The sequence below is a fragment of the Oryctolagus cuniculus genome, chromosome 18 (genome assembly GCF_051225735.1).
Source record: "Oryctolagus cuniculus isolate XC-2025 breed Fujian yellow rabbit chromosome 18, ASM5122573v1, whole genome shotgun sequence".
NCBI classification, from domain to species: domain Eukaryota; kingdom Metazoa; phylum Chordata; class Mammalia; order Lagomorpha; family Leporidae; genus Oryctolagus; species Oryctolagus cuniculus.
In genome coordinates this window covers 73,454,278-73,589,584 of record NC_142884.1, presented here as the reverse complement: position 1 = coordinate 73,589,584, position 135,307 = coordinate 73,454,278, and the positions used below count along the sequence as shown (strand labels likewise).

The following is a 135,307-nucleotide window of genomic DNA, read 5'->3' as shown; positions in this document are numbered from 1 at the left end:
ACACAAACCCAGTTTCTAGTGACAAAGGCAAGCAAATCCCAGCGCTTACAAACCCACAGAGGCCCAGGAGGAAATTCAAAGAGTCAACAAATACACGGAAAATGTTCCACCTGAAGACTGGCCGGATTCCCCGCCCCCATCCCACGCACCCCAACACCCACACACTGAGGAGCAGTTGGGCTGGGCTTCTGGGGAGCAGAGGCTGGGCTTGGAGCTCCTCCCAGCACTGGACAACACCGGAGCCAAGACAGAGGGCGGCCGCACCAGCCAGAGGGAGAAGGCACCCACCGTGTGACCGGGGACCCTGGGGTCAGCAGGGCGGCCAGGAATTTCCAGTGACGGTCTGAAAGGCAGCCACTTGGGAGTGCCCCAGCCACTGACGGTCAAAGAAGCAAAGGTGACGGCCCCGTTTTCTTCTCTTTGCAAACTTCTGAATGATCCTACCCAACCCTGGGAAGACACACCGGGGCCAGGGAGCGAGAGTTGAGGGGGAAGAAGGAGCCGCACCATCCACTCATTCACTCCCGTCTGTTCAGTAAGAAGCTGGTGCGTGCCGGGCCCGACGTCAGGCCCGGGTTTGGGTGTGTATGTGTGTGTTGGGGGCTCTGGGGCCCTTGACGTTGGTAATTGCCGGCTTGCCGTGTGCCCTGAGCAGCAGTCCACACACAGCAGGGTACGGGTCACTCCTCCACCTCTTACCAGCTTGTCCTGGTGTCCCTGGGCCTTACCTGGTTCTAGCACTGACGACCTGCATGCCAGGGACCTCTCTGTCTGGAGGAAGTGGGGACAGTTGGCAAGATGAGGGAACAAGGTCTGAGAACACACACAGGCCGGGTTGCCGAGCCAGGGTTCAAAACCAGTCCCGTCAGACTCCGTCACGGCCTTCATGGGGAAAACGGAGAATCAGAGAGAGGGGTCAACGTCGGCCAGGGAGCCCCAGGTGAGCGGCTGACGCTCAGTGCTGGCTCAGGGCTGGGAGACAGACAGGAGCCAGCGGACTCGGGCTGGAAAAGCGATCTGGCGACTCCTAGTTAATTCTGTGAAATTGTCCTAGCCGTGACTGAATGACACCGTGCTTGGAAATCGACTCTAAAGAAATCACCCTCCTCTTTTTTCTCATTAGAAAGCGGTTGGAAAGAAAATGCTCTCTGAGTGTTTTCTGGAAGAGAAAATAAGTCCAGGGGTCTAAGTAAGGGGCTGGCTTAGCTTTGTACGTCATGGCCTGTGCGTGCAGCTGTGAAGACGTGACCTGGATGCCTCCGGAGAAGCATGGACAACTCTTGGGGTTAAAATGGTATCCCGGGGCCGGCATTGTGGTGCAGTGGGTTAAGTGCTGCCTGCGACGCCGGCATCCCACACCAGAGTGCTGGGTTGAGTCCCAGCTGCTCTGCTTCTGATCCAGATTCTTGCTAATGTGCCTGGAGAGGCAACAGATGTCTGGGCTCTAGCTATCCACCTGGGAGACCAGGACACAGCTCCTTGCTCCTGGCTTCAGCCTGACACAAGCCCTGGCCCTGTGGGCATGTAGGGAGCGAACCAGCAAATCCAAGTTTCTCTCTCTCTCTCTCTCTCTCTGCCTTTCAAATTAAAAAGGGGTGTTTTATGGAAAAGAATAAAAATGTGTGCCTTGTGCCTGCAAATGTGCCAGATGCTTCCGTCTGAGGATGAGACTAGGATCATCAAGAGTGGTGGGTGGGGGAGAATAAAGGAAGAATTTCAGAAGTTTTAAATAGGGGGCCAGCACTGTGGCACAGTTAAAGCCCCTGCCTGCAGCACCGGCATTTCATATGGGCCAGTTCACGTCCCGGCTGCTCTGTTTCCAAGTAAGCCCCCTACTTACTCAGCACCTGGAAAAGCAGAAGATGGTCAAGTCCTTGGACCCCTTCACTCACATGGGTGACCTGGAAGAAACTCCTGGCTTTGGATTGGCTTGGCTCTGGCCATTTGGGCAGTGAACCAGAAGACCTCTGTGTGTGTCTCTACCTCTCTCGGTAACTTTTTTTTTATTTGACAGAGAGAAAGGTCTTCCTTCCATTGGTTCACTCCCCAAATGGCCGCTACGGCTGGCGCTGCGCCGATCCGAAGCCAGGAACCAGGTGCTTCTTCCTGGTCTCCCATGCGGGTGCAGGGCCCAAGCACTCGGGCCATCCTCCACTGCCCTCCTGGGCTACAGCAGAGAGCTGGACTGGAAGAAGAGCAACTGGGACTAGAACCGGTGCCCATATGGGATGCCGGCACCGCAGGCAGAGGATTAACCAAGTGAGCCATGGTGCCAGCCCCTGTAAGTCTTTCAAATAAATAAAATCAATCTAAACAACAACGATGAAAAGGCCAAAAATAGTTTTTAATCCCATCATGTTGTCTTTTTAAAATCCGCAAAGAGAAGGTAGGCATTCTAGGTTCCTGCATGCACAGAGACACAGCTCACAAAAACGGGCTTTGTGGCACTGATGGGGACACCTAGTGACTGGAAAGAACGCAAGTGTCACCAGGAGGCGGGCACTGAGGGCGGCGCTTGGCGCAGTGGTTACAGGACCCCGGGGACACCCACCTCCCATGTCTGAGTACCTTCACTGAGTCCCAGCTTTGCGCCTGATTCCACTCTCCTGCAAATGCTCATGTTGGGGGGCTGTGGGGGCGGCTCAAGTGCCACTCACGTGGGAGACCCTGACTGAGTTCCTGCTAGTGTGGGTATGTGAGAAGTGAGCCAGCAAATGGGAGCTCTCCATCTGTTTGTCTGTTTCTCCAGCTCTGTCTCTTTGCTTTCAAAGAAACACAGTTTTTGAAAGTAAATTTAGGGGCCAGCACTGTGGCGTGGAGGGTAAGGCCGCTGCCTTCAGTGCCTGCATCCCATATGGGTGCCAGTTCACACCCTGGCTGCTCCACTTCCTATCCAGCTCTCTGCTATGGCCTGGGAAAGCGGTGGAAGATGGCCCAAGTCCTTGGGCCCCTGCACCCACGTGGGAGACCTGGAGGAAGCTCCTGGCTCCTGACTTATGATAAGTGCAGCTCTGGCCACTGTGGCCATCTGGGGAGTGAGCCAGCAGATGGAAGACCTCTCTCTATCTCTCTGCCTCTCCTTCTCTCTGTGTATAACTCTGACTTTCAAGTAGATAGATAAATCTTAAAAAAAAAAAAAAAGAAAGAAAGAAAGAAAGAGTAAATTTAGGGGCCAGTGCTGTGGCACAGTAGATTAATCCCACCCGCAGTACCAGCATCTCATATGGGCGCTGGTTCGAGTCCCGGCTGCTCCTCTTCTGATCCAGCTCTCTGCCGTGGCCTGGGAAAGCAGTGGAAGATGCCCAAGTGCTTGGATCCCTGTACCCGCTCCAGGCTCCTGGCTCCTGGCTTGGGATCAGCCCAGCTTCAGCCGTTGTGGCCATTTAGGGAAAGAACCAGCGGATGGAAGACCTTTCTGTCTCTCCCTCTGACTGTAACTCTACTTCTCAAATAAACAAATAAATAATCTTTAAAAAAAAAATAAGTAAATTTAAAAGCTGGTTCAGGTTCATGGAGCAGGTGATGTGGAGCAGCAGTGAAGACACTGCCTGGGAGGCCCGCGGCCCCCGCCAGAGAGCCTGGTGTAAGTGTCCACCCGCTTCTCTCCCAGCTTACTGCGGCAGCTGCTGGCCCAGGTACTTGGCCTTCTGCCACCCACGTGGGAGACCTGGATGGAGCTCCTGGCTCCTGGCTTTGGCCTGATCCAGCTTGGACTATTAAAGGCATTTGGGGGACTGAACCAGAGGATGGGAGATCTCCCTCTCTCTCCCTCTCCCTCTCTCTCTCTTTCTCTCTGCCTTTTGATTAAATATAAATATAAATGAATAACCACTGGTTCGTTCGCACAATGAGGTCCAGTGTCACTGTTGAGATGGAGGGGCAGCTGTAGGTGACTGACAACTGATGGTCACGAAGATGTGCTCAGCAAGAAAGACAAATGCAGGGGAGCGAAGAGCAAGCTCCTATTTGCAGGAGACTGAGGCCCGCAGACACCCACCCACGCCTTCCTCTGGATGCAAAGCCCGTTCTGGAAGGAGCCTGCAAGTCAATCGTGAGCAGCGAGTGGCTGGGAGACAAGGGCAGGAGGGCATCTCCTTCCCTGGGCTGCATTTGCTACCCGTGGTGGATGAAGTGCTGTCCCCTGGACCTGTGGGTGTGACTTTGGCAAAAAGAGCCCATGCAGACATGACCGGGTTTAGGGGTGTCCGGTGCCATCGTCCTGAGTCAGGGTGGCCCCTGATTTAGCAACAGGCGTCGTCACCAGGCACCCAGGGAGGAGGAGAAGGCCTTGTAAGTGACACAGCTGGAGCCCAGGGACGCCTGCAGCCACCAGAAGCTGGGGGTAGCGGGGAGTGGAGCCTCTAGAAAGTTCTGTGGGAAGCTCGGCCCCACTCACCCCTAGATTTCAGCTTTCTGGCCGCCGGAGCCACCAGAGAGGGAACTCCTCTTGTTTTAATCCATCATGCTGTGGAAACTTCTTGCAGCAGCCCCAGGAAACCAATGCAGTACCTTTTGGAAAAAAAAATTAATTTCATTTATTTTCATTGTATTTAACAGGCAGAGAGAGAGAGAGAGAGAGAGACCTTCTACCTGCTGGTTCACTTCCTAAATGCCTACAATAGCCAAAGCTGGGCCAGGCTGAAGCCAGAAGCCAAGAACGCAGTCTGGGTCTCCCACAGGGGAGGGCCTTGAGGTGCCACCTGCTGCCTCCCAGGGTGCGCACGAGCGGGAAGCTGGGATCGGAGGCAGAGAAACTGGCCTCAGCTGAGGCACCTGATGTGGGATGCAGGCTTTCCAAGCAGCGTCTTAACCATCCTGCCAAAAGACTGTTCCCCTTTTAATATTTTTTGTAATGTAATAGATTACACTCCCTATTCCATATAAATTTAACACACATGAGTCCCAGCTGTTCCACTTCCGATCCAGCTCCCTGCTACGGCCTGGAAAAGCAGTGGAAGATGGCCTAAGTGCTTGGGCCCCTGCACCCGTGTGAGAGACCCAGAAGCAGCTCCTGGATCCCAGCTTTGGATTGGCCCAGCCCCAGCCCTTGTGGCCATTTGGGGAGTGAACCAGTGGATGGAAGACCTCTCTGTTTCTCTCTCTTTCTGTAACTCTGACTTTCAAATAAATAAATAAATTTGTTAAAAAAGAATATTCACAGAAGTCTTATTCTTAGTTGTCCCAAACAGCAAACAACCCAAGTGCGTGACCTGGGAATACTGGACGGCAGCACGTTAGTGAGAAGAACACACTGCCATAGTAAAAACGAACAAACCACAGCGAGACCAACCTGAGCGCCTCCTGGACAGCATGACTAGGAGGGTGGGGGTCAAGTTCAAGTTCTACAGCTTGACCTCAGTGCTGATTTTGCTGAGTAAGCATGACAAACGCACGGAGCTGTGCACTGCCGACTTGTCCACTTAGGGTAGGTGCGTCAGTTCTCCCTTAACCGTTCTAAACAGAGAAGTAAATATAAAGAGATCATGATGGGGCAGGAAATCCCCTACCAGGAGAGCCAGACACCCATTTTAAACAGCTTTGACGTGGAATGACCGCAAAAAAAAAAAAAAAAAAAAAAAAATCCTGGGCGTTTAGCACTGGAGGAGGAGCAGGGATTCCCGGGTTCCCAGGCACTTTGCAGCTGCTCCAGACATCAGGCACTGGCCCTGAACTTGACGTGCATGCAGCCCCCACGAGACGAGATGGGCGGCAAGCTCAGGGGACTGAAGCAGCCAGGTGCTGGGGCTCAGCACTGCCCCTCGGAGCTCCCAGCCTGGCTGAGCCTAAAGGGGCAGGGGTTCAAGGTTGGGGGGAGGGGCGGTGTGTCAGAGCCAAAGTAGCTCATTCTGCTGGGTTTGGAAAGAACTGGGACGGGCTTGGCACGGGAGGGAGGGCAGGGAAGGCTTCTCTAGGCCAAGGGAACTGCATGTGCAACACACAGGAGCAAGGGAATCAGCAGACCCTCCAGGGAGCAGGAAGCTCCAGGCCAGGGGCAGCAGCCTGGCCACCAGCAGAGCCCTGGGCGGGCCACTCACCATCTGCAAGGTGACACTGCATGATCTGTCTGCGGCGGGTGCTGGGAACCTCAGGAGAGGTGACCGGAATGTCTTGCTCGTTGCAGCCACTCCCGGGAGGCTGTTCTCCCCGGGCCTGTCCTGTGACCCTGGGCGGCTGGTAAGTACGATGGATCCCAAGTGGAAAACAGGCCATTCACTCAGCAACTGCTGAGTGCCTACTGCATGCTCTGGGCATAGCGCTGTGGCAGAGACATGGCAAAGGATGTGGACTCAGGCAGCTGCAGGGGTAGGAGGTGTTTGCTGTTCAATGTAAGGACAGCAACTAGGTGGGGGGCAGAGGCCAGGGAGCGGGGATCTGGATTTTGGATAGGATGTTTTTTTTTTTTTTTAAGATTTATTTTGTATTTATTTGAAAGGTAGAGTTAACAGAAAGAAAGAGAGAGAGAGAGAGAGAGAGAGATCCATTGGCTCACTCCCCAAATGACCGCAATGGTCAGAGCTGAGCCAATCCAAAGCCAGGAGCTTCTTCCAGGCCTGCCATGTGGATGCAGGGACCCAAGCACTTGGTTCATCTTCCGCTGCTTTCGCAGGCCATAGCAGGGAGCTGCAAGTGGAACAGTCGAGTCTCAAACTGGTGCCCTTGTGGGATGCTGGCATCTGAGGTGGCAGCTTAACTGCCATGCCACAGCACGGCCCGATGGGATGCATTTTAATTCTGTTCTGGAATGCAGCTTGCCCTCAGGGCATGTAGGAGGTCCTCAGAAAATATTTTCTGGATGAATCCTAAAATATAAAAAGCACAAGAGGGCTGGATATTTGGTGGAGCAGTTAAGAGTTGCCATCTGGGCCACATGCATCCCATGTCAGAGTGCCAAGGTTTAAGCTCCGGCTCCACCTCCATTTCAGCTTCCCACCGACAGACACCCTGGGGGCAGTGGTCATGGCTAAGTACTTGGGTCTCTGCCAACTAGATTTAGTCCCTGGCCTGACCCAGGCTGGCCTGCTGAGAACATGTGGGCAGTGAACCAGTGGATGGGAGAACTCCGTCTCTTCACCTTACAAAATGAAAATAAGAATTTAAAAATTCATTGAAAAAGAACCCACGAAGACCTTGAAGATAATCAGCTCCCAGATTTTCAGTTTACAAATGGGGAAAACTGAGGCTTGAATGTCACTTGAAGCTCTTGGGTCACCCAACAAGAAGACACTAGCCTTTTGTCTCCTGATGTCGAGGGGCCCACTAAGGCCCCAGCCTGCCCTTCACCCACGAAACCAAAGCAAGCTGACTCCACATCTGCTTCTAGCTGGAAGTGTGTGGAAGCCCACAGAGCTGGACCCTGTCCTGGGCAAGCAGGACCAGGACTGGCTCAGTGCTGGAGACTGGACACTGAGCCTTCTCCCACTTCCAGCCCCACCGATGTCCACAGCCTGTGAAGCGACGTCAGGATGAGGGACAGGAAGGTGTCTAGGCCTGCGCCTCTGCTCCCAGGGCCATCTGCAGGTGCGCTGTACACTCAGAGCGCAACAAGCACATGGGGTGGAGCATGTGGTCACTGAGCAGGGGCCACAGCTGGGGCCCTGGGCTAGAGGCCCACCTGCCAGCTGCTACTGTCCCAGGTGGGTAGGAACACAGGCACAAGGCAGGGACAGGGCCTTGATGTGGGAGTTGGGGGATGGTGGCACGGGGGCTGGGTCCTGAGGACGTGGACACCAGACACAGGGCAAAGAGAGGCAAAGGCAATGAGGTGGGGGTGCTGGCCGTGCTCAGGAAGTGGGGAGCGGGTCTGTGCACGGCTGCACAGAGCAGCCAGGGGTCCGGTGCTGAGACGTTTTGCGGGAGCCCCTGGGGACGGTGCTGAGCCGTGCAGTAACGGAGATGAGAAGGTCACATTTATAAAGAATCTGAAGGCCCAGATGGGTTCTGAGTTCCCTGTGTGACCCTGGGCTGGTTACCTGACCTCTCTGTCAGTTTCTACATCTGAAAAATGGGAATAAGAACAGTGCTCACTTCCCAGGGCAGTGGTGAGCACAGGGTGGGGAGCCACTACCACGAGTCACATCCTTGGAAACCATGTATTGAGTGTCTACTGTATACTAAGGCAGAACTGGGGGTGCTGGGGGAGAACTAGGCTCCTTGCTTCCCACAGGAACAGGCACGTTGGGAGGTGTAGTCCCTAGTTTCTCGGTGGGCGGTGGTGTGGCCACAGGACCAGGTAAGGAAGGGAGACCCCAGGAAGCAGAGGAGAAAACCGCCCCAGGGAGTGCACACCCGGCGGTGGGGGTGGCTGCCCTGCTGGACCAGGGCTGGACATGTGTCCCCACCAGGCAGGCGCGTGGGAGCTGCTGGCACTTGGAGGGCAGTGGGCAGGAAGGCCGGATGTCCTGCAAGGTGCCGGCCAGTCCCTCCGGCTGCCTCTCTGGGCTCCCGCGAGGCGAGAGCCCGGCTGGGAACTACCTGTCTGGGATCTCACTTCATTTTACATACAAATGCATTTTTTTTCCTGCTCAGTTTTAATAGTCACTGGATTTTCCAGGAGTGCAGCCACCATGGAAAGCGAGGGAAGGTTGTTCTTTGTGTCACTTGGACGGGAACCAAGAGTTGGTCACCATTTCGGAAAATCACGTCACCAACGGCCTCCCTGTCTCTGATGCGTGAGTCACCCGCAGGGCACACCTGTGGCGACCTGCACTTGTGGTTGTCGCCTTCCCCGGGGGAGCTTTTGAACAGGCAAGCGTCTGCCTCCTCTTTCATGTCTCTCGGGAGGTCTGGCGCGCCCACAAACGGCTTTATGGCAAATTGCCTCCCCTTTAATCCCCCCTATGTCACAGTCAGGGCGCCCTGTTCGTGCTTCCAGATTCGCCTGCTGAGGTGAGCGAGACAGGGGCGTCACAAAGCAGGGAGCACGGGTCCCCACGCTGCGAGCACCTGCGTGGGGAGGCCAGGAAACAGTCTGGCGGTGGGGGTGTCAGGGCTGAACGAAGGGACGACAGCCGGCAGCCTTCTGGGGGCCTCTGAAGGGGGTCAGCCCTGTGAGGGGCAGAGATGAGGACCCCCCTCCAGGCAGGAGACTTCACTGGCTCCCGTGTCCCAGGCCTGACTCATCTGCGTTCTCACCGCAACGGCTGCGGTCCCCGGAGGCGTGGCCGTCACGCGGCCAGCCCTGGGCTGGGTCAGAAAGGTGGAGGCTCTTTATGGACACTGAGACTTTGATCCCGAACCCGTGGAAGGGACAGTCATCCTTTAAGGAGGGCGCGGGAGTGACGTCAGCCTCTCGCTGAGGGCGACAAAGTGCCCAGGAAAACACACTTTCTGACAAACAGGTCGCTTCCACGCAGACACAGTCCGAGAGAGAGAGAGAGGGCTGTGCCCTTTCCACTCACGGGGAAAAACTCACTTCCCTGGTGGACTGACCTAAAGGCTATCAAGGAGGCGGTCCAGTGTCCTGCCTGGGACCCCGCCTTGGGAAGGGGGCGAGGGGGACAGATCACCAAAGGCCCCAGCTCTCTTGTGCAGGGGCTTGAGCCTAACCCCGGCTTTCCTGGGAAACCACCAGTGAGCGTGAAGCGGGGGCTAAGGTGATCAGACCTGCGGTTAGAAGAATCAGCCTGGCTCCCAGGTGGACCACGGAGCGGAGGGCCAGGCTGGAGCCGGGCCGTGGTTGGGGAGGGGGGGCAGTAGGAGCCTGCGAGGTCGTGGGGTGTTGGGGGGCAGTAGAGGCAGAGCCACCCAGAGGACAACGGTGCTGTGGACTGGGCAGGAGGCGATGGTGGAGGCCAGATTAATCCAGGGTGGGGTCTTGGTCTTCTAGGGGCTGGGGGAGAAGACAGCAGTGACTGTGTCCTTAGTTAGTGGACAAGGCAGGGAAGAAAACCATCCCACACCTGTGCCAGGCACTGCTCTGTGAGCCGCAATGGGTCCCTCTGACCACATCACCACACCCGCAGACCAGGAGACAGACCTCTGCCGAGGTCCCGTCCATGCGTCCCGGCTGCAGTGCAGGACACCAAAGTCCACGCCCTGGCCACCACACCTCCCTCTCCGAGAGGTCCCAGAGGCCCTGTGGACGCAATGCTGAGGATCTCACGACTGGATGTGTGCAGGGAAGAACCTGAGCCTGGATGGACGGCCCAGGCCTCCTCCTGCTCCCTGGAGCCCTGAACTCATACCTGTCCATGCTTCAAGTCAAGGGAAGGTGGACGTGCACTTGGTAGGTGCAGACAAGGGGCAAAGGTGAAACTGACCTCAGACTTGAAGGTCACATGACCCCGAGTGCAGGCCAGGAGGGGTGCACGGCCCTGCCCACTGTGCCTCTCCAGCACCACCGCTCCTCCAGGGCCTGGGTCCTTCTGCTCTGGACCTGGGTGAGAGCGTGGGGACAGATACCTTCCGCCCAGAACCAAGCGGCGGTCAAGATGCAGGACCTCTGCTGCTGTGGGTTTCAGGCGCCCTCTGCTGGACAGTTTCATTGCCTGCTGGTTAAGGCCAGTCTGGCTTCAGGAATGGGTATTTGGGGGATTCTGTGGCCAGGCAAAGGGCAGGATGTGGGGTGGGAGAGGCCATCACTGGAAGAAGAAGGCAGACCCCTCCCCACCCAGGAGCAGGCAGCACAGGGCAGGTGAGCTCTACGTGAGCGGCTGGAGCAGCCTGTCCCTGCCACCACCCCCTTACTGAGAGGCTACGCTGCACCCGCACCCCATTTCCTGGCTTAATCCTCACTTCTGTCCTCAAACCTATCACTCAGATGAGAACACTGGGGCCCCTAAGGATTGCGTCCCAGGGCTACAGCCGCCAGCTCTGCGCGTGCAGAACAGGACACAAAGCTTCGGAGCGGTAAGCTGCGTCCACCCCAGGCTGGACGCTGAGGCCAGAGCGCGTGCTCTCTCTGCCTTGCCAAGCACTCAGCTGAGCTCCGACGCAGGCCCGGCCCTGAGCACCTGCTGAGGGACAGCTCTGTGGGTTCGTGGGTGCCAGCAGAGGGGAGCCTCGCCCCTCCCCAGACCCGGCACCGCGCTGCCACCGGGCCCTGGTTTGAGCAGCTTTTGAGGTGGGCTGCGCCGAAGGCCAGGACCTGACACCCACCAGCCCAGGTTCCTGCATCACAGGACAGAGGGGATTCTCCAGCATCCCCGGGAACCCAGCACCCCCGAAAATGCCACAGGTACATGGTCGGGGACGAAGACCCTGGGAGAAGGGCGCCTGGGACGAGGGATGTTAGAGGAAGCAGCCGCCTCTGGCCTTGGCAAGGGCGTGCTCCGCCAGCCGCAGCCTCAGCTCCCTGGGAGCGAGCCCCGGCTGCAGGTGCTTCAGGAAGATCGATTCTGCCGGGCCGAGGCAGCAGCCACGGGGCCAGAGCCGAGGGCCCAGGAAGCGGCTGGCGGAGGAGGGACAGGGGCAGAAGGGACCTGCACCAGGCAGTGTGCAGGGCGCATGCCGTCCACACCCTCACCGGCACCCTATGGGGTGAGCGCTCACCAGTCACCCACAGGGAGGCGAGGCACGGGGCCACACAGCTGGAAGTGTTGGGGTCAGGATCTGCTCTCGGTCTAACCCCTGCTCTTTCTGTTACAGTCACATCTGTCCGCGGCCTGTGACCTGCTTTGAATTACAGGTGTTTTTCTTCTCCACGTTGGCACAGGGCTGGCCCCGGCCCCTGGGGCGGCAATGTATGGGGTTCAGGTTCAGCGATGGAATCCTGAGCCATCGCTGGGTAGCAGCGAGCAAACGGCTTCGGCGCCCTGTGCCTCGGTTTCTCCTGTGAAATAGACTACGATGGCAGCACTTATGGCAGAGGGGTCCCGCGAAGAGCGGAGAAAGGACCCTTTGCAGGCCTGGCATGAGATACGTGCCCAGCAAACACGGGCTGTTCGTATTCACGCCTGGAGGGCTCTCAGCCACAGTCGCAGACCAGCTGGGAGCTTCAGAAAACGCGCATGTGCTGTGGGTACTGGCCTGGGGTTTGGCTTCATTGGCTGCAGGTGGAGGACAAACGCCAGTGTTGGGTGGAGCTCCCCAGGCAAGGTCAGAGCCTCCGAGGCAGGGCTGGCCTCTTGGGTCCCAGATGGGAGACAGCACCTGGCAGGTGTCAGGAAACACGGGGTGGGGGTGGGAGGCATAGCTGCCCACACATCCTCACTTGACTCAGCACCCAGATCACGGCGACTTTGGGGTTCATCTGCCACCAGCCAGGAGGGAGGAGGTCACCCACTCAGACCGAGGTAATCAGACCTGGGATAAAGACAGGCTTTGTCCCATCCTGAAAGTCCCAGAAGCAAACATGAAGTCATCCCAGTCGGCCTCTGTGCGCTCCAGGCGGTGAAGTTCCCCTGAGGACTGAGCCCAGAAGGGACCTGCCTTTCTTTCCATGTCCTGTGCTCAGCCTGGCCCCTGGCTCCCAGGTTGCCACCAGGAGGAATCATTCAGGCCCAGTGAGGACGAGGGTGTGGGCAGAGGCCACCTGGCTCCTGCCTGTGTCCCAGGTCTGGGCTCACCCCTCCCAAGCCATTCCAATCCCGCTCCCTGAAGGGGTGGATTAATTGCTCACTGCTTATCACCATTTGTTTTAAAATGATTTATTTACTTGAAAGGCAGAGAGAGAGAGAGAGAGAGAGGCATCTTCTGTCCGCTGGTTCATTCCCCACCATTAGCCAGGAGCTTCTTCCGGGTCTCCCACACGGGTGCAGGGGCCCAAGCACGTGGGCCATCTTCTGCTGCTTTCCCAGGCCACAGCAGAGAGCTGGATTGGAAGGGGAGCAGTCGGGCCTGCACACAGCTTGCAGGCTTGGGTGACTCAGCGCGGGTCCTAGGGCAGTGGTGGCTGTGCTGGGGTTGGCCAGGAGATCTCAGCAGTTCTGTTTCAGATGGGGGTTTCGGCCAAGTCACCCAGGGATAGGCAGCTGGCAGGGCCGAGGCTGTGGGAGCTGTTGGGGTTCCAGGGCTGAGTCTGGTTCTGGGGTGGGGGGTTAAGGGGCTGAGCACCGGCAGGAAAGTGGTTTTGCCCCTGCATCGGGCCCAGTTCCTCCTCTCCAACATGATCAACACTTGGGCTTTACCATGGGGAGAGGGGGTGCTGGGCGCTGGCAGGTCCCAGGCCTGGGGGTTCCCTCCCCTCTTCTCCAGGCCCAGGCGTGGGGACCAAGTCAGAGAAGGAGCCCTCCTCCCCACAAGTCCAAACACACCACCCGGCAAGGCCACTGAATGCCAGTAGAGCAAGACACCTGCAGGGGGGAACACACACATCTCCTGGGAGCCTCGTGGCAGCTCTTCAGTGACCGCCAGCCTCTCCCACTCAGAGATGACTGCCCTGCAGGGCTTGTGAGCTCCGCAACCCACATCCGTGCTTGTCTGAGTGGGAAGCCATTTCCTTTCTACCCCATCATCTGCCTCCTACAATGCAGTGCAGCCAGAGACCTCCCTAAATCATCTCTTTTATTTTTATTTTTTAATTTAATTTTATTTTTTGACAGGCAGAGTGGACAGTGAGAGAGAGAGAGAGAGAGAAAGGTCTTCCTTTGCCGTTGGTTCACCCTCCAATGGCCGCCGTGGCCGGCGCACCGTGCTGATCCGATGGCAGGAGCCAGGTGCTTATCCTGGTCTCCCATGCGGGTGTAGGGCCCAAGCACTTGGGCCATCCTCCACTGCACTCCCGGGCCATAGCAGAGAGCTGGCCTGGAAGAGGAGCAACTGGGATAGGATCCAGCGCCCCGACCGGGAGTAGAACCCGGTGTGCTGGTGCCACAAGGTGGAGGATTAGCCTATTGAGCCACGGCACCAGCCAATCATCTCTTTTAAATAACACGGTGGTGGGCAGGCAGGTGTGGTGGGACAGGCTAAGCCACTGCTCGAGAGGCCTGTACCCCACATGGGCATTCCTGGGTTCGAGTCCCACCTGTACTCCCTGTTTGCACACTGGGAGGCAACAGGTCATAGCTCAAGTGCTTGGGCCCCTACCACCCACATGGGGGTCCTGGATGGAGTTCTCGGCTCCTGGCTTCAGCCTGGGCCAGCCTTGGATGCTGCAGGCATTTGGGGAGTATGGGCCAGAAGATGGAAGAGCTCTCTCTCTCTAGTACTCTCCCTTTCAATAAACATCAAGAAAGAAAAAAGGAAATAAGCATTCATAAAAAGATGTGGTGGCAAATGAGGAACTAGTCCAGAAAACTATGTGTTCCCATGCCGAGGTTGGAACCCTCTCATCTCCAGCCTGTCGTCCTGTGACCAGGGGTTGGCTCTGCCAATGTTTGTTGACTTAACCATTCGTTAGTCACTCTTTCAACAAATATTTATTGAGAACCTACTGGGGGTCATGAAAACTGGAAAGTGCTGGATGCTGGGTGAGAACCAGACAGACAAGGTCCACGGGACAATGGGCTGGCTCTCCAGTGAGTGTGTGTGGAGAGAGGAGGGTGAGGGAGGGAGACAAAAATACAAATAAACAGAGAGGATCAAAGATGACGGCCTATTGCTGCATAACCCACAGCCCAGGATGCATGGCTTGAAACAAACACCCTGGCCTCCCCCTTGATTCTGCACTGTGGGTTGGGCTCAGCAGGGCGGTTCTTTGGCTGAGGTCCCTCAGCCTCAGCCATCATCAGGTGGCTGGACTGGGGCCAGAGGGTTCCAGACAGCCTCACCCACACGTCTGGAGTCTTGTGTGGGGGTCAGTGGGGCATCTGACCTCGCACTACGGCCCCACCTGAGGGCTTCCTTACATGGTATCCGAGGGGGTCAGAGGGGGCCTCGGCAAAGCTATGAGGGCGTTCTGGGTCCAGACTCGTTGTGGGGTGCACCGATTGAAACACAGCGAGACTTGGAGATCAAATTGGGCGTCTTTATTTTAGACAGCTGGCGACTGCTTGCTTACAGAGCAAGTCTGGAGAAGACAGCAGTGAGTTGTGGTAGTGGGGTGGGGGTGGGGAGTTTCAAGGCAAAACCACATTGTTATCAGCAGATAATCGCATGGGCATGGAGAGCAAGCGGGAAGCAGTTAGCCGATCAGCAATCAACGCCAGGTGTCCGGCATCTGAAGTCCTCCGGTACCGAATGTTTCCTTAATGTTCGATTGACACAGCCCACACAGCTTTGCTTTACTTTTGCTGGCTTGAAGGTTTCAATGTTTAGAACACCCCCACCTCGTCCCAGGCTCTGAAGCTAACACACAGTCACTTCTGTCTGCTCTCTGCTATTGGCCCAGGTGAGTCACAAGATGAGCCCGGAGTCAGGAAATGGGCAACTTAACTCCCATTTTTGAGTGGAAGCAGCTGCAAAATTAGGTGTTTTTCAGGGCAGCAAATGCAAGGAACCCAGTAAGCCAGGTGACCAGACAGGGCAGAAGTCAGCAATCAGGTTTCATCTGAATAGTGCTGGACTTTTTAAAAATGGGATTTGGGATGGGCACTGTGGCATGACAGGTTATGCCAAGGCCTGGGGCCCGCATATCCTATATCAGAGTGCCTAGGAGAGTCCTGCCTCTGCTTCCTATCCAGCTTCCTGCTAATTCACCTGGGAAGGCCGTGGATGATGGCCCAAGTACATGGGTCCCTGTTACCCATGTGGGAGACCCAGATAGAGTTCCAGGCTCCTGGGTTTGACCTAGCCCAGCCCCAGCTGTTGTGGCTGTTTGGGGAGTGAACCAGTGAAAGATTCTCTCTCTCTGTTGGTTTGATTTTGAAATAAATCAAAATAGGTTAAAAAAATCTGGAATTGACTTTAAATGCAGAGCCCAGAGCATTGTGTGCAAACCTCCTCCTCCTCCTCATCTTCCTCCTTTTCTTACCCTTCTAAGGACATTTGTGATCAAAGCACATCTGCCCCGACAACTGGAGTTAATCTCGCATCTCAAATTCTGACCTATGCCTGCAAAGTCCCTTTGGCTATGGCAGGGACAGACTTGGTACTGAGATAGGACATGGACATATGTAGGGACAGGGGACGTCATCCACCTGCCCCAGGGCTAGGGTAGCACAGGACTTGTGTGTGGAGGCGAGGGCTCTTCTGGTCCTATCTCGGAGGACGAGGGGAAGCTTTGCTAATGCTGGTCCCACTGTGTTGTGCCCAGAGACACAAAGAGATGGCATCAAGGGGAGAGGACAGTGTGGAGAGAACCAGGCCTGGGTGTCCGGCGGAGCCAGGTCCGAATCTCAGCTCTGCCGGAGATGAACCGTGAGACTTGCAGAATGCACTTAATGGCTTGGGGGGCTCGCATCTGTTAGCAAGGGCCGAAAAGACAGCTCAGAAGATAGTGTGAGTAGGTGTGCAGGGCCCCAAATGGCCAGTGTGCAACGGACGCTGGCCCTGGACAGCCCCTGGGAAGCTTAGAGGATGGGAGGGGAAGTGGCCAAGGAGAGCTGATGGCGGCCAAGTGACCCCTGCCTCTTCCTCCACCCGCCTCCGTGCTGCACTGGGCGACGGGCACCATAGTGCGGCTGCCCTCTGGCCGTGCTGGCACGCTGCATTTCCCCTTTCCTGGCCCCTGCTGATAAGTATATCCTGTTGCATAAAAATACATCTACCCTTACGGTAAGACTCCCGGTGGGGAACTCGGAGCAGCCCCTTTCCAGCCCGGGGGGCAAGCATGGCCTTCCCCTGTAAGCCACGTAGGAGTGGCTGCAGTAAGCGGTGAGTCCCAACCCCAGGCTCAGGCTCGGGCAGGGCAGCTGGGGAGAGAGGCGGGGCTGGCCATGGCGACAGGGTGGTTTATAAGCACCATCTCCAGCTGAGACAAGTGCTTACCGGGCAGCGCCAGGTCTGAACACGCACCTGCTATTGCTCTTAACAGCAGCAGACAACCTGGTTAGTTCCCCCCGTGCCCCTGTCCCCAAGGAACCTGAGTCAGAGAGGCCAAGGACCTAGCTGGAGGTACAAGCTGGATTTGAACCCAAGTTTAACTCCAGGAGCCAGGCTTCTAGCTGAAGGCTGCCCACTGTGGAATCTCATTGAGGGAAATCACTCTCGAGGCTGAGTGAGTGGCTTGCCGAGGTTCCTGGCCACTCCTGGATGCTGTGGGAGATGGGTGGATGGCGACCAAGAGCCTTGGCTGCGGTATGCACAGGTGGGCTGGCCCCGAGAGACACCTGCCCACTACGTCCTCCTCCTGCTCCCCTGCGTCCAGGAAACATCACCGTGAGAGAGTGGATTCTCTGCTTCTTCAGTTTACCAGTGGGCACTGCTACAGCAGTGTGCATCTTCCCTGTTATTGGCTGCATTTCTAGTCCTCATTTGTATTTTTTTTAAAAAAGATTTGTTTTGAAAGAGTTACAGAGAGAGAGAGAGAGAGCGCGCGCAAGTGAGCAAGATCTTCCATCCACTGGTTTATTCCCCAAATGGCAGCAATGGCCAGGGATGAGCCAGGACAAAGTCAGGAGCCAGGAGCTTCCTCCTGGTCTCCCACATGGGTGCGGGGGCCCAAGCACTAGAGCCATCCTCTGCTGCTTCTCCAGGCACATTAGCAGGGAGCTGGATCGGAAGTGGAGCAGCCAGGACTCGAACCAGCGCCCATATGGGATGCCAGCGCTACGGGCGGAGGCTTCACCAGATATACCACAATGCCGGGCCCTCCTCATTTGATTTAAGTGAGGTAAAATTCCCTCAGTGTCTCCACTTAACACCTCAGTGGCATTTAGCACTCACAGTGCTGTGCAGCCATCACTCCATGTCCTTCCAGAACCTTCTCATCAGCCCCCAAGGAGACCCTGTACCCATCAACAGTCACTCCCCAGCCCTGGACAACCAGTCATGGGTTCTTCCTCCCCAGAGCCTCTTCTGGGCCTCTGTAGAGATGGATTTACGTAGCAGATAGCCCTGTGTGTCTGGCTGCTGTCACTTAGCGTGGTTTTGAGGTTTCCCATCAGCATCTCATTCCTGATGCGACTGATGTGACCCATGGCAGGGTGGTGGTGGTGGGGGGACAGAGACCACAGTTCATCGACCCACTCATCGCTGGTGAAGGCTGGCACTGGTTCCACCTTTGGCCGTCGTCAGCAGCTGCCGTGCACACTCGTGTGCCTGCCCGGAGAGACTCTCGCCGTTCCCTGCTCTTGGATCTTCACGCCTAGGAGGAGCACTGCTGGGTCATGTGTTAACACTGCTCCTTTCAAATTTTTCATTTGTTTATTTTCACCCATTTGAAAGGCAGGGAGAGAGACAGAGAGAGCGCTTCCATTTGCTGGTTTGCTCCCCAAATGCCTGCAAGAGCAGAGCTGGGCCAGGCTGAAGGCAGCAGCCAGGAGCCAGGAGCTCCATGTGGCTCCTCCACACGGTGACAACAGGGACCCAGGCCCTTGAGCCATCGCCTGCTGCTTCCCGGAGTGTGCATTACAGGAAGTAGAGCCCAGGCACTCAGGTGTGGGTGCAGAAATCCCAAGCTGCATCTTGATCCTTAGGCCGGACGCCCGCCTGCTTGCCCAGGAGCTCGACATCCCCACACTGGCTGCGCCAATTCACATTTCTACAGCAGGGCGTGCGGCTCCAGCCCCTCCATGCCCTCACTAAAAACCTCGCTTTCACCCTTGCCACCCTAGAGAGAGAGCAGCGACAGCTGCGTGGATCCAGCTGGGGAAACAGGTTTTTCAAATGCTGTGCGGAGAAGGATCCTGTGCATAAATGGCCAGGGGGCAGCGGGAGCGGCTGACCCAGCCCTGAGGAGGAATCCAGGCTTGCGCTGGGCCTGTAACAGCAGGGACAACTCCAGAGCGAGCCACGCGGGCGCCCTCGAGTCAGGGCTACGCTGAATCCATCTTGAATGAAGTCCTAATACATTTCTTTAAAATAAAAAATGCAATCGAACTTGATCTGGGCCAAAAACAAGCAGAAAGGATCTTGGCTCTCATCCGTTTCTGTCTCAGGGGGACACAGGTTGTCCTCCGTGGGCTACCGTCGGGAAGTCGCCCTGACTGACCACGGTCCTGTGTCACTTCCCACCGTGGCCGCTGAGTAAACTGAGCAGCTGACCCCTTGCCAGACGGACAGGCCCTGTCCCACGATGTCATCACGCAGGCCCTCACGCAGATTTATGTACCAGTCACTTTAGAAATAAAGGGACTGGAGGTGCGTGTCTGTGTATAGGGTACATTGGGTAAGACGCCGTTTGGGCTGCCCACACCCCGTACTGGGTTTGCTTCTGTTCCAGCTTCTTGCTGGAGCAGACTCTGGGAAGCAGCAGGTGGTGGCTCATGCAGTTGGATCCCTGCCACCGGCCTCAGAGACCCCGAATGAGTATCTTGCTCCTGGCTTGGCCTCACCCAGCCCTGACTGGGGGGTGAACCAGCAGATGGGACATCTCTTTGTCTCTCAGCCCTTCAAATAAAAGGAAAATAAAATCGGAAAGAAACAAAGGAAATTGGGCAACGTAGGGCTTCCCCTCCCAGGCTCTGCCACTGCCACTCTGCATGGAGGAATACTGCCCTCAGCCACAGGACAAGGGCACCTTGTAGTTTTAGTGCAGGTGGCGGCTGTGTGATGGCAGAGGCGAGTGGGATAGCTGGGTGCCACAGGCGGGGGTCCGGGCATCAGAGGGCGAAGCTTCAGACAGTGCCAACCAAGCCACGCCACGTCCACCTCTCGGAAGCACGGGTCGCTGGCTAAGACTCAACATACAAAGAACATGTTCCACAGCACAAGAGACCAGGGACCACTGGACCACGGGACCTTGCAGTGGAAGGTGGCAAACAAGCTACAGCCCCTGTGAGAGCTGCAGCATGCCGGCTGTGGGGTGAAGATGGCGGTTCCGCTTCTCCGCCTTTGCACGCGATTCCAGGAGGGTCTGCCGACAGCACATGGCTGTGCCCACCCTCACCACAGCCCAGTCCCTGGGCGGGGCCCCTCGCCCTCCGTGCACAGCTGCCACAGCAACTCCGAAGTACCACCCAGCCCTGTAGGCTCACTGCCTCTGGACACAGGGGCAAGGGGACACGGAAAACTCAGTCCGCAGGAGGACTCTGTCAGCCCCAGCGCCTCTATCCTCTTAAGCCTGTTTTTCTCTCTTCTGAGGAAGGTGAACTTGAGGCTGTGTTTTGGGGATGATGGCACGGAGAGTTACTCCAACGGTGTTGGGAGAGACGTGGCCTGTGGCCACCAGGGAGCAGCTCACACCAGGAGCCGGGAGCCGGGAGCCGGGAGCCGGGAGCCGCCCAGGCATTCATGACGGAACCGAGCTACACAGAGGGTGCCGGGCGCGCAGGAGACCCTCTAAAAACGAGAAACAACGAGAATGCCTTCCCCATCAAATCATTTTATTGGGTTAATTAAACAGCTTAAAGACGATTCATTTTGTTCGGTACCCTTCTAGAAAATATTTCAAGTTTTAAATGAACTTCCAATACATAAAACAAAATTACTTTACCATACACAAATTGCAGATCAAAATACAACACTCTGTTTCTGTTTTCTGACAGTTATAAAACCCAGTCGATACAAACTACATAAAAAAGATAAAACACTTTCACTGATCCTTGGTACAAGAGAACAGCACAGTGGCACAGGTCCCGGGGCACAGGAGCTGTGCCGGGGGAGGGGGAAGGGAAGGGTTCGACCCGTGGTTACCCACAACCTACTGAAGCATGTAGACAATACGCGTGCTCGGGGTTTAGGAAGGGTGACCGACCCTTTGTGCGGCCGTATACTTGTGAACCGGAGAGCAAGTGTGTGAGGAAGGTTACTCACTAACAGTGGCTTCTGACTGGGCTACATTTCACACCGGCAAAGGAGCAGATTACTCCACAGAACACAGCGCTACATGTGGACCACAGAATGCGAGACACCAGGTCAGTACAATTTCTCTGCTAGCCTACAGCGTCTGGGGAGTACAGTTTCACAAGTTGCATGCTTCCGGGACTTCCAGTATTTTGAGCCTTGCTTAGCTTGTGTGTCTTCCCTGTTTGCTAACAACAGGGCGCTGTGGACAGACAGGATGACTTGACCACACCCAATAAAGCCTCCTGTGCACCCACGTGAGGTTTACTAGGTCATAAAGGCTGCAGGTTTGAGTTCCTGCCACTCTGCGTGGAGCCGCGTCAGAAAGCGCAGGTGTTGAACTACAGAGGTGTGCGTTTACCAGGAGGAAGGCTGGTACGGAATTCTCCTTCTGGTATTCAAAGCATCCAAGTGCCAAATGAAGAGTGTGCTCAAGACTGGTTCCTGGCCAGGGTGACAGTCACCTGTAAGTGCCGTGCGTACCCCACACAGGCACGAGCCAGCGGGAGCAGAGAGCAGCCCTGCTGTGAGAGTCAAATTGCACCCACAACCTTGTTTGCAGTGATTTCCTTGAGGGCCTTCTCTCCTGACAGAGGCCTACACCAGCAGGAGAAAACAAAACTACGGCCCCCACCGCGATGCGCTATGGTCCCCAGGGACCCTGTGTGCCCAAGCCTGCCTGCACAGCTCTGTCCAATCCGCCGCTTCCCCCGCGTGGGTGCCTCACTTAGGCTGCGTCCACTGAAGCCAGCCTCTTTCCCACGTCTGTCACAGGTCACAAGTGGCATGGCTGGCATGGAACAAAACGACTATCACTAGTTCCCAGGTGACTGGAAGGGGTACAGGAGGGAGGAGCCGGTCACAGCGCGTCCACACCAAAGAACCCCAGGAGCGGAAAAGGCCTCGGGTTACCGAGCCAACGGCGAGCTGTGCTCAGGAGCCGGCGTCTTCTCACGGAAGGGCCCCGACTTGCCCCAGGGAGACAGGACGCCCCCTGCGCACTCGGCAGCCGCTGTCTCCAGGTGACTGGAGTTCCGCAGCTGAGCAGAGAACACCCCCGCTGCCCGCGCCAGAGCCCACGTGATTCCTCATGAAGAAGGGTCCGCATCCATTCAAAGAATGGACGCTAGATTGATATGTAATGATACACGCATTTTCTGGGTTTGCCTTCTGACAAACACTCGCACAGGTGGCCTCTCTGTCACTGTCCCTGGGTGACGGCAGCCTGGAGACTGCTCTCGGTAGGAGCTGAGAGAAGCTCGCTCTACCCAGCCCCCCAGGACATGCGGAACACAATCCATGCAGGGCCTGCCCAGGGGCCCCAGGCACGTCCCGCTGGACAGTGGGTCACCCAGTGCTGCCCGAGGCGCTGAGGCAGTGCAGGGGGAGGGGAGGTCCGTTCTAGCTTCAGCTGCTCAGGGAGCTGGGGTGCACTGGCCACCCCTGAGGCCTGCCCCGGGCAGCTCCAAGGGCTGGGTGACAGGCCTGGTAAGACAAAGGCAGTGTGAGAGCGCTGGTCGGGGAACCAGGAGAGCGATCCTGCCCCCTCTGAGTGCTCACTCAAGCTGTCAGAAACCAGGCTGGGCGAGGAGTGGGATGGAGGGGCAGGGGGCAGCGTGCGTGTGATGATGACAGACATCAAGTGCCTCAAAAACCCGCGCAGGGCAGCCTCCTGTGTCACAGCAGGTCCCTCAGCAGCACAGAAGGGACCTGTTCTTGCCCAGGGAGCCACCCAGCCCGTCACTGCGGAGCGGGGCCACAGACAGCAAAACCAACGTGCTTCCAACCCAAGGTCACGAGGAGTGAGGATGACGCAGGCGACGGGCAGCCTGCTCAGATGACCAGGGTGCTGCCCAGGCGACAAACCACTTGGGAAGGGATTTACAACGGAAGGCATGCGAGGCGAGGGTCGCTGCTCCAGTGGACAATACGGTTCGAGGAAAACCTCTGGCAAAGCATTTCTGGAAGTCCCGCTAGAATCAGAATGCCCAGGTGCAGAAGGTGAAGGGGCTGTGGCCAAGAAACTGGGGTGGTGATGGGCAGAGAGGAGGCTGGGTGGGCGGGAGGAACGTGGAGAGAGGGCAGGCATACTGAACAGACTCTTCTCCTCAAAAACCACCGAACAATTCAAGTACCAACCAATTTGTTCCTAAGGAAATGGTTCACAAAATCTCCCATTTGCAAGGAGCTTTGGGGACTCCAACCCATGGGTCCCCTGCCACAGGGCACAGTCCTCTGGCTGCAGCCATGGCCGTGGAGAGCTGGGCACTCAGGACACAGGAGGCATCTGCTGCACCAGTAGGCAGTTAGTTCTGTCTGGATGGAGATCAGATCCTGCCTCCGCAGCTCCGCCCACTGCCCGGGCGAGGCTCTTGGAGCACACGCGTCTGCCGTGCAGCCTCTGGCAGGCCAGATCCTTCAACGGCCCCCTGAGCCTGCAGCTCCCCCCAGCGGTCAGGCAGCATGAGACCTCCTCCCAGACGCCGCCCCCAGACAGCCCCGTGCTGCCACCTAGGACAGCTGGGTCTGCTGGCCCCAGGCATAACCCACGGCCCCTGCCACTTGCTCTTTCAGCAGCCACTGTCGTTTCTGAACGCAGACTGGAGATCCTAACTCCCAACCCAGCACCCCCCCACACGCACCTGCTCTGTGTCTCCACACAGGTCACTGACTTAACTGTTCAAAGGGACACTTGTGGATACCTCACTGTGCTGACGAGGGTCTGTTCTTTCAGCATGGCCTGGGCATGACTACTCAACCTGGCTGTTACGCCCTTTTCCTATTTGTAAAGATACCGACAACGATGCTGCCAAAGGTCTCACTGAGATCAACAGCACAGTCTCAGAGTGCGAGCTGTGCGGCACTAAGTGCTCCTTCTTGCTATCACTTTATCAAACAGCCTCCTTTATTTGAAGGTACAAAAGTTCTCTCACACATACGCACACACGTACTTGCCTGCTTTTTTTTTTTTAAGTTTTATGTAATATATCCACATTAAGAAAACATAGTTTCGGCCTACTGGCCTCAAACAGATCTTAGAAAATACCTAGTTTATTTGAACAATGTAGACTACTCTCTTTGATATTTTAGTAGGAAAAAAAAAAAAAAAAGAAATCCGCATTAGCAGAGAGTTTTGAGTATCCTTGAGGGCTTCATTAGGCAAATTCCCCACAGAGGGCCATTCATCACAAGCTAAATTCTAACAAGCTACACACAGGCGGGATGCTTCTGCTGCCTAGGGTCACCCTGGATAAGGACACAGAGACGCAGGAGGGAGGCGGCACGGGTCCAGGTTCCCTTGCTGTCCCACGGCAGCAGCCATTGGATGAAGAGAGCAGTGAGGCCAGGGATGCTTGGCTCCGGTACCCCCTGTGCTAAGACAGGAGCAGTGACAGTCACTACTGACGAGGGCAAGGCACCAGCCCAAGTCTGAAGGTCACTGCTACAGTCAACCTGCATGACCACCTGCCCAGGTAAATGCCCCACTGCCTTACTCCGGCAGGTACAAGACTGAGTTGAGCTTTGGGGCCAAAGAGCAGAAGTGTCCTCCACCCCAGCGTCACCAGACACCACAGCGTGCACTCAGCACCTGGGTTTGCTGGGCAAAGAATGTTCCAGAACAGTCAACAACGCCTGGGCTGCAGTGAGAGGGACAGGCCCAGGTTCTCTTGGGAACCATGGAGAGGAAGTGTCCAAGTCCTGCAGCCACATCAACAGGGCACTGGCAGACGGTCACCTGTGGAGGGACCTTGTCATTCCACGGAGTCAGGAGCAAGCCCTCCCTAACTCTGAAAAGCATAGGCAGAAAAAGCAAATCTTATGAACGCATGAGGACAGTTCGGTGTTAAATTTTACTGGCGCCTAACTTACTACAAGCACGCGAGGCTTTCAGGAATGGGCACACCTGTTCTGGTCACAGCGACCATCCCAGTACTCTATATTTACTAAGGCCACAGCCTACCTGCCCATTGCCTGAGCTAGATCATTTCTACAAGAGACGACTCCCAGAGGGAGGGTGTGTCCACGGTGATGCACGTGGTGATGGCACCAGGCGAGCTGGCAGACGCTGGGGGCGTGGACAAGGCACCATGTACCAGGAAAGCATGTCAGATTGCTCCTGTGTTGGGAAACACTTTGAGAATTTCACTTAAAACCTTGGGCTATCAGAAAGAAAAGAGGGGAGGGGCTTAGTCACGAGCTGCTATTTCCATCAAAATTAGAGTCGTGGGAAACAACAGCACCTATGGAAACATCTGAGGGTGCCCCACTGGGTCACACACAGGCAGACCCACTTCCCTGCTGGGCCTAGGACAGAAGGAAGCTCCCTGTGTGCACACAGCGGTGGGGGTGAAATACCCCGCATTTCTGCACTAGAAAACAGAGCCTTTCAGAGACTCTTTTTTTTAAAGTTCAAGTAATCACTCGGCAGCAGCTCCAGGAGAATCATTGTTTCTCCTGATGGAAAGTGCCTATTCTAAATGGAGATTGTGCGCCTCAAGGCCCTGACTGCTTGCTTCCAGGCTTTTGTTAAAGGACAGAGTGTGTTGAATTCCTCTAACTTGGCAGGGGGTCAAGCACAACACTACCTAATGAGGTAGCTGAGAACAGAGGTTTTCCTATAAACACAAAGAACCGGGGGAATAAGTGCATGAGGGAATAAGTGCACGCAACTCTCATCCAATTAAACAGGAAACGTGATAAAGCAAGCTATGTATAGTTGTATTTAAAGCAAGGTCATTGGTAGAACTTGAAAGAATGTAACTCCAGGTCCTAAGGTACACCTTACTACACCTGAGTGAAAACAGCAATAAGGTCCCAGGCAGAAGACAGACTGGAGGCAGGCTCCACCTCCCTCCCCCACCCATGCTGCCTCTAATTTCACGGTTATCAAGTTGAACATCAATACCAGAGTTTATAATCAGGTCAAAGTTCAGGTGAGTACCCATTTTAAAAGACTGGTTTTTATCTCTAAATAAAAAAGAAAAGAGAAAGTAACAGATGTTTCTCACTGAATAATTACCAACTTAGTTTTATTTGTTGGTATCAGGAGAAAGGGAAGGAGCTGAAAAATCCAATCACCGGGAGTCCAGTGACAGAACTGAAGAACAAACTTTGCTAAACAACGTGGATTAGGCCAGAGAAAGCAGGCGCATAACTGGATCCTCCTAGGTCACAGAAATGGAACTACTACAAGGACATGGTCTTGAGACAGATTTAAAGTCATAGAGTCACTTCTGAAAAAACACAAAATTTAAAAAAAGTCTTGTTGGTCGACCTGGTAGATGGAGAACTAGACCTGACTGCCCGCGCACGCGTGTGGGAGCCACCTACGGGCAAGTGGGTCTGCGCTCGCCTACGCCAGCTGCGGAGAACACTCAGGGCTCGTGAAAGAGGCGGGAAACACTCTCCTCAGCACTTGAGGACCCAGCTTCCTCCTCCCTGCTGATCACAGGCTAGCGGAGGACAGCCAAGGTCACGCTTCTCATCGCTTCCCTTTACACACAAACACCTACTTCTCTTCTTAGGACCTTCCTAAAATCCCAAATTTCTGGGAGCTAACTGGTGAACAAAGACGTTTCACCTTACATCTGCACAACTTGACTACAACAGGATGACTCTATGATGAAAGATACTCGTATGCCAAGTAAAACCAACTTATAGGCTAAGAGGCTGAAGAACGCATTGGTACCCAAGAGCTTGGAGCTGCACCTGCTTGGGCCTCAGAGACTGCTGCCGGACAGTGCAGAGGGCGTGCCACCCGTTCCAGCTACGTGAGGACCAGAGCAATGCATTATGGAGCCCATGTACAAAGTGTTAAATAAAATCAACATTAAACAGGAGTGCTGGGTCTCAAAAATCCTACAGAACGTATGGAGACCCAGGGTTGTGCGCAGTGGATCAGGCACTTGGCATTGTTTTTTTTTTCTTCTGGCTTTCCACTCCATAACAAGAGGCCAGCCCGTCTGTGTACAAAGCGTCTCGTCAAAAACCCAGCAAAATTAGTCACTCTCAGAGAGCATAACCCAGTGAAAGCCACCCCTCGGACCACAGGAATACCTGGGGATCTCAAAAGGCTCACAGAACATGCGTATTATGAAATAACTAGGTGAGCTGATGACAGGCAGGGTCCCGGTGCATCCCTGCATCCCGCAGCAGGCTACAAGCCAGAGGGGGAGGGCAGTCTGACATCCGCCTCCTTGTTAAGCTCCCAGAGACACAGGCCCAGTTCCCAGTGGGTGCTCAGTGGACACCTGCTGACAGCCCCAGGGCAGCTTTGCTCTGCTGGGCCAGGTTCAGGGGCAGCCCCCACAAAAGCCGCCTCTCCCTTCCTTCCGCAGGGTGTCGGAGGGTTGCAGCACCTTTGAATGGGTACAAAGAAAGTGCCACCTCTTTCTCTCCCCAGCGAATCAAATGTCTCCATCTGTCCACAGGAGGCCTTTTGAATCAACAAAGCCAACATGCTGAAGGTCATAGTGCAGGGTTTTCAGCACTCCTGGGAAAACTTGTGGGGGTCCCCGGCTTGGCACCTGCAGTAGGAATGTACCAAGGGAACCCCAAGGGCCCAAGGCGACTAAGCTCTTCCTCCAGGAACCTAACTTTGTACCCACACGTCGCAGCAGACAGTCCTCCCTTCACCTAATCGACACAAAGAATGTATTTCCTCTACCTTGCCTGGCGAAACTCTCCACTTGTGAATAGAAAAATGACACTTTCAAGCCATCAGTGAAGAAAGTTCCACCTCTGAGGTGGCCTGCAGCGTAAGAGAACACCCCACCACCAGCGCCAGAACAGCCGGCACGCTCTGGTCGTTGCTGCACAGTGTGAGAAGGTGTGCTATCAGTCACCAGCTCCTCACGGCAGTCACATACAAAGCCAGACAACAAACATACCGGCTACTCAGGCCAAGTATCCGCTGCACACCCTGCTAGCTGGGGACCACTGTTTTACATCCAGCTGAAGAGGAGAAAAGCAAACATCAAGCAAAAGTACAAACTGCAACTATGTGACTACTTGAGTTTAACACGCAGAATAAACTGAAAGCGGGACACCCAGGCTCAAGAACTGATGTGAAGCACCAGGACACCGGACACGTGTAGTTTGGAACTACAACTAAAAAGTAAACATGTACAAATGGATTTCTGAAGTCATGCGGCACAACACACGCACGCACACACACACGCTCACTCACGCATCTCACCCTTTCTCTTCTCCCAGGGTGTAAGCACTACCAAACACACACCAAAAAACTTCATTTTAAGTTAAACACTTATAATTTGGATGTGTTAAAGAAAGAAACAAACAAACCTATTGAAGACAGTAGGCTGGGAGAGACGCTTTAAATATCCACTCACTCTAACCTAAGACAACTCTCCTTCTAGTGGTGGGACAAGGAAAATAAATTGCACTTCCCCATAGATACTTGTATGTAACATTTGAGGACCTACCCTCAGCTGCCAATTCCCACACATCTGGTCAAAGTGCTTAACTGAGAAAGAAGTATCAGGAACAACAGGTGTTTCAAGGCATAAGTGGAATGTTAAAACACAAACCTGCATGAAATGAATTACAATTTATTTCACAATACTGAAATAAATGTAATATACAAAGAAGGTCATGATTAATTTCGCAACATAAGAAAATTAAATACAACGCTATGCTTCAACACAGCATTTTTATATTTATATTTAGTAAAACAACAGTTTGGCACTTAGTAGCTTTTGTTGGTTATTGCATCCCATATTATGTGGCAAATTTATTTTATAAAATATTATCTAATTTCTGCAGCTACAGTGTCACTGAACTGAATTAAAAAAAAAACAACCTATGTTTTATAAAATGGGTTTACCAAGTCAAGCAGGCACTGATAACATTGCAGTAGGAACCCACTCACTCCTCAATAATCATTTATCTCCGTGGAGAGGCCTGGCATGGATGGAAGAATTTTAAATTTCAGTGCTGACAGACGTCCACGTTCCCCAGCTGCAGCTCTGACGCCCAGGGACTACACTGTCCAGGGTACATCTCACCAGGCAAGTCCACCTCTGCTGCAATTGGTTCCCTCTTGAACTAAGACCTAACTATAAAAACAAAGACGTCTTTGAAGTAGCCACAGAGCTTGTTCTAATTAAAACACATCCAAAGGTCACCGGGAAAACATGGAGACAACAGCCGACCGGCACACAGTAAAACTCTATGCCCGGCTCTGATTCAAATATCAAATTTGGATGCTGAATGTGTGGCCCATTGGGCCACTCTGGTATATAAGATACAAACTTCGGATCTTCTTTCACTAAGTAGCTGCTGGACAGATGGAGAGCTAAGGTGGCACACGTGATGTGCTCTGGAACCGCCCTGCACAGGGCCTCTGTCAGCAGCTTTCGTAGCTGTGGACTGACTTCCGGCAGTCAGTCGCAGACGGGCCACCCTTCTAGGCTCAAGGCTGGGAAACCAGAAGCAACACTCCGTGTGCATGTTAACAGCACACAAACATTCCACACAGGACGTCTCCAGGAGAAATGCCTGTTCTCAAATTTACAACCAAAGAATACATTTATACACTTATTAGTCGTTAAGACAAAATGTTGCTCCTTTAGCCACATTCTCCACGAAAAACAAAGCCGTAGAAAACAATTAAAAATGAAGTACTCGATAGTAAATTGATTAGAAATTCGATATTGCATAAAATTCAAATTATGAAGTAATCAAACACTTTGAGGTCCCTGGTTTGACACTCAGGTGGTGGAATTTGAATGGAAAACAAACTCTCTCGCAAGACAACTTCCGCTACTGGGGACTTCTCCCCCTCTGGTGGGAGGTGGGCTGGGAGAGAGGCAGAGACAGGGAAGAGGAAAAGAGGAGCAGATCGACTCGTTCTACATGAACAGAATGAAATTAAGTTGAGGTAGTTTATTCTACCAGCCAAACTTTACTCATAATGTAATTTGTCTGTAACTCTCACCAGCAAACAGCACTGGGAAAATTCTACTCCAAAGACTGAACTATGAACACAGAATTGCATCCTAAGACAAGTTTTCAAATTCCAAACAGTAGTAAACAAGACTTGTGTGCTTTCAGACACATTATATTAGAAAGTTTTTGATCCCTATATATTTTGTCTAGACAGCTTTTTTTTTTTAACAGTCACAGAAGACCTTTCCTATTTGTCCAACTCAAGCCTTTCTCTCTCCCATTCACCAATATCCTACTTTAGAAATGGTTCTGATCAAATGGAAAGGAAGAGTGGTGCTGCGTGAGATCCTTCACGATTCCGACAGCACTACCCCAGAAACAACGGCATGACACATCTCAATCAAGCTAACGCACCGGCTAGCAACCTCCTGCAGGTTCACGCGAGGGCTGCGACCTGACTCATCGATTACCACACCTTTACATTACTAAGATAGAAGGTTAGTCTCATCATAATACAGCTTTTAACAGATTCTTAGGATGTAATACTAGTAATAAATGGAGACTACCTGACTTATTGTCCAATCTAACATTTGAGGCACAAGTCTTAACTCGTTGGGCAGGGTTAGGCATAATAGATCCTTCCCAGTGCGATAGAAAAGCGATCTGGGTATGTCTGGATATGTTGATTTGCATATATGGATTTGTTGTTTGTTCACCAAAGCCACACACTTGAACCCAGCAGTCAGGCAGCTGTGGTTCCCTTCAGGGAAATGCACCTCAGTATCTGAACTTGGACATTTTACAGCACACAGCTCCCGCTCGCTTCTCCTCTGCACGTCTGCTAGCCTCCACTGCCTACGGCCCACCTAACTGAGGAGCAGATCCCTCCCAGGCAGTTTCTCCACACTTCCCTGTTCTCTCAAACGGGAGCTGAGGCTCAAGCTTGGGAAGCATTACGAAACCACCAAAAAGGTACCACAGCAACACCCAGCACGCACAGCGAGTTTCAGCTGCCATCTCTTGTCCTCCCTTACGTAAAGCTATGTCATGGTGCTCTCGGGCAGGCTCTCGCGTTCTGCTCCGCTTCTTCCTCATGGCGAATGGACACGGATACGGAATAAGCCTTGCTGAAGCTGCAGGCGGAAGAGCTTGCAATTTGCAATACGTAAGGCTGCACACCCGGTGCGGCGAAGGTCGGATGGAAGAAGTGGTTTCGTGTGGTGCCAGGTTCCTGTGCTGCGTTTAAACTCACGCACATAGTCGTAATTGGTACCTAATCCACAAAAACACACACAGCCGTGATGAGGTGCCTCAGAATCACCAGCAACAGTTCTGACAAAGTCACCAGTACTCTTACCTGTATCCAGATCTCCGATAACATAAATACTAGCTCCTATAGGCACAGCTCCATAGACGAAAGAGGAACTGGCAGGGATGCACAGGTTCTGGTCGTTAAGGTAGATCCACCTGAAAGCAAAGTGGCAGACAAAACTAAGGAAATCGAAGCGGTGACCACGACATTTAGGAAGACTGCCTGACCGAGCCACACCAGCTGCTCCACGCTGACTCCCACTCTAGCTCCAGGTAACCCCGGACGGGCTTCCTGACATGCAGAGGTTAATTCTGCCAGGGCTGGAAGGTCACGCACAGCGCATCACAGAGTGTGTGCTCTCCAGTCTGCTGCTTAGAGTGAGCACAGAGCTTCGGAGAGTCAGCCGTGTTGTCTGCAGCAGGAATTCGCTCATTTCTAGAAAGCATCCCATTACACGGACGGGCCAGAATTTACATTCACCTGCTGATGAGCGCACTTGGCAGTGTTTCACATTGTGAACAAGGCTGCAGTGAACTTGAGGGTGCAAGGTTTTCTGTGGACCCAAGCTACGGAATCGCAGGGTTTACGGTAAGGGTTATTCCATGTGATGGGAAAATGCCTCACTGCTTTCCAAAGGGTGGTGCGTTCTGCTTTCCCAGGAGCAGTTTACGAAAATCCCAATGCTTGGTATTTCTGTCAGCTCTTGGTACTGCCAGTCTTTTTGATTTCAGCCACTTTCCTGGTGTGTGTTTCCAAAGAACAATGATGGAGAGCAGCTCTGCATGTGCTGACTGGCATTTCACGGGTCTCGTGCCAATGTCTGCTCAGAGTTTTGCTGCTTTCAAAAATTCGTTTACTGTCTTCCTATTGAATCGCAAGGTTCTTTATTATTTTGTAGACACAGGCCTTTATGAGATTATGAGTATGAGTATTATGAATATGCTTCCCAGCATGCAGGCTGTTCATCTCAGTTAGAGAGATTGTCCTCCTAAACCATCTTCTGGAAATTCTATGGCTTTAGCTCTTACATTTTAGATTACTTGTGTGTAAGGCAGGAGTCAAAGATCACTTTTCTCCACACAGATAGCCAGTTTCCCCAGGACCATTTGCTGCAGGCCTTTCTTTCCCCACTAACTGCCTTAGCACCTCTGTTGAAAATCAGTTTAGTAACCACTAATAGGATCCTGAGCTCCATGAAGAAGTGTCTGATGCAGAGTGAGGCAGAGAAAAGAAGACATGAGCCTGGAGCACCTCGTGGGGCCAGAACGGAGGTGACTGGACAAGGACAGGGGCTGCAGGAGCCGATGGGGGTGGGGCCAGAACAGAGGTGCCTGGACAAGGATGGGGGCCACAGGAGCCGACAGGGGTGGGGCCAGAACGGAGGTGACTGGACAAGGACAGCGGCCACAGGAGCCGACGGGGGTGGGGCTAGAATGGAGGTGCCCGGACAAGGACAGCGGCCACAGGAGCCGATGGGGGTGGGGCTAGAATGGAGGTGCCCGGACAAGGATGGGGGCCACAGGAGCCGATGGGGGTGGGGCCAGAACGGAGGTGCCTGGACAAGGATGGGGGCCGCAGGAGCCGACAGGGGTGGGGCCAGAACGGAGGTGCCTGGACAAGGATGGGGGCCGCAGGAGCCGACAGGGGTGGGGCCAGAACGGAGGTGCCTGGACAAGGATGGGGGCCACAGGAGCCGACAGGGGTGGGGCTAGAATGGAGGTGCCTGGACAAGGATGGGGGCCGCAGGAGCCGACAGGGGTGGGGCTAGAATGGAGGTGCCTAGACAAGGATGGGGGCCACAGGAGCCGACAGGGGTGGGGCCAGAACGGAGGTGACTGGACAAGGACAGCGGCCACAGGAGCCGACGGGGGTGGGGCTAGAATGGAGGTGCCTAGACAAGGATGGGGGCCGCAGGAGCCGACAGGGGTGGGGCCAGAACGGAGGTGCCTGGACAAGGATGGGGGCTTCAGGAGCCGACGGGGGTGGGGCCAGAACGGAGGTGCCTGGACAAGGATGAGGGCCACAGGAGCCGACGGGGGTGGGGCCAGAACGGAGATGCCTGGACAAGGACAGGGGACACAGGAGCTGCTGAAGCTGGGACAATCTGGGCAATCTCAACGCCGCAGCACTGGACTTACAGGGTAAAACATCCATGAATCCATACTTACAAGTAATAGAAAAAAACCTAAAAAGAAGGGAGACGGGAGGGATTTTTTACAGAAGAATTCCAAGTAACACACACAGAAGGAATGTGGGACACAATCACCTCTAGGCAAACGGCACAGTCATAAGCACCACAGGCTAGGTCCACTGTGTGCGAGAGGTAGAATTAGTGGGTGGTCAGCGGTGCCAAACCCCTGCATGCTCCTCTCCCGAGTACCCACTACGATGTCTCTCTTCTGTCCTGGACCTAACGGATGCTTTCTTCACAATTCCTCTTGACACCTCCTCCCACTCTTTGCCTTTACCTGGTCTGACCCCGACACTCACCTGGAGCGAGCGTATTATCCCAAGATTTCTGGAACAGTGGGCAGCTCTGGGCTGGCCCTCCAGGCGATCTCGCCTCTATTGACCTGCCACCCCACACCCTATTTCAATATGTTGATGATCTCTGTAGCCCTCCCGAGACACCTGTCCCCAACAAACCACGAGTCTCTTGAACTTTCTAGCTGAGAAAGGTTATTGGGCGTCTCCAAAGAAGGCTTCCACTGCTGTCACCTTCTTGGGACTCCTGGTGATGCTAGACACTCCGTTCCTTTCCCATGTACTAAGTGAGACCTCCTCTTTCTTGGGACTTGTGGGATATTTTCACATCTGGATTTCAAACTTTTCTCTTATATGCTAAACCTATGAAGCCACGAGAGGCAATCTAGATGGCCCTTGCAAGAGACTTCCTCCCTAGAGACCCCATTCCAAACCCTAAAGAAGGCTCTTCTACAAGCCCGCCTTGAGTCTTCCCAGCCGACTTAAACCGTTCCTCCTCTCTATTCATAGCTCTAAGGGGCAGGCACTCAGTCTCCTGGCCCAAAAGGCCAGAGATATTACACCTGTGACCTCTTTCTCCAGTTAGATGGGGTTTATCAAGGACGGTCCCAAGGCCGAGGGGTCATGGCAGCCCTTCTCATATCCGAGGCCCAAAAGCTAACCTTTCATCACCCTTACAAATCTGGTCCTCTCATGGGTTGCAAGACCTCCTCAGCCACCGGGCTTTTCAATCTGTATCGCCATCTCGCGTCCCAGTTCTTCGCTCCACCCTTCTCCAGCCCACCGTTACCTGTCATCGCTGCTCTTCTCTCAGCCCAGCTACTCCCCTCCCCTCGAACCCCACTCCTGTCCTGACTTCCTGGACTTTTCCCTGACTACATTTCACCACCTCACAGACACTCCGATTCCCAAAGCCCCGGATTGGCTCACTGATGGTAGTGCTCCTACAACTCCCCCTTTTCTCACTGGATACGCCATGATTGAGGGACACTGTGATGACACCTCCCCCTCTTCCCCACTTAGGGTCACAGAGGCTGGGCCCCTACCTCAAGGCACTACCTCCCAACAGGCCGAACTGTTAGCCTTGATTCAGGCTTCACCTTAGCCAAAGGAAAGACAGCCAATATGTACACAGATTCCTGATATGCCTATAATATCACCCATTCCAGTGCCCAGATATGGCGAGAAAGGGGCTTTCTGACAGCCCGAGGGACCCCTATAATAAACGGCAAGCCGACTAAAGCTCTTCTCGATGCCGCCCAGCTGCCAGCAAAGCCCCTATTACTCACTGAAGAGGACACCCGAAAGGTAAACAATCCCTATCCGAAGCTCACAGCCAGGCTGATGACAGCTACGCAGCGGCTCCTGGGGAGACAATCCCATCTCTTCTCTGCAGCTCAGCCCCGTCTAGTCAGACCTAGAAACCTCTCCGTTCCAACAACAAAGGGCATCTAGAAAGGATTCATGGTGGCTTCCAGATGAGAAACTAATACTCCCTTCTTCTCTCCAAGTTACTTTCTAAAGAACCTCCATTCTTTCTATCACTCCAACTCTCTTCTTCACTTCTGAGGTCACACATTCTCTAACTCCTGCTATGGAGAAGCTGCGTAACATACCTCAGACATGTAGCATGTGCCAAACTGCTAACCTCAACTCAGGCCCCCCACTCCCCACTCACCAGGCTGGTGGGTCACTCCCAGGAGAGGACTGGCAGATTCACTCACATGCTACCAGTTAGGCGAACACCTTACCTTCTGGTGATGGTGGACAACTTCTTGGGGTGGGTGGAAGCTTTTCCCATGACTAACAAAAGAGCTTCTACTGTTTCCACTATACATTTAAATGATATCACCCCAAGATTTGGATTACCTGATTCCATTCAGCCAGACAATGGACGGGAGTTTACCTCTCATATTACTCAAATAGTATTTGCCTCTCTTCATATCTCATGGCATTTTTTTTTTTTTTTTTGACAGGCAGAGTGGACAGTGAGAGAGAGAGAGAGAAGGAGAGAAAGGTCTTCCTTTACCGTTGGTTCACCCTCCAATGGCTGCTGCGGCTGGTGCGCTGTGGCACACCGCACTGATCCAAAGCCAGGAGCCAGGTGCTTCTCCTGGTCTCCCATGCGGGTGCAGGGCCCAAGCACTTGGGCCATCCTCCACTGCACTCCCGGGCCACAGCAGAGAGCTGGACTGGAAGAGGAGCAACCGGGACAGAATCCAGCGTCCCGACTGGGACTAGAACCTGGTGTGCCGGCGCCGCAAGGCGGAGGATTAGCCTAGTGAGCCGTGGCACCGGTCATCTCATGGCTTTTTCATACCCCCCACCCCCCCACCCCCTTTCAGGAAAGTAGAACGAATGAATGGAATTTTAAAACAGGACCCAACTAAACTCTCCGTCCAGGTCACTTAGACTGGGTGAAACTCCTCCCTCTAGCTCTGTTACGAATCTGATCTCTTCCCCAGAAGGCCCTAATGCTTAGCCCGTCTGAAATTCTCTATGGAGGGCCTCTCCTCTCACCTAACTTCCCTCCCCTACAAAACCTTGCAGCTGTTCCTCCTGCTCTCAGTTTCCCTCTTCTCACTGCAATGCACTCTCACTTACGGACCTTTGCAGACATGCACCTGCCCAAACCACACTCTGCCTCCCTACTCTGTTCCTACTTCTTAACCTGGTGACTGGGTTTGTCTAAAACAAAATGAGGCTGCTCTAAAGCCAAAGTGGAGTAGGCTCTGTGAGGTGATACTGACTAATCCCACCATGGCCAAACTCAAAGGGCACCCCCTTGGGTATGTTTTACTTCATTACAACAAGTAACATCTCCCTAAGTCTACCCCACAGGACCCACCTCTCAGGTTGACACACTAATGAGAGGTATTCACAAGGTCATCGTCTCCGCTGTGGGCGATGTCTCTAGTACCTCTTTTTGCCCTCATAATCTTAGTGCTCCTATTTCTGCCACGCATAATTAGCTTGCTCCAAAGGTTCCTTCAGGAACGAATAACTGCTGTATCTCAAGCCATCTCGCAGGTGCAACATGAGACTGCTCATCTTCTTCAATCAATCCAATCTGGAGTGTAGACCCCACTCAAGTCCTGGCTCCATGTCTACACCCCATATCAGCAGGAAGTAGCCAGAGGAATCAGTGCCCCTTTTGGTTATATAGACTCAGAGTCAGAACTGATGGAACAAGGACATAAGCCTCAGCCACATAAACACTGGAATTTATTCCTTACCCTCGAATCTCAAGTGGGGTGCACATCCTATTGCCTTCATACCCCACCCACCATGGCCACCTGAAAGACCAGTTCCCGGAATCACCCCCACACCACTCCCATTCCTAGCCCTCCTAAAATATAAAACGGCCCAGCCCCTGGGGGTCAGGGCCTCTGCCGTGGGTTCCATCATGTGCAGCTGGCAGTTGGTCACCCACCTCTATGAATTTATTTTCTCTGAATAAATTTGGTCTGGCTGTAAAAACAACACCACCAAAAACTCAGTGGGTCAGAGCCAGTACTGTGGTGTAGCAGGTAAGGTAGCTGCCTGCAGTGCTGGTACCCCATGTGGGAGCCCGTTTGAATCCTGGATGCTCCACTTCTGATCCAGCTCTCTGCTATGGCCATGGGCACCTGCACCCACGTGGAAGACCCAGAAGAAGCTCCTGGCTCCTGGCTTTGGATCGGCCCAGTTCTGGCTGTTGCAGCCATCTGGAAAGTGATCCAGTAGACAGAAGACCTCTCTTTCTCTCTACTGCCTCTGCCTCTCTGTAACTCTACCTTTCAAATAAATAAATAAATCTTTTAAAAAAAATCAGTGGGTCAAGTTTAAGGATAAATAGCAGTTTTGCATATTCCCAAGTTGGCTCCTCTAAGATGTTAATTACCAAGGGAAAAATCTTAACTTGCTAATGGAGAAACCAATGGACACCACCTTAACCAAGAAGTAATCAGGACTAACCCCAGCAGCAAGAAAGCACAGGGACACAGGGCGTGACGTCACTGCTGTGCTGTGGCCAGAATGCATAACCTCAGCTAATCACGTGAAGTCCTGAGATAAACCCAGCTCAGGAGACACTCTACAAAAGAGCCGACTCATAATCTTCAAGAGCATCAAGGTCATGAAGACAAGGAAAGACTGAGGGACCCATCAGAGATTCCCGGAGCCAAGGAAACACAGCTGCCGAACGCACTGGAGAACCCGGATCAGATCCCAGGACAGAGGGAAGAGACGTCAGTGGGAAAGCTGGTGGCACCCCAGTGAGTCTGTGCAGCACAGTCCTGACAAGACTGCACTACACGACTGTCCCGCTTTTGATGCTTGTACTCTGGTCATGTACGATGGTAACGTTAGGAGAAGTTGAGTAACTTACGCGAACTCTATTTTTGCCACTTTTCTACAAGTCTAAAACCGTGCCAAAATAAAAGGGTTTCTGCCTCTTTGCTGCAAGTACATCTGAGGCCTGCTATGTAGTAACATCCATGAGAGTGAAGTGACCTAGAATTTCCTGTTCCTAGCTCACAGCCTGCCAGGACACAGCAGATGTCAGGAGGACCTGGGACTACGTCTACACAGCCTCACGAGCCACCAACATCTACTCACACTGAACACTGGAACACGTGGGTGTGCACGGACATGGGGCCTGCTCAGACTCTGTGCTGCGAGGCAGGCAGACAGCCAGCAGCTTCGGTCTGCAGCACCTCAGGGTTGACGGCAAATGTAAAACGCTGTCGTGAGGAACACGGCTTTCATGTCCGTGAACACCCCTGCCAGGCGACTATAAAGTAGCCTCCATACTCTGAACTCCAAGAAACGCAGAAGCACAGGGGTTTGCCCAAGATCATGTAACAGCCCACAAGCAAGCTCAACTACCACACTTCGCAATCCATTCCCTCCAACCGCTGATTCATTCAACTGTTGAATTGTGGATGGCGTACAGATTTTAGCCCCTGTCTCCAAAATGCCTTCAACAAAAAAGGAAAAATCTAAGAGCCCTCACTGACCATTGAAGATGGAGAGTATGAACAGACCTTGGCGAGAAACAGCTTGAAAACATCAAACTTCAACACTGGCTTACGCACACTTCACGTCTTCAGAGCTAAACATAAATAAGGTGACCTCAGCATCTGAGTTCCTCCCAGATTTTGAATCAAACAAAGCTGATGAGCAACACTGTGCCTTGTCCACAGCTGAACTGGACACCACGGTCACCCTCCCTGCAAGGCACACAGCCCTGCGGAGCGACTCCACTGGGAGGGCCCTGTGGACACTCACGGGTACCGGCACTTCTCAGTGAAGACGTGCAAGACCATATCACTACACACACAGGCATCACATCATGAGGTCTGGAAATAATTCTGCAGAGCGGAGATTTTTTTTAAAGATTTATTTATTTACTTGAAAGTCAGACTTACAGAGAGAGAGAAGGAGAGGCAGAGAGAGACAGACTACAGGTAATCTAGTCTATGAAATGCCAAGACCAAGCTCAACATTTAATTGAATCACATATTTAGCACTGCTACTTCTCAAACAGGCATAAAAGGCACATGGATGTGGACTTGACGGTCATGTATCCCTGTGCCGACTCTGGACAATGAAGCTAATACAATGTCTATTTCCTCATCTGTAAAGTCAGGAGACTAGATCCCTTCACCAACCTAAGTGACTCATGAGGATGAAATAACCAATATAAAGTATTTTCATTGTGTCCAGTACACAACAGACACCACTAAGGGACAGTGATTTTTATAATGAATAAGGCAATGCCAGTATTGTGATTTTAGACCAATGTTTTCCAAAACATGCGCTTATCAGGACGTGGTAGCTACAAAGAGGCATCTTCTGGTAATTCTGAATTAAAACTGCCCAAGAATGAAGTTTTAAAATACAGAGTAGGGGGCATGGCGCACTTGGTTAATCCTCCACCTGCAGCGCCGGCATCCCATATGGGCGCCGGGTTCTAGTCCCGGTTGCTCCTCTTCCAGTCCAGCTCTCTGCTGTGGCCTGGGAAGGCAGTGGAGGATGGCCCAAGTACTTGGGCCCCTGTACCCGTGTGGGAGACCAAAAAGAAGCACGTGGCTCCTGGCTTCGCATCAGTGTAGTTCTGGCCATTGCAGCCATTTGGGGAGTGAACCAACGGAGGGAAGACCTTTCTGTTTCTCTCTCTCACACTCTGTAACTCTACCTGTCAAATAAATAAATAAAAATCTTTAAAAAATAAAATAAAATAGAGTGGATCCACAGTGGTGAGCCAGAGAGAAAGGAAGGAGGCTGAGGAGAGACAGGAAAGACAGGAGAGAGAGGGAGAGAGCTCCGAGGGAAGGAGGGCCGTCGTTAGCGAGGAGAGGAAAGAAGAGTTTTCTAGTGAGAGGCCTGTTCCAGGATGCTAGAAGGTGCTCTTAGCCAAGTCACGCTGCAGGTATCAGCTGTAACGTCTGCACAGATACAAGGCAGCTACTGAGGGATCAGCACATGGAACAGAAGCAGGCAGATCCGGGAAAGAAACTGAGAGTGGAGCAAGCAAGCTTCATGGGGGAGTTTCTATTTGCTTGCAGTTTTCTTTGCAGGCAGCTAAACTGCAGTCGGAAACCCGGCTATCTTACCAGGTGTGCAAAATCAGGAAGCAGGTGAGGAGTCTGTGGGCAACCAGGGTTGCCAGTGAGTGAGCAGGTACCCATGAGAAAAGAGTGGTAGAGAAGAAACCCGAATGTAAGTTCATCCACTCATCTCAAGATTTTTACCCTGGGACCAGGTGCCCTCATAATGAGGCTTAAAGAACGGAGCCGGCATTGGAGATCCGATGATCTGCACAATTGTCTGACCAAGTTCACGGCTCCAACAACATGTAGAGCAGTGCTCTAAAGCACTGTCAGGAAATCCAAGGCCTCGACACAGACTATTAACAGCGACCAGGATGCTCTCCAGAATTACCCAACAAAAGAAGAGCCAGAAGAACGAAAGCCTTCTCCAGGGAATAAACAACCAACAGACGCCAGCGCTGGGATGACTCAGATGCTGGTATCATCAGGCAGGCAATGCACCTCCCATAGCTACACTCGGGAAGGGAGAGGCAAATATGCTTAGGTCGAAAGGAGAGGCAATTTCAGCAAACAAATTAAAAAAAAAATAGCAAAATTAACTACCCAGAAATTTTAGAATTGAAAAAAACCGGGATTTGAAATAAGAATTCAGTGGGTGGTTGTACCAGCAGAGTTGAGATGAGGAGGGAAGGAAGCAGCGACCCTGAATGTGGATTAACAGAAATCACCCAACCTGAAGAAGGAAGGAAAGAGGATATTTCAAAGTGAATGAAAAAGAAACCAAACCATATCAACACATCCTGGGCACAGCTCAAAATAAACCCAAGGTAGGAGGATGGCAGTAACAGCCAAGCACACGCAGCAGTGAAACTGAAACACAGCGGAGTCAGGAACCACAGCAACAGCTGGTTCTCACCACAGAGAGGACCCGGGCCTGCAAGAGGGAAGGGTCTCCCTCCTCTTCCTCCTCCCCCGCCCCGTCAGACGCTGCCCAGGCAACGCGTCTCAGCCCTGAGGGCAGGGAGAACTCTTCCCTGTCTGTCCCTCCTTTGGCTGTTGTCCCTAACAGCTGGGCTTCCAAGGCCTCCTTCACCCTCTGAGCAGCGGTCACACACATCCCAGTTGGCCACGACAGCTGTGGCCTGGAGGTGGGTGGTCAGCAGCTGGCTCGCCTCCTGCCCTCTAGTCTGCAGGTCTTACTAAGGCACGGAGGCCCTGCCCCTCTTACTCAGCGACACGTGATCAATGGGGTAGACCAATCAAGATGATCTATCGGGCCAGCGCTGCGGCGCAGCAGGCTAAGCCGCCGCCCACAACACTGCCATCCCATGTGGGCACCAGCTCATGCCCTGGATGCTCCACTTGGGATCTAGATTCCTGCTCACAGCCTGGGGATGGCAGTGGACAACTGTCCAAGAGCTTGGGCCCCAGCCACCCACGTGGAAGACCCGGAAGAAACTCCTGGTTCCTGGCTTCAGCCTGGCCCAGTTCCAGCTGTTTCAGCCACTTGGGGAGTGAATCAGCAGAAGGAAGATTTCTGTCTCTCCCCCTCACTATAATTCTCTGTCTTTCAAATAAGTAAGTAAATCTTCAAGAAATAAAATGATACGATCTGCCAGCCAGTCTAGGGCAGACACCAGGAGGATACAGCCCTGAGGCGAGTGTACCATTGGTCCTGCCAGGTAAAAGCAAACTGCTTCTTGTGATCCTGGCAAATCGCTATAAAGGAAAACACGACAGCTAGCTCAATGGCCGCACAAAGGCTCTACTGGGGACACAGCCTGTTCAAGTTTATGAAAGGACACAGTCGTTTCCCAAGGGCCTTCTGTCATTCCTGCTGCGTCTAAGTGATTACATGGAGGTGTGACAGGGAGACCTACACCTGCACTTTCTTTTTTTCTTTTTTTAATTTATTTTATTTGAAAGAGAGAAGGAGAGGCAGAGAGAGAGAGAGAGAGAGAGAGAGAGAGAGAGAGAGGTCTTCTATCTGCTGGTTCACTCCCCACATGGCCATAATGGCCAGAGCTGCACTGATCTGAAGCCAGGAGCCAGGAGCTTCTTCTGGATCTCCCACGTGGGTTCAGGGGCCCAAGCACTTGGGCCATCTTTTACTGCTTTCCCAGGCCACAGCAGAGAGCTGGACCGGAAGTGGAGCAGCCAGAACTCGAACTGGCACTTATATGGGATGCTGGCACCACAGGTAGAGGCTTTACCCGCTACGCCACAGTGCCAGCCCCACGTACACTCTCAAGCCTTGATGACAGCAGAATTTATGACAGCTCCTCCAGGGTGCGGTGCTGCTCCTGGTTCTCTCCTGGGGGAAAGGAACATCCCAGGGATTTCCTGAGCCCTTCTTGCCACAATGGCCCCAATGCATGGGTCAGAGAACCAGTGCGGGGGTTCTGCCAGTTGTCACAAGTATCTAGCCCCACAATACATTCAAGGGTCAACAGATGAACTTGACAGATCTCGACTTCAAAGAATGGTTAACATGATAACACATGGAAAATGAAAGTGAGGTCGCCTAGGCTGAGCAGGTACACAGAGCAGCAAAGCAGAGGAAGGTGCCAAGAAGTAAGGTGGAGGGGCTGGCGCTGTGGCGTAGCGGGTAAAGCCAGTTTCCCACACCGGCATCCCACATGGGCGCCAGTTTGTGACCTGCCTGCTTCACTGCCAATCCAGCTCCCTGCTAATGGCCTGTGAAAAGCAGCGCTTGGGCCCTGCCACCCATGTGGGAGGCCTGGAGGAGGCTCCTGGCTTGGATCTGGCCCAGCCCTGGCCATTGCTGCCATTGGTGAGTGAACCAGCAGAGAGCAGATCTCTCACTGTCTCTCCCTCTCTGTTACTCTTTCAAAATAAGTTTTTTTTTTTTTTTTTTTTTTTTTAAAAGAAGTGAGGTGGAAAATAGGACCTGTGGAAGGAAGAAACTGAAAAATGCTGACAGCTTTTCTTTACCTCAGCCCCGGAGGTAAAGGAGGGCCCTAAGCAAGAGGCTAAGTCCTGCTGTGTGTGCGTGGTGGGTGATGGAATCAGGAATGAGTTCTGAGTAGTGGAGTGAAACGGCCAACGGGGCTGGCACTGTTAAGCTTCTGCCTGCGGTGCCAACATCCCATACTGGCACCAGTTCAAGTCCCGGCTGCTCCACCTCCAATCCAGCTCCCCGCTAATGGCCCGGGAGAAGAGCAGAAGATGGCCCAAGTGCTTGTGCCCCTGCAGCCACATGGGAGACCTGGAAGAGGCTGTGGGCTCCTGGCTTTGGCCTGGCCCAGCCTGGTTATTGAGGCCCTGTGGTGAGTGAACCAGGAACTGTAAGATTTCTCTCTCTTCCTCTTGCCTCTGCCTCTCCCTCTTTGTAACTCTGCTTTTCAAATAAATAGGTCTTTAAAAAAAAAAAAGGATTTTGTCTGATTCATCTCTCAAAAGTGCAAGTCAGAGAAGGCACGTGTGCAGACCAGTCACAGGGCTGTGGGTGAGGGGCATCCGTGTCGGGCCGCGCGGTGAGTGTGGACCACAGGCGAGTTTAAATGCAGGGCAAGGCACAGGGGGGCTCAGGGCGGGCCCTTTCTGAGCGCAGATGACTGGCAGGATGGCGGAGCTCACAGCACAGGGGCACCAGGACCCGAGACCGAGAAACCGGCCTCTGAGTACATCAGACTGTCCCTGTCCGCTGGTAAGAACTTAGGGCGATTTCTTTACTTTTCTTCAAAGAGTTTTGTTTTTATCCAGAAACACAGAAAATAATAAGATATGGCATTTTTCCAGGAAAGTTTTAAACTAAAAATAGGAAACAAAGACAGGAAAGACAAGAGATTACTTAAAAACAATCGAAATGGTCTCCAATCTAGACTGCTCCTCTGGCAACAGCCCCCAAGTAGGCAGACACAGGACGCTTGGGGACGGTCCGTCTTGTACAGGATGAACTATGCAGCCCCGGCTTTCTGTAGATGTTGAGGACCTGTCGTCTCAGTGTGGTGTGGCAGTGGAGGAGGAGGCCCCTGGAGCTGAGACGCCTGCCTCCAGGGCCAGCTGTGCACCCCCGTCCTCTGGGCACCTTCCTGAACCTCGCGGGCCTTGAACAGCACCAGCACTCATGGCTGAGCAGGTGGTTCCAAAGAGTAAGCGAGCTGACTCAACTCCTGGCCTTGGGTGTGTGTGTTCAGATCTGTGCACCTAAGAACCCTGTGTGTTCCACTGCCAAGAGACATGAACAACGTTCCTCATGGTCTACAGACTAACACTGGAGAACTGAGGGAAGGCGAGGACACAGGTGCCGTTAGGGAGAAGGGAGAAGGAGCACTCCTACGCTGGAGACAGCTTCCAAGTTCACCTGCGACCACCGTGAGCCCATCTGACAGAAACACGAACGTTCCAACAATCTATCGCACGTCAGGGGCAGACTGCAAAACCTCACACCACACTTCAGCCCTTTTCCATCACAACAAGGAGAGTGGCGAGACAGAAGCTAACGCTGCTCTTCCAGCAGTGAGTTACCAACTCACGCTGTCCCATCAGGAATCCAGTCATGAAAGAGGGCATCGCAGTATTTCACCAGAACCCAGACACTGCCTGGGCTTGTTGATGAAGCAGGACAGCTGCCCGGAGACGCGCTCGGGCAGGAAACTACCATGCTGCTTCGCTGCCTGGGCAGCCAGCCCGATGGTAGCACATAGGGAGGCCCCTGCCCGCCTCGTCCCCGCCACTGCGTAGATCTCCTGGGGGCGCTCGCAGTCTGAGTCTGCCCTGACAGACAGAACTGTGAGCGCACGGCCTCAGTCTGGTACACACCAGAAGTCAGGTGCCATCTACATGTGTCTGAATCCTGGTAACTGCTCCTGTTGGCCGGCAGGGAAAACACCAACTTAAACATAGCAGTATAGCACCCCCTCCTGGTAACATGACTGAACTACTCTAACGCGATTACTTTCAGCCAGTCTCCCCTTAGGATACTGAACACGCTACTGCCACAGAAAATCCCGTGTGGTGGGTACGACAGTCAAAGCTGTGAGTGCAGGGGGAGGGGACGTACGTACTGAGAAGGATGTTATCCACGCTACAAGAGCCACGCAGCAGCGAGTCCCATGTTTCAAGAATCTCAGGCACCAAGCTCACACATGCCCTCCCCGTGCTCTGACTAACACAGGCCTGGCTGGACACTCAAAGTGAGTACACAGAGTTGACAAGTTGGACGGGGCCCTGGGAAGTGCTGACAGGTAACAGGTTGTAACCCGAGAGAGACACGGAGACAGCACTGCAGAGCCTGAATCAAACTGGGAGATGGAGAAGGCTGTCTTCCAGGGGTGACAAACCAAGCAGAAAAGGTTAAGTTCACTGGATGAACCACGGACAGGGAAATTTTAAGCCCAAGGAGCAGCACACAAGCAGGGAGCTGCCACACCCACACCTGTTTGCAGGGAGAAGCAGGGCACTGTGAACCATTTGCTCCGAGGGCAGCAGGAGAGGCAGACAAAGGATGTCACAAATGGCCACACGTGCAGACCCATGGTTTCACGTTTTCCCTTAAGTTATAAGGAGCCAGCGAATGATTCTAAGCAACCAAGTGTCAAGAGCTGTTTGACATTTCCCTATGGTTCTCTTGAAGTTACCAATACTCTATGGTGCTGGCGCTGCGGCGTAGTGGGTAAACCTGCCACCTGCAGTGCCGGCATCCATATGGTACTGGTTTGAGGCCCGGCTGCTCCACTTCTAATCCAACTCTCTGCTATGGCCTGGGAAAGCAGTAGAAGATGGCCCAAGTGCTTGGGCCCCTGCGCCTGTGTGGGAGACCCAGAAGAAGCTTCTGGCTCCTGGCTTAGGATTGGCGCAGCTCTGGCCGTTGCAGCCATCTGGGGAGTGAACCAGTGGATGGAAGACCTCTCTCTCTCTCTCTCTCTCTGCCTTCTCTCTGTGTAACTGACTTTCAAATAAATAAATAAATCTTTAAAAAAATTAAGTTACCAATACTCTGAAGTCACTGAAAGAATATCTAGTATGCACCAGTATGCACCCTAACTAGGCAATTTAATGAAGTAACTTGGAGCTGAAACATGACTTGGGAAGCAGGCAGAGCTGCAGGGCAACACGAGCCACTCGTAATTACCTTTTGAACTCATCGTGGTAGAACTCGGACTTGCAGGTGACCATCTCGCCACCCTGGATGTCCTCGCGACTTCTGACTCCCCCGAACACATACAGCTCCATGGCGACGCCACAGGCCACCGCTCCAAATCTGAAAGGCCACACAGAGCAGAGCAGGCAGTGAATTTAGGAAGCTCAGGCCCACACTTCTTAACTCTTCTTGCGCCTGCTTTGACTGCCAGCGCTCAGTGGTTCAGGAATACGAGGGCCTTTCCAGGAAACAAAGGCTCCCGCCAACACTGACTCAGGGAGAAAGGCTGAGGGGCTTCAGGCCCAGGGAACTCAAAGGAAGCTTCAGTTCCGCATCTACACTCGCTCACCTCCTCTCCTTCAGGGGGCAGATAGCAGTCCACTGCTGGGTTCTGGGGTCGTAACACTCCACGGATTCAAAAAGTTTTCCATATGATCCTCCACCCATGGCATAGATTTTCTTCTTCATAGCTGCATAGCAGCCAATCTGAAAGGAGAAAGCAACAAAGGGGGAAAGGTGATATTTATTAACAAACGTTAAGAATTAAATGTAAAGAAAAGCAAACTTGTCCAGAGGCATGTTAAGACATTCAGGAAAGGAGGGGTTAAAGCCCACTGGTCTGCAGCACCGGCATCCTACATGGATCCCATATGGTTTGAGTACCGGCTGCTCTACTTTTTTTTTTTTTTTTTTTTTTTTTTTTTTTTTTTGGACAGGCAGAGTTAGATAGTGAGAGAGAGACAGAGAGAAAGGTCTTCCTTCTGTTGGTTCACCCCCAAAATGGCCGCCACAGCTGGCGCGCTGCGCCGATCTGAAGCCAGGAGCCAGGTGCTTCCTCCTGGTCTCCCATGTGGGTGCAGGGCCCAAGCACTTGGGCCATCCTCCACTGCACTCCCGGGCCACAGCAGAGAGCTGGACTGGAAGAGGAGCAACTGGGACAGAATCTGGCGCCCTGACCGGGACTAGAACTTGGAGTACCGGCGCCGCAGGTGGAGGATTAGCCTTGTGAGCCGCAGCGCTGGTCTGCTCTACTTCTGATCCAGCTCTCTGCTATGGCCTGGGAAAGCAGTAAAAGATGGCCCAAGACCCTGGGCCCCTGTACCCACGTGGGAGACCTCGAAGAAGCTCCTGGTTCCTGGCTTCAGATTGGCCCAGCTCCAGCCGTTGTGGCCACTGGGGAGTGAACCAGCAGATGGAAGACCTCTCTCTCTGTCTCTACCTATCTTAGTAACTCTGCCTTTAAAATAAACAAAGTAAATCTTAAAAAAAAAAAAGATATTTAGGAAAGGATCTGATTTCTTTTTTTAAAGGTTTTTATTTATTTATTTGACAGGTAGAGTTACAGACAGTGAGAGAGAGAGACAGAGAGAAAGGTCTTCTTTCCATTGGTTCACTCCCCAAATGGCCACAATGGCTGGAGCTACGCTGATCCGAAGCCAGGAGCCAGGTGCTTCCTCCTGGTCTCCCATGTGGGTGTAGGGGTCCAAGGACTTGGGCCATCCTCCACTGCCTTCCCAGGCCACAGCAGAGAGCTGGACTGGAAGAGGAGCAACTGGGACTAGAACCCTGTGCCCATATGGGATGCCGGCGCTGCAGGTGGAGGATTCACCTAGTGCGCCACGGCACTGGCCCCAAGGATCCAATTTCTAACAGTAAAATTGCAGAGTTTCCAGTATCCTAACACAGGACTTTCAAAACGGGAAGAGCAAGGTTCACACAGGGTGCTAATCCTGCCCCATGTGATACCATCTCACTAAGGGAGGAAGGGGACACTTCTCGTCTTTCAAAGAGCTCTCTGGACTCTCACTGCTATTTGAAGATTCCAAGATTGACATCCTATGAAAGAAGACGCCATTCAAGTCCTGTCCAAAATACTTCAGTTGAAAGGGTACACGAGGTGAGAAAACACACTGGGAGTCCATCCCAGTACCCAGCTGTAAAACACCCAGAGCACACGACAAGACTCTGGCTTGCTGAGTGATGCGCTGCCTGCCTTCACTCTGCTCACTGAGCAGCGCTGGTCTTCCACCTGTAGGGGACTGTTCCTGCCCAGCCCTGCCGGCTGCTTAAGAACTGGAGACGAAGATCTGGCTGCTCCCTGGGTCAGTGCCTTCACTCTCACCAGCCAGAGCGGGACATGCGTGTGTCACAGTCCTTCCTAGGCGTGTGGCTGACGAGAGTGAAGACAAGCTACTGATAAAGACAGAGTTCTGCAATGGTAATTCTTCTAACATTTTCAGTCGTATTAAAGGTACATGTGGGACATGAGAAGCCTTAACTCTAACATGCAACCTGGAAAGAAACTGGTTATCAGCAGCTATATTCTCACCTTTCTAACCATGGTCAAATCCGGTTGCTTTGTCCATGTTTTAGAATAAATATCGTAACACTCCATGGAAATCAGCTCTTTTTCACCATCTTCCCCCCCTAAAATGTACAGCATTCCGTCGATCTCCACAATCCCAAAGTTGTGCCTTGCCTGAAAAGATACCAGTGATCTTTGGACAAAAACGCCAGTAGTCATATTAAAAGATGATATTCATACATTTAATAAAATTATAAAAATCATTTTACTTCAGTGTTTCAGCAAGAAAGGACCAAGTTCAACGCCATTTCTCCTAGTAATGCTTCTGAAATATTTCTGGTTTCCCCAGCAGCTCATTCTTCCATCCTGATGTCTGCTGAGCTACCCAACACAGGTAGTTTCTCAGAACAAGGGAGTGAACTACACGGTGAACCCTTCAGCAAAACTGTAACTTCTTAATCCACAGTAGCTCACAACAAGAAAAGGAACTACTTCTTTCCGGTTTAGTAAAGACCATTTCTGAACAGCAACAGCAACTTGTATTTTCAAGTTGATGCGGGAAAGACAGGTGACAGCCACAGCAGTAGACCGTGATTGGCTTTTTGGAGTTACGGGAGCCTGAGTTACTCAACACTCATCCATCAACTACTATTCACTCTGTTTCTCCTAGGTGTCAAGCAATGTTTTAGTGCTGAAAGTAAGAAAAGACGAAATCCCCATCTGCCATCAGAGTCCACGTGAAAAACGGTAACACCTCACATGTAGAAGGTGACGGATGCAGGGGACAAGGCGCGGGAGACCGGGCAGCCTTCGCGAGAACGGCTCAAGGACAAGCACTTAGGGGAGGCAGCAAAGCCGTGGGCACCTGGGGCAGACGTCCTGGCAGGAGGCTGTGAACGTGCGAGGAGGCCAGGGTGGGCAAGGGAAGCAGGAGGAGCGCAGGAAGGGCGGGCACCAGCGCAGCCGGTGGGGCCTGGCAGCGCGGCTGCTCCTAGGCCATCCTCGAGCTCAAAACAAACAAGGGCAATGGGACAGGCGCCTAACGAACAGAAGCACACTCTACCTCATTCATGGGCGGCAGCGCAGTCCACGTGTTTGCATCCGGATCATACTTTTCTCCCGAGCTCAGCGTCTGCTTATTTTCATCTTGGCCCCCAAACACAAAGAGAAATCCTTCTGCAAAAATCACAGGAGACACACAGGACACCGGACATGTAACCCACAAATGCCAGAGCAAACAGACGCGTCCGAGTAACTGTCCCTGATGACAGCAGTGTTCTTTGCATCTGGGACCTTCCCCACATCCCTTCTGATCCCTGGAGACAGAGCCACATCTGTGGTCACCTCGACCACCAGGCTCTGCTCACTGCTATCTGAGAGTGGATTCTCACCACCCCACAAAAGCAAAGGGAGCCGGACGCCCCTCACTCAGTTCCCAGGCAACACGGGGTCACCTCAGTCCCTCTATTCTGCCTGCAGCCCACGTCTGTTCATTTAGAATCCCAGTAACACTCAGATCTGGGGCACCTGCGGGCACTCAACATTCAAAACAGGATCTAGGGGTCACTGTTGGGTTTCCTCCTTTGCATAATGACAGATTAAGCTATTCTTCTGCAAAACACACCTACATTGCTGGATAAGCCACTTAAAAAATAATCTTCTTAGAAGGTAAGAGGCTAAGACGACAAGAAGGCAAAGTGGAAGGAGAAGTAGAGCCCTGGGGTTCTCACTCTGGGGGCTCTGCCAGTCCAAGAGTGTGTGAAGTCTTTGTCCTGGAGGCAAAGCGCAGAAACCTCAGCCCCAGGCCCTGGCAGGAAGCCCCCCCAACGTCCCCCCCAGGATGAGGGCCAACCACGATTAGGACTCACATTTAAATCCCCTTTTATCTAGAAAGTCTCAGGCCTTGAACTTGATTCACAGCAATTCTAAACCAGTGGTGTTTGGGGGCAAGTGGAAGAAACAGACGCACAGAAGAAAGCAGCTGCCCATGGGCCTCAGGATGTAAGACATCGCATTGCTGCCACAGGTCACCTGGAACAGTGACCGGCATCCAGCCAAACGCACTCAGGCACACCAAGAAGTCAGTCTCCATGAGCACACCAGGGAGCAGATGCAGGAACATGAGAACACCAGGGAGCAGATGGCAGGAACAGCCTGCCAGGATGTGAGGTGCCGTGGTCGCCAGCGGGACAGAACAGCTACGCCTATCGTGTTTGAAGAAAAGAAGACACACCTGAAGATAAGTGTAGGAAACAAAGGACCACAGAAACGACCGCAGACTGGACAAAGCGCTGAAGAGAACTTCTGTAAGCTAAAAACCTCAGTGGATGGTTTTTTTTAGATAGAAAGGTCTTTCTTCTGTTGGTTCACCCCCAAAATGGCCGCTACGGCTGGTGCTGCGCCGATCTGAAGCCAGGAGCCAGGTGCTTCTTCCTGGTCTCCCATGCACACGTCTCCCTCCTGGGCCACAGCAGACAGCTGGACTGGAAGAGGAGCAGCCGGGACTAGAACCCGGTGCCCATATGGGATGCCAGCGCTGCAGGATCAGCCAAGTGAGCCACGGCACGGGCCCATCAGTGGATGGATTTAACAGCAGATTCACTGGAGTGAGGGAAAATCCACTGAACAGAAGAAATCACGAAGAGACCAGCACAGAGAGACAGAAACAATGAAAATAACTAACCAAGACAGGTGCAGCGTGTGGAGGAGAAAGTGCTGCTGTGGCTGGCAGACATAAAGCCAGACAGGAGGATGGGGAGGACGTGATCTGAAGTCATAACAAAGATTTTCTACAACCTAGGAGAGGCCAAGCCAGAGTCAAGAAGCACAATTAGCCTCAAATATGGTAAAAGTCTAAATAAAACATGAACTTAATCACACTATAGGGAAATACAGGTAAAAAAGACCACATAGGGCAGGCACTTGACATGGTGTTTAAACCACCATTTGGGATCCCTGCAACCCAAACTGGTGTGTCTAGTTCTTGTCCCAGCTTCTCTGCTTCTGATCCAGCTTCCTGCTAACGTGTATCCTGGGGAGGCAGCAGCTGCCGATGCAAGTATTTGGTTTCCTGCAACTCAGGTGGGAGACCCAGAGTGAGTTACTGGCTCTTGGCTTTGGCATCACCTAGTCCTGGCCATTATGGACATTTGGGGAGTGAACCAGTAGATGGGAGATTCCTCTCTGTTTCTCTGCCTTTCAAATAAAAGGAAAATAAATACATTTTTAAACACACACAGAGATAATCCTAAAAACATCCCAGAGAAAAGAAAGATCTTCACATAAATGACCTACCAATGAGTCAGAAGTCAGTGAAAAGACATCTTTAATGTGCTTAAAAAAAAAAAAAAATCACACTAGAATCTTATACCTAGCACAAGTATTCCTTAAGAATGAAGGCAGGGGCCAGTGCTGTGGTGTAGTAGGCTAAGCCTCCGACTGCAGTGCCGGCATCCTGTATCAGTACTGGTTCCTGTCCCAGCTGCCCTTCTTTTAATCCAGCTCTCTGCTAATAGCCTTAGAAAACAGTGGAAGATGGGCTAAGTGCTTGGGCCCCTGCACCTACATGGGAGACTTGGCGGAAGCTCCTCGCTCCTGGCTTCGGATCGGCCCAGCTCTGGCTGTTGTGGCCATTTGGGGAGTGAATGGAAGTGGATGGAAGACCTTTCTGTCTCTCCCGCCTCTGTAACTCTACCTCTCAAATAAATAAAGCTTCCAGTTCAGCTTTCTGCTGATGTGTCTGGGAAGGCAGCAGAAGATGGCCCAAATACTTGGGCTCCTGCTACCTACGTGGGAGACCTGCATAGAGTTCTGGGCTCCTGGCTTCAGCCTGGCCCAGCCCCAGACATTGCAACCATTTGGGGACTAAACCAGTAGACGGAAGATCTCTCTTTTTCCTTCCCCATCTCCTGTGAATTGGCCTTTCAAACAGATACATAAATAAATCATTGAAAAAGAATGAAGGTAAAACAAGGACATTTGCAAACAAATCTAAGAGTTTCCCACCCATATCAAAGGAAATTCAAAAGGATGGACTTCAGAGAGAAGAAAAAATGATCCCAGGTAAAAAGTCTGAGGTGTACGAAGGAAGGAAGAACAAAGAAAGAATATAAAAGAATACCATCCATCCACTCATACATAAAACCTATACAGAAGTGTACTATGCACACAGCGATTAATCACCACGTAGCTTAGTACTGTCAGCTGTGGAACAGGAAAAGTACAGTGACACCTACTGAAGGAGAACAGGCACCTGTCGTTAGGAGCTTTGCACCTTGGTAACCTGAGAACACAGGCTAATTCCCAAGGCAGACAGATGCCCCCACCGCAAAGCAACAGTCAGGACTCTAACTTCCAAAGTGACACAGGGGAAAAGGGAATGACAAAAAATCAGGCAAGAAGAGACAGGAAACTGGAGCAGCCTGGACAAACAGAAAGGAATTAGTCAATCGTTTTGGTTTCAGTCAATACAACTCCACAGAATTACGCTTTTCATCATATAGTTTCCGAAACACCAAACCCTCTAGGAAGTCCTCAGAGACCAGTGTTGCAGGAATCTGTGTGATAGGTGTGTGTATATGAAAATTATAAATGTGTACACACCATGGAAACAAAGTGGCAGGGAGTAATCTGGAGAAGAAGGAACAGGGAAAGTAGACCCACACCCTGCTGGCAATGCTGCTCTGTCCGACTCTATTCTGAGTGCAGCCCTAGCCATTTTTATGTGTGGTTGGTACTGGCTACTGTGATAGGCCATGAGATGCCTAATACAGAGTAGTGGGGTATGTCGTGCTGGGTTATCGTATGGTATGGCTTCATTTTATAAAATGTTATTACCTATTTATTTCAGAAACAGAGGGAGAAAGCTAGGTATGGTATACAGTATGGCTTAAATTTTTTTATATTTATATTTATTTGAGAGGCAGAGAGAACTATGGTATGGTATAATACACATTAATATATAATATAGTGTAAAATACATATGTATTTAAGCATCTTTAAAATTATTCTTTGTTTGGCCGGCGCCGCGGCTCACTAGGCTAATCCTCCGCCTAGCGGCGCCGGCACACCGGGTTCTAGTCCCGGTCGGGGCGCCGGATTCTGTCCCGCTTGCCCCTCTTCCAGGCCAGCCCTCTGCTGTGGCCAAGGAGTGCAGTGGAGGATGGCCCAGGTGCTTGGGCCCTGCACCCCATGGGAGACCAGGAGAAGCACCTGGCTCCTGGCTCCTGCCATCGGATCAGCGCCGTGCGCTGGCCGCAGCGTGCCGGCCGCGGTGGCCATTGGAGGGTGAACCAACGGCAAAGGAAGACCTTTCTCTCTGTCTCTCTCTCTCACTGTCCACTCTGCCTGTCAAAAAAAAAAAAAAAAAAAATTATTCTTTGTTTGAGAGTCAGCGAGAGAGAGAGGTGGGAGCAGACAGAGATCTCCCACCTGCAGATTTGCTCCTTAAATGCCCAATGGCTGGGGATGGGCAGGACCGAAGTCAGGAGCTGGCAACCACCTGGGAAGTGGGCAGCACAGACCCAACTACTTGAGCTATCACATGCTGCCTCCCAGGGAACACGCTAGCAAGAAGCTGGCAACGGGAGCCGAGCTAGGACCTGAACCCAGGGACTCCAAGACAGGATGAGGCACCTCAATCACTAGGCACAATACCGCTCCCCTGCTTGCAAGTGCTGAAGTAAGTCAGAGGGTGTGCAATGGAACGAGGCTCCCAGCAGCACTGCCGACCTCAATCACCTGGAATGGCCCTTGCTGCGTGAACCTAAGAGGCGGGTCTGAGGCGAAAGGAGAGACGGGGCGCGTGCTGTGGCGCAGCAGGTTAAGCCGCCACTCAGGAAGCCCACACCCCACGTCCGAGTGCTAGTCTGAGGCCTGCATACGCCACTCCTAATCCAGCTTCCTGTTAATGCACCTGGGAAGGCAGCAGACGATGGTGCAAGTATTCGAGCCCTGCCACCCACATGGGAGAACAGAAAAAGTTCCTGGCTCCTGGCTACGGTCTAGACCAGCCTTGGCATGTGGGGCGTGAACCAGCAGACGGCAGGTCTTTCTGTCGCTCTGTTTCTCTCGTTCTCTGTCTCTCCAATAAGTAAGCCTAAAGTAAAGAGAGACAGAAAACAGTTCTAAGGCAGCAGTTACCATCCTTTTTTATCACTGCCCAAAGTGAGAGCTTTGAATAACGTGGAGTAGTTTTCAAACCTGTGAAGGTCAGGTAAAACACCCGCAGTAAAGGAACTTGACGCCACTGCCCACTGAATGGCTATTTCTAAAACCTCCTCGGAAATGCCTGCATTTACATTCACATAATGTGTTTTATAGAACTACCCGCTGCAGTTATAAATGGCACGAGTTTCAAAGATGGGGGATCACGGCTCCGAGAAAGGGTGTGCTCCTGGGACAGGCACAGAGGCCACGAGTGGAGTGGCAGCAACCGCTGCGGGCTGCTTGTCCACCAGGGAGGGCTCCGAGTGTAAGCTCGTCCACCACCTGGCTAGAAGCTGTGATTTGCAAGGAGATCAGGACACTTCTCCCAGCCACAGGCTCGAAAGCCGGAGTACAGGAGAGTATAATCACGTGGCGAAAGCAAAACGGTATCTGCAAAAGGCTTCGAGTCCTTCTGTCCCACCCTGAGCTCACGCGCCACTCGCCGCTGCGCCCCAGCGAGGCTGAGCACAGAACGGTACCTGCGGAGAGGACGCCATGGTTGATCCTCGGCATGCTCAAGGGCGCCAGTTCGATCCACAGCTGCCTGTTGGGGTCATAGAGAGGGCACATGCACCGCATCGCGGCCGTCGGTTTCCGGGAACTGAAGAAACACATCGCTGATGAGCAGGCAAAGGGCTTTACATAGTTCTGCTTATCACAACAATGACAGTTCAGCACTCTAAAGAAGGTTAAACATTTTGAAACTGGACTGCAAATGCACTCCAGGGGCTGAAATCCCAGGAACCCTGACACCAGGGCCCAGCTCGCCCCTGTACTTACACTCTTTCCTCCCCGCCGACAGTCACGATGCACTCCGAGTAGCCCCGGGGCTTGAAGTTGGCCAGCATGGCCTCTCCTTGCTGCGGCTGGCTGAGCGGGATGTTGCTGCACTCTTTGACAATTTCTCGAACTAGCGGTTCGTTCAGCATCTGTTCCCGTAAGTAGCTGGAGTCCAGCCCCGACACCCAGAGCGCTGACATCACGTCCTTCATGTGGACCTGCAGGGAGGGGAGGGAGGACAGGGGAAGAAGCGGGGGCTGCAGCAGAGGTCTTAGAACACACGCACCTCCGGCTCCCGGAGACTGCTGCGGGCCGTCAGACGACCAGCAGGCGCGGATCCAGGGCGGTGGGGCTTGAATGCGCTTTCCTGCCCCTGCCCTTCTATTCCCATGGCTGCAGTGACTAACGGCTGAATTCTAAAAAATCAGTTCCGTTTTTTTTTTTTTTTAAGTATTTGAGGTGTCAGCTTTCTTTCGACTCCAAAAGATTCCATTCCAATAGGCAGACAGAGTAAACAACAGCTATAATTTGCTGTATTTCACATATTTGGATGCACACAGACAGAAGTGTTGTATAGCGTAACAGCTCAATACAGTGTGGTAAACTCAGATGTGTATCAGCATTAATATTGTAGGAAAATAAAGAGAAGCCCAACTTCAGAACACATCTTGAGTGCAGTGGAGTCATTTCTGCAGGAACTGCTGGTCACGGACTCCGAGCTGTGTAACAGGGTATCTTAGTCAGACAGCTTATTAACCGGCACGGGCAGAGACCTCTTGTGGTGTTCACACACTGGTTTTCAGTGTGCTCCCCTCCAGCCAGGAATAAAAGCCGACAGCCTTCCGGCATAAAGCTGAGATTCACCAGAGGACAAAGCAACCAGTCGGCCTCAAGCATCCTCGCACCGTGAGGAGAGCAGAGGTGAGGCGGAAGCCGGCAAGGAGCAGCGTTCCCACCGTGGTCCCGGCGGCAGCGAGCGGACTCCTCGGCTCCTCTCCTCGTCCACTCTAGAAACCCGCACCACACACCCCCGCTGACGCTGAGACGACAAACACGGTCTCCAAACGGACATTCTCAGAGGCTTACAGAACTTGAACTACAAGACTCATCTCGAAACCCGCTCTGTAAAACCAACCTAACACATTTTTTATTTTGTGAGGATCACACAGAAACGCAAAATGCCCGTGGTCCTGCTGCCTTCCCTACAGGAATCCTGACTGGAGCGAGAAGGTGGACACCGTCTGTGACCCTCTTCCTGTAAGATCTGCTCACTCCCAAATCCCTCCCCACACAAACCCGAGCGGCCCCCTGCTCTCACTGTGGGGCGTCGTCACTCCAGGCGGAGCCCACCCCAGAAGAGCTCCCTGTCCCACCCTCCCGCTGGCTCCGGAGTCCTGAGCGCTCAGGATGCTGAAAGCAGGGGCAGACAGCCTGCGATCCTGTGACCGCCACTTCAGCTTGACACACTTTCTTTTTTCTTTTCTTTTCTTTTTTTTTTTTTTGACAGGCAGAGTGGACAGTGAGAGAGAGACAGAGAGAAAGGTCTTCCTTTGCCGTTGGTTCACCCTCCAGTGACCACCGCAGCACATGCATCGCGCTGATCCGATGGCAGGAGCCAGGTACTTATCCTGGTCTCCCATGGGGTGCAGGGCCCAAGCACTTGGGCCATCCTCCACTGCCCTCCCAGGCCACAGCAGAGAGCTGGCCTGGAAGAGGGGCAAGTGGGACAGAATCCGGCGCCCCGACCGGGATTAGAACCTGGTGTGCCGGCGCCACAAGGCAGAGGATTAGCCTATTGAGCCACGGCGCTGGCAGCTTGACACACTTTCCCCACTGAGGGCAAAGCCCACAGGATAGCAGGTTCTTCACTAGTGCCAACACTCTCACCAAGAGACTGTGAGTGACCAACACTTTGATGACAGATGGGGAAGTATTTAGGTTGCGACTCAGTCTTTCAAGGTGAGGAAAATGATAAAAGAATTGCAGGTTACATTACAAATAAATAAAAAGGCAGTACCAGACCAAGTTATAAACAACATGTACCAGGGCCGGCGCTGTGGTGCAGCAGGTAAAGCCACCACTTGCAGTGTTGGCATACCATATGGGCGCCAGTTCAAGTCCCGGCTGCTCCACTTCCGATCCAGCTCTCTGCTATGACCTGGGAAAGCAGTAGAAGATGGTCCAATTCCTTGGGCCCCTGTACCTGCGTGGGAGATCGGGAAGAAGCTCCTGGCTCCTGGCTTCAGATAGCGCAGCTCCGGCCATTGCAGCCAGTTGGGGAGTGAACCAGTGGATGGAAGACCTCTCTCTCTCTCTGCCTCTCCTCTCTCTGGGTAACTCTGACTTTCAAATAAATAAATAAATCCAAAAAAAAAAAAAAAAAAAAAAACCCACATACCTTTCTTATTTCTGTGTCATGTGCTATCCACCGGATTACGGCTTCAAATACGTATTTTTCATTGCCAACGTTCAACTTCTCGAGAGAAATAACTTCTTTGAGCTTCTGAGGGCTCAGTTCTAGGAATTCTTCAGTGCTGCTGACGTCTCGGAAGTGCGTCTCCAGGTATTCTGTGGCCAAGTAGTGGACGTGGTGCAGGCAGTAATGCAGCGCAAAGTCCCGGATCCCAATGCAGTTCTCGGCAGCAATGCAGCCCTCTAAAAACTCACAGCACAGAGTCTTAAGGTCCGTCAGCAGCAGCAGGTCTGCAGCCTGTACGACATCTTGGATTGTGTCTTCGTTCAGCCTGATCTGCAAGAGTTTCATAGACATTTTATACTTGGATGTACAGATTTGAAACTTAAGCCACTGATTGTTAGCTTGAATCACATGAAATTTTCATTTTTGTAGGTCAAAAATGGTCATATACTGGCTATTTCATATGATTCGACCTGGTACTCTTTTCAACAACTTGAGGGTACCAAGGAACTTTTTAGCAACATAAGCAGATGTACGCTTGGTTAGCTGGCTCCAGCTCTCCCCTTCTAAGCCAAGCTGTCACTTGCTCAACTCGGAGAAAACCCTCACTGACTGCAACACCCAGGAAACGGGAAGCCCTTCCTTCTATGGTAAACAGAAGCTGACTGCTCTAAACAGTGTGGCACCAGAACTCACTAAGTTCACCTGTCTGCCAAGGGTGAAGCCAAACTGCACGAAGCTCCCTGAAGAGTGCATTCACAGCCCCATTCTGCACGATGCAACAGACACAGTGTGGTGCCCACACCTCCCTGTGCAATAAACCCCTACTGTAAGGTTCTCCTCCTCATTAGCAATGTTTACTTCCTCATTTTCTTCAATTCTCAGCTAAACGCTTTCTCTTCCACTTGCTTCACGGTTTGTCCGTGAAACACAAAGCGTTATGAACAAAGGGGTTCTAAGATACTGCACGGTCACCAGGGACACCCCAAAGCCCTGGTCCTCACTGCCATTCAGAAACATAGAGGAGGGGCCGGTGCTGTGGTGCAGCAGGTTAATACCCTGGCCTGAAGTGCCGACATCCCATACGGGCGCTGGTTCAAGACCCGGCTGCTCCACTTCCAATCCAGCTCTCTGCTATGGCCTGAGAAAGCAGTAGAAGATGGCCCAAGTCCTTGGGCCCCTACACCTGTGTGGGAGACCCAGAGGAAGCTCCTGGCTCCTGGCTTCGGATCAGCTCTTTGGATCAGCGAGGCTCTGGCCGTTGCAGCCAACTGGGGAGTGAACCATCGGATAGAAGACCTCTCTCTCTCTCTCTCTCTCTCTCTGCCTCTCCTCTGACTTTCAAATAAATAAATAAATCTCTAAAAAAAAAAAAAAGCATAGAGGAGCCTTGTCACAGAGAGAACTGAAACATTTTTACCATATTTCACATGTTTTGGTTCAACAGACAAAAAAATAAGTGTGCACCTGTCAACTGTCTCAGAAACTGAGTAAAACACTTGGAAAGTTATGCGCTGAGAAGGCCACAAGCTAGGGGGACTTTCCCATACACATGACCTGTTCAATTCAGCCTCAAGCCAGTGGACAGCTGAAGAACACTCAAATATGGGCATGCAGAAAAACACTAACTTGCATATCAGTAAAATGAAACAGGCAATGCAAGACTTTAATTTTTATGTTACAATTAAGGCTTTAACCTTAAACTGGAAACAAATGGCGAACCTGAGTCTGTATGTAAGACTTGGAATCCCAGCCCAAGCAGGACAGGCTGTCTTACGAGTGCTGCTGGATCGACTGTGCAGTCAGCCAAGAGGCTGCCTGCGAGCCTGGTTCTGTGATGCCACACAGGAGACCCAGTATTTCAAGAGCTGTTCCCAAATAATTTAGACTGTTTTGTTTTTTAAACAATTACACACACCACTTACTGCCTAACGTTTGTAGAAGAAAGAGAATGAAGGGGACAAACCATGAAACCAAACCGGACACTCTGAAAAGGATGAGAATCACCGAGTTTGACTCGACAGCATGAATGTATTCAGAGAGGAAGAAGTGCACTTGGAGTACTTGGAAAATACACAGCAGACACAGTCCTCCAGGAGGGAAAGGAAAGGCAGCAGAGATGAGAAAGGGGTGTCGGGAAGCGGGCAGGAGAAGAGAAAGCATTCCCCCATGACCGTGGGTCACCACACCGACCTCAGCCAGCAGCCCAGACTCACACCTCCTGCTTTCCTGGAGGGCCCGCGTGCTATACTGTCAATCCCATAATAGGGGCGGGGGAGGACGGCGGACAAAGGAAAACAGAGTTGTCATTTACTACTTTCTGCCCTGGGCACCATTCAATCTCCAGACACACGAGGGGTGCAGAGAGAGAGAAGGGCTGGGCAAGGACACAGGTGCCAGTGAGGCGGCAGGACAGGCACCAGGACCACAGCAAGGCAGACGCGTGTGAAGCCCCTTTCACGGGAATCAAAGGAACTCTTCACGTGTACAAAACACAGCCCCGGTGCCCAGGCAGCTCCATCCACGCCACAGAGACAGACAAGCTGCACACAGAGCAAGTTTAGACTCGGGATCCAAAAGGCAGCACAGCATCCTGTGTTCTCACCTCACACTGGCAGGTGCAGCTCAGAATGACAAAAACGTACGCTGGGATTTGGGTCTGAGCGGTTACATCGGCTGCTTCTCTTTCAGGAGCTGAGCCCCAGAACACACACGGGGTGCCGTGACCAGGAGGGGACAGGAGTGAAAGCACACAATGACAGAAGGTGAAGAGGACAGAGCCACTCAGTTGAATAATGGATGAAGGAGACCCTCACCCTGAGCTTGAGGAGCCTCTACTTAGGTCTTCCTTCCTCTGATTCTCATCGTACCTGCCCACTGAAGATGTAATCCAGGATCTCTCTCATAACCATTACCGATATCCCTTCAAGTTCAATCTTATAAGTTGATCCATCATCTTTTGGAGGATTATAGTTTAACTTTGTCCTAAGAAAGGGAGAAAAATGTAAAATTTCTATGAAAACACAGAAATAGCTGTAAATATTTATGAACTAAACACAAAGTATATGACACTATGAGCATGTGAATCCGACCTAGAAAACTGTTTCAGTTAAATCAATATGTATATATATATATAAAAGATTTATTTTATTTATTTGAAAGAGTTACAGAGAGAGGTAGAGACAGAGAGGTCTTCCATTCGCTGGTTCACTCCCCAGAACTGTGCCGATCCGAAGGCAGGAGCCAAGAGCTTCCTCCAGGTCTCCCACTTGGGAGATTCACACCTTGGGCAGGGGCCCAAGGCCTTGGGCCATCTTCCACTGCTTTCCCAGGTCACAGCAGAGAGCTGGATCGGAAGAGGAGCAGCTGGGACTAGAACCAGTGCCCATATGGGATGTCGGCGCCTCAAGCCAGGGCTTCAACCCGCTGTGCCACAGCGCCAGTCCCAAATCAATATATTTTTATAACTTTTTACCTACAAAACATTGGTCCCAGGATTCAAAATACTGCTTCTTAAAAAACAAAACAGACAACCAAAGAACTAAGATCCCTATGAGCATGAATCTTCATCTCTCCTTGGAAGTCCCAGTCCCTGGAAGCTTATTCTTCATGTATTTAATTACCTAATTATTTTCAACGATATAATGACTTGCAAACCTACTGTCCCAAACTGAAGCTTAGACCCTGGCAAAGTCTGTTGCCCTCCAGCCTATTCCTCTGCTTCCACCTCCGATGTAATCATACACTTCAGTACTACACTCAATTTTCCTTTGCTTCTTTTCATTATTGGACTTACATAGATTTTAAGTTGTTTTAATTTTATCCAAGTGTTTCTTTGGCTCTTTCTGCTATATAACATTTCACTGTTAACCGCCTCTGGGTTGTTTCCAGGCTTCTGATCCTGCAAACAGAGGTGTTGTGACTATAACTGTATATATCTCTTTTTGTACTATGTGAGGGAATCCCCCTTGGGTATCCCCCTGAGAGAAGTGGGGACAGTTTACAGTCTCATCTGCATGTGTAGGTGCACCCCTGGGTCTGCAAACTCTGCACACGCAAACTTCTCCAACTTCTCAAGTTCTGAGGTCGGGTGAGTGAGCTGTGCCATGTCACGGCAGCTGTCACCTGCAGACCCCCACTGCCCAGGTGCCCAGCTTCACAGGCTGCGGCTACTTGTCTCCTCCTCGGGGAGACACCTGTTCGGGTGATGTCTCTTGCTCATTTTGTTAATAACTGTCCTCCTATGGAGGTACAGGAATTCTTTATTCACTCCTAATACCAATTCTTTGGCAGACTTTATTTTCTACACATTTTAAAAAGTGATGAACAACTTGAAGAACATTTCTTTCACTGTCAATGCTTTTATGTGCCATGTTTAAGAACTTGTATTTTAGCTAAGATTAAAAGACATTCCTGATATTCTTTATCAATAAAATTTAAGGTTTTAAAAACATATATATTGCAATGAAATTTTTAAGTTACTTTGCAATATGTAGTTGGTATGAAAGGTAGCTCTGTTAAATCTTGGGAATGGCGCCATGTTACATGTCACTGTCCTTTGGAAAGAAAAGCAGACCTTCAAACGGTAGGATCCACGTGGTGAGAGTAACATGGCAAACAGCTGAGACAGACACTTGAACTCATTCTTGGCATTCAGGCTTCTATGACACTAGGATAAAGTCAATGAGCAACCAGACTTTCGGTGGACTGAATATAAAGAGAAGAAAATAACGACAACAAAACTCCACAAGCAGGAAAACAGACAAGAGACAGTGACCTGGAATATCTGCAAAAGCCTCATCCTAATCCAGCAGTGAGCAAAGTCAGGACACAATCTGAACTGCACTGAGGACTCCCTGGGCTCAGGAACCGGTAGTGCAAGGTTGTCGGGGAGGCAGCGAGAAAGATGAGCTAAAAACAGAACTGATGGACACAGTTTTAATAAACAGTCAAATTCCAGCCCCCCCCCCCCCCACCTGTACACATCACTCCCGTGCCCAGCTCATGGAGGAAGAGTGATTTATACTTCAAAGAATATAAAACTGAGGCTCTTATTTGAGGGCAGGTGAAGTGTACCAAAAACTGAGGGTCAAGAGAAGGCTGAGCTATCAGTCCTTTCTCCTCCACAGCTGCACCCAAAGTGCTGATGGCCGGCACAGGCACCGTGGTGCAGCAGGTTAGCCACCGCCTGAGACGCCAGCATACCATATTGGAGCACTGGTTCAAATCCCGGCTCCTCAACTTCTCATCCAGCTCCGTTCTCATGTGCCTGGAAAAGCAATGGAGAATGCCCCCATGGGAGACCCAGATGAAGTTTCAGGCTCCCGCCGTGGGCCTGAACCAGCCCTGGCTGTGGTGGCCATTTGAGGAATAAACCACTGGGTGGACGATCTCTCCCTCTGTCTCTCTGCTTTTCATATACACAAACAAACCTTTATCATTTTTTTTTTTAATGCTGAAAGCTAGATCTATATCCTCCAAGTGAGAAACTGCAAGACTCTTCTGGAAGATTTGCTCAGCCCATGGCTACACAGTACTGAAGAACAGACAAAATGCCCCAGCCTGACCATGTAACAATGAAATCCCTGGTCAGCAAGTCCAAGCCCTGGACCCCGAGCCTCCAGGACATTCTGTGGCAGCACTTCTGAGCTCTGTGAGGTCATGGCATGTGCAGAAAATGGAATACTCATTACTCTGGGTTAAGTGGAGGCTGGCTGTAGGCTGGGAGCAGAGAGGGGGCCCAGCCCCCCCTCCCCCCACCATGTGGCCCAGCTCTCTGCAGACCATCAGGACGTTGCTGCGCCTGCACCACTGTTTCTGGGCACTCTGGGTTAGAGCCCCACTCTTAAAACTGCGCAAACAAGACTCCGCAGACACCTAAGAAAGATGAAAGACAGAAACCAAATCCACAGGAAAAAGGCAGAGTGGAGGAAGCAAAGATTATGCCAAAAAGGAAAGTTCAAGGCAAAAAGAAAACCTCTTATTACTATCCCCAGAGAGAGGATACAGAAGATGCAATAAAAACAGAGACCATGAAACGGGTTGGAGAACAACAGAAATGTTTCACTGGCTGTAAAAATTTTTTCACATAAGGTAAAAACAAAGAAATTTCCTGTGAAAGAGACTAAAAAAAAAAAAAAGAAAAGAGAAGAAAAGATAATGTGGGTGAGATAAGAAAACTGGAAAATTAGTCTGGAAGGCTGGACACCAGAAAAAACCAGGAATGTCCCCACCCACAGAGAGAAGGCTCCCAAGGACGCACTCCCAACACTGGAGGACACGACGCACCCCAAAGCACAGCACCCTAACGTTTCCACACTCCAGGTGACAGCTGCTCACTCTGCTAGTCCTGCATCTTTTAGAGTTGTCACTACTGCTTAGGAGTCAATCCTTCAATACTCACTCGCTTCTTACAGTTAACAATTCTTTGTATTAAATTTGCCTTGTTCAAATTGCCATGTGGTTTTCCTCTCCTGACCAGCCCCAGACTGATGCAGCCACTAACCTCTTTCAGAAAGTGTTCACACACTTCTGCAGGTTAAACAGCAGGACCTCATTACGGTTTGATTCAGGTCTTTGTACCTGCCCCCAGACTTTCCCATGAAGTTCCCCAACACTAGATGGCACAGCCAATCCCTGAAATTCTGGTTCCAGTGACAGCTGTTCTACAAGTTTTTTCTAGATCACTCCATCCTGCCACAGACACACTTACACCCTCACCTCCTTGCAGGTCATCATTTCTCCTGCCGTAAATGTCTCCAGCATTCGGAGACCTTTCCCACCACATATCATGGGATCCTCATGCTATCTCCATACCATCTCCTACTACTCTATAGGTTCCTGAGGCTAATGTCTTCCTTTTATTTTTTGTTTTTACATTTTTTCTTTGAAGATTTATTTTGTAGGTCTGTGTTGTGGTAGAGTGGGTTAAGCTGTCACCTGTAATGTAGACATCCCATATGGGTGCCGGTTTGAGTCCCAGCTGCTCCACTTCCAATCCAGTTCCCTGCTAATGCGCCTGGGAAAGCAGAGGAAAATGGCCCAAGTGTTTGGGCCCCTGCATCCATGTGGGAGACCAGGAAGAAGCTCCTGGCTTCAACCTGGCCCAGCACTGGCTGTTGTGGCCAGTTGGGGAGTGAACCAGAGGATGGAAGATCAATCTCTCTCTTTCTCTCTAACTCTGACTTGTAAATAAATAAATAAGATTTGAAAAGGCGGCATTAGAGAGACAGAGAGAGAGTTTGTCTATCCACTGATTAACTCCCCAAATGGCTTCAATGGCCAGGGCTGGACCAGGCTAAAGCCAGGAGCTCAGAGCTTCACCTAGGTCTCCCATGTGGATGCAGGAGCACAAGCACGGGGGCCATCTTCCAGGGCTTTCCCAGGCGCATTAGCAGGGAGCTGGAGTGGAAGTGGAGCAGCCAGGTCTTGAACCAGAGCCCATACGGGATGCTGGTGTTGCAGGTGGTGGCTCAATCTACCACGCCACAACGCTGGCCCCAGAGGCTAACAGCTTCTTTATCACTGACATCCCACAACCAGGCCAAGTAGTTTACAGAAAACAGATGATGCTCAATAACCATCTGTAAAATAAAGGTTTAAAACTGTTTATTTTCATCTATTTGAAAGACAGAGAGACAGAGGGAGAGCAAGAGCAAATGATCAATTGATCTTCCTTCCAGTGGTTCATGCCCAAATGTTTACAGCAGCCAGGGCTGGGGCAGTCTAAAGGCAGGAGCCAGGAACTCCATCTGGATCTCCCAAGTAGGTGGCAGGGGCCCCAGTACTTGAGCCATCATCTACTGCCTCTTAGGTACATCAGTGGGAAGCTGATTTGGAGGCCGAGCAACCGTCACTCAAGCCAACACTGTGATTCAGGATGCAGGCATCTCAAGCATGGCTTAACCCACTGCGCCACAGGTCTGAGCTCTGCCAAGTACGTCTTTAAACTGACAGTGGCCTTGGAATTTCTGAAGTACTGTCACCTGGAAGACTCTTCTTCCAATCAATGGTAGGAAGGACTTCCTATTAAACTGAAGACCGAGGCCCAGTGCTTCCCAAATGCCAGTTCAGCCAGATCACGTGGGGATCTCATCAGAAAGGACCGTACTGACTCCGGAGGTCTGTGGTGGGGCCTGAGCCTCTGCACTTGCGACAAGCTCCTGCAGTGGGCAGCAAGGGGTTAACTGGTGCTTCCCAAATGACTTCTGTGTAGTTTTATATTTCTAATCCATGCCTGATGAATATTTTGTAAAATGCATAAAAATTAATTAGAAAAATGAAATAAAAAAAAAAACATTAAAAATGCAGGTCCCAGGCCAGCGCTGTGGTAACAGGTAAAGCCAGTGCCTGCAGTGCCGGCATCTCATATAGGCGCCAGTTCAAGTCCCAGCTGCTCCACTTCCAATCCAGCTCTCTGCTATGGCCTGGGAAAGCAGTGGAAGATGGCTCAAGTACTTGGGCCCCTGCACCAACATGGGAGACCCAGAGGAAGCTCCTGGCTTCGAATCAGCCCAGCTCTGGCTGTTGCGGCCATTTGGGGAGTGAACCAGCAGATGGAAGACCTCTCTCTCTCTCTCTACCTCTGCTTCTCTGTAATCTGCCTTTCAAATAAATAAAAATCTTACAAAAAACGCAGGTCCCAATGATTTATCATTGGATCCAGCAGATATGAACTGTGCTGTCCAATTGCTGAGAGTTTTTTTTTTTTCTTTTGACAGGCAGAGTGAACAGTGAGAGAGAGAGAGAGAGAGAGAGACAGAGAGAAAGGTCTTCCTTTGCCGTTGGTTCACCCTCCAATGGCCACTGCGGCCGGCGCACTGCGGCTGGCGCACCGCGCTGATCCGATGGCAGGAGCCAGGTGCTTCTCCTGGTCTCCCATGGGGTGCAGGGCCCAAGCACTTGGGCCATCCTCCACTGCACTCCTGGGCTACAGCAGAGAGCTGGCCTGAAGAGGGGCAACTGGGACAGAATCTGGCGCCCAGACCGGACTAGAACCCGGTGTGCCGGCGCCGCAGGCGGAGGATTAGCCTAGTGAGCCACGGCGCCGGCCTTGAGAGAGAGTTTCTAACTCACACTCCCTGTGCCTGCACTCACAACCCCTGGGGCGGGTGCCGATTCACAGAGCACACCAGTCTGCAGAACGATCATCTGCCTCCCAAGAGCGGTGCACGCTGGAAAGCAGCCCCAGTCCCTTCCCACCCGCACCTGAGAGAGTCACACCCACTGGGAAAGTCACACTTCCTATTTGGTGTTCCCAGTCCTGTCTCCCTCCTCCCCTGGGTGTCAGCAGTCCTTCCTAACTCAGTAACCCACACACCTGCCTGCCTGTCTTGTCTCCACGTTCCCCAACTCGCGAGTTTCATGCTCTGTATCCTTGGTTTCTTTCCTTCAGCAGACCCTGATTTTTCTAGTTTTTACTAATGAACTGTCCTCTCTCCTCTAGTCCCCCTTTCCCCAGATTTCCCTTTTTTATTTAGAATTTCCTCACCTTGCACAATGCTTCTGTCTCTGCTTCCTTTATAAGCTGTACTGAATGAGCTAAGGAAGAATAACGCAGAAGCTATGTTAGGGGGCTGGAACCGATCATCCTATCTGCAAAGTCGGCTACAAATCAAGGGTTCTTTTCTGTGTTCTCCATGCCCATCCCTGGAAGCCACAGGGTCCTCTGAAGATCTGCTGGGAGTCACGATACTCCTGCACTCTTGGGTACTGTCCCTTTACACTTAGCTATTGTGCAAGTTGTCACTTAGGTAATGGCACTTTACAGACTGGCCTAGACGATGCAGCAGGTAGAGTTATAGATAGATAGAGAGAGAAAGAGAGAGAGAGAGAGAGAGAGAAAGAAAGGTCTTCCTTCTGATGGTTCACTCCCCAAAAGGCCAGGAGCCAGGAGCTTCTTCCTGGTCTCCCATGCGGGTACAGGAGCCCAAACACTTGGGCCATCCTCCACTGCCCTCCTGGGCTACAGCAGAGAGCTGGTCTGGAAGAGGAACAGCCAGGACTAGAACCGGTGCCCATATGGGATGCGGGCTCCGCAGGCGGAGGATTAGCCAAGTGAGCCACGGCGCCAGCCCCGAGGCAGCAGTCTTAAAACAACAGAGAATTTCCTCAGCCTCCTTGAAGAAAACCTGGAGATCCGTGGGGGTACGACAAAAATGGGCCTTGGGTCTCAGGGTAACTCTCTGTACCTGTCGTCCATTTCCAGGACCAGGCACTGCTCTGCCCACTCTCTCGTTTGTACGTAGAAGACAGCCCACAGGTGACCCCAGACCTCTTCCCTCCCTGGACGCTGACACTGGCCACGCAAGGCTGCTCTGCACTCAGCCACGAGGCCCGGCCCAGGGAGGGAGAGCAGGGAAGTGCAGCCAGCCAGGTCAACAGGGCAGACTGATAACCCGTCTCCAGATTACTCAAAGTTGTTTTCCCCCAGCACTTATTCTCTAGCCAAGCACTTTTATTTTCTATTAAAGTTGAATAGAAAGTGTAGTAAAACTCAATTTTGCTTTTTCTTGACAACACTGAGAACAAGGTTTTATAAGAAAACATTACATTATGGCCTACTATGCTAATAAAGTTAGTTTTACATTCATGAAAGTGATCTATGACTTTTAAAGACCCATAACAGAACCAAATTGATGGGTGTGCACAGTCTGACAACGTTCATCCTGTCGACACACAACAAGCCACCCAGGTCATCGAGTCTGTTCCCCTTCTTCCAAGAACCATTTTAGATGCATTCCTACTTGGGATTTGACGGGACAATGACGAAGAACAAACCTAAGTGACTTTCCTTCCCCTCTGATGCTAAAGCTGATCTCCAACAAAAGCAAGGGAACATCCTCAAACAGAATGCCAGACAAAGTTAATTCCAGAAGTCAGGACCTGGAGAAAAGCTGGGGGGATTTGTGAATGTTACTCATGTGGATTCTTTTTTTTTTTTTTTTAAAGATTTATTTATTTTTATTTGAAAGGCAGTTATAGAAAGACAAAGGCAGAGAGAGAGAGAGAGAGAAAATGTCTTCCATCCGCTGTTTCACTCCCCAGATGGCCACAACGGCTGGAGCTGGGCCGATCTAAAGCCAGGAGCTTCTTCCGGGTCTCCCACATGGGTATAGTGATCCAAGGACTTGGGCCATCTTCTACTGCTTTCCCAGGATCAGAAGTGGAGCAGCCGGAACTCAAACTGGTGCCCATATGGGATGCTGGCACTACAGACGGTGGCTTTACCTGCTGCACACAGTGCTGGCCCCCTTTCATATGGTTTCAAATGAGTCATGTCACCTCCAGTTGTATAGCGGTCAAGGTTCAAGGAGAAGAGTTTGGACTAGCCCTTCATCTGCTCCCCTTTGCCAAACTAACACACAGTGGGGCGCTGTTTACAGATGTCCCCCTACAATTCCTTTTTTGTCTTCATGAGCTCCTGAAAGCCACATCAAAATGGATCTTTAGGTCACAGGATTTTCAGGGCAGTCAAACCTCTCTGCACGGTACCACAGCAGCAGATACGTCATCATCCAATGGTCCACACCCACGATGACCAACTGCCAGAGAGGCCCTAACACAAACTGAGGTCTCTGGGTGACAGATGTGTCAATGTAGCTTCGCTCATTGCAACACGTGCACTCTCTGGAGAGGGAGGCTGTGCATCAGGAGGGGGTTGGGTGTGTGGGAAATCTCTGAACCTGTGCTCAGTTTTGCTGCAAACCTAAAAAGGTTCTAAAAGTAAGTCTTTTTTATTTTTCAAGGATCTTTTAGTCCCCGTTCAACTTACTAAAACATCAATTTGCAGTTAAGGTCTCCATCAAGAAACGCATGCTCACACAGGCCTCTCCTGACACAGCTCCGTGGGCAGAACAGGACCCTGTCTACCTCACAGTTTGTGCATCCCAGACTTCCCTGTGCTTGGAAGAAAAGCATTCACACAGACGTCCCTGATGTGACCTGGGGTCTGAGAGGGACGCAGCAGGACTGTGGACTGGGTGCCAGAGACCTGCGACAAGCTCCCTGTTCACAGCACCTCGATCTGCACAGGCTGACGAAGCATCAAGGTGCTCTTCGCATACAACAAGGCCAAGGCAGGGAGGCACCAAGAAAGCTTATGATGGACTGCAGGGCCTGGCAGGGGAGCCACTAGCCCTGCACTGGGACACCTGCAACACAGACACAGAACGAGGCATGCGGGAAACAGACAGGGGCACTGTGCTGCTTCTTCCTCTTACCACTCCAGAGCTGAACTCCGAAGAGTGGGATTCAGTACCACGTCTTTCCCTTTATTCCTTTTGCCTTCCTAACATTCTCTTCTCTGCCTCCAATTCTATGTACCAGAAAGGTTATGGTTTTTATTCACTCACCAGCAAAATGCCCTCCCCTTATACAGATCCTGGAATGACTCATCAACAGAATGGATTTTGAGCAGATTTCTGGATCCTATCCCAACTCAGACCAACTCAGTCAAGCCTAAGACTGTATGTATAAAAAGTTCCCCAGCTTATCCCATCTTCCCATGGGTTAATCCTGCATGGGACTCAGGTCTCTTGTCTGTCCTACTTTATTTTTCTTCATGGAATTTACCACCGGCTAATAAAAACATGTTTGTTTAATGTCAATGTCTGTGAAAATAGGATCTTGATTTTATTTCTGGTTTTATCCACTTACCTAATAAGTCTGGAACCAAATGGGCGCTTGATAAACATTTACTGACTTGATAAGCAGCACAACCAGGCCAAGGAACCAACATATTTCAACCCTGCAATGTCAGTGACTACATTTGGCTGAAATCAAATGATCTCATGACTGTTCAGGACTGGCCTCACGGGGTGGGTGCTCAGTGCAGTGGGACGCCCTCATTCCACGTGGGAGGGCCTGGTTTAGAGAACCTGTGCTGCTCCTGACTCCAGCTTCCTGCTAATGCTCACCCTAGGAGGCAGCAGGGGACAGCTGAAGTAGTTGGGTTCTTGCCACTGATGTGGGCAGACCCAAACTGAGTTCCTGGCTCCTGGCTTTAGTCCAGCTGTTGCAGGCATTTGAAGAGTAGATGGGAGATTTCTATTTTCCTGCCACTCAAATAAATAAAATTAAAAGAGAAATGGCACCACCTGAATAGCCGTGAGCTTTTCTTGCGTATCTCGCAGTCTGTCCACAAGAAGGTGATACTTTCCCCATATCAATCAAGGTGTGATACACAATCAGAAACTGAATAATTTAATCCTCAAACATTCAATTACTCCAAAGTGGCTCAACACCCATAATGCAATAACCTGCCTTTGAGCTGAGGTCCAAAAGGGAACTGGACCCTGAGGCTGGATGTAGGTTTCTGGTTTGTAAATAAGCCCAGTTGTACCCTGCCTCATCCTGCTTCACCACTCTCTACCAACCATCACCACTGCTATCCCTGGGAAAAATAGCAGGCCAATGTCATGGGAAAACACAAGAACCAGGAAACGTTTCTGGGGTCAGGGTTTACCGTGCGGTGTCTCCCCAGCAACCAGCAGCATGGTAATGAGAGGGGGGCAGAAATTCCCGCAGCCACAGCCAGTCCCTCCCTGACCACCCTCCTCCCCTCAACCACGCCACACCGGAGCAGCCACAAAAATGCCCTCCATTTGCCTCCTGATGTCACATCATCCACTCTGAAGATGAAACACAGCCTTATATATTTAGCTCTGCTTTGAGTAATCATGTCCAATTCCATCAGTATCTGGAGGAAATATGAGAAGAGCAATTGTATACCTTTGAGCACCACAGGATTTGAGGGAAGAAAAAAATTTCTCTTAAAGAAAATTATGGTTTCTGAAAAGAAAACACAGAAATTGTGAATTGCAACTTAAACAGGAGCACTTGAGGAAATCTGCACACCTCTCCTCCAGGCGCATGGAAGGGTCTCCAGCAGAGCTCATAGAAACTGTGTTAGAGGCCAGCGCCGCGGCTCACTAGGCTAATCGTCTGCCTTGCGGCGCCAGCACACCGGGTTCTAGTCCTGGTCGGGGCACCGGATTCTGTCCCAGTTGCCCCTCTTCCAGGCCAGCTCTCTGCTGTGGCCAGGGAGTGCAGTGGAGGATGGCCCAGGTGCTTGGGCCCTGCACCCCATGGGAGACCAGGAGACGCACCTGGCTCCTGGCTTCGAATCAGCGCAATTCGCCAGCAGCTGCGCGCCAGCCGCGGCGGCCATTGGAAGGTGAACCAACGGCAAAGGAAGACCTTTCTCTCTGTCTCTCTCTCTGTCACTCTGCCTGTCAAAAAAAAAAAAAAAAAAAAAAAAAGGAAACTGTGTTACCAGAAAACTATGAACTGACTCCAAAAGTTTCTGGCACCAAAACAAGCTTATTTCATCTTCCCATGAGCTTCTGAAGTGCCCCGGCAGACTTAACACCAACAAAATCAAATGCTACAACTCATTTCCACGAGTTTGGGTTTCAAGCCCCTCATGGGGAGCCTCTAGCATAAATACTCATTATGCTCCATAAATCCCCTTTTCCCCAGCCTCTTGAAAAACCTCTTCCTCTCCCAGCTTCCACCATCTTAGTAAATGGTACTATTTTCTACCCAGCTGCTTAAGTCTAAAACTGAAGAGTCAAACCAACGAATACAGAAGGAAAAACTGTCCTAAGATATAAGCAGATGCTAAAACCAGTGAGGAAGGTTGATGAGAAAGGAATATTCACATAATCTCAAAATGTCACTCTAAGTTACTTATTAATACAGAGAGTAAGACAGTGGATTACTCTAGAGAGTACTCCTATAACCACAGGGCCAGAGCGAACGTCACGCATGTGGGGACAGGATGCTACCAAACACGCACAGCCTCAATCTCATCGGAAGAAACCCAGCAAGCCTGAGTCCAGAGACTTTCTGTAAAGCGCTTCAGCCGTGAAACACGAGCAAAGACTGCGGAAGCGCCGCAGGCCGGGGGCGGCCGAGAACAGCACTGTACGCCTGAGGAGCAGGTGCTATCCAGGCCTGGGTTGAGTATTTCACAGGCGTACGAGAGGCGGGGAGGAGGTGCTCGGGGAGGGACTGGCTGTGGCCGCGGGAGCTGTTTCTGACCATTCGAGGAATGAGAAGCAAGCAGTGGAGCCAGGCAAGACAGCAGGGTGTAGACCTGTCTGGGAAGCAGGACAGGGAGAAAAGCCAGCTCTTGAGGACCTGCACATCATATAAAGGAATATGGACTTGACCTTGAGAGAAACGGAGCCACTGTTAGTAGGAGTTTGTCTTTCTATTTAATGGTTTATTTTGAAACAAGTTTAGACTTGAGCGCCTGTAGACCCTTCGTCCAGCAATTAGCAAATAAATTAATGCTGGTAAAATCCTGCTACCTAAACTACAGACTTCAGTCCTCATAATTTCCCAGCTCTCCCTCCTCTCTAGGATCAGGGTCAGCTTCCAGACTGCAAGAGCTGGGCAGGAACTTGTAGCAGTTCCCCAGGCCTGCCTTGATGGTTCTGGTCAGTTATCCTGGACAACGTCCTTCAACTCGGATTTGTTTCATTCCTAACACACCCAGGTTGTGCACTTTGGGCAGGCACATGACCCTTTTCGGCACCATATCAGGAGGAAGATGTCTTATTCCTTCCTGGTGATATTCACCTTGGTTAGGGAGTGTCTGCTGGGGTTTCTCTACCGTTAAATTATTACTTTTCCCTGTGTAATCAATGAATATACCAGGGGAGATAATTGGAGAATAAGCAAATATCCTTTTACTACTCAAACTCTTGCCCACTAATTTTAGTATCCACTGGTGGATCTTGCTTGCAACAATCATCACTGTGGTGTTCCAATGAAGCTGTTCTAGTCTGCTCCTCTGGCATACGGCAATTGAAATTCTTTTGTAAGAAAGACTCGTCTCCTCTCTTCCTTCAGTAACTTATTCATCCAGCCATGCGTTCACGTATTCATTCACAGACCCGTGGACGTTTACTTTATGCTGTTGATTATAATCGGACGTTATCATTTACTTTCTTGCTCAAACGGCTGAGCGTTCTCTCAGGTTGGCTCCTGTGCCCTTTCAAAAAGCCCGTTTTCTTGAGTCCTTTCTTACTTTTCTGGCACAGCGTACTCCAGGCTTTCAGTGCATTTCTCCTGCGCTGGCACTGAGTCAGCCATGTCTCCAGAGACAGAGTTTTCAACGTTATCCTATCACATTCTAGAACCCTCCCTCTGGCAGCAGCAGTGTGGAAGATGGATGGGGGCCGAGCATGGAGGCAAACAGCTAGTAAGGGACCCTGTCACCTCTCAGCACAAGTGGGAGCCGACACAAAGCGCTCGGAGACCTGAGACCTGGCACCCACTGGCAGCTGAGGAAGGAGGGAGGGGCTGGCATCTCGGGTGACTCTTGGGGTTCTCCTGGGCAGTCTGAAGTTATACATCAGCCAGCGTGGTGAACAGGAAACCCCCACCTGGGGGAAGAGCGAGCTGGGGCCAGCCAGGTGTAAGGTGGCCATCTGGCAGACTGTGGGATCCACAGGCCTGGGGTTCAGGAGAGGGGACGAAGCTGTGCGTCTTTGGAGCAGACGAGATTGCCAAGGGAGACACCTGCGTGAGGACAGGATTTCACGCCTGATCAAGGTATAAGGACAAACGGGGTGGCGCACCAGGAAAGCAGATGTCAGGAGAACGGACGAAGGCACCACGGAGGCCTGAGGCCGAGTGCTGAGAAAATGGCCCACAGCGGCAAACGTACGGGGACAGGTCTAGAAAGGCAAATTCTTCCAGAGCTCTTCACCTGATGTGGCAACTGTGTTGTACAATTAAAAATTAAAACATTTAAAAAATGTTTTGAAGAATTATTTATTTATTTGAAAGGCGGAGTTACGGAGAGGCAGAGAGAGAAAGAGATCTCCCATTCGCTGGTTCATTCCCCCACTGGCCGTAAGGGCCGGAGCTGGACTGATCCAAAGCCTGGAGCCAGCAGCTTCTTCCAGGTCTCCCACGTGGTGCAGGGGCCCAAGCACTTGGGCCATGTGTACCGCTTTCCCAGGCCATCAGCAGAGAGCTGGATCCGAAGTGGTGGAGCAGCTGGGACTCTAACCAGCACCACAGGCGGCAGCACAGCATTGGCCTGTTTTTCAATTTTTAAAAGGATGGTTTTAATGGAGCGATGAGACACAAGCCTAATGGCAGAGGGAACACAAAAGAGGAAGTGAGTCTGCATACAAGGAAACAAAGATCCTTCTTCTAAGAACCCAGGTTGCAAAGTCAAGAAAACTGTGCCTTGTTGGAAGGAGATGCAGGGTCTCTCTGCTTTGAACAAATGAATTCATTCAATGTTTGCAATTCTGCAACATGCCATGCACTGGCAAAAACGGACACATACTGTTTTGCTACAGAAAAGCAGCCAAGAAATAAGGGAAAAGGTTTTTTTGTTTTTTGTTTGTTTTTGTTTTGTTTTGTTTTGTTTTTTAAATACAGGAGAAGGATGAGGATATACAACAGAACTACATGCTAGAAGAAAAAAAAGAGAATGCAATTTTGGAGGGAGCAGGACAGGGAAGAACCAGGGAGAATCAGCCTTGTTGGTCAATCTTAGATCTACAGAAGTCTGGCGTGTAAATAATCAGGAACTGCAGCTAAGCATCACTGAAAGTGACCTTTAGAGTTAAAAGTTTTTCTGTCCAAACTTATAAAACTCTATTCCTATAGAGGAGAAGCTGACAAGTCACAGCCTGCTGCCTGTTTTTGTACGGCTTTGTGCTAAAACTGGTTTGTTTGTTTGCTTCATGTTTACTTTAAAGGAAGGGTTATGTATAGAAAGAAGGACAGATTGAGAGAGAGATCTTCCACCTGGGGGTCCACTCCCCAAATGGCTACAATGGCCTGAGCCAGGAGCCCAGAACTCCATCCGGATCCCCCAAGCACTTGGGTCATCTTCCACTGCTTGCCCAGGTGGATTGGAAGTGAAACAGCTGGGATGGGACCCAGTAGGGGCGGCTTATTTCACAATGCCAGCCCCTAAAAGTGGTTCCTATATTTTATAAGGTTTTGGAAATAAAAATGAAAAAGAATATGTGACAGAGTCCACACAGGACCTACAAAGTCTAAAACATTTCTGACCAGTTCAGAAAGTTTGCCAATCCCTGCTCTGAATAGTTTTATGAGAAGAAACAACATTGTACAATTGGGTCAAACACGTGCAAAATAAAAAGTTTTAGAAATTATTTCCAGCCGATGCCGCGGCTCATTAGGTGAGCGCCTACGGCGCTGGCACACCGGGTTCTAGTCCTGGTTGCCCCTCTTCCAAGCCAGCTCTCTGCTTGGGCCCTGCACCCGCATGGGAGACCAGGAGAAGCACCTGGCTCCTGCCATCGGATCAGCGCGGTGCGCCAGCTGCAGCGCGCCGGCCACAGCGGCCATTGTGGGGTGAACCAATGGGAAAGAATTTTCTCTCTGTCTCTCTCTCTCACTATCCACTCTGCCAGTCAAAAAAAAAAAAAAAAAAAAAAAAAAAAAAAAAAAAGAAAAGAAAAAATTATTTCCCAAAGTTACAAATAAAATAATGGTGATAGAGATTAAAAAAGTGATCAGATACACACACTGTGAAGCTGCTGCCCAATAATACAGTCCCCCGGGGCAGCAGTCTGGTTTCATACAGCAAGAATGACAAACCTGTTTCTGTTTTCTGTCCTGAGAGACAGACCGCCGTGGGCCTACCTTTACCCACAAAAAAGTACAGAGAAAAAAGAACCTGAGTGGCTTTTATGAGTTTGTTTGTAGTGTCAGCATTCCAAAGAAAAAAACAAAACCTTGAAATTAAAATGTCAAACAGGACAATATAAAGAAAGTTATATGGAACAGTGACATGATGGAATAACGAACGCCTATTACACAACGGTTACGGGCATCACACTGAGCTGTACATGTGTGAAGACAGCAAGTGAGAAGATGGAACGTATACACCAAGCAGCACGGCTGTGACTGCATCCGAACTGTAGCTCACCGTTCGGAACCAGAAGCCAGGGTGACACAGACTATGGACTCTCGTGTGGCTTTCTGTTTTTTTATACAACACAGACTTACAGAACTCGAATCTAGTTCTTACAGTTCTCAAAGTAAAGCAGTCAATAAAATTTACCTCTTCAAAGACAAGGTTGAAAAATGCATGTGAAACTTCTGAGATGACTTTAGAGACAGAAGCGTGATGCAGCAGCTTGTGAAGCCACAAAATTCTTCTAGAATGAAGCAAGCCTGGTTCCTTGTTCTGGTCACACCCTGACCCTCTGGAAACACACATGAAAGACAGGCATTCATGCCACGACCTGTCAGGCAGCTCCAGGTCTTCTACTCAGGCCTCCTGCTCGGGTGCTGTGCTCAGAGTCTCCTTCTATACTCCCAGACCTCGTGCAAGTATCATCTTTGACTGGGCACTCTGACAAGTTTCCCTCTCTAGTTAAGGTCCATGTTTCCACTCTCCCCCCAGTGCAGATACAGAGAAGGAAGGTTTGTGTCTCTTCAAAGGAGGTAGAGCTGCCCAACAAACCCAACGGGAAAGGACGAATGGAGCCGGTTTTCAGGGTCTGCTTTCATGCTTCAGAGCTGTTCCAAACCCAAGCAAAGCTCACGTCAGGAAAGCCGTCTCCCCCACCCCGCCGCACGCCTTGTTTGAGAAGGAAATACTGGGAGGAGGGAGATGGCAAGCCCAGCCGAGCACACGCTGCGGTCAGCCCCTGCACGGCCCTGAGGGGCTGGCTCAGCAGGAGCTCTCCTTCAGCACCCTTCACCCCAGCCCAGAGCCACCGCTCTGCTTCTGGCCTCTCCCCACTTACAACCCCCGGCTAGAACTTGGAGCTGAAAACGCCTTCCCAAGTGTTGTCAGGGGAATGAGCGCTTCTCAACAAATTCTTTAGTCATGTGGGAACAAAAGGGCTCTGAGTAAAGAATCCACTCTTTTCTTCTCCCAGTTTTCCTGGCATCGGGAACAGACTACGCTGGAGCTGGCTGCCACAAGCAGCAGCACAGAGTGAAGCTCCTGCAGATGAGACTCGCCCCTGCCCCGATACGCACTGAGCTGTGCAGTAAGACGTCACCACAGGGAGTTTCATCTGGCCTGGAGGTGGTGTGCACTGCGTCCTGAACGCTGATCCTGTGTTCCTCATCAGCATGTACCGGCTGCCGTCGTTCAGTCTGTCACGCCTGCACGCATGCTCTACTTAGGGATTCAGTGCCTCTGGCCCTGGAGATGGAGGGTGATGGGCTTTCTTTTTTTCTTTTTTTTTTTTTTTTAAAGATTTATTTGTTTATTTGAAAGTCAGAGTTACACAGAGAGAGGAGTAGCAGAGAGAGAGAGAGAGAGAGAGAGAGGGAGGGAGGGAGGGAGGGAGAGGTCTTCCATCCGATGGTTCACTCCCCAACTGGCCACAATGGCCGGAGCTGCACTGATCCAAAGCCAGGAGCCAAGAGCCTCTTCCAGGTTTCCTATGTGGGCGCAGGGGCCCAAGGACTTGGGCCATCTTCTACTGCTTTCCCAGGCCATAGCAGAGAGCTGGATTGGAAGTGGAGCAGTTGGGTCTCGAATCGGTGCCCATATGGGATGCCGGCACTTCATGCCAAGGAGTTAACCTGCTGTGCCACAGCGCCGGCCCCTACGATGGGCTTTCAAAGCACCCAGACTGCCTGTCTGCTTTGTTCTCCCCACTAAGACAGACACCGATGTACCTGCATCCAAGCCAGTGATTATTTGGCACAGTTGGAAAAATGTTATAGAGAAAGGGATGTTTGAACCAGGTCTTGAAGGATGAATGTGAATTTATGCACCAGAAAAGTAGAAGTCAATAAAGGCAGAGAGACAGGAAACCTTGCAAAAAGATTATCACAAATGCATTACAGGAGACACACTCTGCAGAGCTGTCAAGTGGAAGAGCATAATTAAGATGTTTATATATCAATGCTATCTCAGATCCAGGAAATCTAAGACAAAATTAAGTAGCCAGGCTCAAAACCTGCTTTCTCTTCTCTTTTTTTCATCCTCAGATGCCACGTTCAGTTAGAATCCAGTTGATTTCTTCTCTAATCCCTGATTGTCACCTTGGTGGGCTAACTTCAGTCAGTCCAGCCCTCTAGTCTCATCCCTTCCTCCTCCTACAAACAGACAACAACTCACCTGGTAGAGTTCCATGCTATCACTGGTATTATTCTGTATCATTATCAATTAATGGCTGAATACACATCTAAGTCAATTCACCCTTTACTCCACAGCATGGCTCTCTTCATTCCCAGCCACCCACACTCCTCATACGCCCACGTGGAGCCCCCAGTCCAGCCCAATCACTTAACTTCTCTGAGCGCAAATCCGGTGCATTTACACCTGTATTCTCCCCAAGGGAACCCCAACTTCTCCCTCTGCACACACACAAACCCTCCAAGGCCTTGCTCCAACACTGTTTCATTCACAGGTGATTACCCAAGAAGTTCTTGTCCTCAAAACTCCTATAGCTAGGAGGAGCACACCAATAAAACACTTTTTGTGTAGTAGATAAAGCCACTGACTGTGATGCTCACCTCCCAGGTGGTGCCAGTTTGTGTCCCGGCTGCTCCATTTCCAATACTGCTCCTGCTAGTGGCCTGGGAAAGCAACAGAAGATGTCCCAAGTGCTTGGGCCCCTGAACCCACATGGGAGACCCGGATGAACATACTGGCTTTAGTCTGGCTCAGCCCTGGCCATTTACAGAAACTTGGGGAGTGAACCAGCAGATCCAAGACTTCTTCTCTCTTTTTTTCTCTCTCCAATTCCGACTTTCAAAGAAATAAAAATGGGTTTTGTTCACGTTAGTAAACTAAGACAGTGATTAAGATGCTTCCTATGTCAGAGTGCCTGCCTTCAAGTCCCAGTGCCGACTCCTGACTCTAACTTCTTGCGAATAAGCATCCTAAGAGGCAACAAGTACTTGAGACCCTACCACCTACATGGGAGACACACTGAGCTCTCGGCTCAGTTCCTGGTTTCAGGTTGGCCCAGCCTTGTAAACCAGAGGATGGAAGCTCTGTCTCTCAAATAAATAAATCAATAAACTTAAAAAAAAAAAAAACCCTATATTTTTTAAAAAAGATTTATTTATTTATTTGAAAGTTGGAGTTACACAGAGAGAAAAGGAGAGGCAGAGAGAGAGAGGTCTTCCATTGGCTGGTTCACTCCCCAACTGGCCGCAATAGCTGGAACTGTGCCAATTAGGAGCCAGGAGCTTCTTCTGGGTCTCCCACATGGGTGCAGGGGCCCAAGCACTTGGGCCATCTTCCACTGCTTTTCCAGGCCACAGCAGAGAGCTGGATCCGAAGTGGAGCAGTCGGGACTCAAACCAGTGCCCATATAGGATGCCAGCACTGCAGGCGGCAGCTTTACCGGCTACACCACAGCACCTGCCCCAAAACCTACATTTTCACAACTAAGCTATAAAATCTGAGAGTAGATTCTATTCTTTGAAAACTCTTTCCAAAATGTCCTTAATTTAATGCCCACAGGAAGTGATGAGGAGCACTGTTTGCCAGATGTAGCGAGGAAGAAGCAGTGAGCCTGGGAGCCACACACCTCTCTCTTCTTCCTCACGAGCAAGTCCTAGTGCCAAACATCTCTAATGTAGCCACTTCACTCCCACTCCACTGCCAATTCCTAGACCAGGGCATCTATTTCCTATCTGAAAAACTGCAGCAGGTTCATAAATGGGCCCAGCTGCCACTCCTGGCTTTCATAACTCACTTTCAATGCCACAGACAGAGCGAACTGAAAGAAAATACACAGGGACGGGAGTCTGGTGCAGTGTTACGCCACTGCTTGGGAGGCCCACATGCTATACCAGTGTCTGGGTTTGAGTGCTAGCTCAGCTTCTGATTCCAGCTCCCTGCTAATGCACATCTTGGGAGGCTGGAGATGGCTCAAGTACTTGGATCTCTGTCACCCACATGGGAAATCCAGATTGAGTTCTGGGCTCCTGGCTTTGGCCTGGCTCAGCCCTGGCTGTTGTGGGTCTTTTGGGAACAAACCAGCACATGGAAGATCTCTCTCCATCTGTCTCTTTGTCTCTCTGCCTTTCAAATAAATAATAAATACAATAAAAGAACTGTCAAATGTACAAATAAGACTAAATTTGTATATATCATTTTTAAAATGATAATAATCCTTAAAAGGAAATCTAAACTCTAGCATAGACTAAACTATGTCATAAAATCGGTTGGTGGAGCCTTCACCAACCCACAATATAGTTAGCAACTGGAAAGGGGGTGTGTCATGGCAGGAGGGTTAATCCTATTTGGAAGCAGCACAAAGCCAGCTTGAATGTAGAACCAGGGGCCCGTCCCAGCCCGCTGGCTGCTTGGATACCATTCTGCCTGTGGCAAGGCTCCCCAGGCACACTGCCTTTCTGTTCCCCAGCACCTCTGCTCCCCGTGCCCCCACCAACTGTTCTCTGGCCCCAGCTGCCTGCTCCTTCAGAACTCAGATTAAGCAAGGAGCTCCCTTCACTCCAAACACAGCAGCGACCACTCCCACCGGTCACTCCCTCAGCATGCACACCTCTCTGCGATTAGAATGCTCCTTCATTGCCTACCTCTCCCCTACACCCCATGGATGCTGGGACCCTGACTGTCTAGCTCACGGCAGTGGCACAAACACGCAAGAACAGAAGAGTGAATGAATGAGCGTTATCGGAGAACCTCAGCCAAGAATCTAGGTTCTCTTCTTAAGGAAAGCTGTTTCGTCAAGCGTGATTATTGGGGCTACTAACAGAGTAATGAACGGCCAGACAAGTCCACTAAATAAACTTCTGGAGTTGACTTTCCCAAGTGTCCAGTCCAACGCATAAAGTATTTCTAGTCTTTCCCCATCCCTGACCTCCTGGATACTTATACATAACACCAGGATAGAGAGTGTTGGGGAAAAAAAAGTAAATACCAGAAATACAGTAAAACTCTTTAGCTTTATGTTCATCTCCTTCACCAGCCCCAGAAAGAATAAAATCAATGAGCTGACGTAGGTCTCTACACACCCAGGCTGAGTCTGGGTACGGTTTCTGGGGAGCACCAACATGGTTTGAGGGGCACTCAAATAGCACACGACACTCAAGCATGAAGCGCCTCGTGGACAGACCACCCTGTAAACAACTGAATGTAGGCCCTGGGGGCAGCGGCCTCCTTGTGGTGCACTACCACCTCCCTAGCAGTGGCGATCACTCCATTTACCGCCCGTGTATTTGCTGAGTGAATGACCAAACCCCCAAGCAACCCCCGAAAAGTCAACACAAACTAAAATATGGTCCCTGTATTGTGACCTGCATCTGTGATGCAGTAATAGCAGTCCACTTCAGTAACTTTCCATCACGCTGGCTCCTGGACTGTACAGTATTATTGGTGAGCAGCAGGCCCAAGCACGAGTTACGGCAGCAATGACACTTCCCAAGAATGTCCCAACAGCCGTGACAGCTGCGGAGCCTCTCCTAAGCCTCTTTCCTATCAGTGCCAAAGAGGAGTGTAAATAAAGGAAACATAGCAACTGCTCTGCTCTGACTCGCTCCCCAGCAGCACAGGGTTAACTCCCAGGCAGCGGAGGAAGTGGCAAGACACAGCTGTCAAGGAGGCCAGGCAGGAAACAGAGCCAGCAGCCCCAACCCCAGAGAGAAGTCTCAAACCGGCCCTCGCTCAGGAAGAGCAGCTGGAAGTCTGTGGGAAACTGTTCCCTCTTCTTTCTTTTCTTTTTTTAAAGATTTATTTGTTTTTGTTTGAAAGGCAGAGTTACAGAGAGGCAGATGCAGAGAGAGACAGAGAGAGGTCTTCCATCTGCTGGGTCACTCCCCAATGGCCACAACAGCCAGCGCTGTCCCGATCTGAAATGAGGAGCCAAGAGCTTCTTCCAAGTCTCCCACATGGGTGCAAGGGTTGAAGCACTTGGGCCATCTTCTACTGCTTTTCCAGGCCATAACAGAGAGCTGGAATGAAAGTGGAGCAGCCGGGACCTGAACCAGCACCCATATGGGATACCCGCACTGCAGGCGGTGGCTTTACCCGCTACATCATGGCGCCAGCCCCTGTTCCCTCTTTTAAGGAAGACACATGAGACAATGGGTCAGGGCTGGTGCTGTGGGTACTGGCTCCCGGCTTTGGATCGGCTCAGCTGACCATTGCAGCCATCTGGGGAGTGAACTAGCAGATGGAAGACCTCTTTCTCTGTCTCTACCTTTCTCTGTAACTCTTTCAAATAAATAAAATAAATCTTAGAGAGAGAGAGAGAGAGAGAGAGAGGAAGGGAGGGAGGAGTCCTGCTGGCCCCCACCTGCACCCTGAAGCCCAAGGTGGGCTCGGGCACAAGGAGGAGAATTGAACAGTGATGATGGGACCTTTCTTTCTAAAGGACAACATAGCCTGGCACACTATTGTTAGATAAAATGGAGGCAGCCTTCAAGGAGTAAAGTTTCTTCCTGAGGTTTCCCACGGCTCCAGAAAACCCCACCATCCGCATCTCGCAGCTTTACTCTAGAGAACGCTCCTCACGTGTAGGAGGGGACTCACACCAACCCCACAGCCTACGTGTGCAGCTTCAGCCTGAAGTTTCCTCCAACTCAGGGACTGATCAATACAAGCAACCTAAGTGACAAAAGTCTGCAGATTTTTTAACTCAGTGATACTCAGCCATTTTTCAGGGACATGGGCAGCTTATTACTGACGAATGCTAACTTGGCTGTAAAACTATGCTTCAAAGTGTTATCCATATTACCATGTTACCATAAAAGCCATTAGCACCAATGGTCTTTAAAATTGTTTTTAAAAGATAAAAATATAGGGGCCAGTGCTGTGACGCAGTGGGTAAAGCCACCACCTGCAGTGCCGGCATTCTATATGAGAGCTAGTTCCAATCCTGGCTGCTCTACTTCTGATCCAGCTCCCTGCTATGGCCTGGGAAAGCGGTAGAATAGGGCCCAAGTCCTCGGGCCCCAGAATCCATGTGGGAGACCTGGAAGAAGCTCCTGGCTCCTGGCTTTGGATCAGCGCAGCTACAACTGTTGGGGCCAGTCTATATTCCATTATTCAACAGTTGAATTCATCTTCAAAGATTTATTTATTTGAGAGGCAGAGTTATACAGAGACAGAAAGGGAGAGACAGAAAAGATCTTCCACCTGCTGGTTCACTCACCAAAGGGCCACAGTGACCAGAGCTGAGCCGATCCAAAGCCAGGAGCCAGAAGATTCTTTCAGGTCTCCCACGTGGATGCAGGGGTCCAAGTACTTTGACCATCCTCTGCTGCTTTTCTAGGCACATTAGCAGGGGCTGGATAGAGCAGCCGGGACTCAAATGCCCATATGGGAATCCGGTGCCACAGGCAGATTTACTCGCTACACCACAGCACTGGCCCCAACTGTAGGATTTTTGAAATCAGTCCTCTCCTCTTCCATTTATGATATAAACTGGCTCTCAAAGCTTTACTGCTTAAGTGCTATGCCTGTTTTATCTAACAAAATAGTCTGCCAAGATCTTATTTTCCTTAAGTATTTCATTCTTAAAAATATCTTTGAACAGACAAAAAAAAATTCCTCCACCAAAAACAGTCAATGACAGAGTGCTATACATTCATGTTTCACATTATTCCTGCAATACTTCTGTCACAGGGCAAGGCGCTCATCAGTTACTCCCACAGAGAGGGAGCAGGTGTTGGTATAACAACTAAGATGTTGCTTGGGATGCCCATGTCCCATATTGGAGTGTCTGGTTCAAGTACTGGCTCTGCCTCTGATCCCAGTTTCCTGCCAATGCAGCCCCTGGGGGGCAGAGGTGATGGTCCAAGTTCGGGTCCCTGCCACCCAGGTAGGAGACACGGATGAAGTTCCTGGCTCTTGCTTTTGGCCCAGCCCAGACCTGGCTCTTGCAGGCAACTGGGGGAATGAACCAGCAGATGGAAGATCTCTTTCTCTGTGCCTCACTCTGTCCTCTCTCTGCCTTTCAAAAGAAAAGAAATCATTTAAAAGATTATTCCCACAAAGAAATGGAGGCTGAAACCTGAGAGCATCCTTTTGTGGCTGAGGCACTCTGGCAGCAAGCACTCTCAAAGATGATTTAACTCTGCTCTTCCGAGCACAGGGCTCAGACAGCTCCAGCTGAGTGGCGAGACTTTCGGAGGGACACCTCTTTCCCCTGCCATGGAGCCGTGCTGTCACCTTCACCAAGCCTTTGATCTCCTCCCTCTTTGGGCTCACTGAGGCTCAGGAGCCAGAGAACCCATGGGAAGCACTCACATTCAAGGCTGCAACCACAGCCTGCAGCCTGTCACACCCACACCTCCGCACCTCCACCCTTAACCCAGAATTCCAACTTACAAATTATTCATTTCTATTACAGCCCTGGTTCCCAAAATGATAGCCTTGCACCCTTCGGAAGGCTGACGCGGCTCCTCAAGGACGCACTGCACGGTGCCCATCACCAAACGACTCCTTATTTGTCCTAATTATGTTTTCTTTATGGATCATAAAGAGATTTTAAGTCCCACTTTGATATTATGAGAAGAACTGATTAACACTTAACCAATGGATAAAAGTGGCTTTGTAACCTGGATGCTGGGTCTATACCACCCAAATCTAAATCCCAAGGAATCAGAGTTTTGGTGTGCAAAAGCGTTTCCTTGGACCTCTAACTTTTATAATAAACAGTACCTCAAAACAACGGAGGGGGCGTACGGGAGAAAACACAGAAGAGGCGGACGTCAGAGAGGAGCCTCATCAACTGGACGAGCGGTACCGACAGGGCCGGGCTTTACTGCTGACCTTCACTGTTGCTCTCAGCACCTGCTTATGCTGGGGGTGCTGGCTAACGAGGAACTTACTGACTGGTTTCGTCACTTGAAACCTTCCCAAACCTCCTATGTGTAGAGGACTCACTGCCGCGAACACGGTGACCACAGTCTTGTATAAATGCAGACACCTTTCAACTGAAATGAGGAATCTGTGTTGAAAGCAACAGCATTCGAATGCACATCCTTTATTACTTTGGAAAAACTCACCTAAGAATGAGGTTTCATCAACCAAGACTGAAAATACAAAAGGAAAGGAAAAGAAAAACAGTTTTAAATTTTAAGTGTTGTTGACCTGTAAGACGTTCAGGAGAGAGCTCATCTGTTACGCAGTTGTGAGGGATGCCTTATTGTGGGAAGATAAAAACAAACAGGCCTAGATCCATTAAAAGACACTCAGGCCCGACTTTTCCCATCACCACAGACTCCCACAAGAGACAGGGACAGCCCACTTGACTTTAAGAACACTCGGGATTCAGTACGAGACTCAGCCTGGAGTTTCTAACTGGACCCGTGACCACTAAGACACTTGGGCTAATCCACCACTCAAGATCCCATGACAGCCACTCAGGAACAGCTACAGACGCGAGACTCAACTCAAAGCACCAGGGAGAGGAAAAGACTGAAACGATCAGAAAGCCAGCAGAAATCCTCCTGAGCACGTCCCTGGAAGGCCTGAGTCCCCGGCGACGGCCCTCGTTAGCAGGGGGAGGATGGAGTGGCTGCCTCAGTGCCCGAGTTCAGCAGTGACAAGGAAGCGAAGCCTGAGAGAAGCCATTCAGTCATCACGTAAATCGGCCATGAGAACGGACTCGGGGAGTAACGGTTTGGGCTGTACACAGCAGACACCACCGGGGATTTCAGTGCTCATGCCACGTCACACTACGGTGCAGATTCCAGACATCCGATGGAAAGACAATGGCGAGTCCACATTCTTCCGAAGGCTGCACCTCCCACAGAGACCACGCCAGACTCCTCAAGCATGATCCGCAGTCAAATTTTAGACTGAAATGGCAGAACCAGATCATCAAGAAGGAAGCCTGGAACACACCCAGATTAACAGCATTAAAAGTGCTTGGTACAACACAACTCCAGGAGGCAGGTTCTATACAGCCGAATGCCCGTGAGAGTCCTGTGTGGCTGGGGAAGGAAGCCGTGCACCAGCGCGTAGCAAACTTCCACTGACACAATAAAGCTGTACGGCAGACCCCACGGAGCAGAGCTAAGCAGTTGAGGCTTATAGGGGATTTGCTGCTCATGCAGCCCAATCAAGCTCGCTTCTCAGGCAAGGAAACCAGGTCCCAGGGAAGTCGCTCAGATGATCTAGGCTGGGTTTAGGACCAATGTCTAACTACTCTCACTCGATCAGCTTTCTCTAAACACGTTTTCTTAAGTCATTGACATTGTTCGCTGACTCGTCCAAGGATGGAAAAACCCTGGGACTCCTTCCTTCCGCCACCCTCCAGGACTGAAAGCCAACCAAGCTAACTTTGTAGCAGGTCCCTGGAAAAGTCCAGATTCTCAAAGGTGAACAGAGGACCCAGAGCCACTAAAATGTCTCTGCAAAAGCAGTGTTTCGTCTCCAAATCCTCTCCACAAACGATCGTAGGAGTCGCAGCTCACCAGAGAAAGGGGTCTGAACCCATCAAATCAGTGGGACGGTGCCAGAAGTGAAGAGCCTCGGCAAAGCAAAGTCTGCAACGTTCAATAGAGGGAGAGCTCCGCCGGCCTCAGGAAGCTTGGTCCCAGAAGCTCTCAGGTGCCGAGAACAACCCTGGGTGCAGGACCTATGAATCCAGGACCACTGCTTTTAAAGGTCACTGCTACGTTTAGATTCAGTTTTCCCAACGAGCTGGAGGGAAAATGTCATCTGTGGACCAGGATACAGAAAATCCGGGAACACGGAGCTGAGTGATGGGCTAAGGGGGACTCTGCCCGCCTTCCTGGAACAGCTGGACCCCACGCTGCATGACAGAGACTGCACAGCCCAGAAATCTCAGGCCTGGTTCAGCTTCTCAGGAGGATTCTGCCACTAGTAGAGACTTCTGGTTTCTGCCTTTTATAGTTAAAGCGTTTCTGATGGTGATGTGGTTGCTAAGACCATCAGAACAGCAAATGCTGGACTGAAGATGGAGCACAGGAAAAGATCAAAGCAGCAAGTTAGGTTAAAAGACATTTCTGTAGTAAGTAGAAAGCAGGCCAGACTAGCTGCTTTAATTCCAAGTGTGACAAAGTTGGATTTGTTACCTTTTTGAAACTGACAGGAGGCAACTTATTACATGGTTTCTAAACAATACAATTGAGCCCATTTAGCACTCAGGCTAACAAAAGACTACAAACTAAACTCAGATTTTTAACAAACCTCATAGATTACCAAACTTTTGAATATCCAATTTATGTATTAACGATGTCACTGACTAAATGGGTAAGCTTCACAGGGAAAGATAAAAAACATAAGTTCTAGAACATACAAATTCATTTTGTTTCAATAAATTCTCTAAAGTGCCATTCAGACCAAACAGACACGTCACAGAAGCCCAGCATTCCTGCTGTTCACATTACTAAACTGTTTGCAGCTGAGTAGTGATACGGATTATTCAGGTTATTTTGAAATAAACTTATCATTTAAAATAAGCACAATAACGTTCTACCACTTCAACAGCAAAAGAAACTTAAGGCAATTAATCTGTCCTTGAAGAATCACATATTGACTGATTCATGCTTCCCCATAAGACATCAAAAGTATGTGCCCAAACAATGGCACAAGATGGTTGAAAATGAAAATCAAAATGAGTCAGTGTGTGAAAGTGCTGGATAAGCAATTGAATCATAACATACTGTAAGCCAGCAAAAGAACAGTTAAATCCAAGCACAGGGAAACTTGGCATGGAAAAGGAGACGAGGCACCCTTGGAGGCTTGGCGCCTAATCCCAGTTCAACCACTGAGTAACTGTAACCTCACAACCCAAGTCACGAACACCACCAAGCCCCCACGTTCTCAGCTGGAAAGCGACAGAACCGGGCTGTGTGGAGCTTTCTAATTCAGCAGGTAGCATCACCTCTGTAGACCTGTGTGCAGAGCACCACAGAAGAAACAAGATGGAGACACGTTTTGTTCGTCGTTTGGCAGGCTCCTGCGCTGAAGCCAATCCCAAGTCGTCTCCCAACAACGCACACACAGCTAATGTGAGCACGAGCTGGAATTGGAAGCAGGTGGCCCCGGGGAGTCCAGTGCCCAGTGGACGTCTACCCGGGCAATGGCGTGGAGCCAATCCCCTAATGGTGGGCATGCGGCCGTTTCCAAGCGAGGAAGGCGGTCAATCATTCAGCGCACGTACTAGCCCAAAGGCACTGCTCTTCCCGGGAGTGACCAGCGCAAGGAGCAGAAGGAAAAACCCCTGGCCTCGCGGAGCTCACACTGTGGTTGGCAAAGATCAACAAACTCTGTGAGTCAACCGTAGGGCACATGAGAGTGGTGAGTGCTGGGCAGAGAACCGGACAGAGGGCGCGTGCGCGGGGATCCGAGCTGCACTTTTTACTTCGGGGAGGCCAACCAGTGGCACTTGGAGACCACGCCAAGCATGCACGTTGTAGAGCGGAAGGCTCTGATAAGGTGACAGGCGCACGGGCAATTCAAACTCCATTCCAACAAAGACTTCCCCGCGCCCCTTAAACCCACCGGGCTGGAATTCCTCTGTATCTACGAAGGAGGGCCGGGGGGGGGCCACAAGTACTGGAAGAGAGGTTAGAACGCAGGCTGTGTGCACAGTCCCGCCGGGACAAGGCACTAAGAACGCAGCACGCATCGTTTTGCCTTTCCCGATCCGTCGATTCCGAAGCCATTCTCTGCCATTAGTCTATATTTAACCCGCTTACGGGGCAGTTTCTCCAGCGTTTCGCTTCCCCCCCACCCCACCCCCGCCCCACTCTCACGAAAAAGAGCAACCCAGTTTGCAAGAACGTTGCTAAAAGGTAGCAGCCTCCTACAAGATCGGCTACACTCGGGTCGACGCGGTCTTGGCAACCTTTTAATTAACCCGGTTAGTCGAGCTGTCAAATCGCGTTAAGCCTCGCGTCTCGCAAGTTTTTAAAAACGCGCGTGAGCCGCCGGACCCTCCCGGTGCGCCGTGCCCGTGGCCGGGGGTCCAGAACCCCGGACGGCTCCCTCCGAGGCGCGAGCACCGGGCGGGGAAGTCGCGGGGGCCCGGGGCGCGCTGCCCGTCCCCAGGGGACGACCCAGCCCCGGCTCGCGCGGTGGGCCCGGCTCCTCCTCCGGGAGGGCGCGCCCGGCCCGGCCCAGCCCACCGCGCGTCGGGGCGGAGGCGCGCGGCCCGCAAACTTCAGCCGGGACCCGCCGGCCGGCCGGGCCTTCTCGGGCGCGGCCCCGCCCGGCTCCCGAGCGCCGGTGCCCGGGCCGGGCGGCGTCTGGGAGGGCCCGCGGGACTAGTAGGCCCGGGCCCGGGGCCAGCCCGGCGGGGCGCGGGGCCCCGGAGACCCCGCCTCACCTGATGTAGGGGCTGGCCGCCGCCAGGATGTTCTTCTGCACCGGGATCTCCTCCCCGTCGAGGACCAGGTGCGCGTCGCAGAAGCGGGACTCCTCGCGGAAAGAGCTGAGCGCTCGCAGCAGGCGCGCGGCGTGTTGAGGGTCAGACACGGCGCTGCCCTCGGCCATCGCGGCGCCCGTTTCCCCGCCGGACGGACGCCGCCCGGCCCGACCCGACCCCTCGAGCTGCCCGCGCCCGGCGCGCGCCCCGTCCGCACACTCGGCGCGCGCGCGCGCCCGCCCGGCCCCGGCTCTCGGCGCTCCGAGCACCAGCGGGAGCCCCCGGAACGCGCCTGCGCCATCCGCGGCGCGCGGAGCCGGCGCCTTTAAGGAGCCGCGGCGTGGCGTCATTTCTCCGCGACGCCCCCGCGTCGTCGCTCCCCTCCCATCGCCCCCCGTCGCCGGAGGCGGCCAATCAGAAGCCTCCGTTCCCCGCCCCGGCGGGCGGCGCGGGGCTGGCTGCGGCGCGGCTGCGACGGGGCGGCGCGAGCCGGGCTGACGGTGGTGGCGTGCGGCCGCCTGTGGGCTGTGGAGCCGGGTGTTTGAACCCGAGTCCCGGCCGTGGGTAAAGCCCGCGGACACCAGCTGCCGCTTCCGTTACACCGAGTGGCACCCGTAGCTGCAGCTTTCGTCATTTAGGAGAGAGAAGGGGCTTCCCGGGGGAGAAGGGAGACCCTGAAAAGATGGTTGAGGTCGCCGGCTGGGGAGCCCCTGCGTTGTGCTGCCCTTCCCCTCCCGCTCGGCTCGGCGGAGGTCCTGTGGGTGCTGGGAGCCGCGGGCGGCGTGTAAGCAGGGGTTATAGGGAGCCGGCCCGGCCGCTGGAGGCCAGCTGGGGTGTGCGTGCTGAGGGCGGACGCTGTGTCCACACGGCGCGGTGCCCGGGAGAAGGGAGGCCGGCAGCGGGCCGCCGTGAAAGGCTGGCGGAACTGGGGACTCGGGGAACGCCCAGGGGCTGGGAGGTCGGGGTCCCGAGGTCCGGATGCGCTCGGCCGAGATGAAGGCAGTGACCGGAAGTGGCCATGAGTCAGCTCGTGCCCGCCGAGCAGGTGTCCTGCCTCCACGGAGCCTCCTTCACCCCACTGTGAGGCCCCGAGGAGGTCTTCACCCCGCGCCGGCCCACGCTGGAGAGGCACCGACGGGAATCGGGAACGGCCGCTTTCTCGGCGGAAGGATGCGACTTGGGGCAGAGCCGAAGGTTCCCAGTTCTTCCTCACACGCAGCTCGGGGTTGATGGATGCAAAAATTACAGTGTGTAGGCTTTGCTTTCAAGGGGCAGCGGGGGTCGGAGGTGACCTGCTGTTGAGGCCGGGAGATGGGCGTGTGGAGGTTGGTGGTTCTGTTCTCAGTACTGTGCATGTCGAAAAACATAATAAAAAATAAAGCACAAGGCAAGCACCCAGAGCCTGTCTGCTCCGGGATTCCTGCCCAGCGACTCCGGGAGCCGTTGGCGCGCCTTTCTCCAAGGAGCTGCTGTACTTTGAACGCTGCTCGGGCCGGAAACTCGCTGCGATGACTTTATGCAGGCCGCCTCCTAGCTTGTATGTTCATTGTCTCTTGGCACCACTCGCCGGCGCCAAGCCCAGTGCTGGGCACACAGTGGTGCTCACTGAATGTCAGATGGAGGGAACTGTGACTATAGGCGCTTAATAAATTTTTTCTAAATCAGTTATACACATTATTTGTGGTTTTTTTTTCCTCAAGTGGATTGTCATTAGAGTCAAAAACGACATATGGCAGGGAAAGTTCACTGCAAAATGTAGCTACTTGAAAATATGACTGCGGGGGCTGGCGCTGGGGCGCAGCGGGTTAATGCCCTGGCCTGAAGTGCCGGCATCCCATATGGGCGCTGGTTCGAGTCCTGGCTGCTCCACTTCTGATCCAGCTCTCTGCTATGGCCTGGGAAAGCAGTAGAAGATGGCCCAAGTCCTTGGGCCCCTGCATCTGCATGGGAGACCCAGAAGACCCAGAAGAAGCTCCTGGCTCCTGGCTTCGGATCGGCACAGTTCCAGCCGTTGCGGCCATTTGGGGAGTGAACCAGCGGATGGAAAACCTCTCTCTTTCCCTCCCCCCCCCACTCCTCTCTGTGTAGCTCTGACTCTCAAGTAAAAAAAGATAAATCTTTAAAGAAAGAAAGGGCACCGCGGCTCACTAGGCTAATCCTCTGCCTGTGGCGCTGGCACCTGGGTTCTAGTCCCGGTTGGGGCGCCGGGTTCTGTCCCAGTTGCTCCTTTTCCAGTCCAGCTCTCTGCTGTGGCCCAGGAAGGCAGTGGAGGATGGCCCAAGTGCTTGGGCTCTGCACCCTCATGGGAGACCAGGAGGAAGCACCTGACTCCTGGCTTCGGATTGGCGCAGCGTGCCGGCCATAGCAGCCACTTGGGGGCTGAACCAACGGTAAAGGAAGACCTCTCTCTCTCTCTCTCTCTCTCTAACTCTGCCTGTCCAGAAAAAAAAAGAAAGAAAATGCTGAGTGTGGAGTGCTACGTCTTCCACCAGGGTCAGATGGCCGGCCATCCTGGAGTGGGAGGGCGGCCTTAGCTGAAGTAACTGGAGGAGGGTGGGATTAGTCAGCCTCCTCTGGGCACACGTGGACCTGCGGTTATTGACAGAAGGAAACAACGAGAGGACCGGGCCGGAGGCTCCTGGACAGACCCGTGTAGGCCAGGAGGAGTTGCTGGCCTGAGGGGGCCGGAGGGCAGGACACCTGTACAGTTCTGCCACCCCCGCGGTTTGCATGGTTTGCGCCTCCATCGCGTGGTGAACTCACTCTTCCTGTAGCTCAGCCTCGACCCCCGCAGTCAGCTCCCCTGCGCTGTGTCCATGCCTGTGTGCTGCACCTGCCACACCGCACCACCATTTGTTGGTTAAAAGTCTTCCCCTAAGCTCCTGCGTCCTCTCGTGTCCCCAGTGACTGGTGCTTGACGGGAGAACCCTGAATGCGTCACATAATGAGCTAGGGGTGGGAGTCAGGTACATGACCAAAGCAGAACGGGATTTGGGGTGTCAGACCATAGGGGTGAGGTGGTTATGGGGAACTGATGGCTCTGTAGGGTAAGAGTCCAGTGGTACCAGATTTGACAGTTCTTCAACAGAGTGAACAGTCAGGTTTGTCAGTATTAACACATTCCATTTGGAGACTGAAGAAGCATGGGCTGCAGACAGCATCTGGCTTTAATTCATTTTAGAGGGAATCAGGGAGCCATCTTGCTTTGCCAGTAGGAAGTGTTGAGTTGGGTTCAGGTGCCCTGGGGAAGGAAGAGGGCCCAGGTGTGGGAGGGAGGATTTGGGAGGCAGAGCCGGCCTCCCACTGCTGCAGGAGCCACTCCCGTGGAGCCTGGGACTGTTTTGAAGCCTTTCTTGATATTGCTCAAACCAAGCCGCCCTTGACATTATGGCCAAGAGAGTGGGGAATATCATGTTATTGTTCCCCCACATTCCATAGGTGTCAGAAATCAGGTGCCATTGTGCAACGTCATCTAAGAGATGTGATAACATCTTGGCAGTTTCAGTCTCAGATAAATGGTTTTGTTTTATCTGAGAACCAAAAAGGATGTTTGCAAGAGATCAACAGTAATCACTCACTCAACAAGTGTTTAGACACCTGCCATCTGACGTGCTGCGGGCACAGGGACACTGACGCTACCATGCGAGTGGTATTAGAGACTTTTGCTACCTTTGCACTTTCCCCCATTTGTATTTTCTGCATGAGCCATGTGCCCTTTTTACAACCAGGAAAATAAAAAACAAGAAAGCAATTTCCATTTGCAGAAAGAAGAAGGTTCTCTTGCTTTGAAAAACGAGTCAAGAGACGGATGCCCTTGGGGATTTGGACTTTCACAATAAGAGAGAGAGGCCAGTAAAAGCAGTACTGAACGGCAGGGGAACAACTCACAGTTTGAAAACTTTTGGGCCGGCGCCGCGGCTCACTAGGCTAATCCTCCGCCTTGCGGCGCCAGCACACCGGGTTCTAGTCCCGGTCAGGGCACCGGATTCTGTCCCGGTTGCCCCTCTTCCAGGCCAGCTCTCTGCTGTGGCCCGGGAGTGCAGTGGAGGATGGCTCAAGTGCTTGGGCCCTGCACCCACATGGGAGACCAGGAGAAGCACCTGGCTCCTGCCTTCAGATCAGCGCAGTGCGCTGGCCGCAGCATGCTGGCCATGGCGGCCATTGGAGGGTGAACCAACGGCAAAAGGAAGACCTTTCTCTCTGTCTCTCTCTCTCACTGTCCACTCTGCCTGTCAAAAATAAAAAAAATTTAAAAAAAATAAAAAACTTTTCAGAACTCTCACCTCAAATCCAACATCCATGTGCGTGAAACCTGAGTGAAGGTCGCACGCGGCCCAGCAGGGCCCACGCAGACCGAGGCGCAGCCCTTCTGCCTTCCAGCCCTGTAAGCTTTTCCATGACACCAACCTGACTCTTCGTAAACATTAATTTGGTCGAGACCGTCTCTTCTGATTCATCTTGAGGTAGTCCTCAGACATTTTATTGGGTAGGTCTGTCATGTGTCCAAATCTAAATATAGTTCTTTTGTTTCCGAAAAATCAAAGCGCTTCCAAATCGCTGAGTCAGAGAACCTCTCCGTGCCTGCAACGTTGGCTCTGTATGTTTACAGTCGCCAGAGAGGTGTCTTGGGCACCAGTGCACTAATTAACTGGCCACGATGCTCCACGGAGTGAGTGACCATCTCTGTCCAGACCCCGCACCCAGCACGACGCCGGACACACACAGTAGGGGCTCAGTAAGTACCTGCCGCATACAGGGAGGAAGGACTCTTCTCTCCACAGAGAGCACCTCAGAGCTGCTGTCCCCGCGTCCCCGCGTCCCCTCCAGCTGCTGAGCTGGCGGCCCCTTGGCATCCCCAGGCACGTGTCCACAGACGCCAGGAAATCAACTCCTGACTATCCCTGGCATCTCACCGTTCCCCAGGCAAGTGGGAGCGCCATCATTTCCCCACGAACAGGAACCTGGGGTCATGCAGCCTTCATCGCATTCAGCGAGTCCTGCAGCTTCTAGGCAGGCCCTCCTCAGTGTGCAGCTGCTTCTAGAAGCCTCCACCAACAGCCCCTGACCTAGCACCATTCGACTCCTGCAGCAGCCTTCTCACCCTACCCTGCTCTTCTCTTGCCCCCTTGTGGATTCTTCCTCCCCATAAGGCAATAAGTCAAGCTGCTTCCTCATTCAAAACCCTCCATCAAAATCAAGGAAAAAAAAAAAAAAAGCTAAAGTCCTTACTGTGGCCTACAAAGGCCTGTGGAATGTGACCTCTGTCTCATCTGTGACCTCATTGCCCGCCACATCCCCCCTCTCAGTGTGTGCCAATCAAACTGGCCTTCTTGCTCTTCCTTGAGCAGAGGCCTGCCACGCACACACCTCAGGGCCTTTGCACTGCCTCGTTTCATAGCCTGGACACCTCTTTCCTCGTTCTCCCAGCTGGTCTTCACTCGGCTTCCTGCACAGGACCGCCCTGGGCCTGCTTCATCCTTCATTACATTGAATCACTGCCTCGTTACCTACGCTTGCTGGGGACTGTGTGTCTCCTCTGACTCTAATACGGGTTTCATGGGGCCTGGCAGTGTGGACATTGAGCATACAAATAAAAGCATTCTGGTCACACCCATCTAAAACAGAGCCAACAGGCCCTGGGAAAACACTGTCAGATCACAAACAACTGTTTCAGAAGCTTTCCTGTTTGGCCAATGCTGCAAAACCACCTGCCTCATCTTGAAGACTATTCTGTTGTTGTTGTTGTTAGCGACTGGTGACGGAGGTGCCAATGTGACCTGCACACTAGCTTTACGCAGCAGCTGCAGCCGCTGTCCAGAGCTCGCCAGCCCCCGAGGCACTGGAAGTGCCAGTAAACTTGCTCTCTGACAACTGCCGGTGCTTGTGGGTCCCAGGCTGCAATCCTCCTCTTTATTCCCCAAATAAAGTCTCCTTTGCTGTATCTCTGTTTGGCTTTGACAGTAGTGAGCTATTTTATCTATCACTGTGTCCTGGACCCGAAGACAAGACCTAGCATATGGTATGTGCTCAATAAATAGGAGGGTGCTTCAAAAAATTCACAGCACATGGCAATAAAAGATAAGTGTATTTTGGTACAAAAAAATTGAAGTCCTATCTGTGGCCCTCAAAAAGTTCATGGAAAATGCATGTTGTGGGAAAACTGCATGAATTTCAATTTTTTGAATAAATTCATCTGTTAATTCCATTTTCCGTGAACGTTTTGAAGTATGCTTGTATTTACTTATTGAACTAGTGATTGAATGAATGAATCAATGAGCAAATGTCTTGTTGGAGTTTTCATCTCTTGCTGCCTAATGAGTCTTTTCCACCTTGGAGGAAGATGCATTATGAATGCCTCAAAGGCCCCGACATGAAATTCCCAAACCTTAGGCATTCACACTGTAACAGCTCTCAGCATCGGTTGCCCTGATAACTTTTGTCAGTCCAGGTCTAGGGCCAGAACCTTAGCCCTTCTTACCCATCACATGTAGCCTGGTGTTCTTATATAAACATATGAAAGCATATGGAGAGTTGTCAGACTTTGTGCTCCTCCTAGAATCCCAGCTGATCTACTGCTGGCTGTTTGAGCCGAATGGCTGACTGGTTCGTTTGTTTTCTGTAGGATTTACATCATGTAATTTGCCTGAACCTTAGACCTGTTTAAGCGTCTGTGAGGTCATCCGGATTCCTTTAATTCACCGGATTTCCTAACGGCCTTTCTCCAGGCCTCTGTCTCAGCCTTGGAAACTGAGTAGGTTACATAAAATCTTCAATTTCTCCCACTTGAACACTGGAGTAATCATAGCAGCTCCCACAGAGTAGTTGTGAGGGTAAAGTGAGACGATGCTGAGGGTGTGCTCACACGGGGCCTGGCACACAGTAGGTGCTCAGGAAATGCTATTTGTTATCCTTGTTATTGTCATTATCACCACCGCGCCACCGCTGTCCCTGCTCTTAATGGCACCCGTGCTCAGCGCCCACTGGATTTCCAAGTATATATCTAGTCTCTCCAGCTCTGCAGCCAGGGCCCCTCCAGCCTTACCCCCCGCCCAGTCCTGGAGCGGCCACCTCCCCTCTTCCCTGTTTGCCTCCGACATGGATGCTGGGCTTGGGTGAGTGCCGCCTGTTCTCCAACTCCACCCAGCATTTTCATTTTCCACCCCACTCTGCCCCTTTTACTTCCTGCAGCATGTCTGTAATTTACTTTTTTTAAACATCTAGATCCATTCATCTGTTTTTCTGAAATACTCCAGACTGCTCTGGCAAGTTTTGAAAATATATGTTAACACATTGATGAGCTCTAAAAATGTGTATACTGAGCCGCAGCACACAGGAAGGCGCACTAATCTTAGGTCATGGCTCAGTGGATTTGTGCGTTGGGCTGCAGCTGTGAAATGGCCATGCTGGTTAGGATACAGCACATCTCCTACGATCCAGAAGACTCCCTCAGGTCAGCTTCCAGGCAGAACCTCCCAGAGGACCCACTGCTCTGACTCCATCGACTTGATTTGTTTGTCTCTTCTCAAACCTCTGTATTTGGCTTCTTTCGTTCAATATGATGGCTCTGAAATTCTTTCATTTTGTTGCTACAGCAATAGTTATTTCTTTAAAGCTGCAAGTATACCATTGTGTGAATATGCCACAATGTATTTTTTTTTATTTGAAAGACAGACAAATAGAGAAAGGCAGAGATTTTCTGTCTGCTGCTTCGGTCCCCCAGTGCTTACAATAGCCAGTGCTGGGCAGGCCAGGCAGAAGCCAGGAGCCCAGAACTCCATCTGGGCCTTCCAAGTGGGTGGCAGAGACCCAGCTACTTGAGCTATCACCTGCTGCCTCCCAGGGTGCACACTAGCAGGAAGCTGGAACTGGAAGCAGAGCCAGGACTCAAACCCAGCCACAATGATATGGGATATGTGTTCCAAGCAGCGTCTTAACGGCTGCACCAGAAACCTATCCCAATATACCACAACTTATTTATCCATTTTCTGACTGGTGGATATTTCAATTGTTTCTAGTTTGGGGCTATTACAATAAAGGTGTAATGAACATTCTTAAATAAGTCCTTGATCGGATGGATATACTTTACTGTCTTTGAGGTGCATCCAAGGGTTCGTTCAATTGCAAGAGCACAGAGCAAGCATAAGCTTGGCTTGAGTAGGTCCTGACAGGTGTGCACAGTGCTGTGCTAAACTACACCTCCCCCAGTAAGGTGTGAGGGAGCGAGTCCTCCAGTGACAGATGGCATGTCTTATGGTCACACCCATATACTGATGGCACACTGCTTCAATTCGTGTTTCTCTAATGAGTAATGACATTGCACATCTTCTTACATGGCTTCTGATCACTTAGAGTGATTTTGTTGTTTTTGTTGTTAGGTGATTATGCAGGTATGGCTTCATTTTTAAAAACTGGATTTTTAAATTAATTTAGGCGTTCTCTATTATAAATATGTAAGCACGAATTTCTTTTGTTCACTTTTTAAATACTGTCTGATGAACTGACATTTTAAATTTTAATGAAGTTCAATTTATCAATGTTTTCTTTTAAAAATTTTATTTCCATTAGAAATGCAGAGAGAGAAGGCCGGCGCCGTGGCTCAATAGGCTAATCCTCCGCCTTGCGGCACCGGCACCCCAGGTTCTAATCCCAGTCGGGGCACCGGATTCTGTCCCAGTTGCCCCTCTTCCAGTCCAGCTCTCTGCTGTGGCCAGGGAGTGCAGTGGAGGATGGCCCAGGTCCTTGGGCCCTGCACCCCATGGGAGACCAGGAGAAGCACTTGGCTCCTGGCTTCGGATCAGCGCAGTGCGCCGGCCGCAGAACGCTGGCTGTGGCGGCCATTGGAGGGTGAACCAATGGCATAGGAAGACTTTTCTGCCTCTCTCTCTCTCACTGTCCACTCTGCCTGTCAAAAACAAACAAAACAAAACAAACCAGAAATGTAGAGAGAGAGAGAGAGCTTCCATCTGCTAGTTCATTCCCCAAATGTCCAAAACAGCCAGAAGTGGGCCAGGCTGAAGCCAGGAGCTTGGGACTCTGACTCTCTCAAGTGGCGGTAGGGACCCAAGAACTGGAGCCCTCACCTGCTGCCTCCTAGATCACATTAGCAGGAAGTTAAACCCGAAGCAGAGCAGCTTGGACTCAACCAGTACTGGAGACGGAAGGCGCCAGCCCAAGCGGAGGCTCACGCAGCTGCTCTCAGCGCCCAGCCCCCGTCTCCTCCTTTACGGCTGACTCTGTCTGTGTTCTGTCCCAGTGTCCCTGTGACACGAGGACACTCTGCTATGCTTTCTTCCAGAAGCTCTGCTCCATTTCCCTTTCACATTTAGGTCTGTGAGTCACCTCTCAGACATGCGATTCTTCAGACACTCGTGAACTTAGATGAGAAATTCACTCAGGCTCTTAATCACTCACGCACATAACGAAGGTTTAAGCACCTGCCATATGCCAGGATACCTCAGCAACTAAGGTCAACGTTTCATTACAGGAGCGTGCTGGCTAGCAGGGGAGGCAGTGGGGCATACGTGTGAACGATGCCTAGGAGCTGTCGCCTCTGTTGGAAGATGGGATGTGGCCTGACCATCGGGATACACAGCCCAGAGTCATCTCTTTGATCACATCCCCTCACACTGGTAATCTTGTCTTTACTCCTTCGCTGGGGCTGCACCCTGTCCAGGTGAATGTCCACGTATGTCCCTGTGCCTGGCTTCTGTGGTGTCCCATCATGCCCACCCCTTTCTGCCTCACCTCCTGTACCCTCCTCCCCCGTCCCTAACCCCCTGCACGGGCTGCCCTGTGTGCATCTCATCCTGCATGCATCATGCTTTTCCCTCCTGCCTGGCTTCTACCTCTTGTGACTTCGGTGCCTAAAATACTCCTCTCTCCTGCACAGCATCACTGCCGCGTAGCCTGCCCTGGCTCCTCTCTGTCTCATTATTTGTGTCTTGAAATCTATGCCTGGAGCCAGACTGCCAAGTCAAATCCTGCCTCTGTCACTCTCCAGCTCTGTGAGGCTGGCTGGGCCACTTGAACTGCCCGAGGCTGAGGCTCCTCACTGGGAAGAGTTGCGGCTGTGGCTGTGTTCAGTTTCGTGCAGGGTGAGTGAGATTATCCAGGTACACGGTCTGCTGCAGCGTCTGGCACACAGCAAGTGCTCAGTGAATGTCAGCCTGGAAAGCGGTCACACCCATGGTGCTCGCGCCGCTTCCCTGCCAACACACTGGTCTTTTCACCAGCCTAGAAGTTTCTTGAAATCAGAGATTATTCCCTTACTTCTCCTATATTCACCACTCCTGCCACTGCCCATTTGTGGAGTTTTTCCTCAGTGCCTTTGCCTGCGCTGGGAGCTTCAAGTGTATGCCCCAACCAGTTCTCACAGCCACCAGCAAGCCAAGTGCTGGGCTCTCCACGTTATGGATTCAAAGACAGGGGCTCAGGGAGGCGAAAGCCTGCCCCCCGCCGGTGTCCTCAGCCAATTCACGAGCAGCCAGGACTGTGAGTCCTTGCTTCATTGCGAAGTTTCTGAGCTCTTCATCACACGTCACTGCCTCCCAGCATGCCTGGCACCTGCATCGTGAGCTTCATAAATAGTTGATGAGTGCAACTGAATTTGAAAAGCCCAGAGCTCCCCAAGCGTGTCAGAAAGGAGCATGGGTTTGTTTGAGCCACTACAGGTCTCAGCGTGACCCTCCATGTCCAATCGATCAGAGAGTGAAACTTTCTGACAAAGCAGATACCATCTAGGGCAGGTGACTGTTTGCAGCGTCTCCCTCTTGGGAAAGGGCGATTTCAACATCAGTAATTTGTACTTTGCGACTTCAAGGTGTGCTCTTTAATCGACACAATGCTGCCTATCCAGAGGAACGAGTTGTCACTTTTCACAAAATTCGTCCTATTTAATGCACTTTTTGTTTGGTGTCTAATGACCTACCGCTTCGTCTAGTGCTCTGTTATAGCCCTAAGCTTTCAAAATGGCGCATCGAGAGTCTTGGAAGATCCTGCTCCTGCAGATTCTAGAAGCTTGGCCTCTCCAGCTCAGCCGAGAGCAGGGACCACGTTGTAACTGTCTGAATTTCCTGTGGCACCTGACTTAGGCAGGAAATCAGTCAGTCTCTGCCAAATTGATTATCTGTGTACTAGTTTCATCTTGGGCACAGGGCTTGGCCTTGGGAGGGAGAACGGAAGAAGCAGGTTGGATCCTGCCCTCTGGGAGCTTCTAATCCAACCCAGGAGATTAAGACTCACACACAATGCACATCTGATCCGGAGGAATGGTGCGTGCCAGGGAGAGTGGGTGTGCGCCCTTCCCAGAGCATCTCTGGTTTACGGGTTGGTGGGAAATCCTTTAAAACCAGCACGGTTATTGCAGGCCATCCAGGGAAGCACACGCTACAGTACAGTGAAACACAAGTTGAAGTACTGCATCGCAGGTCTGTGCTGGTGGACCCTCCTCCTGCCCTGCCCGCCCCCACCTTCCTCCTCGGTGCCCGCCACCTTCCCTGCCGTGTGGACAGGGAAGGTGGGTGATGCAGAGCCACACTGCTTTCGGCCTCAGACAGACCCACGTTTCCAGTTCAAGCTCTGCTCTCTCACTTCCTGGCTGTGTGAATTTCATGCAGGGGCCTGAGCTTTCCGGATGTGAGTTTATCTATGATATTTGGAGGACTAATATTTTACACAGAGATTTTTGTTCTGTGTGTGGTAACTTTTATACTTGTTGTGAGGAAGTGCTTGTTTATGGGATGGATGGATCAGTGGAAGGGTGGGGAGATGGGTGGATGGACAAAGGAGGGAACAAGACAGCCTGTTACCACACAGCAAAAACTGCATACTTGTATATCCCATTTCTCATATCATTAATACTCTGTAATTCTATAGCATTTTGGCCTTTTGAAGCCCTTTCATACCCACAGAAAAATCAAAGAAACTACAATGACCCCTGTTTTCCCTATGAGAAAAATCAAATCCTCAAGAAATGCCCAGAGTCTTACAAAAATGGTCAGTCAACTTGAGATTTAAGGAGTGTCTGCTCAGCATCTTCAACCTAAGAGCTTGGGGCTGTGTTGGGGGCAGGGACGAGGGAGAACAGGGGACCCCCTTTCCACCCAGCTGTGCCCAGTCTGTTCATTTCAGCCATGCATCGGGAGTCACAGGCCCACAGGGGCCTGGAAGCTGGGGCAGCATCGAAGTGCTCGCTTTCCCCGTGAGGATCAAGGCCCTGATGCAGTCTGTGACGTCTCTGCTCCTTGAGGACATACTGACACCAGGGGGTTCCCACAGCTGCAGGGAGCCCGTGGACACCCGGGCCCCTTGCACCCGCCTCCTCAGGAGCCCAGCGCCCACTACAGCAAATGCCCTGAGCCTAATCAGTGGCAGGAACCACATACTCACTGCCTCCGGGCAGAGCCAACCCAACCTGATGAACCCCAGCAATGGCAGGCAGGGCAGCTTGCCCTCCCAACTCGAGCAATGCTTCAGTTCTACAGTGTTTGTCCTTCAATATTCAATGCCAAACCATCCACTTCCACCCAAGGTTTTTGAAAGTCTCAGCATGCGTTAAGAGTTGGAAAGGGCCAGTGTGTTAATGGAATGGGGGGAGACCAGTGGGAACCCAGAGTTGACAGACTTCCCAGCAGGCAGTGCTTTCCTAACTATGAAATCTGAGCTCAGCCACGAAAGAAAACGGCACGGACCTGCAGCCGAGAGCACCTCCCTGAGGCCATTCATCTCCTGGGTCTGTGTTGAGCATCTGCTGTATCCCAGGCAGAGTGCTAGACCCCGAGGACACAGGCAGACTAAAGTAGAGAAGTCCTTGCCCCATAGAGCCTACCCTAGAGGAAGAACCCAATACTAGTAGATGTGATAAGTAAGGAAATTACCATGCTTATTAGAAGAAAAAAGGCTACAGGAGGAAAAGAAAACTTCGGTAGGACAGGGGATGGGGAGTGGGAGTTGAATTAGGGTCAGGACACCCTGACTGAAAGACAGAGAGCGCACGCTTCTGAAGAGAAGAGCCAAGCTGCAGCCAGTAGCAGCCTTGGTCGGTCACACTCACTGGTCCTCTCTGGGCGCATTAAGAGCTGTAGTCACCTGCGGGACAGCCCCCAAACACCAGGCTCTAATCTCTGGAGCCTGTGAATGCTCCCTTATTCTAGCAAAAGGAACTTCGCTGATGTGAACCATTAAGGACTCTGAGACAGGGGGAGTATCTTTGAATGTCTGGTGGGCCCAGTGGAATCGCAAAGGACCCTCTGAAGAGGAAGAAAGGGGGGCATTTGGCTCAGTGGCTAAGAGGTCACTTGAGATGCCTGGGGCTCCACTCCCGACCTCAGCTTTCTGCTCATGCGCACCCTGGGGAGCCGCAGTGAGGGCTCAAGTAGCTGGGTCCCTGCCACCCATGTGGGAGACCCAGATTGAGCGCCTGGCTCCCACCCTTGACTTGTCCCAGTCCTGGCCTTTGTGGCCATTTGGGGAGTGAATCAGTAAACGGGAATGCTCGCTGTCTGCCTCCCCCTGCCTCTCAAATAAAACAAAATTTAAAAATAAACAAACAAACAACAGGGAAGCAGAGGGAAACGAAGGGTGTGCAGAAGGAAGCAGAGGGGAGACGGCGGTGGGATGCAGGGCCACAAGCCGAGGGATGAGGGCGCTGGGGAAACCAAGGAGGAAGTGAGCCTGTCCACACCTCGTCCGAACGCTCACACACTCAGCTTGGACTGCTGACCTCCAGCACCGGAAGACACACCTGTGTTCCTTTAAGGCATCTTCAAGCCTGTGGTTAACCTGTTCCCATAGCAACAGGAAGTTCTTGCCCGTGTGAAGGGATGCAGCACCATGTTTAGTACAGTGTGCACTGCCAACACTCGGCAGCGTTATTGTTTTGTTGTTGTTCCTGCCCTTCCGTGGAGAGCAGGCACCACTGCCCCTCCCACGTGACTCCCGATGGCAACGTAAAGGATGCCGGACTGGGCTAGGGCTTGCTGCTTGCCCAAAGCCCAGTGGCAAATTGAAGACAAAATCAGAACACCAAGATCACCTTCAAGTAGCCCGCCCTCACACAGGTCCCCAAGGCGCCCGCCAGCTCCCCCTAGAATCTTCACGAACAGCCACCACCTCCACTCTTCCTGTGACAAGGTGCATGCCCTGAGATAAGGAGAAAAGTGAATCCCAGCAGACTGTGTGACTCTGAGCTGAGCACAGCCATGCTGAACTTAACTGAACTTCACCAGGACCCGGTGGGAAAGAGGGGAAGTGGTCAAAATCTCCTTGGAAGAGGGGCCAGCGCTGTGGTATAGCAGGTAAAGGTGCCGCTTGCAGTGCCGGCATCCCACATGGGCACTGGTTCAAGTCCCAGCTGCTCCACTTCCGATCCAGCTCTCTGCTGTGGCCTGGGAAGATAGTAGAAGATGGCCCAAGTCCTCGGACCCTGCACCCACATGGGAGACCTGGAAGGGGCTCTTGGCTCCTGGCTTCGAATTGGTGCAGCTCAAGCCATCACAGCCAACTGGGGAATGAACCAGTGGATGGAAGACCTCTCTCTGCTTCTCCTTCTCTCCCTGTGTAACTCTGACTTTCAAATAAATAAATAAAAATCTTTAAAAAAAAAAAAGACTACCTTCTGAATGGGGGAAAGTATTTGAAAATCATTTACTTAATAAAGGACTTACATCCGCAATATATTAAGAGCTCCAACAACGCAATAATAAAAAGACAAATACTCTAGTTTAAAGATGGCAAAGAATTTGAGCATTTATTTCTCCAATGAAAATAATCACCAACAAATGCATGAAAGAGCTCCCCACCGTTAGTCACGAGGGAAATTCAAATCAAAGCCACCATGAGAAATTATTTCATGCCCAGCAGGATGGCTGAAACCGAAAAGGCACACAATACCAAGTGTTAGGGAAGATGTGGACACACGAAACCCTCATGCACTGCTGATGGAACGAGGAGACGGGGCAGCCACTGTGAAAAGTAGTGCAGCGCTTTCTCAAAATGTTAGACACAGCGGAGCCATGTGACGCTGCGATCCCACTTCCCCATGTGTACCAAGAGAAATGAGAACTTTGTTCTGTATGGAACCTTGTACGTGAGTGTTCCTAGCAGCATGACTCATGATAGCCAAGAGGAGGAAACAGGTAAATGTTTACCACTGATGTCTGAGTAGCTGACCTGTGCTATATTCACACCATAAATAGCAGCCGTAGCAAGCAAGGAGTGACACGCACTACAACACGAGCAAACCCTGAAAAGGTCATGCTAAGTGGAGGAAGCCAGTCACAAAGACCAAATTCCACTTACATGCAAAGTCCAGAATAGGCAAACCCTCAGAGAGAACAGATTTGTGGTGACCTAGGTCTCAGGCCCAGGGGCAGCTATGAGGCTGGGGCGTGATGCTAACAGGTACAGTGTTCCTTTAGGGCTGATGAAATGTCCTAAAATGAGGTAGCGATGACAGTCATACAACTCAGTTTACCAAAAATCACCAAGTTGCACACTTTAAATGAATGCATTTATATGTAAATTTGGTTTCAAAAAGTGATTAAAAAATGACTGAGCCCTTGACTCTCCTTGAAGCCCCCACTAATGACTTCTTGTTAGTCAGCTGTACTCCACCTCTCACCTGGGTGCAGACTCACTGGGATCTGCCCGCAACGTGGTCCCCTGCTCCACAGCGCAGGTTTTCCTAACCCTACCCTGTTCTCCCTGGCTGCAGGCCCAGGAGTACGCCCCCTTTGCTCTGCATGGACTGCCCACTTCTCCCGGCCGCCTGCTGCCATCCTTTCTGGGCCGGCCACTCCTGGCTCCCAGAGCAGCGCCGGGTGCTCCCTCGACTCACCCCCATCCCACTCCGTGGTGGCGGTTTGTTCACTGTGCCGCGTGCTCCCTGCGGACAGCCGAGAGCCTTGGTTTCTTCAGCTCTGCTTTCCACACGGTCTTGGTTACCACTGACTAAATGCAGGAATAAATGTGTGTATATATGCCTGAAAAAGACCAGTTATCTGTAAGGATGTGGGGAGAAGGAAGGCCCCGGGAAGGAGGAAGAAGTGGGGCAAAGGGAGGAGGAAGGCCTTGACGAGAGCTGCATTACCGTGTACTGTTTTGTCCTGTCTCCTGAGAAATGTGTTTTCTTGGCCTTCTTGATTGTTCCAACCTCCGACATCCAAGAACATCTCAGTTGCAGTTCTATGCATCAAACCCGAACCTTCGGCTTTTCTTTTTTTTTTTTTTTAAGCATTTTTATTTTTATTGATACAAAGAGAACAGATTGCAAAAGAATGTAATTCCATAAGAACATAACCATACTTCTCTATTTCCCCTCCTTTCTTCCTTTCTGTTTTTAAGGATTTAAGAAATTAGATTTTTCCTTTACCTAATCTTCACCCCTTCACCTCCAGCTTTTCTGTCCATTTGTTCCTACTTTACAATCTAGTAGTTTAAGCTTTTCCTCCCTTCTTTCTTTTTTTTTTTGATTTTTTTTAACTTTTATTTAATGAATATAAATTTCCAAAGTACGACTTATGGATTACAATGGCTTCCCCCCCATACCGTCCCTCCCACCCACAACCCTCCCCTTTCCCACTCCCTCTCCCCTTCCATTCACATCAAGATTCATTTTCGATTATCTTAATATACAGAAGATCAGCTTAGTATACATTAAGTAAGGATTTCAACAGTTTGCTCCCACACAGAAACATAAAGTGAAAAATAATAGATGATTTTTTTAAATGATGATGAAATCAGATCAGACCTATTGTCATGTTTAATCCCAGTGAGAGTCAAGTTGGGAATTGATAATTTCTTTTTTTTTTTTTTTTACAGAAGATCAGTTTAGTATGCATTAAGTAAAGATTTCAACAGTTTGTACCCCCATAGAAACACAAAGTGAAATATATTGTTTGAGTACTCGTTATAGCATTAAATCTCAATGCACAGCACATTAAGGACAGAGATCCTACATGAGGAGTAAGTGCACAGTGACTCCTGTTGTTGACTTTACCAATTGACACTCCTGTCTATGGCATCAGTAATCTCCCTATGCTCCAGTCATGAGTTTCCAAGGCTATAGAAGCCCTCTGAGTTCTCCGACTCTTATCTTGTTTAGACAAGGTCATAGTCAAAGTGGAGGTTCTCTCCTCCCTTCAGAGAAAGGTACCTCCTTCTTTGAAGACCTGTTCTTTCCACTGGGATCTCACTCACAGAGATCTTTTGCCAGAGTGTCTTGGCTTTCCATGCCTGAAATACTCTCATGGGCTTTTCAGCCAGATCCGAATGCCTTTAGGGCTGATTCTGAGGCCAGAGTGCTATTTAGGACATCTGCACCTTCGGCTTTTCAAAAGCAACCCCCAGACCCTGGTTTACCCTCCTTAGTCGGAAATCCCAGGTTGGGCATCCAAAGAAAACCGCTACCACCAGCAGCACCTGAACCCAGGGCAGGGGGGAACTCTGGGATTTTCTTTACCCAGACGGCTGCGACTCAGGATGTTACCTGTGAACAGTGGAAGCAAGGCCAAGGTACTGTACGTGCTGCCATGCTCCACACAGGCAATGAGTCTCTCATTAAAAACATTAATAACTTGGGAAAACACATCAAATGGCAAGTGCAAAAAGCAGGTTATAAAGCGATCACTAATAGGTACTGGGGAAAAAATGGATAAAAACACTGCAGAGTGACTTCAGAGGCTTTCTTGGGGTAGTGACTATGGGAGTTTCTCTCCTGTCTTTAACGTATCCAAGTGCTCTACAGTGAACATACACGGTATTTACAACCCAAGAAAAAAAAGATCCCTAAGTCTCCGCTCTGGCTACTGCTCTGGAGTTGGGAAATCCCCTGGACACCTGCTTTGTTCTGTCAGCTCACACCTGCCGCTGAAGCCTGTCCCGGCTGCACACTCAGCCTGGCCTGGCACTCCCTCCAGCCACTCAGGCAGGTCCTCAAGTCCCATCCCTCTGGGAAGCCTTTCCTGATTACCAGGAAGAAGGAAGCCTGGCTCATCCCCACCCGCCCTGAACACCGTGTCCCTGCATCTCTGCTGCTTGTCCCCAAGAAAACATCCTCCTCCTTGCTGGGGCTGGACCTCAGCAGGTGTCTTGTGATGGTGGCTCGGGAGCTGGTGTGGGTGGCCCTGCTCTCCGAGTCTAAATGCCCAGAAGGAAGGTGAGGCTGTGAGGCCCCTGGCTCACCACTGTTGGGTGATGAACACTGGTGATGCCTTTTTGGTCTGCGTGTCCTGCTTGGCTGGGAGGAAAGCCTCTACTGGTCATTTAAAAACCACACAGATGACCTTGAAACAATGTAAGAAGTCATCAAAGGTGTTTGTGCTCAACCTGGACCAGCAACCACCTCAAAGCTGTTAGACTGACTTCAGGAACTCTGATGGGGGAGGGCACGAAGATGGAGACATATTGCAGCTGTAGCTCAAATGCACTTGGAGTTTTCACACAGTGAATATCAGCTACAGCAAGCAATGCAGTACCGATCCAGGCTACAGTATGGATGCTAAGTGAATTTGGGTTAATTTGCTCATCTATACATCCAGCTAACTGGAATCAAATCATAGAAACCTTTGGTGGAAAAGGTTAGTGAGTCAGCAAACACGTGAACACCTGCCACGTAACTGACCCCTGCGTCCCGGCGTGCTTGGGAAGTGCTATGACTCCATCAAAGCAACAACGAATCCAGGGTGACTTTTCCTGCACAGCTTCCCGGTCATCTTTTACACTCAGGTGAAGCGTACCAAGGACAGCTCAGGAAATCAGATGGCCCACCTTGCGGTTCCCTCAAGAAAGGAGCATTTGTCACAACTCTTGGAGAGCTGTGAGCTAATTTCTCTGGTCCGGGGATGTAGACAATGTGATGGAATAAAGCAGCCAGATAAATCAACTCTCCTGGCATCAACCTCTGGTGTGTTTGAAACTGGAAAAGACCCGGTGTGCCAGCCTCCCTCATCAGTCATTGCACCTGTCACCTTAAACAAGGTCAACAAATTGTGGACATAGTTCTCGGACCTGCAGAACTGCACCCTTTTTGTGATTAGGGCTGGTATTGTTTGTCAACTGGAACTGAGTAGAAGGGAGGTGGGGAGGTATTTTTTAGTTCCACCCACTTCTCAAGTATTTGAAGTAGAAGAGCAAGTAGGTGAGTGGCTGCCACACTTGTCAACTCTTTCCCATTCCGGCCACCCAGACATGAGCCTGGATCATGCTTTTCCTGGAGCACTATGGCCTACATTTCCCCCTAGTCCACACTGTCAAGGCCGGGGAACAGAGTCCCAGAGAAAGCTCTGAGGAAGAGTACCTGGTCTTCGTTCTGCCCTTCCCGTGGTGTGTGTTTTTGTTTAATGGGGTGTGAGCTGAGGGTGAAGTGGAAATGCTGGTGGTTTCGAGGGGCCAGCAGGTGAGGGGAGAGAAGAGGGTTGGGGTTGTAGGAGAGAGCAACCTTAGCAGGGAATGTTGTATGTTGCCCTTGGGGTCCACGTGAACTGTCGTCCCTACTCCTCCAGGAGGGCTGTTGATGTGTCTGCTGGGGCAACTCATCCCTTTACTGAGCCAACCTTCACTGAGTTCCTGTATTACCCAGGCAGTGTTACAGGTGCTGAGGGTGAAGTTGTGAGTCAATTGTGCCTAACCCACAACAACTTGGATGAGTACACAACACCTGGGTGAATGTCCAATAAAATCGACTGTGGAAAAAGCCAGTCCTAAGGCCAATGTGACTGCAGTGTTCGGAAATGACAAACATAACAGTCAGTGGTTTTCAAAAGCTAGGGGTAGGGCCTGGGGTTAGAAGGAGGCAGGTGTGGGGGCCAGCACCATGGCACAGCGGGTAAAGCCACCACCTGCAGTGCCAGCATCCCTTATGGATGCCGGTTGGAGTCTCGGCTGCTCCATTTCTGATCCAGCTCTCTGCTGTGGGTCCCTGCACCCATGTGGGAGACCCAGAAGAAGCTCCTGGCTCCTGGCCTTGGATCTGTGCAGCTCCAGTCATTGCGGCCATTTGGGGGGTGAACCAGCAGATGGAAGACTTACTCTCTCTCTCTCTCTCTCTCTCTCTCTACACACACATACACACACACACACAGAGAAATGAGTACAAGTGAAACTGGCCAATCTGAGTCCGATGGGAAGATGGGACCCACGTCATGTCCTGGTTGTGGTGTTGTGCTGTGTAGTTCAGCTTAATGTTGCCGTTTGGAGGAAAAACTGGGTAGGGTTCACATAGGACCTTTATGTGGGATGTCACAGAACTGCCAATGCATGTGCAGCTACCTCAGTAAAACACAAGTATCCCCTGGCCTAATGGAGTCTACATTTTAGTAGAAGCAAACTTCATGGTGATTGTGGGGCCAAAGCCAAGATCGCCCTGGCTTCGGCCTGCTCCCTCCAGGGTATTCAACGCATTGCTACCAGCAGCTCCTTCCCACCCCTTAGACACATGTCAAACCCCAGGGGTGACTCAGGAGAAGGCACAAATGCCGAACAACAGTGGGAATCCCAACTCCCCTGACCCCGTGACGTGGGTACCTGGGAATTATCCAACCTACCTTTGATTATTTTAACCACCCTCCAAACACCCACTAGACTATAAAGATGAGGCTCAGATGCCCAAGGGGCTCCTACTAACCACGTGGCGCCCTGCGTGGCTCATTCCCAACTCCCTCCATCCCCATCACCTCCTGACTCAGAGACCATCAACTCCTCACCTCTGCCCAGAACACCTGGTCTATTCCAGCAGCACCTGAGTGGAGCCTGAAGACTCTGCTTACCCCATAGACATGGGCCTGGGCACAGTTCGTGCTCTGCCTCTCTGCAGCAGCAGACAGGGCTCCTGGTGCCAGCCCTGGCTCCCGACTCCACCCTAGACTCTCATCCCCGGCCGTGGGTAGCAAGGTCAGTGTCCAGCAGTGCAATGCCCTCCTACAACGCCAATCTCCCACTGACTGCAACCAGGCATCTTGCTGGCTGTGAGCCACCCAGCAACTCCCTTTTATTGCCTCAGAAAAGCTTCAGAGAAAGAAGCCACATAAAAACAAAGTAAGCACTGAACAGACTTTAAAGTTTTTATTCTTTTCTATTGCACCAAGCCTTGCATGGAATGGCCACAAAGCAACATGCCTTTCTGGTCCTCCGACTTATTAACAGGGCTCGGGTTAGGCAGCTGTGACTCTCAGACCCACAAATCAGTCCATTAGAGGGAGGGAGGGAGGGAGGGTGGGGAAGAGAGAGAGATGGAGGCGGGAGCATGATAAATATTAATGCTGCTCTCCCCTAATATGTGAGCAGTGGCTTGTTCTCATCACAACGATAATGTGATTTAGTACAATGTCTGATTCCCAGTCAAGGTCTTTATCATGAAGGGAATGGCTTTCTTAGAGGTGCTGGAGCTAGTCAGTAAACATATGACTTTCAAATAGGGTTTTCATGGCTAAAATGAAATAACAGAAAAGGTTCTGACATGCTCTGTCTCCAGGCCCTCACCAAAACATCCAGAGAAAGCTGAAGTGAAAAGCCAAACCACCCAGAGAGGCGTCACCTCCGAGTACCGCAGGTCCAACAGCTGAGCTACCCCCCAGGGCCCGCGCCCCAACACCATCAGGCCCGTGGGGCCCCTTCCTGCGGTCCCTGGGAGGGGACCTGCTTCTGCGCGACCCAGTCTTTGTCTGGGATGAACACCCCATGGAGGTCCAGATGCATCTCCACGTCGACGGAGGCGCGAGCCAATTCTGTAAAGCTTTTGGCATCCAAAATAAGTAGAAAAGGCGGCTTTTGGGCATCAGTAGAGACAATGGCTGATAAGATAACTCCTTTGGGGACACAAAAAGAGACGCTCTGTAAAGTGCAGCCTGGAACCTCCTCCAGCCACAGGGATACATTTCTCAGCTGTGTTTCTGAGTCTTCTTTGCACTTAGGCGTCTAATCTAGCACAGGGAAGCGAATTCCATAGCCAGTGTGAGCAGAAGGGGAAGGCTGGGAGCTAGAAATCACAAGGCCTGGTCTTGGCCTGGCTGGGCCAGTGCTTTACCTCTCTGATCCTCAGTCTGCTCATCTGCATAGTGGGATGATCCTACCCATTCTTACAGGGTTACACGGTGGGTTATTCTTGCATGCAGTGCAAAAGGGCTATCGTCCCACTATATAAAAACCTACAGAGAATTAGCTTCAGAGCTGCACTGAGGCCAGCACACGTCTCTCAGACTCACTGCACTAAATGAGTCCGATTCACCCCTTCTGCATGCAGCGACACCAAGGACCTCTCCAGCACTCACTCTCAAGGGACAGTGGGTTAGACGGAACAATGCGCACACCTCCAGGCTGGAGGAAGTGTCAGACAACACACTCGCAACTCCTCTGAGGTTCCCGGCTGCACAGAGGTTCAGCAGCTGAAGTCAGACTGACCTGGATGCAAACCCTACCCCTGCACGTACTGGGTGTGTGACCTTTGGCAAGTTATCTCCCTCTCTGGGCCTCTCCTTGGTAAAATGAAGACAACGATACTCCCTGCCCACTGAGGGAAGGCACAGGAACCACTTGCCCAGCCAGAAGGTGATGCCAATACCTCCCTCCTGGGAGATGCCAGTGACACCAGGTCCCTGGCCTGCTGTGCCACACCATGATCAGTAAGAAGACAAGGGCCAGGTGGAAAACCACTCCCTTCTCACCTGAGGGAAGAAGCTGGCAGGCTCAGTGGGGCAGCCCGCCCTCCCCTGCAGGTGTGGGCGGCCCCACCCATGGTTCTTGTCACCTTCCTTGGCATGCCCACAGCATGGGTGGGTGTTTCTAAGACAAGGCAGAATCAAGGAGGGAGAAGACCACTCGGTTTCACAGATACCTAGCAAAGGGTGGTGGGTCCCAGATAGGTCTTTCTCACACACTTCCAGCTGGAAACTTGGATTCTAGCCACTGCCAGAGATTTTAAAAGCCAGATTCTACACTGGGAGATTCACCCATTGGAAAGGACAATGGGCTTTGCCCATGGAGAGGTCCTGCCTTGGCCCTTGGCTCCTGGGTGGCCTCCCCTAAGCCCCTGCAATGCCTTGCTTGTCACGAGTGTCTTTGTTCACCTGGGCACTGACCGCAGTGTGACTGGCAGCGGGTCCTTGGGCCACGTGGTGCAGGTGGTCAGCCATGTCTGTGTGGCTGAGCCTCAGTAGATGCTCTGGAGTCTGAGGCTCGAGGGAGCTTCCCTGGCTCACGTGATCAGAGCACCCTCCCTGTCCCACTTCGTCATCAGGAGAAGCTCACACCGTCCATGGCTCTCAGGGAGAAGACAGCTGGAAGTTCACACCTGCTCTCTCCTGGACCCCCTCCCATTCGCCACTTCCCTTGGCTGCACTGACCCACAACCATAGGAATCATGGCTTTCAGCGAGATCAGTGAGCCCTATTCACGAATTGTCCAACCTGAAGGTGGTCTGGGGACCCTTGAACTTGGAGTTGGTGTCAGAAGGGAGGGTGGTCTTGGGGACACCTAAGCCTGAAGCTCAGACTCAGACCTGGATGCCACAGATGGTTCCCCCAGCTGTGTGAGCCAGGACTCGGCTGCTGAGTGACGTCTGTGTCTGAAGGGTGCCCACAGAGCAGGTGTCGTGTGCACCGAGTGGCACCTGCTCATTCTTACCGTCGTCCTCGTCCTGTGCACCCGGAGCAGGCACGAACAGGGGTTCTGCTGGCCAGCAGCCCTCCTCTTCCCATTTTAAGGATGACTTTGTGAGAATGTCATACTTTAGAATCTGCATGTAGAAGGGAGAGACATGGGCATGATTCGTTTGAGAGCAGGCTTTTTCCCATGTGAATTACCATGAAGAGAAGGGAGATTTAGTCCTCCAAATGTAGACTTTTAAATATGTTTATTTATTTATTTATTTGAAAAGCAGAGCTACAGCGAGGGAGAGAGAGAGGAATTGATCTTCCATCAACTGGTATACTTCCCAAATGCCTGCAACAGCCAGGAACTCCAACTGGGTCGCCCATGCGAGTGGCAGGGACCAAGCACCTGGGCCATCACCTGCAGCCTCCCAGGGTGCACACCAGCAGGAACCTGGACTGGAAGTGGAGGTGGAGCTCAAACCCAGGCATTCCAATATGGACTGCGGTATCCCCAGCAGGGGCTTAATCTGCTGTGCCCCAACACCCTCCCCCCAACACAGACTTCTGCCATCACTGTAGACGACACCCCCTACTTTGTCAGCACAGCAGAAATGGAAGAAGCCAACTTTCCTCCTCTGGCTTTAGACGTGGACCACCACACAGCTGGTACTGCAGGATGAATTCTTCAAAATGTAAAAATCCCAAATTAATTGGCACTTTCTTGGAATTGTGTATGTGTATGTGTTAAGTCAACTAATGTATTCAAGCAAACAGTTAATATACACTACAGTTGCTATATTGCTTTACTAAGCACAAGTCCCCAAACCTGTCTTAATACTCACAGGTCTATTTCCCTTTAGGGCATGGGATTAGAGAGGAGTGGCTTGGGGTGTGTGTGGGGGGGCGGGGAGAACTCTAATTTTCTGGCTTTGTATATTTCTGCACTGTTTGCATTTAAAAAAAAAGATTTTCAGGTCAGGCGTTTGGCCTAGTTTTAAGAAATCTGTCCCACATGGGAGTACATGGCTCGATACTTGACTCCAGCTCCTGACTCCAAATTCCTGTTAATGCAGACCCTGGGAGGCAGAGGTGTTGCCTCAAGAAATTGGGTTCCCTCCACCCACATGGGAGATGATTGGTTTCCTGCTCTCAGCTTTGGCCTGGCCCAGCCCCAGACCTTGCAGGAACCTGGGGAGTGAACCAGCAATTCTCTCTGTCTCTCCCTCCCCACCTCCCTCTCAAATAAATAAATGAACATAAATTTTCCCATTGTATTTAAAAATAAAGCTCTTAAGGAAAGTGATGGGGCCAGCATTGTGGTGTGGTGGGCAATGCCAGCATCCCATGTGGGCACCAGTTTGGGTGCTGGCTGCTGTGCTTCTGATCCAGCTCCCTGCATATGCACCTGAGAAAGCAGTGGAAAACGGCCTGAGTTCTAGGGCCCCTGCACCACGTGGGAGACCTGGAAGAAGCGCCTGGCTCCTGGCTTCAGCCTGGCCCATTGTGGCCATTTGGGGAGTGGGCCAGCAGATGGACTATCTCTCTGTCTCTCTGTAACTCTGCATTTCAAATAAATAAGATGAATTAAAAATCATTTTTAAAAAAGCAATGTGTGCCATCACTCAGTGCCAGGACATAGTAAGTGGTGCCCTCCGTGCTCGAGAGGGTGCAGGCTTTGGGAGGTCCCTTGTACTTGGGTCCTACCACATTGTGGCACACAGCTGGTGCTCAACAAAGACATCAGTGGGTAAATTCCAGCCCTGGCCTCTTGCCCGAGCTGTACCGCCTTAGGCACGGCTCCCTTCCTTGGACAGTCCATGACGACTTCCAATTTGTCTTGTCCCAAATTGGCATCTCCCTCCTGACCTCCTATTTTCCCATCACAGTCACTCAGTCTCATAACCTCCAAGCCCGGTACCTTGGTTGGGATGGGACTCCACTGAACTTCGGCAGCAAACACATATCGGTAGGGCTTCCCGTTGTATGAGTAATTGATTCGCGGTAGCTCCAAGCCTGGGGAGAAATGATACAGCAGATGAAGCCTCCACTAGGCAGCTTTTCCACAGAGACAATTCCTAAGCCAGGATCCCTGAACTTGATTCTGACCCTGGACTGCCTCAAGGGTGGTCAAGGCAGGGGAGGGAACCCCTAATGACTACCCAGCCATTTCAGCAGGTTCAGGAGCCAGGGACCAGAGACCCAGATTGCCAAGCATACAACATCCCTAATTATCCAAGATAGGAATCACAGAGAATTACGCGATTAAAATCAGAGGCTACTGCAATTTTTCTTAAAGCTCTTTTTAAAAAAGTACTGAGGTGTCTGTATGTGCACCCATGTGTGTGGGTGTGAAGCGAAACTTTGGAAGCTGTCATTCCTACGTGAATGGGGGAGCGACAGAAGCCATGAGAAAGACCATAAGGGGGAATAAATACAACTAGTGAATTCTTAAATAATACGTAAAAATAATGTCCATGAAGGATCTTAATAAAGTTGGCAAGAATCCATATCTCTGCCACTTGCAACGCCAGCATCCCATATGGGCACTAGTTCGAGTTCTGGCTGCTCCACTTCTGATCCACCTCCCTGCTAATGCCCCTGGGAAAGCAGTGGAAGATGGCCCAAGTACTTGCGGCCCTGCCACCCACGTGGAAGACCTGGAAGAAGCTCCTGGCTCCTGGCTTTGGCCCAAACCAGCCCCACTATTGTGGTCATTTGGGGAGTGAACCAGAGGATGAAATCTCAGTCTCAATCTCAATCCCTCTCCCCACCCCACCTCTCTACCTCTCTGACTCTTTCATATGAATAAATAAATCTTTAAAAAAAAGTCCAAGTTGAAGGTTAAGTGGGAAAGGCTGGTGTTGGGGTAAGCTCCACTATGTCACAAATGAAGAGCAGAGGTGTTAAGGCAGTGCTGGGGTGACGGCCAGTGGTTTGCCTTTCCCACTGTGCATCCTAAGCTTCTCATTACGCGCCATTTTCATCCTGCTTACTACTGTCATAGCCAAAGTGCTACATTGTCCCCTCCAGTGTAAACATACGTGGGTTTCCACGTGGCTGTGTGGCAAGTGGAATTTCTAAGTCCGTATACTGACCTGAATGTCCACCCTCCGTGCTTATGAAATAGTCTATGTAGTGGAGCCAACTGCTGGTGAAGATAGAATACTCAAGAAAACAAAGGAAGCAGAGGGAGAAAGGCTGACCACAAGAGGGCCCCGTGGAAAGGACTCCAGGGCTTGAGTGGCCACTGGGTTCCACAGTGAGTGAAAGGGGGATGGGAGGGACCTGCCCAATCCCAGGTGTGACTGATCAAGAACCTTCCAAAGGACAGGTCAAAATGAGCATGAGGAGGGAGGCCACTCACCTTTGTTGAGAAGAAGGTGCCCACAGCTGGCCCCAAACAGGCCTGCGACGCTCCTGGGGGCCCCCTCTCAAACCTGACCTGTGTCCCCCTGCTCCTGTAAGTGACCACCCACAAGTTAAGTGTGTGGTTAAGTGGGGTCTGATTTGCTTCTGAGGATTCCGTACAGTCGTTAAAAGCCACGCTCTTGAACAATCTTCAGGCTATGGGAAATACTCAAGTGGCATTCACTCAGTGAACCAAGCAGGTCTGGAACACTCCAGATGGTTTGGCGTGCCTTTTGTCCAAGTGTAAGAGCAGGGGTTAAGGGCTATGGAGTCAGAGGAGCTGGGTTCTGACCCTGGCTCTGCGGCCTGCCTGGTGGCTCTCAGCCTGACCACAAGAACAGCAAAGTCCCAGCACCTGCCCCTACAGTGGCTACCCCTTGCTAGACACCCCCCACTCCACCGGCCAGGCCCAGATGTGTGTGAACCTCTTGCATGTCAACAATAACAGCAGACTCTTGGGGTGAGATGAGAGGACATCTGAGAGGTGCTACTGAGGGCCCGGCACGCCCCGCATGCGCCACATAGGAAGGAAAGATGGGAGAGCTGTTCTGGAGGGCCATGGTGGCAGATCTCCACTTGCCTGCTCACTTTCACACACACCAAGGCAGAGGTGCCACACAGCTGGGTACTGGATGCAAGGGATGCTGTTATACAAGTGGATTCTCAGGACAAATCTGAGGTCAGCCTGGATGAGTCCCAGATGCCTGAGCCCAACGCTGGGCAGCTGGCTGAGCCAGGCTGTGAGTTTAAATCTCTAGCAGTGTCCCTGGGCCAGCCTGCCCATTCTGCATTTTTACATTTTACTTACTGAGAGAGAGAGAGAAAAAAATGAATGAATGAATGAGCTTGCATTTGCCAGTTCTCTCCCCAGATGCCCACAACAGCCAGGAAAGGGCCAGATCAAAGCCAGGAACTCAATCCAGATCTCCCATGTGGGTGACAGGGACCCAATTACTTGAGCCATCACCTGCTGCCTCCCAGGTCAGAAACAGAGCACTTCGATCTAAGCACTTCAATAAGTGATGTGGGCATCCCAACTAGTGTGGTACCTGCAAGGCCAAACCCTCACCCCACTCTGTGCAGCCCCCTCGGCGCCAGACCTTGTCTCAGGTGCCGCCGGGACACCAGAAACGGCAAAGCAGCACAAGGTCCCTGCCCTGTGGACGTAGTTGCACGGCAGTGGCACCGACACCGGGACATGAGCAACATCTGGAGATGGTTTTGGATTTTCTAATTCAGGGCAGGGGTTGCCACTGGCAGCCACAGGGTGGAGAGGGCCAGGGATGCTGCTCAACACCCTACAGGGCACAGGACGGCCCCAGCATAAAGAGGGACTTGGCTACAAACGTCCATGATGCCTGCTCCCGTGGACGGGCTGCCGTTCTGGGGTCCCGTTCTCTGTGCAGCTCTGCATCTCTCCTGTCCCTGTCTGAGTAGGCATAACATGGAGCTCACAACACCTACTCCGCAGGTACTGAGTCAGTGCAGAGCTGCAAGTACCAGCGTTTCATTCCTGTTCAGGAAGCCAGTGTTCAGGAAGCCACAGCATTTGTGGAAGGCAACCGTGAACGTTGTTTAAGATACAGGGAAGAGGGGCCGGCGCTGTGGTGCAGTAGGTTAATCTTCTGCCTGTGGTTCGAGTCCTGGCTGCTCCTCTTCCAATCTAGCTCTCTGCTATGGCCTGGGAAAGCAATGGAAGATGGCCCAAAAGCTTGGGCCCCTGCACTCGCTTGGGAGACCCAGAAGAAGCTCCTGGCTCCTGGATTTGGATCAGCTCAGCTCTAGCTGTTGTGGCCATTTAGGGAATGAACCAGTGGATGGAAGACCCTTCTCTGTCTTTCCCTCTCACTGTCTGTAACTCTATCTCTCAAATAAAATAAAATAAAATAAATTAAAATAGATACAGGAGGGAGAAATGTCCCTAGATGCTGTCATGGGGGCCCCCACAAGAGCCTCTGATCTTCATCTCGCTACATCAGAAACTTGGGGTTGCCATGACAACGAGCCCCTCCCTACACACAGACAGAGGGTGCACTTCACCTTCATACAGGAATTCCGGCTGGCAGTACACTTGGTCATCTTTCTCCTTCAGGGCTCTCGCCGTAGTGGACGTCAGCTTGATCAAATTTGAGCCCACTTCCGCATTCTAAAAGGAAATCAGCACAAAAATAAACAAATAAATAAACAAATAAAGGAACACTTGTTATCCAAAGCAAACCTTTGTTTTTCCATGTACATTTCCAAAACACATCAGTGCACGTCATCTTGCTAGGCCTCCCATGAACCAGAGCAAGTGGCTATCTTACTGCTGGGAGTCTCGATTTTTTTTTTTTTTTAATGTGGATAGACAATTTGAAGCCACTGCCCCAAGGTCACATAGCTGGCGGGTGGTCGAAGCAAGGCTCTTAGAGCCACTGTCACTCTGTGCAAACTTCGCCCTCCCGGGGAAAATGCCTGTGCTTCTAAGAGTTGCTTCTTAAACACTGGATGAGTCACCTGTGAAAGGTGGCTTCAGTCATTAAAATGTTTATAAAGCTTTGAATAGCATCAGAAATGCTTATGATATAACACTGGGTGAAAAAAACATCAGGACAAATCACACAGGCAGGCTGGGCCCAACCACATGAAAAATTACATCGAGAAGACCTATGAGGGTGCTTCAGAAGTTCATGGAATTAAAAGATAGCTTTATTTTGTTGCAAAATTCTTTGAAGTCCGTGCACAGGAAAGAACTTCAAAAGGCTCATGAGAAGCATATGCTATGTGAGATACTGCAGATGGCGGAGTTATGGGGACTTTAATTTCTTCTGTGTTTCTCCACATTTTCAGCATTTTCTCCTATGAAAAGTTACCACTGTTGAAATGAAAACAAACGCGCAATAAAAATTATGTGGGAGAGAGACAACTTTCAAGCCCATTCTCTGGGATCAATTCACAAGCAGACTTGGCTGTTCGCTACCTGACTGTCATCCTAACCCAGGAGAGGGATCTACAATGAAGTGTTTACTGGGCGTCTCCTGCTCCCTCTCCAAACACCCCCCACCCCCGGCCAACTCTAACCTTGGGCCTCGATGTAGTTCTGCTTCCTTATTTGCATAATGTGGATAATAATAGGGTATGCATCTCCCAGCATCTGGGCTGATTAGAAGAGATCAGATCATCCACACAAACGGGTTATGAGAGTGCCTGGTTCACAGAAAGTGCTAGAAAACTGTGAGTGGCTGTGGTTGATGATGTCATCTTCACCAACCCCCATCCATGGTGGGGTGCACACCAAGACACACAGGAATGCTTGAAACCACAGAGAGCACCGAACCCCTCATATGAGCACTGTGACGCCCCCATAGCTGATCTGATAACCATGCTCCGAGGTGAGGGTAGCAGTGGGTGGCCTATGCAGTGGGGATCCGCTGAACAAGAGGTGAATCTTGCCCTGGGCAACAGAGAGAGAGGTGAGGCAAGCCTTCGTCCTGCTCAGCACATGGCGTAAAAGTCATGGATTGTTTATTTGGGGGATTTTCCACTGAATAATTTTGGAGCATGCTTGTTTGTGGGTAACTGAATCCACAGGTCGGGGAACCACTGTGTTATTAGCCACCACCACCATGATCCTAATTATTATTACATGGCTGCCACGGCTAAGAGGGTGGCTGAAGCCCTGGGAGACATTGAGGACCAAGGTGAAAAAAATCACAGTTAGGGGGGATTTTGCATTCACATTTTCCAAAAATGGCTTTCAGAATCAAAACCAAGCTATTTTAATCATCCTGGTTCTTTGCTGGGAACGGGTCAAGTTGATCGCCATTGAGATTTGCTGTAGTTCAAGCCCTCAATTTACTGAAGAGGAGACTGAGGCTAGAGAAAGAGACTTGCCCAGAGTCACACAGAGCAGAGCCTGGGGCCAGGCCCTCACAGTGCAATTCCCCTGCCCAGAAGCAAGAGTGCCAAGGACAGAGGTCAAAGCAGGTGCAGAGGCCCTGAGGCCAGCTCCACGCGATCCAGCAAATCCCAGCTCACACATCCCTAATAACTCAATCCAAATCTGCAAGGTCTCCCAGGGGCTCGTCCCAGGCCGTAACCATCCCCTTTATGAAGCTGCTGCTTTCTTTTATGCCTGTCTTCCCCATGAAGGCAGGGACCAGATTTTGCACGGCACATAGCAACTGGCTCCCAGGAAGTAACTGCTAACAGAATGAGGGGAAGCATGACCCCATGAGCTTTTCCGTCAACTGTCGAGGGGCAAAACGCGTGTTTCGCAGGCTGGCTGTTGGAAGCATTGGAGATGAGGTACATGAACAGAGCAACCCAGTGCCCAGGACATCGGCGGTGTCCTAGGAAGAAGCTCCAGCCCTTGCACCTGCATGGCACCGCAGCCAGCGGGAGGCCCATCCCAGCCCTGATGCAGATGTCTTATAACTCCGGCCTGAAACCTGTCCGACTGGTTGAGGGAGACACCCTGAATGTTTCCACACCCAGCAGCCACCAACATGACTCGGCTGCTTTCCGAGGCCTTTGGGAAGAAATCGCTTTCCAGCCAGGATTCAACAAGACCTTGCAGGCTGCTCAGGCACGGCTTTGTTGCGAGAACTCCCAGGAGAAGCAACACTCACAGCGATCCCCCAGAAGCTAGCTTGGGTGTGAAATCTGACCCCCCCCCAACCTTGCTGGGTCTGCTTCCTCATCTATGAGTTGCTGGGGGGTGGGAGGGTGGCCTGGGACTGAGTGTGTCACCCCAAGGCCCTGTATCTAAGGATTATGCTTGGGATTAAGTTAAATAATGGCTGTGAAAACACCCAAGCCAGCGCTAGCTAGACCCATCATAGTACCTGGGAGCCAGAACAACTCGCAATCAAATCCTAACGCAAACCTCGCAGGCAACTCTTCTAGGTCGAGCAGTTTCTTCGCTCTGCCATTTGTGGATATGGGCTGATAAATAATTCAGAGTGTTGGGATGTGGTTTAACAAAGCCTTTGCCAGTCCCTGAAATGTGCAGGACCCAGGATGAGAGTACAACTGAAGGCTCACCAACGAAATATCTATCCGACCATAGCAACCAAATAGACAGAACACTATCTCCCCACTTGACTTGACACGCAGACCCTTGCAATGTTGTGTTGAACTGCAGTGCCCAATACAGCAACCACCAGCCGTAGGTACTCATTCAGATTTAACCTTTAACTAAGGATAAGAAAAATAAAATCAGTTAATAAAATCACACATCTTTAAGTGGTGCCTGTACTGCACAGAGAGAATGTTCCAGCAACATGGCAGGTGGTCTGGGAGGATGAGTGAACGTGAAATCCTAGGACACCTTGGGGGTGAGCTGGAATCGTGTGGCTAAGGTGGTCTCTGGCCCCTGGCTCTCCTTCTTTCTCACCCCAGGCTCTGCCCCCAATTCTATGGGTGATCCAGCCAGCACAGCCAAGACTTCAGCCAGCCCTGGCCACTGCATGGGCCCAGGGTGGGCACTCCAGTGGCTCAGTCTGGCCCTGGGAGAGCAGAAGCAGACATCAAAGCAGGACTGGGGTCCTGAGTACATTTAGGGGGGCAATGGCTGGGCAGGATCCACAGGTCCTAGGGACTCTCTACCTGAGGAGGAGGAGGGGACGTGCTGCAGACCAGAAGGGCAGAGCAGGGCCTCCTTAGTGCTGAGCCCAGGGCCAGGGTCCCTCTTTCCAGGGTCTAAGAGCAGAAGAGGCATTGAACACATGGCCCGGCACATCGTGATAAACCATGGCTTCTCTCTGCATCGGGAGACAAAACTCTAATCTAATGATGCAGGAGTCGTAAGTCCAAATTGCGTCCTCTCACAGCCCCTCCTGCATGGCTGGGGAGTGCTTCTGATCCCTGCTTCAAGGCAGCCAGGAAGACTGTAGGGCAGCTGTCCCCTGCTGTCTGTACATGTCAGATGTCTCCCAGCCACGCCCCCTCCCCTGCCAAGCCCTGCCCTAGACACCGGCAGTCCCACATAAACAGGCCCAGCAGCCGAGAGGCCCTGATGGCCCCGCCTTCCTTTGACCCCAGTTGGCCCAAAGGCCAGGGACTCTGGGGCAGTCTGGGGCTTTAAATCCAGCTCACTGCTGGATTTACTGGAGAGCACTCTCACCAGGCACAGGTTCTGATGCCACAGAAGGACTTTGTGTCCCTTAACTTTTTTTTTCTTTAGACTTGTTTATTTATTTGGAAGTCAGAATTACAGAGAGCGAGCAAGAGACAGAGAGAGGTCCTCCATCTGCTGCTTCACTCCCCCATATGGCTGCAATGGCCAGCACTGGGTCAGGCCGAAGCCAGGAGCTTCATCCAGGTCTCCCACTGGGTAGCCTGGGTCTAAGCACTTGGGCCATCTTCCGCTGCTCTTCCCAGGCTGTTAGAAGGGAGCTGGATTGGAAGTGGAGCAGCCAGGACAGGAGCCGGTACCCATATGGGATGCCAGCATCACAGGTACAGCTTTACCGGCTGTGCCACAACACCGGCCTGCTTTGTGCCCTATTTAGAGACCCTGCTAAACTCTTTAATTAATCCATTACCAGTATTTAAGAGCTTAACGAGTGCCCTCCAAGTGCAAGGGATGAAGTCACATGACAGAGTCTCGGCATCAAGGGACAAGGGGACTGAGCAGGCACCTGACACTTGAAAGAGAGGCGAGCAAATGGCTCCAGAGTGTGCCCTCACCCCAGGGCAGTAAGGAGGGAAGAACTGAGGTGCTGAGACACAGGCCACCCAGCCAGGGAGTCGCAGGTGCGGTGGGACAGGACAGCAGGAGAGGGGACAGAGGGCAAAGACCCGAGACGTGCAGGCCGTCTGACGAAGGGCAGCATCTGCTCGAGCTGGCCTCGCAGTGGCCTGGGGACAGGAGGGAGCCAGAGCTGCGGCTCTGCACACGGAAGGCGGTGTCTGCCTCCTCGACTGTGCGACTTCCAGAGGCAGGTGTAGCAACATGAAAGTGAAGAGGACATGTTTAAGGGACCATAAACAGCCATGCAACGGCGTGATCAGAGCTGCCCAGCCCAGGCTCTGCTGACCTTTGCTATTTCAAAGCACTGGATAGCTCACACGACGGCTTTTACAAACACACACATTCACCTTCCCCGCATGGCTCCATGGGAACCAGCCACCCTCCGCGTGGGTAAAGGTGGTAAAATCTCACGGTGTGTAGGCCCTGGGAGGGAGCGTGCACCACCATGCACACCACACATGGGCTGAGCTCAGCCTTGACATTTGCCTCCCTGCCCCCACCCCCGCCCCACCGAGCTGCTTCCTGGGCGAGGGTTCAGGGGCCAGAGGCTTGGGTGTGGCTCTATTGGGGGGGGGGGGGTTGTCACGTGGAGAGAAAGTAACCCTGATTTTTCTCTCAATCCTTTCAAATGGTCAAGGAAAGCATCTTGGATGCCATGAAGTCTCTAACACTTCATGCTTTCAAAAATTGCTTTTTCAGGGCCAGCGCTGTGGCGTAGCAGGTTAAGCTGCCGCCTGCAGTGCTGGCATCCCCTAAGGGCGCCAGTTCAAGACCTGGCTGCTCCACTTCTGATCCAGCTCTCTCCTATGGCCTGGGAAAGCAGTAGAGGATGGCTCAAGTCCTTGGGCCCCTGCACCCACATGGGAGACCAGGAAGAAGCTCCTGGCTCCTGGCTTTGGATCAGCACAGCTTCAGCCATTGTGGCCATCTGGGGAGTGAACCAGCAGATGGAAGACCTCTCTCTCTTTGCTTCTCCTTCTCTCTCTGTGTAACTCTGACTTTCAAATAAATAAATCCTTTTTAAAAAATTGCTTTTTCACAAACTTTGGTCGGGGCTTGGCAGGCCGCGGCCCTGGCCCCAGGCTGAGGACCCCTGCTGTCCAGCCCTGCCTTCTCACCCTTGCCTTCTCTGTGCAGCAGGCAAGGCTGCTTCCACCGGGAAGCCAGACGCTCCCCCTCGCCTGAGTCAAGAAAGCAGCTGGTTCACGGAAAGCAAAAGATGGCTTTGGACACGTGAAGCAGAGGTGATGCGAGACGCGGTAAAAGCCGCGGCAGAGACACGCAGACAACTGCAGCAGGGATACCAGAGACAGACGAGAGAATCCAGCTGTGGCATCAGATAGACCTGGGTGCAAATGCTCACTGCTGAGAACCTGGCTGAACCCTGCCCCAAAGATCCAGGCAGGAAGGGTGGGACTGGCCCCCCTCGCTCCAGGGCACTGCTGGAGTCCCTGTGACCCATCTGCGCTCCATCCAGGAGGCCCGCTGGGGGAGCAGCAGCCATACTACCCCTTAGCAGTTACAAACGTGGGTTTAAAGACCGTTCCGACCTTGGCTCTGCCACTCTGGGCTGTGTGACCTGGGGCACGGTCATTAACCTCTCTGAGCCTCCATTTCTTTCATCTCTAAAATGAGGCTAATTTGGGGACCTCTCCCACAGGTTGTTTAGCTCATTACATGAGGTAAGGAAAATAAAATGCTTAGCAAAGTACCTGGCACACGCATGTAGCTGGTAAATGCGAGCTATCAAAACTTAATTGTATCAAATTTGATTTAATTTAAATTAATTAAGGCATGAAGTCAGTGGGATCTGGAGCCTCACTCAGAGCCCAGACCTGCAGCAGATCTACAGTGACTGCACGGAGCATCGCGTGCAGGAACACATCTGCCCAGCATCGGGGGACCACGGGGGCAGACGGTGACAGACTCCTGCCATTAGGCGGGTACTTAAACCGACGCCGTTGCAGGATGCTTAATACCAGGGAGAGACGTGCAGATGACGCATGGGTTAGAAGAGTGTTTACTGAGAGGCAGACAGAGAGAGCGGGAGACACAGCCCTCATCTGCTGGTTCACTCTCTGAATGCCCACAATAGCCCCAGGCCAGGGCTGAAGCCAGGAGCCAGGAGCCTAATCCAGGTCTCCCACATGGGCTGCCGAGGCCCAATCGCTTGAGCTCTCACCGCTGCCTCCCAGGGTCTGCCTTAGCAGGGAGCTGGAGTCGGGAGCCGGAGGCGGGAATTGAACTCGGGTACCCCAGTGTGGGCTGTGGGCACCTTTACTGCTCTGCTGGGACAAACATCTGCCCCTGCTTTGTGGACTTTGGTGCAAGAAGCTTTGAAATCCTTGCACATTTTTCTTATGAAAACACTTTCTGAGACCCTTTGGAATCCTCTGAGATAGAAGGTAGATTAGGAGCTGCTCGGGAGGCGATGGGGGAGGGGCAGGGGGCCATGAGGAGGTGATGGCTGAGGGTGTGGCATTCCTTTTTGGGTGATGAAATATTCTAAAGGTGACTGTGGGGTGGGCAGGTGGCACAGCAGCGAAGATGCTGGGTTCGAGTCCCCGCTCCCAGCTTCCTGGCAACGCACCCTGGAGAGGCAGCAGTGGGGGCTGCTCCCAAGTGGCAGATCTATGTGGAGGTCCCAGCTCCTGGCTTCAGCCTGGCCCAGCCCCAGCTTTTGTGGGCACTTGGAGCATGAACCAGCAGATGTGAGATCTGTCTCTCTCTGCCTTCCAAATAAAATAAATAAAGATGAAAAAATAAACCACTTTTTTTTTAAACAAAACTGATTGTGGCGGTAGTGACACAGCTCGGGGAATTTTACTTTTTCCTTTGCCTTGACTTGCTAAAGATTCTGCCACTCATTTTGACCACTTTTGACAAAATCATGAAGATGTTTTCGGTTTTTCTGTAAGTACAGTCACTCTGGATTGTGATGCCAATCAAATGAGCGCCCGCAGAACTCCCTGCCTGGGCTCGGGTCTCCGGATGGGGGACTTCCTTCCCAGAAGCGTTACCTGGTCCCCGCGGAGGGGCAGGGCAAATCTGCGGAGGGTGGGGGCCGAGGTGAGCCTGGCATTCTGCTCGAAGGCCTGGTTCAGGTTGGCCAGGTAGAAGAGCTGGTAGAGGCTGCTGTCGTCGTAGGCGATGACGTCAAACACGATGCAGCCGTCCTCCTCGTAGGCGTTGACGTGATGGAAGACCACCAGGGGGTCCGTGTAGAACCTGACGGGCATGGGCTTCCGGGTCCTCTGGTCGATGACGTGAATGTAGGTCTGAAAGCAGACGCACAGCTGGCACTGGGCTCTCCCTGTCAGGGCCAGCGCTGTGCACCCGCGGGCCGGCCAACACCCCGTCTGGCGGGTACTAGCCTGGGCCTACTGTGTGTAAGCGGAGCTGTCCCGGGGCACTTCCGTGAGCGCTTCTCTAGCACGGGCAGGAGGGCCGCTTGCTGCCAAGGCCTCTGCAGCCACCAGGGGACAGTACCTGTGCAGGCCGCTGAGGCTGCGCGGTGCCCTCGTCCCGCTGCCTCCTGGGCCGGCTTCGCCTCTTTCTCCCCCTTCCCCATCATCAGACTTTGGAGATCAAGAGGGGAGCCAGGAAGGGGGCTTCAGCGGTGTGGTGGGAGGCTCGATGCAGGAGGCAAAGATGGGGTGAACATCTGAGGCCCCCCTTCCCTCAGGACCCAACCCCTGAGCCAGCCACATGGAGTCGTCCAGAAGTCCTCTTCCAAACGCACCCACGAGCCTTTCCCAGGGCTCCAAGTCTTCTCACTTTCTAAACGCCAGGGAATCCCCAGAGGTCTGCACTGGAGGCCTCAACACCCCCTCCACTTCCCCCTACCTGGAGCTCCCTCCCCCCACCCAGCTTCCCTCGTGGGGAGGCTCTGCTGCAGGGCAAGCTCCAGGTCAGCCGCCCACCCCTGCTGTGCATCAGGCACTGCTCTGGGAACCCGGAAAGACAAAAGAAAGCCACTCCCTGCTCTCATGGACCTTATACGCCAGCAGGGGTGAGGCCAACAATAAATACCAGGTATGTGAGATGTCAGGGCTCTCCTGGGAAATGAGCAGCAGGGGAGAGGGAGCCAATGCCTTCACCCCTTCAGCCCCCTCGCTCTCCTCCCAGAGGAGAGACACCACAGCAGGACCGTCTGTGCGAACGCACAGAGAACATGGAGGGATGCCCACTGGGAATGGTGGCTCCCTCCAGAGTGCGGAGTGGGCAGGGCAGGGGAGGAGAGTGGCGGGGTTAGGGAGGAGACTTCATATACACGTGTGTTACCTGAATCCGAAACACTGTTCCAAAGGTAACAACAGGAAGTCAGCCAGGAACTCTAGTCACGCCCACACATCCATATGGGAGTGCATGCACACACACAGTGCACGTGTGCACACACACACCTGCACACACGTGCTGGGAGCACCCAGGCGTAGCTGAATTACAGGAGATGTTTCTGCTGGACCTCTGGGTGGAAGTTTCTAGCATCATGATGCGGACGGAGCCTCCGGCCCACCTCCTCTTGCCCCTGCCCCTGCCCGCCCTGTCTTTGGTGGCAGCAGAGAGGCTGGAGGGGTGTGAGGAGCCCTGCCCGCCCTCGGGACTGAGGACAGGGTCCCTTTGCTGCTGGGCCAGTGAGGACTGCCTTGGCTGCTGAGGTTACCCAAGGTCACACCCCTTCCTGGGACTGTGTCCAGCGACTTGTGGACAAGGGGCTACACAGGCAGGGGCCAGTGTGAAGGACCGCCCAGCTTCAGACACCTCGGGGAGGCTGATGGCTGCCCCTCCCTACCCCCCCCCCCCCCAAGCCGCACCTTGTCCTCGGGGTGGAAAGCCATGCAGGACGCCCAGCTCACGCCCCGGATGTACGCCGTTGCCATCTTGAGGATGTCCAGCTTGAAAGGCTGCTCCAGGAACACGAGGTAGTTCTCGGTGATGCCGAAGCTGTGGTAGTAGCTCGGGGAGAGCAGGGAGCGCGAGGGCACGGAGCAGAACGCCTCGGCCTGCGTCAGGGGGCTCCGCTTCCCCTTCCCCTTGGCCTCTGCAGGAAAGCAAGGGCTGGGAACCGCGCAGGAGCTGGGCCCCCAACACCATCACCACCCCTACAACCGACGTTGTCGCTAGGGAGATGAAATTTCCAACAGCGGCCAAGACCAGACAAGGATCTCACTGCCAAGGTCAGTGCAGGGGCCACAGCCCGACACCAGCCTCAGCAGGTGCAGCTGCCACAGCCCACGCTGGCTGTCCAATCTGAAAACCACGGAACCACAGAGAAAGCCTCTAGGCCAGGGGTCTATGACACAGCCTGGGAGCTAAACCCAGCAGATACCTGCTTTTGTGATTAAAGTTTTATCTGGGACATGGCCTGGCTCACTCCTCTTTGTGTTGGCCATGGCTGGCTTTGTCTTCCAGTTCCAGGGGCCAACTTGAGCCACTGCGACAGAGACCACGTGTTCTGCAAAGCCCTAACTCATGCCATCTGGCCATCTGAAGGAAAAGGATTGCTGACTCCCATTCTGCACCGGTGCGTCTCACACTTTTACGAGTGAGGACCAGCTAGGGATGGGTGGAAGATGCAGTTTGACTCTGTGTACTGGGACAGGGCTTGGGGTTCTGCATGTCAAGCTGCCTACACAGGCTTAAGCTCTGTTCTTGTGCCTGAACCATCACTGGACATGTGTGTCACAGTCTTTCCGTGAGGTTCTCTTGATACTGTCCATTCTGAAACACCTGGGCGAACGGGGCCAGCTTTGTGGCATGGCGAGTAAAGCCACTGCCTGTGACACCGGCATCCCACACAGGCACTGGTGAGTTTCCCAGCTGCTCCACTTCCCATCCAGCTCCCTACTTGTGTGCCTGGGAAAGCAGTGGAAGATGGCCTGAGTGTGTGGGCCCCTGTAACTACATGGGAGACCCAGAAGAAGCTCCTGGCTTTGGCCTGGCCCAGCCCTGGCCACGGTGGCCATTTGGGGAGTGAACAAGCAGATGGAAGACCTCCCCCCCGGCAACTCTGCCTTCCAAATAAATAAACCAACCTTTAAAATAACAAGCAAAAACCAAAACACCTGGACATGGGGCCGAGAACCTACAGTGACAGGGGCTTTTATACAGATCCTGAGAAGGAAGTGAGGGCATGGGGTGCCCATGTGACCACTGGGAAGCTGAGGCTTGATAGAACGTTCTAACACCGTAGCCAAAGCCACAGGGTTATGCTGAGAAAACACACAGCCCCCGAGCCTTGACTTCCTCCTCTGGTAGTGAAGGCAGAGATCGGAATGAGATCGCGCAGCAAGGCAAGCAGCTCACCAGGCATCCGGATGCCAACGGTGCTCGGCACACGTGGGCCCTTCCCATCCTCTGTGGGGATGAGTCAGGCCCTGGCCGAAAGGCCTCCGCACCCAGGCCTGGGGCTGCTCCATGATGAGCTGTCTGCAAACATCCCCGCCCCTCTGGAGGCCACCTGTGCACACTGTAATCAGCTGGCTGGAGGGAGGGACGCTCTGGGGTTATGGGATGGTTCCTTTCTTCACAAAACAAATGGAGCACAACGCACACTGAAACAAAAGCACCCTGGCTGGGGAGCGGGAGCCGGGGCATGACCCCTGGTGCTCCAGTGTGGAGTCGGTGCTCAGAACTGCCACCTACGTGTCAGTGGCTCCTGCAAACTTGGGACCATGGCCATGTCCCCTGATTCCCCCGCTCCAGGCCCCACAGTCCTCCTCTGTAACATGGGAGGGCAAACTCAGATGCCCAGACGGTCCCCAAGTCTGACCTTCCCGGATTCTGAACTTGACCCTCGATCTTTTTATTGGCCTAACTACCGGGAGTTCCATTTAACAAGGACACTCATTGTATATTCTGACCTCAGGGGCTCCCAGATCCTGGCAGAGCCTGGCGATTCGTTTGGGAGTTTCCACAGGACAGTGGGGGAAGGGGACCGGCAGGGAGCCCAGATGCAAACAGCAGTCCTAAACCAGAAAGGCAAGTCGAGCACTCTTGTGGCTCCTTGTGGCCTCCTAAGCCCCGTGCAGCTGCCCTCTGAGGCCTAGTCTCCTGGGTGTGGTTCCCAGGAGGGTCCTGGACAAACATGGGCTGGGAACCTCACCCTCTTCCCCCTCGGGAACACGCAATCTCAGCCGGCCTGGGCTGTGCTCCAGGAGCCCGGCCCAAGTAGAGGAGGCTCAGAAAGCTCGGGGAGCAGGGTGGGGCTCTGGAGTGGATCCCAGCAGATAGAGCTCCCTGACCGACCCTGGGAGTCTGGCTGCAGGGGCTGGGGAACATGTGGGTGGCACAGCCGTGGTCTGCAAAAGTTTGTCCTAAGGTGAAGAAATGGATGGAAGGATAGGGATGGGGTGATGGATAAATGAATGCAATAAAGTACTAGAGCCTAAAGAAAAGGCTAGAATAGATAGATGGCTGGATGGGGAGGTGGCTGGCTGTCTGGACAGATGAACAGATGGTTGAGTGGATGGGTGGATGGATGATTGGATGGAAAGGTGAGTAGGTGGGTGAGTGGGTGGATGGATGGATGGATGGATGGATGGATGGGTGGGTAGATGAGTGGGTGGATAGATTGTTGGGTGGATGGACAGGTGGATGGTGACTGGGTGGATGGGTTGGATGGTTGGATGGGTGGGTGGAAGGATGATGGGTAGATGGGTGAATAAATAAATGAACTGGGGCCTAAAAATGGGGGGTTAGGTTAGAATAAAGGGAGACCCTTCCTCCACGAGAACTCCCAGCAACTCTTCCTTTCTTCTGCAGGAGAAAGCTGAGTTTATGGTCACCTGAACAACCTGTGGGGGAAGCATCACCCCAAGTGTTGTCATCAATGAGTCGGGGGTGTTAGGAGGCGCCGCACTCGGCTGTTGTGCTTGGTGGGCATTCCTGGGGATGACCCACCTGGAACCTCGGCAGGGATCCGAAACATCACATACTTTGTCTTCCCTTTGTCCACAATGGATGTGCCCATGTTGAAAACATTTCCAGCAGCGTCATAGTGAGGATGTGCTGTTGCCATATTCACCGCCACATATTTACGATAATCAACCTGCAGAACACAGCAGCCACATGGTATCAAACGGGGGGAGGGAGAGATTCTGGGAAGAGCCGACTCACTCCAGGTTCAGAGAGAGGAAGGATGTTTTCAACACATTGCCTGATTGGAAACTAAGGCAGAATTTGCACCTCCCAGGTTTGCTCTGGGGACCTCACACCTCGCACTGGGTGGGGTGGGATCCTGGAGTGAGCAGGTTGCAGGGAGTTGGTGAGCTGCACCGTTTTCTGTGGCTGTTGCCCCATCCTGTTGCCTGGCCCTGCCATGTGTCTTAGGCCTGGAGGTTGATGCCTCACTACAGAAAGCTCTGAGCAATGACTCAGGCAGAGGGAGCCAGAGCGTGGCTCTTGGCCTCTGCCCTGTGACGTTCTGGTTAAGTCCTTTAACTATGTTGTTTGCACTCCACAAAGCCGTAGATCTCCAGACCTCTCTCATAGGATTCTTCTAAGGACTGGGAGGTTTCAAGACCATTTGGTCAAAGTGAGACTCCAGTAACAAGCGGGAAAATGAGCCCCTCTCCCCATGGAAATACAGGGTGGCCGGAAACCAACTAGATGCCCTTCGTCCCCCAGGACAACACAAGCTCAAGTCAAGAGTCAGGGAATGCTCTGCTCTTTCCCAGTGTTTTCTCTTTTGTGGAAAGCATACATCAGTTGGACCTATGCCTTCTAGCTTAAAAGGAGCTGGACATCATTTCCCAGCTAAGAAAAGCGCTGTCTTTACCAGATTGTTAGAGGGCATTGCCAAGGCTTCAGGCTTTGAATGCCAGCTGCAGAAAACTGCAAGTGGGTCTATCAATTTTCATGCACACGTTCACTGAGCCTCCCCAGGAGTGGCATCTGCGAGGGCCTTTCTGTCTGCCTCATGCCTCCCTCTTCAGGCCAATACAGGGTAGGACTGCTAGGAATTGCAAGTGCTCCAACTCTTTCATCCATCCATCCATCCAAATACTCACTGAGTTCCTGCAGGGCCAAGAACATACTTATGGGTAGAACTGTGAAGTCCTAATCCTGGGATTTACAAACATGAACTCATTTGGAAATATGGGCTTTACAAATGTAATTAAGATGAGGTCATGGGACCAGCACCGTGGTACAGTGAGTTAAGCTGCTGCCTGCAATGCTGGTATCCCATACCAGAGCACTAGTTCAAGTCTAGCTCCCTGCTAGTGTGCCTGGGAAAGCAGTGGAAGATGGCCCAAGTACTTGACCTCTGCCATTCATGTGGGAGACCAGGATGGAGTTCCAGCCTCCTGGCTTTGGCCTAGCCCAGCCCTGACTGTTGTCGCCATTTGAGGAATGAATCAGCACATGGAAAATATTTCTCTCTCTCTCTCTGGCTTTCAAATAAATAATAATTTTTTTTAAAAGATGAGGTCACAATGCATTAGAGCATTCTCCCATCCAACCACCTGTGCCTTTACAAAGATGGGGAGTTGGACACACAGAGCCACAGGAAGAATGCCACGTGGTGATGGAGGCAGAAGTTGAAGTGGCGTGTCTCCAAGCCAAGGGAACACCAAGGTGCTGGCAGCACCCGAAACCAGAAGAGCAAAATGTGTCATCAGGTGGTTTGTCGCTGTGTGGACATCGTGAAGGAACTTGTGCACACTAAGAGCTTCTGCTGGTTGCCACGAGGCAGTCCCATCTCATGGGACGCCAGCATATCCTCAGGCCATCAACGATCAAAAGGCCGTTATACAGCGGCAGCTTTGTTACCAGAGCACAAGAAAGCAACAGTCACAGTGGTGAAAATGACACAACCCCCACCCTCAAAGGAGCCCGGAGTTTAGTTCCGTGGGCTGTGCTAGGCGAAGCCTGGGATGGAACTGCATTAGAGGAGGGGACCCTCTGGGGAGCTTCTTGCAGGCAACACGGCCACACACCCCCCCCCAGGAGGTCCCTTTCTTGAGTCAGGAACGATGCTGCTCATAGATTCGTCCAAACCTTCTCCAGGGTTTCCAGGGTCTCTGGGTTGATTTTCCTGATGTAATTTGTCTCTGAGGTCGCGTAGAAGTCTTCCCCACACTTCATGATGTTGATCAGGCAGTTGTCTGTGAAGTCGGGGATGGTATGAGACAAGTAGGAGAAAGCTCTGCGGAGAAAGCAGATTGGCAGGGTGCATGGCCATGTCTCTCCAGAAAGTTCTGCCCTAGGGTTTCCTACCACTCCAAGTGCTAGGAAACTAAAAGTGCCGGTCCCAGGGAGTCACTTGAGGAATTCTGGGGACTTGGGCATCAGGTTCCCCAAAGATACTACCATGTTGAGTCCCCAGGACAACACGGGTGTCAACTGACCCCTCCTGGACTAACAGATCCCAATGTCTCCCCCCTCCCCAGAGCCAGCAGGCATTCAGGGGTGGCTGTAAAGCAGCTCTTTGGAAACCTGCCTGCTACACTTCATGGCCCCCAAAGCCCAGCAAACTCCCAATCCCCACTTTGGCAGTAATGTGAGCCCACCCTGGTTATCTCGCATTTGTCCAAGAAAGTAGTTCTTTCCAAAAAGGAAAACAAACCATGGATGAGTGCACCCTTTCAACCTGAAGGCAGTCAGAGCAAGAGGAAAGAAAACCCAAAGGCTTTTGGTGAAATCAGACAGGATTTGAGTACTGAGCAGTGCTCCCCCTACTGACCAATTCTGTAACTACAAGGGTGCTCCCCAGGTTGAGGTTTTTAGTTCATGGCCCTCCCCCACTTTCTCACTGGCTCCTCCCCTGCTCCCCATCTGCGAGAGTTCAGGCTCGCCCTGTGCCAGCCCTAGGGCCAGATACCGGAATAGGCGAGGATGTCAGTTCTGGAAAAGCAGGAGTAATCTTCCATCCCTGGGCCAGTCCCCCCCTAACCCCTTCAGAACCCTTCTACGTCTAAAGAGGAGAGAACAGACATATCGCAGAAGCTCCGAGTCCCTGGCTGAGAATTTAATTGTTGGATCACAACCAAGATGATTTATAATGGATTCAGTGAAAGATCTCCCCTTTCCTTGTCCCGCCAGCTTCCCACCGCCTCAAAGCATCCTTTCGGAATCTCTGTGCCTATATAAGCAAATACAAACCCAGAGTTCCTGTTGGTTTTCTGCACAAAACAGAGTAGATAAATGCTCTTTCTACACCTTGCTCTTCTTCCTACTTAATAGTTTCTCTTGCAAATATTTGCATACAGGTCAGAGAGCACCCTTGTTCCTTCTTACTTCTGCACGGCAGAGTCCCGCACACTTTCACTGTTATTTAGTAAGCTGCCCTCCTGCTGATGAACACTTGGGCTGTTTTCAGTTTCTTCTGACAGAGGATGCTGCCAGGAACACCCTGGCACGTCTGCCATCTCAGACACGAGTGACTGTGTCTGTAGACCGAAGGGACCATGCGTCTGTAATTCTGATAGAAAATTCCAAACCGTCCTCCCACCAGCCACATGGGAGGGCACCTAATAATTTGTCAAATGCCCTTTGCCTCTCTTGCTATGAGCTGTCAA

General features: G+C 51.9%; 2 protein-coding genes and 1 long non-coding RNA gene across 10 annotated transcripts in view; all 3 read right to left on the bottom strand.

Moving 5' to 3' along the window:
* Positions 1 to 2,323: 2,323 nt before the first annotated feature.
* On the bottom strand, positions 2,324 to 6,369 carry LOC149121033 (uncharacterized). The gene is made up of 3 exons (XR_016224561.1): positions 6,036 to 6,369; positions 5,291 to 5,454; positions 2,324 to 4,509 (listed from the first exon to the last, which is right to left on the bottom strand). It is a non-coding gene; the product is annotated as an uncharacterized LOC149121033 (long non-coding RNA).
* Positions 6,370 to 28,258: 21,889 nt separating this feature from the next.
* GAN (gigaxonin) lies at positions 28,259 to 90,653 on the bottom strand. Of its 3 annotated transcripts, XM_051847037.3 has the most exons (11): positions 90,021 to 90,653; positions 60,630 to 60,744; positions 57,742 to 58,092; positions 55,344 to 55,561; positions 55,043 to 55,164; positions 49,420 to 49,532; positions 48,381 to 48,530; positions 46,401 to 46,537; positions 46,043 to 46,171; positions 30,971 to 31,080; positions 28,259 to 30,886 (listed from the first exon to the last, which is right to left on the bottom strand). In XM_051847037.3, the coding sequence occupies exons 1-11, from the start codon at positions 90,407 to 90,409 to the stop codon at positions 30,705 to 30,707; spliced, it is 2,016 nt and encodes a 671-aa protein (XP_051702997.2). In that variant the 5' UTR covers positions 90,410 to 90,653; the 3' UTR covers positions 28,259 to 30,704. The 3 variants fall into 3 exon arrangements, with proteins under 3 accessions (XP_051702997.2, XP_051703000.1, XP_069918897.1); XM_051847040.3 differs by lacking the exon at positions 60,630 to 60,744 and having other exon boundaries at positions 90,021 to 90,263; XM_070062796.2 differs by lacking the exons at positions 28,259 to 30,886; positions 30,971 to 31,080 and adding an exon at positions 38,778 to 39,590 and having other exon boundaries at positions 90,021 to 90,548.
* A 20,450-nt stretch (positions 90,654 to 111,103) lies between these two features.
* BCO1 (beta-carotene oxygenase 1) overlaps positions 111,104 to 135,307 on the bottom strand; it is an 83,878-nt gene continuing 59,674 nt past the window's right edge. For all 6 annotated transcript variants that reach the window (XM_089318836.1, XM_089318834.1, XM_089318833.1 and 3 more), the window contains 8 exons: positions 133,788 to 133,935; positions 131,688 to 131,835; positions 128,600 to 128,826; positions 126,806 to 127,063; positions 119,090 to 119,195; positions 115,560 to 115,654; positions 113,673 to 113,784; positions 111,104 to 111,859 (listed from right to left, as the gene is read on the bottom strand). In XM_089318836.1, coding sequence (XP_089174962.1) covers positions 111,648 to 111,859; positions 113,673 to 113,784; positions 115,560 to 115,654; positions 119,090 to 119,195; positions 126,806 to 127,063; positions 128,600 to 128,826; positions 131,688 to 131,835; positions 133,788 to 133,935 — 1,306 coding nt within the window. In that variant the 3' untranslated portion in view covers positions 111,104 to 111,647. The remainder of the gene's footprint in view (positions 111,860 to 113,672; positions 113,785 to 115,559; positions 115,655 to 119,089; positions 119,196 to 126,805; positions 127,064 to 128,599; positions 128,827 to 131,687; positions 131,836 to 133,787; positions 133,936 to 135,307) is intronic.

Coding starts and splice junctions, on each gene's coding strand:
- GAN (XM_051847037.3), bottom strand. CDS start 90,409: ATGACGCCACGCCGCGGCTCCTTAAAGGCGCCGGCTCCGCGCGCCGCG. Junction 48,531..49,419: donor CGCTGCCGCCCATGAATGAG/GTAGAGTGTGCT, acceptor GTATCTTTTCAG/GCAAGGCACAACTTTGGGAT. Junction 46,538..48,380: donor ATTTGACCATGGTTAGAAAG/GTGAGAATATAG, acceptor TTCTCCTTTCAG/ATTGGCTGCTATGCAGCTAT.